This window comes from Maylandia zebra, linkage group LG11 (genome assembly GCF_041146795.1).
Source record: "Maylandia zebra isolate NMK-2024a linkage group LG11, Mzebra_GT3a, whole genome shotgun sequence".
In the NCBI taxonomy this organism is placed as follows: domain Eukaryota; kingdom Metazoa; phylum Chordata; class Actinopteri; order Cichliformes; family Cichlidae; genus Maylandia; species Maylandia zebra.
In genome coordinates this window covers 2,565,549-2,709,582 of record NC_135177.1, presented here as the reverse complement: position 1 = coordinate 2,709,582, position 144,034 = coordinate 2,565,549, and the positions used below count along the sequence as shown (strand labels likewise).

Here is a 144,034-nt window from a genome sequence, read left to right as displayed (position 1 = left end):
ATGGGCGATTGTTCTCAAGCAAATTAGTGTGATAGGCATCCACAGTTGCAGGCTTGTGAGCATCACCTAAACAGACAACACTAATGATAACCCATCACAGGTCTGTGCGTATGGGGCATTGTGAGGACCATTTCTACGCTGCCTCACCTTATGGAGACTAAGTAGGTCACATGCCAGTAAAAGGAGGATCTCATCTTTGTTATCGAGTGGTGGGATAAGGTGGGCCTTTGAGATGAGCATGTTCTGCTGCCACCTCAGGGGTAGCTATCTCAGCTCTGTTACTCAGGATGTTATTACATTCAATTATTCTCAGCAGCGCGACTGATGTGGCTCCATCCAGTGACTCCACTACAAAGCCTGTGGCTCTTCCACCCATCATTTCTGTTGTTCCAGCACATGTACAGAGTGTGAATGGAGACTCTGATCCCTTTATGTCATAAACATCAAAAACCTCTGTCCTGGCAGGGGACCGATTACTCTGATCATCAAGCACAACATAAGCCTTTGTCACTTGCTCTTGCTGCACTTTCAGGAAAACTTTCACCAAGCAGATCTTAGGACAGGAAGCTTCTCTCTTAGCCTCTCTGTACACTTCAGTACAAGTGGATGTTACAGCAGGCTGAGTTGTCTCTTCTGTGCCCCCCCCCCCCCATGACCAAAGAGAGTTGGAAGGGGTGGTCCTGGATGAAGGACAGAGATATGGTTCCTCCTTTCACTTCACTTGATTGTTGTGTTGCAGTTCTTGGCGATGTGACTGTTGGAAGAACAGCATCTAAAGCAGATACCGTTGTCCTTCAGTAAGGTCTTACGCTCCTCAGTAGGTTTAATGTGAAACCCTCTGCAGCACTTGAGGGAATGTGGCTTTTTATGATGCCTTTCTATATCACAGATTTTCTCTCTCAAACTATCTTGACCAGCTTTCTCCTCTGATATTTCCGTCTTGTGTGCAGAGACTAAACCCTTATGAGGCATTCTCATTGTAATATCTGATCTAAAGTGATCTGTTGTAGATGCTAAGAGACTGAAATCTCGGTCATTGCAAGCTTGGGGTGAGAGAAGGAAGACAGGATAAAGACATGCTGTGGAAGAGAGACAGAGGTTAATAACAGATATGATTCAGTGCAGAGAGGTCTGTTAACACATAGTGAGTGAAAAAGGTGACTGGAAAGGAAAAACCCAATGCATCATGGGAATTCCCGGCAGCCTATGTCTATTGCAGCATAACTAAGGGAGGATCCAGGGTCACCTGGTCCAGCCCTAACTATATGCTTTAGCAAAAAGGAAAGTTTGAAGCCTAATCTTGAAAGTAGAGATAGTGTCTGTCTCCTGAATCCAAACTGGAAGCTGGTTCCACAGAAGAGGGGCCTGAAAACTGAAGGCTCTGCCTCCCATTCTACTTTTAAATACTCTAGGAACAACAAGTAGGCCTGCAGAGCGAGAGCGAAGTGCTCTAATAGGGTGATATGGTACTACAAGGTCATTAAGATAAGATGGGGCCTGATTATTTAAGACCTTGTATGTGAGGAGCAGGATTTTGAATTCAATTCGGGCGACCGTGGCTCAGGGGGTTGGGAATCGCATCTGTAACCGGAAGATCGCCAGTTCGATCCCTGGGCTCTCTGGCCTGGTCGTTGTGTCCCTGGGCAAGACACTTTACCCGACTTGCCTACTGGTGTTGGCCAGAGGGGCCGATGGCGCGATATGGCAGCCTCGCTTCTGTCAGTCTGTCCCAGGGCAGCTGTGGCTACAACTGTAGCTGCCACCACCAGTGTGTGAATGTGAGAGTGAATGAATAGTGGCATTGTAAAGCGCTTTGGGTGCCTTGAAAAGCGCTATATAAATCCAATCCATTATTATTATTAACAGGAAGCCAATGAAGGGAAGCCAAAACAGGAGAAATCTGCTCTCTCTTTCTAGTCCCTGTCAGGACTCTTGCTGCAGCATTTTGGATCAGCTGAAGGCTTTTCAGGGAGTTTTTTGGACATCCTGATAATAATGAATTACAGTCGTCCAGCCTGGAAGTAATAAATGCATGAACTAGTTTTTCAGCGTCACTCTGAGACAGGATATTTCTTTAGAGATGTTGCACAAATGGAAGAACGCAGTCTTACATATTTGTTTAATATGTGCATTGAAGGACATGTCCTGGTCAAAAATGACTCCAAGGTTCCTCACAGTGTTACTGGAGGCCAAGGTAATGCCATCCAGAGTAAGAATCTGCTTAGATACCGTATTTCTAAGCTTTTCAGGGCCGAGTACAATAACCTCAGTTTGATCTGAATTAAGAAGCAGAAAGTTAGCGGCCATCCAGGTCTTTATGTCTTTAAGACATTCCTGCAGTTTAACTAATTGGTGTGTGTTATCTGGCTTCATGGACAGATAGAGCTGGGTGTCATCAGCATAGCAGTGTAAATGTATGCTATGTCTTCTAATGATACTGCCTAAGGGAAGCATGCATAATGTAAACAGAATTGGTCCTAGCACTGAACCCTGTGGAACTCCATAATTAACCTCAGTGTGTGAAGAGGACTCTCCATTTACATGAACAAACTGGAGTCTATTAGATAGATATGATACAAACCACTGCAGTGCAGTACCTGTAATACCTACAGCATGTTCTAATCGCTCTAATAGGATATTATGGTCGACAGTATCGAACGCTGCACTGAGGTCTAGCAGGACAAGCACAGAGATGAGTCCACTGTCAGAGGCCATAAGAAGATCATTTGTAACCTTCACTAAAGCTGTTTCTGTGCTGTGATGAGCTCTGAAACCTGACTGAAACTCTTCAAATAAACCTCTGCAGATGATCTGTTAGCTGTTTGACAACTACTCTTTCAAGGATGTTTGATATAAAGGAAGGTTGGAGATTGGCCTATAATTAGCTAAGACTGCTGGGTCTAGAGATGCTTTTTGAGTAAAGGTTTAACTACAGCCAGCTTGAAGGCCTGTGGTACATAGCCGATCATTAGAGATAGGTTGATCATATTTAAGATCGAAGAATTAATTAATGGCAGGACTTCTTTGAGCAGTTTTGTAGGAATGGGGTCTAAAAGACACGTTGATGGTTTGGAGGAAGTAATTATTATAATAATAATAATGGATTGGATTTATATAGCGCTTTTCAAGGCACCCAAAGCGCTTTACAATGCCACTATTCATTCACTCTCACATTCACACACTGGTGAAGTTATTGAAGTTAACTCAGAAAGATCAATTGCAGAAAAAGAGTCTAACTTAACATCAATGGTACTAAGAGTAGCTGTAGATAATATTACATCTGTGGGATGATTACTGGTCATTTTTTCTCTAATGATAAAAACTTTATTTGTGAAGAAGTTCATGAAGTCATTACTAGTTAACGTTAAAGGCATGGTTGGCTCAACAGAGCTCTGACTGTTTGTCAGCCTGGCTACAGAGCTGAAGAGAAACCTGGGGTTGTTCTTATTTTCTTCAATCAGTGATGAATAGTAAGATGTTCTGGCTTTGCGGAGGGCTTTCTTATAAAGCAGCAAACTATTTCTCCAGGCTAAATGATGATCCTCTAAATTTGTGACACGCCATTTCCTCTCCAGCTTACGAGTCATCTGCTTTAGGCTACGTGTTTGAGAATTATACCACGGAGTCAGGTACTTCTGATTAGAGACCTTAGTTTTCACAGGAGCTACAGTATCCAGAGTCATATGTAGTGAGGAGGTGAAATTATTAACAAGATAATCGACCTCTGTTGGGGTAGCGTTCAGATAGCTGCTCTGCTCTGTGTTGGTACAGGGCACTGAAGATGATAACAGTGGGTGGATTATATTACATTTTGAATCACTGAAAATTGACATTTTTTAAAACTCCTTTTTTGCGTTTACATGTACAAACAATGTCAGAGGTATGTGCCTTTTTCCATGCCACGCTGTGGGCACGTTATTGTTTACATGGGATGAATTGCAGAATAGCAGATAGAGACAAAATACTGTTAATCTGACTGTCTGCAGGTTTACACGCAGTTACTGTCCCTCCATTTACAAAGGCAGAGGCGTCACGGTGGGATTATTTTACGTGTAGTTGTTTTTTCCTGTGTAATAATATTCAACATTGCTATCAATACATTTTTCAAAAAATGCCTCTCTGTGCAAAATGGGTTTAAACACAAAATCGTGGCAGGATCAGCCTGATATTATTTGTATCCAGCTGTAACTTTACTGTATAAAGAGCAAACATCTCCAACATGTCAGGAGCAGTTAGTCATTACAACAAGTGTTTGTGAACTAAAAATCAAGAATGTGGGATCCTGTTTGTCCGTGATTTGAAGAGCCCAGCGCTGCTCCTGATGCAGGGGAAACCAGTTCTGCAGGGAGACCTACCTCAGCACCTGTGCAGGTGAAGCCAAAGGGAAGATTTTCTTCACCATATTTTCTAGTCTTTGGTTCAGAATGAAGTTGGTTTGGAAACATTCAGCGACGCTTCATCTCCTGCTTTGCGTTTCTTTGTTTCTGTTTGTTTGATCAGACACATTCATACCAGTGGGCTGCTGGAGGTCATTTTGTAGCTCTGGCAGAGCTCGTCTTCCTCCATGCACAAAGGAGAAGATACCGGTTCTCCTGATGTGTTAGAACCTTCTACAGCCCTGTTCAGTTCTCTTAGAGTAACTTTCTGTCTCCTCAAATATCCTCCATGCTCTTGACACTGTGCTGGGAGACACAGCAAAGCTTCTGGCAATAGCACTTATTGCTGTGCAATACTGGAGGAGTTGGACTAACTGCACAGCCTCTGTAGGGTCTGACAGACAGATTTCCTGAAAGACCAAATTCCAGATAGCGTCTGATGCAGGCCATTATGTCATCATGTCATTTTGGCAGTACGTCAGCAGGTGTCAGCAAATCCCCTCTTGCATCTGCTTGGAAAGCTTCTCATTTTGGCAGAGAGTGTCATCAGACTGAAAGTGTGGAATCAATGAACACTATCATTGGAAGCTGTAGCTAGAAAAGGACACTGGTTTTTCAGCAGGACTTGTAGAAACCAGATTGTAATTTAAAGCTGTAGACGGCAGCTGTAGCCAATTGACTGAATGTAAGAGCTCTGGACAAGAGTTCACACAGTGTGGATCTATCATCAGTGCTGTGAAGTTGACCAAAACTGATGCTAGAAGTTTCTTCTCAGTTCTTCAGTTCAGGAGTCTGATGCAACCCATTTGAACTAGCTACCCAGAATGCTCTGCAGCGTAAGCCGTGGCAGCCTGTAAGTGAACTAATTCATTTTCTAAAGATACATATATAAAACCAAAACCATATAAACTACATATAACATATATACTATATCCACTTGTCTAGGAGAAGATGAGGAACATACAAAAGCTACAGTCATTAATGAGCTAAATGATTTGTAATCAGTGTATTACACCTTCATTTGAACTGTCTAACTTTGTGTAAATACAGAGTTATATGCCTTTTTATTATGTGACAAGAAAAGCAGATTATTGTCAAGAATCAGAATATGATCAGACTGTTAACCTAAGTAAACATAAAAAGGTAGACATTCAAAATCCAGACAACAAACCAGTTTAAACCGGTTGTTGTTATGACTTCACTGCATGAAATCGTAATTTGCATCAGTGGGAACAAGAGCTGGCCATTTATTTTCACACCACACAACAAAGAACCGCAGTGCTGAGACCAGCCCTCATCCAGTCACCTCGAGTTGAACTGTGGAGCTACCAGGGCCCCGATCAATTCAATCTGAAGCAGATCAGGTTAACACTTATCAAAAAGTGGCGGACGGAGAGGCAGTGACACCAGCGACAAAACAAAAACACTTGAGAGTAAGAGTTGATTCAAGTTGATTACATTTTATTTTGTACATTAAAAAAAACAATTTTCAACAAAACAAAGTTGCCTCAAGGCATTTTATACTGTAGAGTAAAGACCCTACAATATAAGAAAGAAACCCCAACAATCATATGACCCCCTGTGAGCAAGCACTTTGGCAACGGTGGACAGGAAAAACTCCCTTTTAACAGGAAGAAACCTGTGACAGAACCAGGCTCAGGGAGGGGCGGCCATCTGCCACGACCGGTTGGGGAGGGTTGATCTTAAGATTCTTCATCATATGAAGAAAAGCAAAACAGCCTTAAGAAAAAGTTTTTGATCCTTTTCCCTAATGAAAGCCGACCTTTCGGAGACTTTGGTGTGATTATTCCTTCACTGCTGTCTGTACTTTCTGTGCTAGAATCTAAATCACTGGATTCAGAGGAAGATCCTACCAGCTGTATTTGGGTCATCCCAGGCTTTTCTTTGACATCCAGACTACAAGACATGTCATCTTCTTCTTGCCATGCCAACCTGCGAAATGCAGGCTGATTCTCTTTGCGTGCAGCTGCTCTTCTCTGTTGGTTTCTTTGGATTTTAGCTGCATTCACACAGTTGTTAAAAGTGGAACACGGTCTAGATCTCCCACCGCTCTGTTGGCTGTTCCTTTTGATTTCACTGGACTTTACGAAAAAGTTTTTGATCCTTTTCCCTAATGAAAGCCGACCTTTCGGAGGCTTTGGTGTGATTATTCCTTCTCTGCAGTCTGTACTTTCTGTGCTAGAATCTAAATCACTGGATTCAGAGGAAGATCCTACCAGCTGTATCTGGGTCATCCCAGGCTTTTCTTTGACACCCAGACTACAAGACTTGTCATCTTCTTCTTGCCATGCCAACCTGCGAAATGCAGGCAGATTCTTTTTGCGTGCAGCTGCTCTTCTCTGTCGGTTTCTTTGGATTTTAGCTGCAGTCACACAGTTGTTAAAAGTGGAAGCCCGTCTAGATCTCCCACCGCTCTGTTGGCTGTTCCTTTTGATTTCACTGGTGGTAACAAAGCTGTCGATTTCATTTTCTAGACTGAGGAGTGGGCACACTTCCATGCTCGTGCAGGATGACTTGGTGTAGCAATCTACTGCAGGGTCCTCAGGAAGATGTTTCATTGTAATGAAACGATGTCCCAGACCCTCAACAGGTGTGATTCTTTTTACAGGATCCACACACAGCATCCATTTGAGCAGGCTTAAAAATGCCGCTGTGTCTTTCACTTTGGATTCTGTGTTTGGCTGTGGGTGGTGTTTGGCTAAATCATCTATGCATGCATATTTGTCTGTGATTGTTGTACTTTGTTTGATCACAGTGCCTGTAGATGCTGAATACTGAGCTGGTGTCTTCAGTACCCATGTGCGTTCTATTATCCCTTTCCTCATCCAGAAATATTTCGTACTGTACCTCCCTTCCTGTAACATGCGTTTACTAGGCTGACCAAGCATGTGAACAAAACCTTGCATCATTTGATATTCACACCTGTTGAAAAACAGGTGGTGGCCCAAGTATAGAAAAGCTGCGACACAACCGAGAGTCCACATGTCTGCCGATTCAGTCACCGGTATGCCCAACATGACCTCAGGCGCCCTGTAACTAAGGGCCTGAATAATAGTGCCAGGTGGAATTTTTGCAGGACTTGTGGCAAAACCAAAATCAATAAGTTTAACTTTATATGGCTGTTGAGACTGATTTACAAGCATGATATTATCAGGTTTGATGTCTGCATGCATCATACCTCTGCTCTTCAGAGCGGTAAGAGCCACAAACATCTGCTTTAAAATGACCCGAATATCACAGAGAGCCAGTGGACCGCGAGACCTTTTAGTCACGAAATCATGCAGACTAATGTCTAGCATTTCCATTGAAATGAAGGTGCGATGTTTGTACTCGAAAACTTCGTAGTACTTTACCAAATTGCACCGATCCCTATCCAGAACACTCAGTTCTTTTACAGCAGCGGCCTCTTTCCAAGCAAACTTGTTGTATTCCCTTTTAGCTGCCTTGACTGCTACCCTTTCAAAAGTGTCTAATTTTACACATTCCACCACTCTCCCAAAGCTTCCTTGTCCGAGGAGCTTATATACCATGTATTTACATGTTTTACTTTGAATGAGGGCGTTCCTTTGTAAACCCTCATCACTGTCATAAAACGACGAAGACGAATCCGAAACCATTTTTTCACAAATATATCTAAAGTTTTACACCTGGGCAAAAACAATGTGACCGCAGTATGAAGCTGGCAGGTTCTGTCAGTAGGCGGGTGTAGCAGGCTATTTATACCTTTTGGATCAAAGGCAGCGTTCGCTCACTGTGATGTCACCGAGTGACGCAACAGAGCGTAATGCTTTGATCCGGAGCAGCGGTTAAGAGCTTAAGAAGGTCTCTGGTTAGGAAGATAAACTGCTTGACTGGCAGTCCACATCTGGAGTGGACAGCCTGTCGCAATGGGATCAGACACGCTGTCATTTCTGGAAAAGTCCATCCCGGAGGTGTCCGACGCGGACAGCTGTACCTTTTAATAAGAATCCCCCCCTGGCTCTACATGGCGGTGTACGTTTGAAAGTGCGGACGACGGTAGGAAATTCTTGATACCTTTAGGTGCACCTTGTAAACTCAGCAATGTGTACTCCAAACACCACCATGGTTATTTCAAAGTTGTTGATTTATAGCTTTTTTTTTTACCCTTTTTCTGTGTGAAATTTCCCTTTGTTGATATTTTTGAAATTCCTACTTTTAAATAATGTTAAACAATCCCGATACAACAGCGACATGTCCTCAGCTGCTGTGATCTTTTTAAAGTTTTACATTTGCAGGACTTTGAAGTTATCTGTCACGGTTGCGCTGGCAGACCGTGGCGATGTGGGGGAAATAGGGCCCAAAACGCGGGACTGTGTGCGATGAATGCAGTTGCGTTTATTTACAGTGATGTAAATATTACGCAATAAATCTCCGTGCGCGCCCCTGACTCCCGTGCCGTGTCTTCTTCCGTACTCCTGCCGGGAAATAACAGAGGCAGCCGTTGGTACAATTAACTTCACTGTAGCAAGCTGGACAACTGAAGGGCAGTCTCACGATCCGGGATCGAGGAGCTCTCAGGCTGTGTCCCAATCCAGCGACCGCATGCTTCGGAGTACGAGCTCGGTACTTATAGTACGGTGAGTACTGCAAGTACGAGAAGTGCGGAAGTGAGAGGCTCGTGAAATGGGCCTTTGTCGCGCTGCTCAGGTTGCCTAGCAACCATGATACTAACCGCCAGACACGTTACATACAGCTTTGTGTGACAGAAATAGGGTTGCCAACCGTCCCTTAAAAAACGGAATCGTCCCGTATTTAGAAACAAAAGCACACGTCCCGTATTGAGCTAATAAGGGACGCACTTTGTCCCGTAATACAGTGAGAATCAAAAGTAGTCTATAAATGTTAATGGAATTAACGCTTTGTTTGAAAACATAATTCCCAGCCCCTCTCCTGCTTTGTGACCAATGAGCTGACAGCACACTTATGACAATTCGAGTATGACAAGTCAGATTACCGCTCATCTCATTGGTCGAGGAAAGGTCGCTTACGGAGAAAATACCGGAAGACAACAGATGACCACAACAAGAAGCATGGCCAACAGGGAAACAAACGCCGACACTGCGGTGCAAGTCTCGGACGACAGTACACCTAAAGCTGGGCAGACACTGTGCAATTTTTTCAGTCGCGTTATTCAGCTCCTGCTCAAACTGCACGATTGACTCGCAGGGGTTAGAAGTTGGTAGGTCACGATGCAGGGTCTCACACTATACCACCCGATGCTCTGATGCGACCTGAGTACTCACACTGTGCCTCCATAACATGAAGGTTATAACAGAAAATCTGTCGCGCTCTCTCTCTCTTTCACTCACACAGACACACCACCACCATCAACTTTGCTAAATTGCTAATGAAAAACATGATCAGGCAGCTGTGATTAAGCAGCAGTGTAAATCCAACTATTTTCACGGTTGTTGTGGTCGTGATAATTTTGTGATGCCACATCGAAAAGGCTCGGATGAGCTTTCCAAAGTTCTACAAGTTGTGCCTCCATCGCTTGTGTCCAGATCACACGCTGCACAGCCGTGCTGCGCCGTCTTTTTCACCGACGTTTACGTGTTTGCGCGCGAGCAGTGTGAGCGGCTGTGATGAGACCCTCACGAGCGATTGATGATCGGGAGCTGCTCGAGGTGTTAATCGCTTCTCGTTACCCCACGTATACTACACGACGCACGATGAAGGTCACTCAAAAATCGGCTCAAAATGGGCCAAAAATCGCACAGTGTGAGCCCAGCATTAGAGCAGCAATGTTTGTTCCCCTCAGAGAAAGGGAAGAATGGGAAAAGGAAAACACCTGGCTGGAAAACGTTAATATGGGCATGTGCAGTGAATATCAGCGCTATGTGGCCAGAAGTGTGATAATATAATTTATTTTGTGTAATAAACAACTGCAAGGATAGATGATTACAACAAATAGATGACTAATACATAAAAGTAATACATAGATGAATAATGATGATGAGTTATGATGCGTAATCATGGGAACAAGCGGGTTTACAAACAGGAGCAGCTGATTAGCTTTAGAAAAGCTGAAATAATACCTCAACTGAAGCCAATTGTACTAAATGCACTATATGTGCACAGTTACAAGAATGTTTTTCGTTCTATTGCTTTCTATTAATTTATATAATTTTAAGTTAAGCAGGACAGAGTTCTTTTAAAGAAAGATTTACTTATATTCTCAAAAGTTAAGCATGACAGGCTTCTGTTTAAGAAAGAGACCTGTTTTACTGTGTTAATGTTGTCATTTTGAGCTAAAAATAAATGGCTAAATGATCATTTGTTTCACATGTGTTCATATCACAAAGAATAAACATCTACTTAAATCAAATTCAAGTCAAATGGTTAAAAAAATAATTTCACACACAAAAAAAGAGCTAGAAAATTCACCACACTGGGAAGGGTGAAGACAACTGGGTCGCCCGGCCCTGGCCACGAGGTGTCCCTTATTTATTTTTCAGGGAGTTGGCAACCCTAGACAGAAATGAAGGAGAAAAATGTTTTGTTGGTCATTCATTTTTGTCATGACATCACTTTGATTAGCTGAGTATCTGAGGCTGAGACCACAGGACTGTAAACATGATTGTTGGGCTTCATGTCTGTGCTGAACAGTCATATAAGATTAGCTAGTAAATGACAATTAGTTAATGTTGCTCATGAGACTAAAGTCATCTCACTGTGGTAATGTAAATATAATATGGCCAATATTATATTAATCATTATTAGTTATTACAGCAGTGAACTTGAACTCTGAGGTTTAGTAAAGATTCAAGTTGCAGTTATTTCCTGTCACCTTACATCTTCACTCAAAGTCGAGTATCTGTGACAGTGTATATACAGATGTATTATATATAAGAGACAAATATTGTTTGTTTAAACCCTCACGTCATACTGGGCTCTTTTTGTGCCACTTTTTTCATTCGTATGAACGCCATTTCCGCTGTGTTGGGTGTAACATAGCCAAACTTGCCACCCGGTTTCGTTTTTGTAAAAAATTCAAATTTTCAGTCTGATTTTCTTACATCAGCCTAACACGGCTTAGCAGCAAAAATACTCACACTCATCACCCTAGGGACCGTTTTGTGCCCCATTGAAACCCATTATAAACGCTATTTTTCACGGCAAAAAAATTACGGTCAAATCGATCGTGATCGGTTATGTTTCCGTTTCCGTTTGCAGTACTGGCCTTAGAGTTGTAATTTTTTTATTTGTCCACCGGGTGGCGCCCTCGCTCCACATTTGACCCCGGGCTGGAAAACAGCGGGCTGCTTAAACAGACCTGCGGGAAACGAAGCCTCATTTCCGGCGTGCAGCAGCGGCTTCGCCCGCTGATCGGGCGGGACCATTTTCGGCCCCTAGGACCGTTTGAGGGTGCTTTTTTTTTTTAATCAACAGGAAATGACGTATTTGTTGTGACGTGGTACCGGACGTGTGTGTTGGAAAAAGGGGTCCGACGCAACATGCCCCGGTCATCGTCGGGAGTTAACCCGGGAGGATGCACTTATTTCGGCCTAGAGGAGGAGCATTGAGACCGCCTGGAGACCATTTTCTGGTCCTGAAAAAAAAAAAAAAAAGGCGATCGAAATGAAGGTTGGTGCCAATCTTTAATCCATCTAAAGGCCTAATTATAATAACAATCAAATATTACTTCAAATGTTTTTTTTTTTAATATTTAGTTTTGTTTTGGGGGGCTAAAAAAAACGGTGCGCTCATGTAATTAAACTGCGATTAAAAGGGTTAAAACCCCCGAAATATAATTAAAACTTTACATGAATAGTTCAGGGAGAAGTAGTTTTAAAAGACTGGCTAATTTAAAGTGGAAAAAAATATGAATATATAATCTTTTTATAGCATTTTTCGGGCGTGGCAGAAAACGGTCCCCAGGGTGATGAACGTAAGTTTTTTAAAGGATGACGTGATTAATACGTTGGCATTACTAAATTTGGCTCAATGCTTACATACATGTGTAAAAAGGAAAATGTACGAGCTGTGATAACTGTGTCTGATAGAATGAAGAGTAGACTGATATATGAAATATTCCTTTATTGAGTGAGAAAATCAGACCATGTCATAACTGCTTTAAGTCACACAGAATAGACATCAGAGCCTTAAACAGGCTGACTTCTGCTAAATGGGTCAAACATTAGACTTTCATATATTTTAGATTCATTACACACAACTGAAGTAGTTCAAGCCTTTCATTGTTTTAATATTGATGATTTTGGCATACAGCTCATGAAAACCCAAAATTCCTATCTCAAAAAAATAGCATATCACAAAAAGGTTCTCTAAACGAGCTATTAACCTAACCATCTGAATCAACGAATTAACTCTAAACACCTGCAAAAGATTCCTGAGGCTTGTAAAAACTCCCAGCCTGGTTCATTACTCAAAACTGAGTAAGACTGCCGACCTGACTGCTGTCCAGAAGGCCATCATTGACACCCTCAAGCAAGAGGGTAAGACACAGAAAGAAATTGCTGTTCCTAGAGTGCTGTATCAAGGCACCTCAGTGGGAAGTCTGTGGGAAGGAAAAAGTGTGGCAGAAGACGCTGCACAACGAGAAGAGGTGACCGGACCCTGAGGAAGATTGTGGAGAAGGACCGATTCCAGACCTTGGGGGACCTGCGGAAGCAGTGGACTGAGTCTGGAGTAGAAACATCCAGAGCCACCGTGTACAGGCGTGTGCAGGAAATGGGCTACAGGTGCCGCATTTGAACCAGAAACAGCGGCAGAAGCGCCTGACCTGGGCTACACTGTTGCTCAGTGGTCCAAAGTACTGTTTTCGGATGAAAGCAACTTTTGCATGTCATTCGGAAATCAAGGTGCCAGAGTCTGGAGGAAGACTGGAGAGAGGGAAATGCCAAAATGCCTGAAGTCCAGTGTCAAGTACCCACAGTCAGTGATGGTCTGGGTGCCATGTCAGCTGCTGGTGTTGGTCCACTGTGTTTTATCAAGGGCAGGGTCAATGCAGCTATCAGGAGATTTTGGAGCACTTCATGCTTCCATCTGCTGAAAAGCTTTATTGAGATGAAGATTTAATTTTTCAGCACGACCTGGCACCTGCTCACAGTGCCAGAACCCCTGGTAACTGGTTTACTGACCATGGTATTACTGTGCTCAATTGGCCTGCCAGCTCTCCTGACCTGAACCCCATAGAGAATCTGTGGGATATTGTGAAGAGAAAGTTGACAGACGCAAGACCCAACACTCTGGATGAGCTTAAGGCCGCTATCGAAGCATCCTGGGCCTCCATAACACCTCAGCAGTGCCACAGGCTGATTGCCTCCATGCCATGCCCCATTGAAGCAGAATCAGAATCAGAAAGGGTTTTATTGCCAAATGTTGAGCAGGTTTACAACATTAGGAAATTGCTGCGGTGCTTCAGTGCAAACATACTGTCATAAATTGCGCTTAAATAGACATGAAAAAATAAAAGTAAGAATAAGAATTAAGAGTGCTACGTAGAAAGATATATACATGAGTGCAGGTGGTGATCAGTGCCAAACATGGAATGATGCAGTGAACACAGCGTAGGGTCATGTGTTAGTGGCGGGAACAGTCGTACGTTTATTGTTCATGTGTTCAACAGCAGAGGGGAAGAAACTGTTCTTATGGCGAGAGGTTCTGGTGCGAATGGACCGGAGCCTCCTGCCTGAGGGGAGCAGGTCAAACAGACTGTGTCCAGGGTGAGAAGGGTCAGCTGAGATCCGAGCTGCACGCCCCAGTGTCCTGGAGGTGTACAGGTCCTGCAGAGATGGGAGTCTGCAGCCAATCACCTTCTCAGCAGAGCGCACAACACGCTGCAGTCTCTGTTTGTCCCTGATAGTGGCTCCAGCGTACCACACGGTGATGGAGGAGGTGAGGATGGACTCGATGATTGCGGTGTAGAATTGCATCATCGTCCGTGTTGGCAGGTTGAATTTCTTCAGCTGCCTCAGGAAGTACATCCTCTGCTGGGCTTTCTTAATGACGGAGGTGATGGTGGGCTCCCACTTCAGGTCCTGGGTGATGGTGGTACCCAGGAAGCGGAATGAGTCCACAGAGGTGATGGGGGTGTCAGTCAGGATGATGGGGGGAGTGGGGCTGTGTGCTTCCTGAAGTCCACAATAATCTCCACTGTCTTCTGGGCATTCAGCACCAGGTTGTTGTGGCTGCACCAGGACACCAGACGTTCAACCTCCCTCCTGTAGGCAGACTCATCCCCGTCAGAGATGAGCCCAATAACGGTGGTGTCATCTGCAAACTTGATTATCTTGACAGACTGGTGGGTGGAGGTGCAGCAGTTGGTGTACAGGGAGAAGAGCAGAGGAGAAAGAACACAGCCCTGAGGGGAGCCGGTGCTGATGGTCCGAGAGTCCGAGACATTCTTTCCCAGCCTCACGTGCTGCTTCCTGTCCGTCAGGAAGTCAGTGATCCACCGGCAGATGGGATCAGGCACATTCATCTGGGAAAGCTTGCCTCGGAGATGGTCTGGAAGGATGGTGTTGAAGGCAGAGCTGAAGTCCACAAACAGGATCCTGGCGTATTGAAGCAGTCATCTCTGCAAAAGGATTCCTGACCAAGTATCGAGTGCATAACAGAACATAATAATTTGAAGGTTGACTTTTTTGTATTAAAACACTTTTCTTTTATTGGTCGGATGTAATATGCTAATCTTTTGAGATAGGGATTTTGGGTTTTCATGAGCTGTATGCCAAAATCATCAATATTAAAACAATGAAAGGCTTGAACTACTTCAGTTGTGTGTAATGAATCTAAAATATGTGAAAGTCTAATGTTTATCAGTACATTACAGGAAATAATGCACTTTATCACAATATGCTAATTTTTTGAGAAGGACGTGTATAAAGCATATAAACAATTACAGCAATATGATGCAACAAACACAGCAGTGCTACTAATCCAAAATACTCAAAGCTTCATGTAACTGTAACAAACATTCTGCTGCTGATACATACTTTAGGTTTCTGAATGTTAAACTTGTTTAACTGCCGTTAAACGAAACAGAAGAAGAAGAAAACATCTGCACATGTGCAGTAAGGATCGGGGAGTCCTGATCTGTACCTATCTTTTTATTTTTCGTACATTAACTTGAAATGTTTCATTATAGAAAATATTTTAAGAGATACCTATTATTCTTAACATCTTAACAGATACTCTGACCCGTAACTATCGTAAAATGCTTCGAGCGGAAGTAGTGGTGTTTTCCACATGCGTGGTACCGATCGGGTTTCCGGTATGGATCGGGTAGTGACTCTGGCTGTATCCCAATTCAGGGTCTGCAGCCTTAAAGGCCACATTTTAAGGCCGATTACGTCACAGTGACGCGACGAAGGCTGTCCCAATTCAAAGGCTGCTCGAAATGCAGCCCTCAAATGTGTCCTTCATTTCCCCGAATTTGAAGGATGGGTCAGGTGTGTCCTTCGTGGCCCACCATATCCCAGAATTCAGCGCAGCCCAGCCAAATTTCAGCTGCCAACAATGGCGGCCGCTACTAAGTTTTAAAATTACTCTTATTAATCTTTCTGGGTCACAAAATAAACTTTTAACATATTTCCAGGGGAGAAAGTAGCTGTGTAAATTACAAATATCTGCTTGGTTTATCAAGACATCGTATATTTGCAAAAGTGTGCCGACGTTTTCAGCGACGTCTGTTACCCACCCGCTCGATAGCAAGCCAGGGGGTTCAATGGTCACTCCAGCCGGCGAGAGCAGCGGACTCCCGGCGTCATCGTTTTCCGGTTTTTCGCTACTCAGGTTAAACATGATATATAAGTCACTCAGATAACTTAAAAATGTAATTGTTGGGCTTTTTTCGGTGTTTTGTTTGTTCTGGAGTAAATCGGTTTGGCTGAGATCAAAGTTATTAGATTAAATACAACTTTATTAATCCATCGGGTCGGTTCCTCCGGGATTTTCACACAGCTGAATAAACGTCAAACAGAAAACTGATTAAACAGAAATATGAGACGGTGAGAATTTACGCCAGTGTCCTGTTATATTTTAGATAGCAAGGAGCAGACGGCCGAGTTTATTAAACTCCACCGTCCCAGCGGTGACACAAATCTGAAGGCTAGACCGTCCCATTTCACAGTCTCGCACTTCCGGTCTTCTCGGTCTTCGGAGGACCCGGCCTTCGTGGTCTACATGGGCCGGGTCCTTCGAAGGATGCAGCCGATGTTTTGGGACACAGCTACAGTCTTTACACTTCCAACACGTCTATATAATAAACTCCACAGGCATGAAAACGGAGAATTTTGTAGAATGGACATTGCTGCCACTCACGGTGAAAGAATTTGGTCACGACTTGTAGTTTTTTCCTGGGAAGCATTTGTTTCAGGGTCAGTGAAATGTCTCACTGTAATGTTACCCAGCTAAATAGAGAAAATAAAAAAAGAGACAGTTATTGATCTAAAAGCCTGTAGCATGAGAGATAATCTCGTATTTTCTGGTATTCCAGAATCTGCTGGAGAAGACGCGGAGACTACAGTGAAAAGCTTCATCAAAACCCACCTGAAGCTGCCGGAGCTGATGATCTAAATATTTGATCTAAATATTTGCAATATTTTCTTTATCTTCTAACCCTGGATCTTCCTGAAGATGAATTCTTCCTCCTCATTACACCAGAGGACAATATATGCATTGTTCTACCGGTCTTTCCTTTGCACAACATGGTAAAAAAATTAGCTCACAAGCCTCCAGTGCAATGGAGGGGAACTTTCTGTGTATGTGTTATTGTAGGGTCGACCTTACAATATGAAGCACCTTGATGCAACTGTTGTAGCGATTTTGTGGTATATAAATGAAATTGGATTGAATGTAGAGCACCTGCCTCCTCATTGTGCTGCCTGTTGTTGTTATGACCTTTGTTTGACCCCACACATCAGTGACCCAAGATCAAAGATGTTTGAAAGCAGTATGGTGTGAAAATATGGCCCTTTGCAACATTTTGTACTTTGTGGACGTTTTTGTCCCCGGGGACAAGAGATGTCATAAAATCCAATAAAAAACCCATAAATAAATCAAATTACTTAAAACTCCAATTGTGCACAGCATAGTAGTGAATAACTTCTGTTATTTTCAGATCATTTGATGAATAAAAAACACATTTTTGATAGGATTTCTTTTGGGGACAAAAATGTCCCAAGGACAACACAAGTTAATCGTGATGACGCATTAACTCGTTAACCTTGACAGCCCTACAAAAAAGTCACTTTCTTGAAAGTCATGAAACCAGGTTCTGCTGTTTTCCTGTCTTCCTCCTCCACTTCATAACCACCCACTGCACCCACTTCTAACTCATCAGCTTACACTCGTTTCATTTTTCAGCACTTCAGTTACATCAACTTTATTTTCTTCTTCCTATACTCACTGACACTGTCATCCACATGTCCTCAGCTCAGAGGCGTGACCAGAGAACAGAAGAGGATAACGTGATTGTTTGATTTATGTGTGGGTGTCAAAGAGAAACTGTTGAGGATGGATTCCTTAATATACATCAGAGTTAAAGAGAATATAGTTTGTGATTGCTTGCAACGTTATAATATTGCAGTTACAGTTTTTGCCCGTTGCTTGAACACATTTTGCAAAACTTCGCTCATTGTGCCAAAACTCCAAACACAAGTAAACATGACACAACACTGGGAAATATACCATTCACATCTGTGCCAAATTGAAACTCTACTCTCAAAACCTAAACTCTGCTGTCAAAACCTGACATTCCTTTGTCAAAATGTAACTCTGTTGACAAAGTGACACATACTTGCATCATATGCAAACACTTACAGAGCAGGAGGAACACACTAGTCTACTTTATATAAAACACTGCAGTCTTTGATGTTCATTGTTTATTCAGAAGGCACATTTTCAGGAGACACATTTTCAAACAACCAAAAAAGCCAATAGGACTCAATATTGTACATTGCAGTACCATGAATTCAGATAAAGCAAAAAAAAAAAAAAAACACACAATACAGTAATAGAAAAAACACCATACTGTAAACACAAAAAATCATGACAATTGTGCATACGTGGGCTCATGGATCCCGCCGTCTTTTGGGGTCTGGCCACAGGACCTCATCGACATCGCAAGCAATGTCTTCTCCCGCTGGGCACCGGGGAAAATATCCTCTTCCATGTCGAAACCATCCATGGATTGCCGTCACCTGAATGTCGCCGCAGGCCTGTTCCATTGCCTGCAGAAGAGGCATGCGGGCATGTGGTTGGCGGTCATATACACGCCATCTCCAAGCCAAAAAAAATTCCTCTATAGGGTTTAAAAATGGTGAGTAAGGGGGCAAGTATACCACTTCAAGTTGGTTGGGGTTGGAGAACCAGGCTTGGACCAGAGCAGCCCGATGGAAACTGACATTATCCCATATCACCACAAACCTGGGCTGATCTGGTCTGTTCTGTACAACTATATCATGGAGAGCATCTAGAAATGTGAGTATGTGTTGGCTATTGTATGGACCTAGTTTTGCATGATGATGCAGAAGCCCTCGAAGGCATATGGCAGCACACAATGTGATATTTCCCCCGCACTGCCCCAACTGCCCTTTGGCCAATTACATTACGACCCCGTCATCTTGTTTTGCACAGGTCAAATCCAGCTTCATCAATGAAAATGTATTCATGAGGCTGTGCAGCTCCATCCATGGCTGAGATTCTCTGTAAAAAAAAGAGAACATATCACTGTACTACAGTGCTACACATACAGCACCCTCACCCCATCACACTGTGTAGCTCTCAGAATGGATCCATGTGGTACTGATATGGTACATATTCAGCTGCTACTGGATTTCACCAATACTGTATTGTAAATGTAAGGGACAGTTACACGTACCCGTACATATTCAGCTCGAAGTCCTTTGATCCTGTCACTGTTCCTCTCAAATGGGACTCTGTAGAGCTGCTTCATGGTGATGCTGTGTTTTCCCAAGATGCGTCTGATGGTGGTGATGCTCACATGGTTTATGTTGCTGAACACTCGCCTGTCTGCAAGTATTTTCCGTCGTAGCTGGTGGAGACGGATAGCATTGTCTGCCCTCACTATGTCCTCAACAGCAAGTTCCTGCCGTTGTGTGAACAGGCGTTGCCGTCCTCCCCCAGAAGGTCTTCGAGTCATTCTAGAAAAATACAACCACATATTGTCATCGCTTTGCTTATTTTTCTTAAATAAACAGGTGAGGGTCTAGGCTCAAACACTCCAGGACTCAGGAAATTGGGCTGTACCTTGAGAACTCTTCTGATGGTTATTGTACCTGAAACAATAGCGTGTGAAACGATTCAGACAACAGTGAGCCTGGCTACAAGGTCTCCATCAGAAACATAGTCGCAAATGTAGCATGGGCCATTTGAGATTCTCTGTTGACTAAGATTATGTCCATCGCTACCAAAGAAGACCGGAAGAGGGATGCTGCCAAATTCTTAAACACTGGAATTTACCAAACTGTGTGTGGTCTATTGACGAAAGATGGCCCTTAATTAGGTCCTGCAAATTGCAGTATAACAATATATATTTTTAGTATTACAGAGCTACGTGCTGATCTCGTATTGTAACTTTTGTTCTCATCCTACACAGCCTGAGAAGACCATAATGTCACGATTTGCAAAGGCGACTCGTGCGGAGAGAGTGAGGAGTGGACCCAAATGGAGGCAAACAGAAAGAAGTGGTGGCTCGCTTGAAGCTGACGCTCCGGTGCGTGTCACAAATAACAACACACTGCTTCAGAAGCACTGTCCAATCCAATTTTATTCATAAAGCACTTTAAAATAGCCAGGACAGGACCAAAGCGCTGTACAGAAAATAAGTTAAAAGCAACAGAATAACAGAAAACAGCAAAACTAAATAAAACACATAATACATAAAAAATTAAAACAGCCCTATATTACAGTTTTTGCCCATTGCTTGAACACATTTTGCAAAACTTTGCTCATTGTGCCAAAACCCTAAACACAAGTAAACATGACACAACACTGGGAAATATACCATTCACATCTGCACCAAATTGAAACTCTACTCTCAAAACCTAAACTCTGCTATCAAAACCTAACATTCCTTTGTCAAAATGTAACTCTGTTGACAAAATGACACATACTTGCATCATATGCAAACACTTACAGAGCAGGAGGAACACACTAGTCTACTTTATATAAAGCACTGCAGTCTTTGATTTCCATTGTTCATTCAGAAGGCATATTTTCAGGAGACACATTTGCAAACAACCAAAAAAGCAAATAGACCTACTCAATATTGTACATTGCAGTACCATGAATTCAGATAAAGCAAAAAAAACAAAAACAAAAAAAAAACCATAATACAGTAATAGAAAAAACACTATACTGTAAACAAAAAACCATGACAATTGTGCATACGTGGGCTCATGGATCCCGCCGTCTGTTGGGGTCTGGCCACAGGACCTCATCAACATCGCAAGCAATGTCTTCTCCCGCTGGGCACCGGGGAAAATATCCTCTTCCATGTCAAAACCATCCATGGATTGCTGTCACCTGAATGTCGCCGCATTGCTCAGGTCGAATCCAGCTTCATCAATGAAAATGTATTCATGAGGCTGTGCAGCTCCATCCATGGCCAAGATTCTCTGAAAAAAAGGGGAACATATCACTGTACTACAGTGCTACACATACAGCACCCTCACCCCATCACACAGGTACCTGTGTAGCTCTCAGAATAGATCCATGTGGTACTGATATGGTACATATTCAGCTGCTACTGGACTTCACCAATACTGTATTGTAAATGTAAGGGACAGTTACACGTACCCGTACATATTCAGCTCGAAGTCCTTTGACCCTGTCACTGTTCCTCTCGAATGGGACTCTGTAGAGCTGCTTCATGGTGATGCTGTGTTTACCCAAGATGCGTCTGATGGTGGTGATGCTCACATGGTCTATGTTGCTGAACACTCGCCTGTCTGCAAGTATTTTCCGTCGTAGCTGGTGGAGACGGATGGCATTGTCTGCCCTCACTAGGTCCACAACAGCAAGTTCCTGCCGTTGTGTGAACAGGCGTTGGCGTCCTCCCACAGAAGGTCTTCGAGTCATTCTAGAGAAATACAACCACATATTGTCATCGGTTTGCTTATTTTTCTTACAGTACTTCACTGTATATACTGTATCATCCACTGTACAACACTGTACTTCAATATAAGTAATCATGGTATGTTTCACAGAAACTACCACTTTGGCTGCAAAAGGAGCATTAGCACCCCGTACACTTGATATGGTAATGTGATATACTGTAGAATAGTGCTATAAAACCATCTGAGTAGAGCAGAAGGTATGGAGGTGAAGACAGACCTGCTTTCTAGTCGGAATGTTCGTATTACAGATGCCACTGTGAAGCGGCTTAGATGTGGGTGGACTCTCTGCCCAGCTTCCCTCATAGTCAGGCCGTGGTTGATGACATGGTCCACCAAAGTTGCTCTTATTTCATCAGAAATATGGGTCCGTGCATGGCCTCTTTGACCTCCTCCTCCTCTTCCTCTTGCTCTCCCTCCATCCATGCTTGCAAAGTTCTTGAAATGGCTAAACTGAGGGCTTTTTGTGGTTGGCTAATTGGTGTTCAGTTTTGCAAGTAAGTGCCTTCAGGTGTATATTTGAGTGGTTGCAATTACCCGATGTGTTTTGTATTTTGGATACATGTGTTTTCCAAATGGCACCCTGAAATTTAATTTTTGAACGAAGTGTGTTATGTATGAAATAGAGTGTAGTATGCAGGACCATGTGTGTTGCATAAAGGAGTAAGTGTGTTGCATAATTGCAACCAGAGTGCAAAGCAGCACTTTTGTTTAAGGTATGGGTACATGTGTTTGAGGTATGGTAACAAAAGCTTCAAGTTGTGTTACTTTAGTCTAAGCATGAGTTTATAGTGTTCAAGCAACGAGCAAAAACTGTAAAACGAGATAAAACTGCATAGAATCAACTAAAAACAACCAAAATCAAACTAAAAACCAACATCTCTCGTGGTGTCAAAGGCCAGGGTAAAGAGGTGGGTTTTCAGGAGGACTCACCCAGCTGATGGTCTGTGCACGCCAGCGTCTTCTGCTCCATGTGAGAGGATTTCCTCTAAGGCAGGAGAAATTATCTCCACGAAAAGAAACAGACTCGACCGTCGCACAGTGGAACAAATTCTCTTCTTAAATAAAAACCAAACAGGTTGACTTTAAATGCATCACTTTTACTTTACAAGTTCATGATCAGTTCTACCCCCGGGTCAAAAATGCGTATAAGAAAACTGGCCTAATTTAATGTGATTTATAAACATAACTGTCCAGCGATTGATTGCATAAGTACACGGAGTCAGGACGTCACAGCATACCGCATAATGTTTTGTACATTATTATATGTATTTTTAATCTATTGCATTTACAAACGCCGAGGAGTCACGAGCAAAGAAAGACCACACCATGGCACATGTTTAAACAAGGAATGTTTATTGATCAAAATTATTTATTAAACAAATAAACATGGCAAGTTTTTCACCCCCCAAAGAATACATGCTCAAAGCAGCACAACGGCGGCCCAATATCAGACAGAACTGTGAACTCCACTCTGTAGAGTGGCCAATCATAATGAAGCAGTTCATTTTATTTTGTAGATTCAAGCTGCTCGTCATATGTTTGGCCACCAGATGTCACCAGAGAGGACTGTGTTGAAAAGCTTTGAGTAATGAACCGTTTTTCAACACGAGCTTCAACGCTTCAGAAAGCGTTGTTTGGCCATCACTAACAGAAAGTCAGCCTTTATTGACGGCAGAACAAAACAACCAACAGGTGGAACACAGAAAATGAGCCAAAACCTGAAACACCTGGAAACGCGAGGGGACGGAGAGCAGCGGTTACACGAGGGACGACACACAGACAGACCGACAAAGAGCCAAGGACAACGCAAGCAATAAATACACACCAGGTAAGGAGTGGAAATGCACAACAGGAGGGAGACACAGCTGGGATAAATGTGACAGGACGCAGGAAGTAAAGCAGACTATACTGACAAAGGACCAGGACTATCAAGGTAAACCAGGAAACACAGAGCTGAACTCAAGACACGTAAGCTAAAGACAATGACCCTTCCCAAGAACACAGAGGCACAGAAACAGAACAGCAACCATAAACGTAACATAAACAGGAAACCATACCTCACTGAATAAAACTTGAACCAAAAAGACAAAACACTGAGTCGCAGACACACAACAGGGATTTCCTCTTGTTGACAGCACCCCAGCAGACAGCACAGCTCTTTTAGTAAAAACACTTGTTTATTGACAAATCTCCATAAAGTTTAAATAAGTCGGTCTCACAGGTGGTGTGTGTTTTTTTTCCAAAAACAATAAATCATCATCAACACTGTTATTGGACAATTCACAATGAAACCCACATATTTGGCAATCAAAAATACAAAGAAAAATCTGGAATTTACCTTCACAATCACACACAAACACCAGTGTCACTCCCTGTGACACACCAAAGACATTTTTAAAGCACTCATCATGTCGAGGAAGAGCTGAATGCATCGTACACAAGACAGCTTTGGTTTTACAGTCCTTACTGCTGATTTCTCTGGGGCTCTGTGGTGCAAGGCGCTTTTCCTTGACATCATTCAAACGTCGCTTCTCTGTAACGTGGATTCTAGCTCTCTACATCTGCAGTCCCAGATTTGTAAAAGCGTTTATGGATGGGCCTAGTGTAATCCCACAGCCTCACGGTCACTTCGCTTTCCATTTGAATTCATTTTCACTTGACTTGGAAAGTTGACTGAATTGGACAGAAGATGAAATTCCACGGCAAATAAACTTTCTTGCTTTAATGCTTGTGCATTCACAGGAAAACTGCCCACACTCTGACCAAGGAGATCAACGAGGAAGAGAGGAAACAGTGAAAATACAAACCTCCTTTGTTTCTTCATAACCATGAAAAACATCATGATGTCAAGAGAAACGCAGTGCTCTGAGAACCTGACTTACAGCAGGTTTCTTAATGATGTGACAACAGGTCTTATTGATGAATGTCAGCCATGTTGAAGTTACAATGTCCAGAATATGGAATGAAAAAGAATCGTGGATTCTTGACACCGTGCTGTTTCAGGCACCTCCACGTGCAAAAACATAATTTCTTTATTTAGCCTCCTAACAGCCTCCAGGCTGGTGAAACACTTAAACAACTGATCTGATTGTGCACTGGTGCAACATGTAGATCATTGTGTACCTGACAATACACAAACGTGAGGACGTAACCAATGTAACCAAATCCACAATGGCCTTTTATAGACTTTTGAAAACTGATTTCATTGAGTGTATCCAAAAATAGTGGTTGCTTAAAGATGAAGGGAAGTGAGAAAGTTTGTGTTTCTCTTGGCATCTCATACAGCCACACACACATAGGAGAACATCTTACTTATATTCAAAGAAAAATAAAAGCTTTTATCTGATTGGTCAGAATCTGTCTCTACACCGATCTGTTTGTTATGGTGTAACTCTACTCGAGTATCTCGAGAAATATTTAGTGATGCTGTGACTCATTTCCAGTCACAGCCTCTGACACATAGGTGGGTACAGTCATGGTTGGATGAAATGAGTGTCATTGTGCAGCAGCATTTCTGCGAATAGATATCGATCTCTGCCTTTTGAAAAGCTAAATATTAAACTCGAGTGGCCTCTTAGCTGAGTGGTGTTCAAAATGTATGCAAAATAACAGTTACTGAGATGAAAGCACATGAAGGAGTCAGTGAAAGGGCCACAGCATAGATGCTGCAGAGCAGCTGGTGGGGTGAGATGACTGCAGCTCCTCCTGGTACCACATGGATCCACCACGGCAGAAGATAACGTCAGGAACATTAGCAGAACTCAGATCTCGCTCTCGTAGGTGTGCATGTAGGTCTTGAGCGAGAGGATTTCAGCGTAGCTGCGGCTGGTCCTGCGGTACAGGTCCAGGCCTGTCAGGAGCTCCACGTCTCTGACCCGAGCTGTGTGCATCTTCATCAGGCTCTCCACCCAACGAGACTCCTCCTCTGAGCTCTGTGGAGGCAGTAAGGACGAGCAGCGTTAGCAGCAGTCACCTCTTATTAATGGACATCAGATCGAAAATGTTTCTTTGGTTCATGTTTTGAAAGGCTGTCTTCAGTTGATCTTAAGACTTTGCACATACAAAGTTTCTTATTCACAAGAACGTGAGCGTAGTTTGGGGTCCCGGGAGAACAGTTAAAGCTCAGTAACTGTTATTATCTCCTTTCAAAGACATGTGATTAGCGCAGCTTTTCATTCAGTTTTTGGACAATGTCTTTGATTTATTGTCCCTCCAGCTAATGCTCTAAACCTCACAGATGTGGAGTTAATCAGCTGTGACGTTGGTGGGCCGTCAAACGAACCACCAATCCTTCACAGTCACATGCTTGTGGTCACTGCATCGAGATCGCTGCACAGCTCAGCAGTATCGGTGTGCACTTTTGTGTCGTTTTGAACCTTTTACCTTCATTTTGGAATATTAAAAAATGACACAATGCCATCTTGCCTATCCCAGCTACCACAGGGCAGGAGGTGCTCCAGTTTTGAAAGGTAAAATTATAGTATTTTACTAGTTTGAACTCTCGGCGAAGGCAGCCGCACTTTTTCTCCTCTCCTCTCCCTTATCTTCCTTGCTTGGCTTCTTATGTCCTTGTCTTGTGTTTTTACTTTTCCCTGGAACACTCTCTCACAGTCTGTTTCTAAACCTAAAAGAGGAATTATGGATTTGATCAACTGGTCTCTGAATGCAATTGACACCCTTTTCTCAACGAGAAGTCTGGGCTCGGGTGAGCCTGAGTGCTGAAGATATCGACCTATTCGGAACCATGGTAACAGGGTTTTTGCTGATCGGAGCTGGCTTGGCCCTGACTTATCGGAGAATGAAGAAAGCGGAACCGGCTGTTCAAACCCCCACAAGGCTGCCCGCTGGGATTGAAACAATGGGACGAGGCGTGAGTTTCTCAAAATGGGCTCATTGAGTGCAGCACGGATAAGATCTTGGAGAGGCTACGGCTGCTGTGAATACTCAGAATAAGATCTCTGAGCGCAAATTGATCACATCATGGAGAAGCTCGCGGCTCTCCAACGGGAGTTTGAGAGACCAGTGTCGGACTGTAGAACTGCTTTGAAATTGATATGAGTTGTTCGCACTAAAGGAAAAACCACCATCACTTCATGGGGATACCCCTGTGGCACCAGCTGCGGTCTCAAGGCTGGAGCTGAACAACAACACCCTGATAATGACTGTGTTTAGACTGTTAGGGAATTATGTTAGGATGCTGTTCGTGGACTACAGTTCAGTATTCAACACAATAATTCCCTCTAAGCTTTTCACCAAGTTGACGGATCTTGGACTCAGCTCATCACTGTGTCAGTGGATCCTCAACTTCCTCACAGACAGACCCCAATCAGTGAGGGTGGGAAAACAAGTCTCCCCCTCCATCTCACTCAGCACTGGAGCACCTCAGGGCTGTGTTTGAAGCCCCCTGCTGTACTCACTGTACACTTATGACTGTGTAGCCACATCAGACACCACCTCCATTGTCAAGTTTGCTGACGACACTGCTGTTGTGGGCCTGATCTCCGACAACATCGAGACGGCCTACCTGGAGGAGATTAGGAACCTGGAGACCTGGTGCCAGGAGAATAACCTCCTCCTAAACATCAGCAAGACTAAGGAGCTGATCGTGGACTTCACTACAAAGCAGGCGAGGAATTACAAACCCCTCATCATCAGTGGCACGCCAGTGGAGAGAGTGGACAGTTTCCGATACTTGGGTGTCCACATCACTCAGGACCTGTCATGGTCCTGCCACATCAACTCCCTGGTTAAGAAAGCCCGTCAGCGTCTCTTCTTCCTCAGAAGACTTAGAGACTTCCATCTGCCACTGAAGGTGCTCAAGAACTTCTACTCCTGCACCATCGAGAGCGTCCTGACGTCAAACATCTGCACCTGGTTTGGGAACAGCACCAAGCAGGACAGACAAGATCTGCAAAGGGTGGTGCGCTCGGCAGAACGCATCATTCAATCAGAGCTCCCTGACCTGCTGTCCATCTACACCAAGCGGTGCAAGTCAAAAGCTAGGAAGGTTATGATGGACCTCTCCCATCCCAACAATGGACTCTTCTCACTGTTGAGGTCTGGGAAGCGCTTCCGCTCCCTCAAGGCCAAAACAGAGAGAATGAAGAGGAGCTTCTTCCCCCAGGCTATTCGGGGCCTGAACCAGGTGTAGGACTGGACTCTCCCAAACACGTCACTATAAGACTGGACTCTCACACACGTCACCACACGCACCACCACACATTTCCTATAATCCTATAATTCCTATAATTGATAATCTTTATAATCTCTTCTGCTATTTGCACATTCTTTACTGTAAATTCCTAAGTTAATTTGTAAATTCTGTAGTAAACTGTAAATTGCAAATATTGTAAAACTTTTCCTCTGTCATTTAATGGTCGGGCATTGTACAGCTACAAGCATTTCACCCCCATGTCATACTGTGTATGGTTGTGTGTGACAAATAAAATTTGAATTTGATTTGAATTTGTTCTTCCCATTCTATGCATCCCCCTCCCTTCCCAAACGCCTTAGATGCTTGTTGCCTCCTGGGGGGAGGGTCCCATTTCACTACAGGGCAACCTGCACGTGGCGAATAAAGCTTTGATTGATTGATTGATTGAATACTTCTTCCTAAACTTGCTGGCTGATACTCCACCCTCTAGCCCTCCAAATATGGAGATGTGTTAAGGACCCTCTACAGCTCTGTTCAGCTCTCCTAGAATAACTTTCTGTCTCCTGGAATATCCTCCATGCTCTTGACACTGTCCTTGGAGACACAGCAAAGCTTACTGGTAATAGCACTTATTGCTGTGCTGTGCAATACTGGAGGACTAACTGTACAGCCTCTTTGCGGTCTGATGGACGGATTTCCTGAAAGACTGTCTGTAAAAAATAAGAATATAAGTGCAGGAAGTGTGTTTGCAAGAACACCCACGCATTAGAGCGTTCCAATTCCCCTGTTGGACTGAAGCTGAGTATGTATTTATCAGTGCTGTTTCTTTATGCAAAAGCAGCTTTAGGAGCAACCTGGTGTGGCTGCAGCTCAGCTGTGTGGTTTTTTTAATTTATTTGTTTGGTGCGGGAAACATTTTTCATGTTATGTTAGCAAGATTGCTCTGCTGTGGATGAGGAAAAGGAAAAGAGCAGAAGGAAAACGTAAACGTGACCATCCGTACTTTGCAGCTCTCATCATTGGTGGGTCTGTGCGGCAGGATGAAGGTGGCGCTGTTGAGCGGTCCGTTACACGAGTCTGTAGCTTGTGTGAAGTCTAAGCAGCTGGTCAGGACCACAAAGTAGTGAGTGGGGATTGGGATTGTACCACTTATATACCTGCAAGAGAAGATCAAGGTCAGGAAGCTATTCCACACACTTTCCGAACATTAGCACTGTCCACAGTTAAAAATATACATGGAGTAAGGAGGTTTAACAGAAACGTGGAAATATTAAGTGTGCCTACTCTCGTATCTTCTCAGCTGAGTCTCTGACACCGTCATAGTTGTAGTCAAATATGGGTCCAGTCAGTACATTCACTCCATTTCTCTCAGTGGCGTATTTCTTCACCAGCACTCTCTGGAAATAACCCCATATCTCTGAGAGAGGGAGAGAGATGATGGTGGTGGACTAAAAGCATAAAACAGAGTTCACTAAAGCTGAGGTAAAGACTTACTCTTGAATGCAGGATACATGGGAACAGTGTTGGTGATGAGGACAGCATCGGATTTTTTGTCTAGATTTGACGACAGTTCTGTCAGCAAGGACAAAAACAGGATTAATGTGGTAAATAAAGTCATGGAATACGATCAAGTGTGGGAAAAAAGAATAATAATATGATTGTAGTATTATTGTAGGAATACGAATCCAGTAAAACCTTCACCAGACATGCTGTGTTAACTCTGCTGCGGGGGCTCACTTACGTGGTGGGTACAGAAAGGCGTACGTGATGTGTTTATCTGCTCTGTAGTTGGTACATGATTGGCTGTAAGCTGGAGGGACTCTGGAATCAGGTCTCACACAGTTGGACAGAGCTTCAGGCAGAGGAGACACTTCTACCTGGAAGACCAGCAGAATACAAAGTTCTGTTAAACATATCGTGGATTTGTTTCAAAGACCAGAGAAAGAAAAATGGCACAGAAAAGATACAGTCAGCAGGCATTCAGGTGAGACAGGTGACACTGTCCAGCACCTGCACGTTTCCTGCTGTGCAGGAGGTTCATAGCATCCTTCGCTGTTTAAAGATACTTAATATAACTGCAGTGATGGAGCTCGGGGCTGAATGTGAGGACAACCGGTGTGTAACAAAGGATTGACTGTATCCTGCAAAACGTGGCTGTGTGAGACCCGGCTGTCTGTCAAAGAGTTGTCAAGTGAACAACAGTTGTAGTTAGATGAGTGAAAATGGAAATTAATGGAAATAAAACAAAATCTTTTCATGGATTTTTAAGCTGTCTTCGAACTAAGAAGCTAACTTTAAACAAACTCAGGGCGAGTAAGAAGCCTTGAAACTGACAAAATAAGAACGACAGCCGTTATTATTTCAGCCTTTTATCACATTATTACAACAACGTTGGCTCACAGTGAAACCAGAAGCAGCAAAAGATGCAAATTTTCCAAATGTCTTTGATCCAGGTGCACAACCAGACTCATGAGAAATATTGGTGAAAGTCACCAAGAATGAATGTCATCCAGTTTTTGACAAAATGCTGTTAGTACAAGCTGTTTTGTTCTGAAGACAGCCTTTCAGGCATAAAGATTGCTGTTTGGTGTCTGGATCGTAGCTGGAGACCAGTAACCACTAAATCATCAGCATGGTAATCGGAGATTAAGATCTCACACAGGAGTTGGTGTTTTCTCTGTCTGAATGTTAAATGCACTGCCTCTACTCTGCTCTATACAACTTGCATCCATTCACACAAGCAGTGCTTTCCATCTAACGTTCACAGTCCGACGGATGCATCAGAGAGCTTCCTGGGTTAGTGTGTTGGCATGAAGACTGGAGCAGCAAAGGATTGAACCACCAGCATCCTGATCAGTAGATGAGCAGCTCTACCTCCTAAGCTACAGCCCCCCTAAACTAAAGCCTGTTGTGAAATCAGTGACATGACGGCACTCAGAAGAGGTTTCCCCAATAGTAGCAATGGTGCTGGAAGCAGGAGATGAACTTCTAGAAAAAATTCTGAAACATCAAATATCTGCTAAACAGTTAACTACACCTAAGCACTTGTACTTCCAACAACTGAAAGACAGAGAGGACGGAGAGAGCAGTACCTGTCTGCTGGCAGTGTACGATGTCCAGACGGGCATGGACAGAGTTTCACTGTAGCCACTGATGTAGTCGCTGTGGTGCAGGATGCAGTATTTGGTACGGAAGAGGACAGCAGGCCGACCGAACGGCAGGTTCCTGCTGTCTATGAGAGGAAGAGCGCAGACAAGCAGGAATGTAGCAAAAGACATTTACAGATCGATGCATTAAAACGACGACTGAGCGTTCATGACAGAATGATGAAGAAATTTCAAATAAAACAAGACGAGCTACAAATCCAAACTTTCACTGCAACTACGCTTAGTTTTATCTGCTGGGACTGAAAGGAAAAGTCACTTATTAATGACATTTTCAGTAGGAGCGTTAAAGACTGACCATCCATAGCTTGCCTCAGTCGCTGGTTTAGCTCCTCCACTTTGTTCTGTAAGAGACAGAGCCAGAGTGACTCCAGGTTATAGCCTCGTACAAGGGTCACTTTCAAACTTCTCTGGCCCCTACTTTTTACACGCAACTGCAAAAAGATCGGAGATTGAAACAATCTCTTGCCAGAGATCTACATGGGAATCACAAAGACAGCATAAAGTGAGACAGTGCAGGGCAGAGCTGGGTCTAATTCACCTCAATACAGCAACTACACACACAATATCTGCACTAAGAAGGCTGTTAAACTCTAAAATTGTCAATAAACTATTGATTTTGACGAGGTGAACCGACCCCAGCTCTGCAGCAGAAAGCAAAGAAGCATCAAGGTTATTTAGGCTTAAAAGAAAACAGCAATTGCACATTAAGAAACTTTTTTTTTACAAGTAAAAAAGGCACAAACAATCAAATCCTCCTGAATGACAGACCCATGCAGATGAATCTTTTTACACTGTGTAAAATGAAGTTAAACTGCAAAAAAGCAAAACTTCTGCAACAAAAAGCCCTTCAGTCATCTGCTATGGTATAGATCAGCTGATAGCACATCTGACCAATCACACACACTGCTCTGCACAACAAGACGAGCAGCTGACCCCAGTTATGGTTAATAAATCCTGCTGGGTACAGGCAAGGAAACATGGATCTGGGGTCTTACTTTTCATACCAGGTTTATGCTACAGCTGATTTCTTACTCTCCGTTTGCACGATGACTGAGGAGTTTTAATCTGAGGACGACGTCAACACTAAGTGCCCCAGCCCACACCACTGATCGTATAATGTCCAAATGTGTGATTTTGTTGCAATTGGGATCAAAAACAAACCAACACAAAAATTAATTTCTTATTTTATTGTCAAAAAACAAGCTTGGGTCAGGGTAGAGTAGCCAGGGAACTTTAAGGGTGTTACAAATAAGGTCCGAGGGCCAGAAACCAACGATTCAATTCAATTTTATTTATATAGCGCCAAATCACAACATAAGTCGCCTCAAGGCGCTTCATAGATACAGAGAAAAACCCACCAATCATATGACCCCCTATGAGCAAGCACTTTGGCGACAGTGGGAAGGAAAAACTCCCTTTTAACAGGAAGAAACCTCCAGCAGAACCAGGCTCAGGGAGGGGCGGGGCCATCTGCTGCGACAGATAAACAATAAAATGTTTTCACTATCTACAAAAGTAATTACCATACAATTTCTTTTTTGTTTTTATTGGGGGGGGGGGGGGGGGGGTGTTACCAAATCTCAGGGATTAACTGGAGATAAAGTATCTGAATTTCAGGAGCTGGACCACGCCTCCAAACACGCCTCCTTCTGGTCCTCATCTACACATGTTCCCCCAGCTCCACAAGCTGTTCGCTCTCGTTTATGTGCCCCACCCTCCCTCCCCTTTTTAATTCTTTAACTTCTTCATTTCTGTTGTAGTCCATGAGGATCTGCCAGGCCCGGGAGCTGCCACCAGTCCCCTTCGAGGTCTTCCCCAAACCACAGCTCATGTCCAAGCCATTCAGCTTTATCTACTAAAACGGTGTCAAACCTCAAATAAGGACGTGGGGCCAGTGAGTGAAATATGTTGGTCAACTTCTGTGCACTAACAGAAAGTTTCACCGCACCAGTACAGATAAACTGGGCTCTACGTCACCTTCAATGTTAAAGGGTTGTAGTTCTTGTCCTCGTAGTTCTAATATGTTTCGTATAAAGAGCATCTGTGCTGACACCTCCGATGGGCCAAAAAAGTGTTACTGACTTGAATACATACTTGATAAAAACTTTCTTGCATTCCTTAAAGAACTCATAAAACAATCAGACACAAAGACACGCTGATGTCTCAGCTGAGCGCTTCAGCCTACAGTTACCATGTTCTTGCAGCCTCTCTGCATCCCTGCACCTCCTTTCACGCTTTATTCAATTTCATGAGCTTCGTATCTCTGGGCACCGATGCCTGCTTTCTTCTGTGAGCAGCTCTTGTTGCTGCTCTTCCTTCCTCTAGATTTCATGTTTGTACATGGAGGGAGAGGTGCCAGAACAAAGCCGTATTACTAAATATGCCTGAACTCTGGTGTCCTGATATTTCCTGGTTGACCTTGGGCAGTCAAAAGCTACTCCTTGCCTCCTGCGGCTCGTGGCCTCAGTGGGTCCGGTTTGTTCCGGCCCAGGTCGACCTCTTAGGGTCTTTGTTATGTTGCTGTGGATATATTGCAGTGTGGACAGTGTCTGTGTGAACACAGAATTTATATTTGTCATCCCACTCTAAATGCTGGCTGCATTTAGTTTCAAGTGATGATCCTGTTATTAGCACGGGAAATAAAGTCTAGTGTTTCAGGGTACCTGTCAGGAGGATGGTTCAGAACCCTAAAGAACTTGTTCTTCTCTGGATTCAGTCTGGTGTCTCGTGACATCGCAGGCTCACTTCCATGATGTCAGGGCCCTTTCAGGCTCTCTGTAATCTCTCACAGCACCTTGTTCTGGATGTTTGCTGTTCTTTTCTCTGTGTGTGTGTTTATACAGCACACGTTTAATGCTGATCTCTCTTTCATGGTGTATCTTCTGTGCTGTCTCCCTCCTCTCACCCCCAACCGGTCGCAGCAGATGGCCCCGCCCCTCCCTGAGCCTGGTTCTGCTGGAGGTTTCTTCCTGTTAAAAGGGAGTTTTTCCTTCCTACTGTCGCCAAAGAGCTTGCTCATAGGGAGTCTTCTGGTTGTGTGGGGCTTCTCTGTATTATAGTAGGGTTTTTAGCCTAAAATATAAAGCACCTTGGGGACTGCTGCTGTCATATGGCACCTTATAAAAAAAATTTAATTAAGTAAATAAGCTGATCAGATGGATCCTTTTGTGGGATTTAAAAGTCAAGCGAATGTTTGGCATCTGGCCAGTCATACATGCAGGTTAGTCATACTTTGTAAGGGGCTAATTTGGCCTATGGAAACAATTTTAGAGTCAACTCTTTTAGGCCAAAAGTGAAGAAGAGGGAGTTTTAAAAAGAGGCGCTGAGGTCACTTCAAAAACTGCTGATCTCATGGGATTTTCCTGGACAACCATCTTTAGAGTTTGGCCCAAAAAAGGAGAAAATATCCAGTTAGTATGAGTTCTGTCAGTGAACATGGTGTGCTGATGACAGAGGAGAAAGCCCAGACTGTGGGGTGCTACTCCTGTGAGTCTCAGAAATTGAGACTGCAATTCATACAAGCACCAAATTGAGCAGCAGAAGATGGGAGGAATTTTGCCAAGTGTGACAATATGGATGTACAGCCAAGAATGTTGCTGCATGTGCTGAACATATGATTGAGTTGAGAAATTAAAAAAAAAGACAAAAAAATAGACTAGAAGAGGTTTAGAAAAATAGAAGAACAGAATTCCCTTCAGGGACTGACAGGAAGTTGGGCTCAGGTCTGCCTCTGAGTCATCGTGGCTGACCTTTTCATCGCAGCTGCACCCCAAGCTGTCTGTTCCTGCAGGTACAACACCAGACGCTGTTGGTCTGGAGACCTCCTCTGCCATGGTGGGTCTGTACGGGGGGGTTCTTAGCAGGTGGTTCAGACTGCCGTGAGTTCCATTATTAGGGGCCGGTTTCAAACCTAGAAGATCTAAGAATGGGACAAATGTGACTGAAATCAGACTAAAGACGTCACACACACGTAAACATCAGCTAACGCATTCTTATTGTGGAAAAATATCAGATATCAAAACACACCCAGACACCTGAACACAGAAATGCAGATGGAAAAAAAGGGACTCCTCACCACACATTACGTTATAAAGCTCGATGTTTTCAAAGGCTGGAACTTTAGTCTTGAACTTAAACGTGGGCCCATAGCCAACGAAAATAGTCTGGAAGCAAAAGTTCATCACACGGGTTAGTTTGTTACAACAAATGCAAGAAAATGTTTGATATATCTGAAGTTTTTAACAAGAGTTTAAAAAAAGGCTATTCTACATTTGCATACATTTCATTACATAAATAAAGACAGTTGCCTTATATTGTGGGAAGAATCTCTGGGCTTTTTCCTCAGAAATCTCAAGAATATTTAATTGTTTTTTATAAATTAGTTCCCTGTCTTCTACTTATTATTATTCCTTCTTACATTTCATGTATTTAAGAAGACGATTAAAGTTCCTGTAATGTTTATGAAATGTGCACATACTGTCTTTTTGTTTGTTTGCTTCCAGCTTGGATTCAGACACCTTCTCAGTTGTTGGTAATTAGGTTAATTAGCAGTTAGTTGTAGTTAGGGTTGGATCAGGTGCCCCTCAATCCTCACTTATTTACACTGCATTAGGCCTGTGCTGTTGGGGGGTTCCCATGATGCATTGAGCATTTCTTCTTCACTCACTTTGTGTTTACACACTGCGGCTCTCTTCCACAGGAAGTCTTTCTCCTGTCTTCCTCCCCTCATCCCTGACCAGTACGGCACGTGTCTGCACCCCCCCGGTTCTGCTGGAGGTTTTATCCTGTTAAAGGGGCGTTTTTTCTTCCCACTGTTGCCTAAGCAACAACTTGCTCATAGGGGGTCATTTTCTCTGTATTATTGGAGGGTCTTTACCTTATAACAATATTTATAAATGTTGAAATTGAATGTTTAGACAGTCTGAGCTTTAACCTCCTGAGACCCGAACTCTTCCACGGCATACATTTTTAATTTCTCTTTGATATTTGGGCTGATTGGGACCTGATCAATGTAAAAACAAAGAATTACCAGATTTTTTTTTTTACCTGATTTTTGTTTCTAATAAAAATGAGATCCACATATGAGGATATTCGTTTAAAATTTTGGTATAACAGTGGCAGTATAATGTCCTCGTAAGTGAGTATCAGGCCCTTGTAGAGCAAAATTTAGTATTTTGGTCTAAATAACCCAAAATGTGATGTCCACATATGTGGACGGCAGGTCCGAGGAGGTTAATACCGGTTTCAGTGTGTAACCGTGTGCACAGTGCGTGTACGCTGTTCCTAGCTGATGTTTTAGAAAGCTGAGCTGGTATTGTGAATACAAAGGGAATCTTGTAAACAGATACCTGCATGCTGTTGATCTTATTGTCATATCCATGATCTCCAGCAAAGCCACAGTGCCTCCTGCCTTCAGGGACCTTCCTGTAATGACAGAGGTATCTTCTCTCATTCGTAACCAAGAGGACAGTGACGAACTTTGTTTCTACCATCAGTGTTGCTAAGGTTGGCAACAAAGAAGCCAAACTGTGTGACAGATATATAAAAATGCTTATTGTTTTTCTAATAATGTCACCTTCTGCTGACATTGATAAATGGACTGATTCTTCTATAGCGCTTCTCTACTCTCCCAGAGTACTCAAAGTGCTCTATACAACATGCCACATTCACTTTCTCTACACTTAGTGTTTTCTAACTACATGCAAACTCTGATGGATGCATCAGAAAGCAACTTGAGGTTAGTATCTTGCCCAAGGATACTTGGCATGCAGAGTGGAGAAGCCAGGGCCTTCTGATCAGTAGGTGACCTGCTCTTCCTCCTGAGCTACAGCAACCACAAAATAACTAAGACACATCTCTTTATTTCCCTCAAACCCACTGCTGGAGCAAAATTTAATCATGCAAACATAAACATCGTTTAACAGGAATCGAATGAAGTATAATCATTTGCTAAACTACATGTGGCTGGTGTAACTGTTGTATCGTAAGTGTCAAAATAGGTTGTCATATGATTTACTGGTTAACAAGCTCAGGCCTGAGAAAAGCAGCTAACATAAATATGCCAAAAACTAATAGTGCCCATATAATCCCTCTATCATCCCTCTACTCACAACGAACATTTGTGCATGTGTTTGGCTGTGTTGTTGTTTATAGCTAATTTCTCCCTTTAAAACAAATGTTTGATTTTTCTTTATAACTCAATAACTTTAGTATGATATAAAATTAGAGGTGTGGACGCTTGTACAGACAGACTTGCTGAAACAGGCTGTCTTTCACACCACAGCTCTGAGTTCAGTTATTTCTTGTGGCTTTTTTATGTGCCGAATCCAAAGATGAGGATTAAAAATAGCCGACTGTTTTGCTGGCCGCGACTGTTTCCAGGTTATTCAGTTTCTTACAATTTACACCTACATACACTGTTTAGGTAGTTGATTTTAAATTCTAAGCTTCTTGTCTCACTTTGACCTTTCTTCATTGTGTAGCAACTTAGAAAAAGTCTAAACATAGAAGACAGAGAGTTCCTAATCTTCTATATTATTACTGGGCTTCACAAATAACCTCAGGGTGGTTATCTTCCTTTTTACACCAAGGCAAACCACCCATAGATACCTGGTGCTGTGACCCTCTTTCGCCTCTTTGTCTTTTATCTATTGATCTGGATGACCTTCCTCTTGGTGTCAGAAATAATTTTATTTTGATGTCTACACTTAAGGTTTGGCACAATATTGCTGCCCACGTTGGAAGAAGAGGTTTTTCTAGTGCACTACAGCCTCTGATTAGTAATAAAGCTGAAACACTTCTTCGGGTTTCTGCAAGTAAGACGTTTTGTAAAGTCCCTTAAATTTCCAGCCAGTCAACCTGTTTTGAATCCTGTTGAAAGCTTTCTCCTTAAATTTAATGAGGAAATAATCACAAAAAAGAAATGTACCTCTTTTTGTTATAGGGAAATTATTGTCTCCGAATTTTGTAACCACCGATAAGGCCAGGGTTTGATGGGAAACCAACATTGAAATTGAGCTTAGTACAGAAGCATGGTCTAAAATTTTAGATCTGCCAAGAAAATGTTTTCCTGTAACCAACTGCAGGAACGCCATTCCAGAATCGTACATAGACTGCAGCGTACCCCAGAGCTTTTAAATAAAATTCATCATTTGTATTGGGCTGTGCTGATTTGTTGCTGTTTGTATTGTTTCCAAAAAATCAATAAATCGTTGTTTAAAAAACGAAGACAGAGAGAAGCCTGATTATGAAACACTAAATGATGATATGTAGATCTGCAGGACTCCTCACTCGCCTGTCTATGTGTGTGTCCACTACTGACTTTATCTAATTATTGAAGGCCTCAGTCACACAGGCCTAGAGTCAGTGAACCCTCTGGAACTTCTGGTTGTTATGGAAAATGACATATTTGTTGACCAGTTACTAAGCGGTTGCTGGAAGTTTCTGTCTGTTGTCACATTGCATCAGTTACAAAGAAGCTGCTGCATGAAAAACCTCAAACTGCAACTTTTACTTTCACACCTTTCACAGTTTCACTTCACAAACAGAACAAAATAGAGATTTTAGAAGCATTTCACAGAACTTTTAATGGCACACTGTGAAAGAAAGTAGCAAATATGAGGGATATTAGAATATTCTTTACAAACACGTAACTTTAATTTGCATTACAGATTTCCTGATACTAAGAAGGTAAACTACAAGGTCATGGTAGAGGTCAAAAGATCAAGTACCATAATATCACGACTTTTGAAATTTGGCAGTTACGTTTTCCTACTTCTTCTTTGGCTCTCGGAGGAGGCGGAGGCACTTTTTCTCCTCTCCCTTATCTTCCCTGCTTATGTCCTTGTCTCGTGTTTTTTTTTTGTATTTTCCCTGGAACACTCTCTCACAGTCTGTTCTCTAAAACCTAAAAGAGGAATTATGGATTTGATCAACTGGTCCCTAAATGCAATTGACACCCCTTTCTCAACGAGAAGTTTGGGCTTGGGTGAGCCTGAGTGCTGAAGATATCTACCTATTCGGAACCATGGTAACAGGGTTCTGGCTGATCGGAGCTGGCTTGGCCCTGACTTATCGGAGAATGAAGAAAGCGGAACCGGCTGTTCAAACCCCCACAAGGCTGCCCGCTGGGATTGGAACGATGGGACGAGGCGTGAGTTTCTCAAAATGGGCTGATTGAGTGCAGCACGGATAAGATCTTGGAGAGGCTACGGCTGCTGTGAATACTCAGAATAAGATCTCTGACTGCAGACTGGATACATCTCGGAAGGGCTAGCCCGGAATAACATCTCTGGGCGCAAATCGGATGACATCTTGGGGAGGCACACTGCTGTGAGTTCTCAGAAATTGGCTCCTTGAGCACAAGAAATGACAACATCACAGAACGCAAGTATGGCGAAGCTCGCGGTTCTCCAACGGGAGATTGAGAGACCAGTGTTGGACTGTAGAACTGCTTTGAAATTCATATGAGCTGTTCGCACTAAAGTAAAAATACCATCATTTATGCGGATGCCCCTTTGGCGCCAGCCGCAAGGCCGGAGCTGAACAAAACACCCTGATAACGACTGTGTTGAGTCTGTTCCTTCCTATTCCATGCAAGGCCACCTGGGTTGGCTGGAAGACTGTTTACTTAGCCTGGCAGGGCGAAGGACACCGTCTCAGCTGAACTCTCCCTACCCCGGATCCAACACCACCTCCAACGCTTACCTCCCCTCTGATTTGGACTATCGGGTCAGTTGGAGGCGCAGTCGAAGATTGCAGCGGTCCCAGATCAGGTGTACACACTGGAACTCTTTCCCATGCTGCTGTCTGTGTTTATTGTGCTATGGTGTGTTGATATCTGTGCATTCCTGTATTATCCTTCTGTGTTACACATTTCGATGTTTTTTTCCTCGCTACCTAGCCTGACCTGTCTCCCCAATGTGATGTTTGTGTATTGTATGTACGGTCGGCAAGGTCTGTCATCTCGGTTGTGGGCAAAAGACCTGCAACTGACAAATAAAGGCTATCTCATCATCTCTCTCATCTACCTAATACAATTTCAATTCGCACGGACCAATTTCATCCAAAGGTGTGAATGTTTGATTATATCTAAAAATTCAAGGCTCAAAATGGATTTTAGTAACTTCTGGTTTTAGTTAAGCACTTTTGGTTTAAACCTGACCTAAAACCATATCACGAAAACTAGAGCAAACCAACAATTATATACATCAACTTCAGTGAGCACATTTTGGCTGTAGACCGGTGATGGTCGTATTCAGTGGAGTTTGTACTGTTGGTTACTTTATGATAAACACCAGGTGTTGCCATGTTGTGCAGACCATCCAGAAAGTGTCTGTCCCCATTTTTGTAAGTGTAATTCTAGCATTTCTTTCATCTGTTACTTAGAACTGATTAGTACGTATTTCTGTTTGTATGTAGCCGTAGTCTTAGTCTAGCAGTCCACCCTCTGGTTATAGCTCCAACAACAATATGGTGGTGGTGAGGTAACGTTTTTAAATGCTGCTGCAGGAACCAGGCTATTCAGTCTGTTCAGTGTAAAACCTCTCATGGATGCAGTTCATTTGTTATTGAGCAACTTAGCTTAACATGTAGCAAATGAATCCTGTGTTTCTGGTTCTGTAGTCTTCATACATCTACAACATCATGACAGTGTCCTCAGTCCTGAAGCTGCCCTTCAGTGTGTTGTCCCTATCCACCTACTTTAGTCCTTCAATCAATACGAGCCAAAGTCCTCTAATTGAAAAAAAGAAACCACTTTTTATTAGGTGTCCATTAAAACAAAAACATGGCTGTGCCATGGGCTCCCCCGTGTCACCTATTGTAGCCAACCTTTACATGGAAGAAATGGAAAGAAAGGCTCTTGGCTCTTTTAAAGGGAGAGTACCCAGCCACTGGTACAGATATGTAGACGACAGCTGAGTCAAAATCAAAACACAAGAAGTGGAATCACTGTGCACATTAACGCCTTGGATAAAAACATCAAGTTCACCAGGGAAGACACAAAAGACGACTGTTTGCCTTTCCTGGACTGCGCTGTGCACATTGAAGAGAATGGCAACCTCAACATCGAAGTTTACCGGAAGCCCACGTACACGGACCAGTACCTCCTCTTTGATTCCCATCACCCTCTGGAACACAAACTTGGAGTAATTAGGACCCTACACCACCGGGCAGAACATGTTCCCTCTAAGCCTGAAGGAAAAAGAAGGAACACACACATGTAAAGGAAGCACTCAAAACATGCAGATATCCTAAATGGGCGTTCTTAAAGTCAGCAAAGATGCACAGAAAAGAAGATCAGACACCAGCGAGGGAGGATAAGAAAGACAGATGCAACAACATTGTCATCCCCTATGTAGCCTGTGTATCAGAGAAACTCAGGAGAGTTCTCTTTCATAGCTTTCGTTTTGTGTCTCACTACGGGGAACGCCTTCTGCGTGACCTCCTCAGAAGCTGAAATACCATTACGCCAGCCCTTACAGGCTGGCTAAGTGACGCCCATGTCAGGAGGGGCTAGTGCCTCCATATATAATAGGCTGACATGGCGTCAGATGTGATTGAAAAACCTCTTCTCGCTTCTCACAGAAGCCTGTAAGACAACTGTGCTACTGGGTGCTAAGCTAAACTGTCCACAAATTCGAGTGAACAACTTGGTCACTGGGCGCTTTGTTCCCAGCATTTCAGTTGTCCACTAGCATACAAGCAGTAGCAATACTGTTCTGTAGCTAGTGTTGGTGTCAAGTAGCAATACTTTCACCCTGGGAAGTAGCAATATTTTCCCAAAGTGAAGTAGCAACACTTTGCTAATAAAGGTACCACTAGCTTCACCGACAGGTAGCAATACCCTTCGGCGCTAGTGGTTTTACACATTAGGTAGCAATACCTGTAGTAAAGTAGCATTACTTTTCACCCCACGCTAGCTGAGCAATATTCTCCACACTCAGTGTCGGTCTCGCTAACATGTGCAACCCTCTAGCTAACCATGGCTATGACTAACAACGAAGTTGCAAAACTTTGTCCTTGTGGCAAGAAAATTTCTGCTGGGGATACACACCCCGTGTGCGTGGCATGCCTAGGCTTATCTCACGCTCAGGCTGCCTTGACACCCGCACACGACTGTGTCCACTGCGCGGCTTTCCCACGCAAACTACTCCGCCGCAGGCTAGCTTGCCAGGCTAACCTGTCGGGTGGCGACCCTTTGCTGTGTGAGGCTGCTGCGGTGCAAGGAGAAATTGAGATGCCCGATGATTTGGCCACAACGCCAGGGCAGAACTGGGCAGAGGCAGACCCTCAGCCCATCGCGACCGTTTTCCCATCGCTGGAGGCACACGGAGAATGTGAGTTTTTCCCCCATGCTGAAGTCACCCGGGGAGGAGATGCTAACGAGGACGGAGATGAGTCGGCTGACTCGGAGCTCCTGCTGTCTGACAACGAGGAAGAAGATTCCACCTCCTTGGCTAGCATCAGCTGGGCTGCAAAACCCTTGGCCACCGGCGAGGTTGAAAAACCGACACCGCCGTCTCCCCTGGATCTCGACATGCAGGATATGTGCAAGCGCGCAGCCGCTAGGCTCAACATCCCGTGGCCCACCACACAAACAGAGGTTGTAAAATCTCGTTTTGACGGTAAGAAATTGCCGAAGGCGAAAAAGACGCAGAAGCATGTGTTGCCTGTTTTTCCTGAGCTACTCGATGAGATAGCAGTGACGTGGAAAGCAAAACCTTACAGCGAGAAACACCCCATCGCGGGGAGCTCCCTGCTGGATTTTGAGGGGATGGAGTCTATCGGTCTCCGCCAGATGCCACAAGTAGAGCCATTGGTAACGAGCCATCTTCACCCGAAGACGTCTCTGTCCTCATCGGCTCCATCCCTCCCCTCCAAAACAGACCGCTTCCAGTCTAGCCTTACAGATAAGTGCTACAAGGCAGCGGCTCTGTCAGTAAGAACCCACAACACCTCCTCTATGTTAATGGCTTACCAAGCTGAGCTAGAAGAGGACATGACAGCTAAAGCAGATACCACAGTGTGGGAAGATATTCTGCGTTATAACTGACCACGTCCTCCGCCTGGGCAGAGAGCCATGGGCCTCGTGGTTCTTCAGGAGCGAGCACGCTGGCTCGGGCTCAACAACCTGACAACTAAGGAGAAAGAGGAACTCCGCGACACCCCTGTCGTCCCTCAAGGTCTCTTCGGTGCGGCTGTTACATCCATGCAGAAGAGATGTGAGGAAAAAAAGAGAGATGATGAGGCTCTGAAACTCTGCCTGCTGAGGAGGGCCCAGTCATTTGCGCAGGCTGCGTCTCGCCCGGTCCCCGCTTTCAAGATCCCCAAAGTGCCTAAGACGCAGACAGCCCCCCAGGCTGCTGGGACCCCTAAGAATCCATGGACTCGGAAGCAGTCTCCCCAGGCCAGAATTCAAGCGGCCCCTCCTCCTCCCCTCGCTGCCGCGATCGTGAGGAGGAAGAAGCGGCCGGCCTGACAGCCTCTTCTCTAGGCGGGAGCGAACCCAGTTTCCCCCCTTCATGGGCCGCTCTGCCGCCTCCCAGCTCCGTTCCAGAGCAAGTTCAACGGGACATGTTCCACACAGAGTGCATAACTCGGCCCGGCATTCCTGTCACTGGACCCGCCAGAGGGAAAGAGAGCCAAAGTTCACAGTGTTGTTTCACGAGCACTTCTCTCATGCATTCTGTATTAAAAAAGCCCCGACACGTGCATCTAGACAGTTTGCCGAGGGCGCTGTCGAGTGTTGTAAAAAAATCAAACATGCTGAAAAACAGACCAATGTCTGCCATAACGCAGCACGTGGAGGATCATGTTTCCACAGCTGTGATAATACAGATGAGCCCGTCACCTCCCTCACCTGTGACAGAGGTGACGGGACACCGAAATGGCGTATGTTTTGCCCTGCAACCACAAGGTGGCGCCAAAACGCTATCTTAGGTGGAGTCACCAGTGAGCCCCTTGTCTCTCCATATAAAGAGCTGGGCTACCTGCACTCAGTCAGCATGGGTGCTGAGGACATTGGAAAAGGCTGCAATTCAATGTCGCTCCACCACATTTCAAAGAAATCATTTACTCCCGTGCTCTGGGCGAGTCCGCCAGTTTTCTCCTGGAGGAAATTTCCACCTTGAGAGACAAAGGAGCTATAAGAGTTGGCCCTCCTGAGGAAATGCACAGCGGATTTTATTCAAGGTATTTCCTTGTGCCAAAGAAAGGGGGGAGGGGGGTGAGAGCCATTCTGGATCTCTGTGCCCTGAACCGGCATTTAAGGACATACAAGTTCAGGATGTTGACGCACGCCTCGCTGCTACAGTTTGTACGAGCGGGCGACTGGTTCACATCAATCGACCTGAGGAATGCTTATTTCCACATCCCCATATATCCCCCACAGTATCTAAGATTTGCTTTCCAGGGGATAGCAGCCCCAACCCGCCAGGAAACAGCTTGTCACACAAATGCTCTCATACACCATCTGGAGAGTTTTGGTTTCCAGATAAACGTGGAAAAGAGCACATTGAGGACAACTCAATGCATTACTTTCATAGGGCTCAGCCTAGACTCCCTCCGGATGAGAGCTTTTCTGTCCCCAGAGAGAACAGCGACCACACGGTCATCTCTAGCACTCTAGCGATAACACTGGGACGCCTGCACATGAGAGGCTTTCAGCGCTGGGTGGGCTCGCGGGGACTAGACCCTCACCGAGACAGCCACCGTCGCATGAGAGTCTCTGCAGACTGTTCACTCGCTCTCCACGAGTGGAAGAAACCAGGTTTCTTGTCTCAGGGCGTTGCCATGGGGGCGGTTTCAGCCAGGAAGGTGGTCTCCACAGATGCCTCTCTTTCGGGCTGGGGGGACACCCACGAAGGCAGAACAGTGAATGGGGAATGGGGCCCTCACATGCGCTCCACCCACATAAACTGTCTGGAACTGCTGGCGGTTCACCTGTCGCTAAAACATTTTCTCCCTTGGCTGAGAGGTCATCATGTTTTAGTGAGGTCAGACAATTCCACTGTTGTGGCCTACATCAACAGACAGGGGGTCTGGGGTCCCCCAAGTTATACACACTGGCACACAGACTGATAGTCAGGAGCAGTGTCCACCTGCTGTCGCTGAGAGCAACTCACGTGCAACTCACGTGTCGGGAATCCCAGAGGTGGTGAAGCAGATCTGGCTGCGATTCGGTCAGGCGACCGTGGACGTTTATGCATCCAGGGAGAATGCTCAGTGTCCCCTGTTTTACTCGCTGCACGATCAGAGAGCTCCACTCGGGGTGGATGCTCTAGCTCACGAGTGGCCGAGAACCCTCCTCTATGCTTTTCCCCCAGTGGCCCTCATTTCTCCAACTCTGGCCAGAGTGAGAGAGAGAGGCCACTATATGATCCTGATAGCCCCACACTGGCCAGGGAAGCACTGGCTGGCGGAGGTTTTTCAGCTGCTGTGCCTTGCGGTACCTTGGCCGTTACCACTACGCAGAGACCTTCTGTCTCAGACACAGGGGGAAATATTCCACCCCCACCCAGAGAGGCTAGCTCTATGGGCTTGGCCTGTGAGTGGTTTAACCTGAACACAGTGGGGCTCCCTCATAGTGTTATCGACACTATTCAGTGTTCATACCATTGTCTACTAGGACGCTATATGAGCACAAGTGGCGTGTGTTTGAAAGCTGGTGCTTAGAATCACAGGCCATCCCTTTTCAGTGCTCTGTGGCAATGATTCTGTCATTTCTTCAGGCCCTGATTGATAGGGGTAAAGCCTTCTCCACCATTTCTGTCCTTGAAGACGGCTCTATTAATTGCTTTAGCTTCAGCTAAGCGTGTAGGAGAGATCCACGCTCTCTCAGTGCATCAGCCATGCATTCAGTTCTCCTCGGATAATATGAGGGTCAGTATGCGGCTCAACCCCGCCTTCATCCCAAAGGTTGTCGGCACATGTTCCCCTATAGAACTGCCGGCCTTTTACCCACCACTTTCTCCTTAGAGGAGCAACAGCGGCTGCATACCTTGTGTCCAGTCCGTGCTCTGCGCATTTATATGGACAGAACCCAGAGTGTCAGACAAAGTGACCAGCTGTTCGTGTCCTGGGCTAAACCACATACGGGAAAGCCTGTGTCTAAATAGCGTCTCTCCAATTGCCCTGGCCTATACTAGCAGGGGCCTTCAGCCTCCTTGCGTGCGCATTCCACTAGAGGTCTGGCAACCTCACGGGCTCTCTTTAGGGGAGTTTAATCTAGCACATTGGAGAGACCAAACAGCCACTTCACAAGCGCATGGCACAACACAGAAGAGCCACCTCCACAGGACAAGACTCAGCAGTCCATCTGCATCTAAAGGACAAAGGTCACTCTTTGAGGATGCCAATGTTCACATTTTGGACAGAGAGGACAGATGGTTTGAAAGAGGAGTGAAAGAAGCCATTTATGTCCAACAGAGGGGCGGGGCTTACGACACCAACTGTCTGCCATCTATAATCCAGTTTTGAGATCCTTCTCAGATGCCTTAACGCTCACTCACATCCTGGGCCATCTGACCTCAGGAAATCACATGATAGGGTGGGGCCAGGTTTCACAATGAGCTCACCCGAAACCCTGGCTGATTTCAATTCAATTCAATTCAATTTTATTTATATAGCGCCAAATCACAACATAAGTCGCCTCAAGGCGCTTCATAGATACAGAGAAAAACCCAACAATCATATGAGCCCCTATGAGCAAGCACTTTGGCAACAGTGGGAAGGAAAAACTCCCTTTTAACAGGAAGAAACCTCCGGCAGAACCAGGCTCAGGGAGGGGCGGGGCCATCTGCTGCGACCGGTTGGGGTGAGAGAAGGAAGACAGGATAAAGACATGCTGTGGATTGGGACCCACACCCGTTTTCACACCTTGGCTCAGGCGATTAGAGGATCATCAGGGGTCCTTTTGTCCCTCTGTGGGGGGAAACTCCCACTGGGTTTAAATCTGGGACTCTCCACCATTTGACCTTAGAACTGAAGAAGCTTCTCGGATGAGAGGTGAAACGTCTTCAAGCAACTTAAAGAAGTCCAGACGCTTTTCTTTGCAAGCTCCTTAGACTACGATGACCTGGATGACTGAGAACCTTCACAGACATATGTCCATTAAAACAGTACTCCCAGTCATATACTCAAGGGTGTGTGTGTGTGTGTGTGTGTGCGTGTGTGTGTGTGTGTGTGTGTGTGTGTGTGTGCGCGCGCGTGTGTGTGTGTGTGTGTGTGTGTGTGTGTGTGTGTGTGTGTGTGTGTTGGGGGGGGTTGAAGCCACAGGCACGTCGAAAATGTAAATGACAAGATGACGGGGGAAACAAGACAAACATCTTTTCATTTGGTGTGAACAGTTTTTGGTTTGAGATTCACAGACACTAACGTATATGTGCCTGCACTCGTGTGTGTGTGTGTGTATGAGAGTGTGTGTTAGCACTGTACCTCTGCTTCCACTGCAGTGCCAACGATTAGCCTGCTCTGCCTATCAGAGCTGCACACAAACCTCAGAGATCTCTTTCATTTAGCAGCCGTGTGTGAGACAAAGTGGCCGTCCTGCAGTGTACCACAGCTTAACGTTAGGTGGCGTTACAGACGAGACCAATGCAAGTACACACACCCACCCACACACACACACACACACACCCGCACACACACACACACACACACACACACACACACACACACACACACACACACACACACACACACACACACACACACACACACACACACCCGCACACACACACACACACACACACACACACACAGAGTTAGCTGCTGTGGTTTGTTTTCACTTTCACTCAGGATGACTTCATCGTTTTCTTTGTCACTGGATCGCTGCAGTAAGACTTTTCACCGCTCTGTATCAAACGCCTGTCACAGTTCATCTTAGAGCCTCATTAAACTTTCAGCAGCTGCTCTTTTGAAAAATGCAAGCGTGTTTTTTTTTCTTTACCGTGTGCGTGTGATTCGGGACGCCACATCGTACAGCTTTTCAGCACCGCATGTGTTAATGATGCGTTGATAGCAGCGCACGTTGGCATAAAATGTGTTTTTAAGTGATCCAAGATGTGCAGTAAAAGCCTCGGCGCTGGGTGGGCTGAAAACGCCACATCAACACCAACTGTACGCGACGTTAGAGCAGCTTTTTGGATAGCAGGAGCAGCAAATTCAAACTAAATGAAAACTCCTTTAAAGTAAGCAGGCTGCTTGATTTTACTTGGTCTCTCTCCAGTTACTGGCAGACAGATCCACTACACACCTTAACTACTTGTGCTCTTTCAGACATGTGGTTTTCAAACCTGCACGCAAGCACAAAAGATAAGTCCTTAATCACCACGAATATTCATAACTGCACAAAACAGCATCTGTAGCATCTCACTGGTCAACTATTCTTTTCACTCTGTTGTCATTTAACCATTTAACTGCCCACCTGTGTTACCTGGACCTGCACCACTAAAGCATGCCATGTTTAAATATCCTTTTTTACCATAATATGGACCAAATAAACATTTTAGTTTTATTTTGGATGCTTAGATGATCTCGCTTTGCACACAGAAACAGTTATTTCACAAAAAACTAACAGCCCCTCCCGAGTCGGTTGTGTATCCTTCTTGCTTGAGAAAGGCCTGCTGTCACTCCAGCCCATTCGTCTTAGGAGAATCTCTCAAGCTCCTCCAGATTTGATGGTCTTCTGGCATGGTCCTGTTGGTGTTCAGTTCACCCCACTGTGGGATTCTCAGTGGGATTCGAGGGCTTTGTGCAGGTCAGTCATTAACATTCACTTTGGTCTTCTGGAGATCTAGAGTTCTTTAACATGAGGACCCAGATTACTTTCTTTATGATTCCTTTTACCTTGACCAGATTCCCAATCCAGAAAACATTAAAGCATCTCCACAGCATAATACTCCCACCATCATATTTCACTGTGGGGACGGTGCTCTATAGTTGTACTCCCTACTTTCTCCAAACACAAGCAACATTTCTGTGGCCAAAGAGTTCTAGTATTGTCTCATCTGACCAAAGGACATGCTTCCAATATGCATAATCTTTTTCCAGGTTCTTCAGGGCACACTTCAGCCTGGCTTGATGGTGTCTCTTCTGCAGTTTTGCTTACTCTGCAACCTCACAGTCCATTCCTGCTCAGGATTCCAGTGACGGTCTCCTATGAGACTACAATTCCTGACTTGGCTAAGTCATTGCCGAGTGTCTTGGCAGTTGTTCTGGGGTCATCGGACACCTCGTTGAAATCTTTGCTTCTTACCTCTATCAGGCTCGTTCTGTATTGTGTGGCTTGATGATACTTCTTACTCCAGTTCTTGACACTTGTGATAACTCTGTATCTCCATCTTCTGCTTAGTGATCAACAATTTCTTTTTCCCGACTCTAAATATTTTTCCTTGGTTTGTGTCATGATGCTTTCACAGGTGACGGCTCAAACACTTGCAGATTTTTATATACTGTGTGTAAATTGATAGATGACCCTCAACTTGATTTTACAAGCTGAGTCTTATAAAGCACATCATTGCACAGCTCTGTTTTTCCAAGTGGCTAATAATAACCAGCCTGGCCATCTTTTCCTGAAATAATTCTGTTATTGTGTGTGAATAGAAATAATTCATGCTTTCAAAAGAAAACATAATGCTTTGTTAAAAATCTGTTGCTCTTTTGTAAAATGGGACTTTTTTGATACACACTTTAAATTTAATAGAGGCACTAATAATTTGTCCTCATGTGGATCCATTTATATACAATCTATGGGTAATAACATTTTGTTTTATCTGCTCTACAACCTATAACCACTGTGAGAAATAAGCATTAAAACCGTGAAGAAGGATTTCTGCCAAACTATCACCTGGATGACATCTGACAAAGAAATAGTTTTGAGGAGGACCTTCTTCATGATTTCCACGCAGGCTGAGGGAGATTCATCCTCACAGTTCTGTAGTGAGTATGTGATTACTGTGTGCCCTGACTCAACTGAGAGAACTGATCAAGTCGGATTTAAACCCTGAGCTGAAGTTCCACGTGTCCTTTGTCAGGTGGGGCGTCATGTGAGACGGTATCTGCCCACGGGAGGACGGACACAGTTCTCATCCCATATCTAGCCTAAAGATGTCCGATCAAACAAGATTTATCAACCATTTTATCTGATGCTCTGTAGGTTTTATTCTAAAATATTAACTGCTCTTTTATTAAACTCCTCGTGATACTTGCTGCTTTGCTTTGACCGTCTCCTGTCCTGTGCAGCTTGTCCCTGTCTTGTGAGTTAGATCTTGTTCCCCAGGTCTGACCTCTCTGCATACCGTCTGTGTCTCCCTCATTGCTGCTGCTGTGTGTTCTGTGGTCCCAGTATTTAGTGAATCCAGCAGTAAAGCTGTTTGTGAGTTTTGGATCCTGCCATGTCTCACACAGCGTTTTATGACATTACGTAGATTTTTGCTGCTCATTATATTCTCATTAAAAAATGTCCATCAGCCTAAAACAAGCTGCGTATGTCAAATTGATCCAGTTGTGTTTTCAGGATAAGAGTCAGGAAAAACAATCTTCCTCTTAGAGTGTTCAAGTTTGCCTCGTGTGTACTGTATGAGTATTTCATGTTTAAGTGTTCCTCTTGTACCTGGCAATGTGCCACTTCCTGTCCACCAGGAGATGGACATCCTCAATGCGTTGATTGTTGGCGTAGTGCAGTCTCTTTGGCAGGTGCTGCTTCAAGTACGCTTTGAAGTGCTGGTCTGCTTTCTTACACTACAAGAAAACAACACGAGCAGAGAGCTGACTGACACGTCTATTTCATGTTTCTTTCTTTGCATCATTTTTTTCTTTTACAACACTGCACATGCTTTTCTGTCTCCACACAGCTTACATGGTCCTATATTATCTTAAAAACAGCACTTACCGTTAGATTGGCCACAACAGCTTTGGGGTCATCTGAAAAACAACAATGAACAGAAGTGAAAAGCATTGCAAAGTAATAATAATCATTTTAAGGGCATACTGTGTCAGACTCCGACCCATCCAAGGTGTGTGTCTGCCTACAAACCCCCCATCTCTTTAAGCTCTGACACTGATACAGACAGCCAGAATCGGGGTAGGATGGGAAAGATTTATGTTATATCTATATACAGCTGTAACTGTCATTAACACAATTCAACATTATGACTCCATAATAAAACTCTTATTCTGATGCTTAAACTCCACAGACGAGTAACAACTGTAGCTGACTGGAGTTGGGCCGTTTTAATTTCTATGCAGAGTCCACTGTTCAAACACAGGAAGGTACGGGGACGACATGTGAGAGCAAACACATCATTAGCATTAACATGGAGCCTTTTCATGCACATATACAAGCCTGCTCTCTAACTTGTTGCTCCTGCTGCCCGGTGTCACCGTCACTGCCAGTAAATATTGAAGAGAATTCCTTTTTTGGGAAAATCACATAATAAACCAAATGCAGAGACATTATTTGGATACAAAGGCTTTATTTAAAAATACTGGTGGTGACCAGCGCTACCCCTCAGCCTCCAAGTAGACGCGCCTATGGTATCGTTTTGAAAATCCTACGTGACTTCTTTCTTGAGTTACTGTGTTCACAAAGTTGGTGAGAATACAAAACTATGAACTATGAAAACTCCATAAACTGTAGAAATGACTAAATACAGCGTTATCTAGCCTTTAAATGTGACAGTATGCATTTACTGGGACTCCTAAGTCTTTCATTTGTTTGGTTCTGGATTTTGTGCCTCTGTTCAGGCAGACTGGGAAACCTCAGCTGTACACACGGTAACTCCTGTTTTCACTCGGGCTTCACTCCGGTTCAGTTTTGATTTACTCCAAATATCATCGAAGTCTCTTTCATTCCTTTAACTGGCAGGCGAGTGTCAGATGTTGGACGGGTGAAGCTGTAGATAAGGAATGATAAGTGAAGGAGATAGAGACGTGACTGGGAGAAAAAGCCATCCGTCTACTCTTGGAACTGGCACAGTGGCACCGGAGCTGTAGATGAGGGGAGGAGAAGTGGGTCCTCTCTGGGTGTTGGAGATGAGCCTCTGCCTGTTCCAAACTGACGTCTGGCAGCACTCTCAGGAGGGCGTGCTTCTAAGACACTGAGTCTTTTCATCATGCTTTTCAATGTGGATCTCAAGCCAGCGCATCCTTTGCACTCTTAGGCGAAACTGCTGCGCCCCGATGGCAACGAACTGACTCCTTCTGTCACAAAGTCGTTGGACGTAAAGTTGTTTTTGAGTCCACTCCTTTTCCTGTGCTGATGGCGACGAACAACAAGAAGTAGTGTTATTTATGTCACATGTAAAAACGTGTCTTTTTATTATGATTTTTACAGCAGACTGGACGTTTTGATCTTGGTTTGTGAAAACTTCCATTCTTCCAACGAGGAGTAAAAAGAATGCATAAGATGAGATTGCAAACGCAAACATTTGTTTGCAATGTGCAGGCTCATAGTGTCAACACCAGTCTGCTGTAGAGACGACCGACATCAGTAAGGAGAACTCCTCACAGATCCAATGAGGCCGAGTGAAAAATTAGCCCATTAGATTCAAAGGCCTTTTACAAGCCTGGTAATTAAAGTGTCACTGTGAATGTTTGCTAGCACTATAAGGAAAGATGGTCCTGACAAACTAAAACAAAGCAAGTAAGCAAAGTAAGCAAAAGTAAGCAACAACAAGCAGTAAATGGGAAAAGCAACAAGTGCTCATTTTAACTCAGCAGTCAGAACTATTAAAACACTGCTAGAAAAAAACAAATGCACAAATTAATAAAAATAAAATAAAAAAATAAAAAAAACACCCAGCACGCCCCTGCGGGCGGTCAATCCTTCAAGCTCGGGTCCTCTACCAGAGGCCTGGGAGCTTGAGGGTCCTGCGCAGTATCTTAGCTGTTCCCAGGACTGCGCTCTTCTGGACAGAGATCTCCGATGTTGTTCCCGGGATCTGCTGGAGCCACTCGCCTAGCTTGGGAGTCACCGCACCTAGTGCTCCGATTACCACGGGGACCACCGTCACCTTCACCCTCCACATCCTCTCGAGCTCTTCTCTGAGCCCTTGGTATTTCTCCAGCTTCTCGTGTTCCTTCTTCCTGATATTGCTGTCATTCGGAGCCGCTACATCGATCACTACGGCCGTCTTCTTCTGTTTGTCTACCACCACTATGTCCGGTTGGTTAGCCACCACCATTTTGTCCGTCTGTATCTGGAAGTCCCACAGGATCTTAGCTCGGTCATTCTCCACCACCCTTGGGGGCATCTCCCATTTTGACCTCGGGACTTCCAGGTTATACTCCGCACAGATGTTCCTGTACACTATGCCGGCCACTTGGTTATGGCGTTCCATGTATGCCTTGCCTGCTAGCATCTTGTACCCTGCTGTTATGTGCTGGATTGTCTCTGGGGCATCTTTACACAGCCTGCACCTGGGGTCTTGCCTGGTGTGATAGACCCCAGCCTCTATGGATCTTGTGCTCAGAGCTTGTTCTTGTGCTGCCATGATTAGTGCCTCTGTGCTGTCTTTCAGTCCAGCTTTGTCCAGCCACTGGTAGGATTTCTGGATATCAGCCACCTCCTCTATCTGCTGGTGGTACATACCGTGCAGGGGCCTGTCCTTCCATGATGGTTCCTCGTCTCCCTCCTCTTTCTTGGGTTTCTGCTGCCTGAGGTATTCACTGAGCACTCGGTCAGTTGGGGCCATCTTCCCAATGTATTCTTGGATGTTCGTTGTCTCATCCTGGACTGTGGTGCTGACACTCACCAGTCCCCGGCCCCCTTCCTTCCGCTTAGCGTACAGCCTCAGGGTGCTGGACTTGGGGTGAAATCCTCCATGCATGGTAAGGAGCTTTCTTGTCTTTATGTCAGTGGCTTCTATCTCCTCCTTTGGCCAGCCTATTACCCCAGCAGGGTACCTGATCACGGGCAGGGCGTACGTGTTGATGGCCCGGATCTTGTTCTTACCATTCAGCTGACTCCTCAGGACTTGCCTGACCCTCTGCAGGTACTTGGTGGTTGCAGCTTTTCTAGCGGCCTCTTCATGGTTCCCATTCGCCTGCGGGATCCCCAGGTACTTGTAACTGTCCTCTATGTCTGCAATGTTGCCTTCTGGTAGTTCAATCCCCTCAGTTCTGACTACCTTCCCTCTCTTTGTTACCATCCGACTACACTTCTCCAGTCCGAACGACATTCCAATGTCATTGCTGTATAGCCTGGTAGTGTGGATCAGTGAATCGATGTCTCGTTCACTCTTGGCATACAGCTTGATGTCATCCATGTACAGGAGGTGGCTGACAACTGCTCCGTTCCGTAGTCGGTATCCGTAGCCAGTCTTGTTAATGATCTCACTGAGGGGGTTCAGGCCTATGCAGAACAGCAGTGGGGACAGAGGTTGTTTTTTCCTTTTGTGGAACAACGGAGCTTCAGGAGGTGCAGGGGCCTTCTTGAACCCCTAACGGTGCGTTCACACCGAACATGATAGACATCCCTAGCTGGTCGCGTGCACATTGACCAACACGAATTGGTCGCGCTTCAAAATATGCAATTTTCACGCGCGTGAAGCGGAAATGTGGGAGGAAGTAGTGCCAGACGGTATGTTTGCAAGATGGCAGCTGTTGATCGTTTGAAGAGAGAGTCTCCCTTCTCTATTTACTGTGGAGAGCAGCGGCGTAAAGGACGTCCTCGCCATACCTGGGTCCATCAGGTCCTCCAGAGGCGTGAGCAGTTTGGTGAGCTCCAGGAGCTGCGTCTGGATGACGACCGCTTTCAGCGGTACCACTGTCTTTCACTCGCCCAGTTTGAGGAGCTGCTGTCCCGCGTCGGTCCCAGCATCGCCGCCTAAACACCAACTACAGGCATTCAATCCCACCTGCAGAGCGCCTGTTCATCTGCCTGCGGTGTGTTTAACACGGTAGTCCTTTATTGATATCTGTGCTAATATATGCTCATTTGAAGTCCCAGTGACGTCCACACAACGGCTCTGAGCCACTCACAAACCTCTAAAGAGCGTTCCTGCCTTTTTAAAGTTTTCTTAATAAATGGAGCTTGCCTCCAAAATAAACTAACCTCTCTTTATTCTCTTAAATAATCGGTCTCCACTATGTTCCTATATAGTAGTTTATTTTTTCATTAGTATGATATGAAATCAATTCTACATGTTTCAAGTTGTGTGCCAGTATTTGCTGTGTAGTAGAACTGAGACATTAGTCATTACAAAACGTTATTTGAAATAATATTAAACTTCTCGGTGGAGAAAGCAGCTGGTGTCGTACAGCTCCGGGTGATTTGCTACGGCGTTGATGAGCCTTTCCTCCATATTGTTAATGGCTTTGAACTAGGTCAGAGCATCACGTCACCAGGCTCCTGATTGGTTGTCGCAGTGCGACTTGAAGCTGGAGTTCAGATTCGCGGTAGATGCGATACGCGTGAATGAACAAAATGCACCACACAAACTGCCGCGCGTATTTCTATTCGCACTTCAAACGCGTCAGTCGTGCTACTTGCTCGTTTTCGCGACGCAAATCTGCTTCTGAATTTTCGCGGGACCCCCAGTCGCGCTTCATCGCGCTCCTCCATTGACTTTACATGTAAACCTGATGCTCTGGTCGCGTCTGTCGCGTTCAGTGTGCACCGTAACACTGCCTCTCTAACCTAAAGCTTCAATTCTGGGCCCATTGTTATTTTCTTTCTGCATTCTTCCTTTAGCTCTCAACCTAATTCAATGTATTTACAACTGTCACTTTAGGAGATATATATTGTAAGCTGGCATTCAGCTCTATATGTCTTTAACCGTCACCAGTTGGGCAGGCTGTGCACCCTACTCCATCGTTTAACCTGGATACGTGACCGGAGCTTTAGCACTGACCTCATTCTAAATGTAAACACAGCTGAGACCATGATTACAGCTCTGCTGTATCGTGAAATCATTCATCTTGCTTCTTCTTTTATTCCTCTGTGGCTAAAATCTTTCTCTCGATCCCATTTCCTTCTTTTAAGGAACATTTCTAAACTACAACACATGGTCTCCGCGGCTGAACTGGAGAAAATAATTCTTGCATTTGTGTCATCGTGCTTAGATTACTGTGATGTCCTGTTGACCTGCCCAGATAAATCATTTCTTGCACGTTTCTGAGCAATATTAAAAGCTGCAGCCAGACTATTAACACGTTCTAGTAGCAAACCTGCATCACTCCTATTTTATATCCTTTACATCGGCTCCCTGAAGATTCATTATAAAATTCTCGCACTGAACGGCTCAAGGCTGCCCACTACACAAACTGCTGCTCGCACTGTTTGATCACAGGCTCTCTGCAGTCTGTGGCACTAAGACTGTGGATCCTGTGACAGCTCAGATTAGCTGACTCTGTCCTTCAAAGCAGATCTAAACCTCCCTGTTTCAACAGGCTCTTTGTTGAGACTTGGACTGATTGGAACTTCTTACTTAACCACCTTTTACTTTTTTTCTGTGTCTCGACTGGATGTTACCGTCATTTTCATCTTTATTTTTTCTACTTTGATGTTCAGCACTTTGTGACTCCTAGCCTGTGCAGAATACTTTCTAAATAAACTTTACTGACTTATTCACTAAGAGAGACTGCGTACACTCCCAGTGAGATCACATGAGACACTTATTTCTCAACCACAGTTATTTTTTCATGTTTGCTGAACAAAAGTGAGAATAAGAGTGAAAAGAAACACAACAAAGACGCCAACTTGACTTCTTACATTTCCTGTTGTTGGGCTGTCTGGAGCGTATTCTGCCTACGGACCCAGGGACGAGGATGATGTCATCAACGCTGGTCATATAGTTACTGAGGAACTCGGTGCGATCGCAGTGGGCCTCTTCCATACCTGTGAACATGTGGGAATGTGAGCAGCTGAAGCCAAAAACCAAGTTCATGCTCCAACAGCTCATTCCAGTTTGGGTCCGGTTTCTAATCACTGGACTAAAGATTGTAAGTAAACCTGGTGGAAACTTACCTGCCCTGATTATTATTGTCACCATACATATCTCAGCTGTAGCTACGTGATATAACATTTAATGTGGGAAACTTTAGTGTGTTGGTCAGAGTGAAAGGTTAAGATCAGCTGATGTAATTGCTAGGTCCCATCAGCTGACGGCTTTTAATGTCCTCTACACGTCTAATTAGCTGTGAGCGAAATAATGTTTTGACCCCTGCTGAGTTTGTAAGTTTTGTAAACTAACATAAAAATTAGAGACTGTTCATTTCAAGTGATCAAAATTACAAATGCAGGAGAGGAACATACAATCACTTCTTCCACTTGTATAGGCTGCGCTATTTAAGCTGCTGGTCTGCAGTTGATGAGCAACTTCACCCCACTCCTCCTTTCAATCTGAATACAGCATGTACTGCTCGTTCACTGTGGCTTACACACAGCAAGCAGAAGGCAAAAGTGTCCACTGTTATTTCATTTCCTCACAAGAACTAATGTGAATGATTCCTGAAGAGTTCAGATCTTCGGCTGGTTATCTGTCTCAGGTGATTACATTAACTGTTTTAATGTGTATCACCTGCGTTCACTTGACCTTCCCTGTGCGTATTTAATCTGTGTTCCACCGTTAGCCCTGTGTCTTAGTCACTGGTAGTCACGCAACTGGAATGAAGCAATGTTATTCTGTATAAGCTTCTGCTTCACAGATGCTGCTGTGCGTGCTGAACATGCCTGCAGTCCTCAAGCATGTAATACCTCCGCACACACCTGTGCTGGTGTGTGTGTGTCCGTACCGTGATCCCCGACCAGGACGATGTTGACACAGCGGTGCAGTTTCATCTGCTTGAGTCCATCCATGAGCTGGCCAATAATTTTGTCAACCATCCTCAGAGAGATGTTCAGCTAGAGCACACAGAGCGAGTCATCCTCCAAACAAACATTTTGGATGTTCCTTTACTGCATGCTTTCCACAAACATGCCACAAGACGTTTGTGCAGATACAGAGTACTTACATCAGTGCTCATGGGCCCCGTTTTGTGTGCGTATATGTCCGGCTGCTCAGAGTGCATGGCGTAAACATAAGGCCTGCAACAAAAGGTGAGTCAAAGTCGACTTCTAGTGGAAGTAACATCAAGAAATAAAGTTTCCAGAGGCTGGTTTGGACTCTTGTGATCCAGCTGCCAACATGGTGAATATCTCACATAGAAAAATAGGTTTTACTGCACACCCTTCTCCTGAGCTGTTTAACAGGTAACAATTAGCAAAGAAATAACCCAAAAAACAACTATTTAATATACTGTTATTGGCCGGATACTGACAACAAACAGATATAACCAATGCCACCGACTGCTATGTTATTTAGGTGATGTTAAAACTTGTTGTTTTTTCATTTTTAGCTATCAGGCAAACTCACCTTCAGCCAGCATTACTCACCAGCTCGTTAAGCAGAGCAACAGAAATGAGCACTGAATGGAGAAATGACTCCAACTTTTATTTAAATGAAAAACGATTGTTTCCACACTTAGTTTGAGCTTAAAGTGCTAGAACATTATATTAACGTTGGCTGATAATAACGATGTTTGCGTAGATGTTTCCTTCTTTAAGGTCACAGGCTTTTTGGTCAAAATCTGTAACTGTAGCTCTTATTACTTAATTTAGGTTGTAACAAAGTGAGGCAAACTGGCAAGGAAAAGAAAAGAAAATGGCAAGAAGAGAGTGAAGTCATCCTGTCATCCTTTAAAGGTATCCAGGCAAATTTCAAGTTTGGGGAGGAGCTAAACAAACCATGAAACCCGTGAGCTGAAAGCCCCGGTTTCAGACTGCTTGAAAAGCTTTCCACACTTGGCACTTTATGATGTCAGCAAGAGCAGATATCCCTCAGATATACATCAGAGAACTCTTATGCACAAGTGGCAGCCAATCAGAAGAAAGCACATTTAAAGGACTCAAAGGAGCTAAAACGATTTGTTTTGGACATTCGATGAACTGAGGGTCCCGCTGTGGTACGTATCCACTGCATGGAGCTATTCTACTTTACATCAGTGTCACTTTCTCTGTCTCGATTAATTAAAGAGGGAACAAGCAGTTCCAAATGTCAAAGAAAATGAAAAGGAAGGTAAGAAGATGTAACACAATCAAACATACAGCTCACCTTTCTCCTTCAGGGAGGTGAAGCCACTGCAGCATAGTCAGTATCCTCCTCTCCAAAGGGATGGCACTGGAACACACACACACACACACACACACACACACACACACACACACACACACACACACACACACACACACAAACTGAAGACTACGATCTACGATGTCTGCACAGTCTCCAGCTGGCTCATCACCTGGAGCAGCTCCCTCACCTGCTCGCTGTTCGCTGGAGTCGAGCTCCAAGCCATTTATGGTACAGGTCTGTCACACATGCTAGAAGATGCTGAACTCCATCACTCTGCTTACAAAGATCTGTACGCTTTGCCTCATTGTCCTGTGAAAATCTCAGTCTCGCTGAGCTGAAACCAGATGGGGCGCTGTGTGAACGTATCAGGCTGTCCTTTTCTTTGTTTCTTAGCTCGGTCCTTCTCAAAGTCTCGCTGTGCTCGTGTACTCGCAGTGGGTTCACAGAGCCTCCACCCAACAACTAATGGTGAGATCTGTCCTTATAGTAAGAGCTCTAACATGAGCTGTGCTTAATTGTTGATTTCCAAACTCAGGTGAACTTTTCCTCTGAAGCGCACTGAATTCTTACCCTCAGGAGAGCCAGCTTCATACCAGCAGGCATGATATATGGATCAGTAGAGTATTTGAACACAGCTACACAGCACAATTTATGGTGTCAAGAGCAACATACCGACATGTTAATATGCCACTCCTCACGCATGTACAGTCTTGCTCTGTTTCGCATTATTGACTTTCGCCTTCTGTTCCCTGTAGCTTGTGTTTTGTGCTCGATCTCTATATGCTACTCTTTCCCCTCCAAACCGGTCATGGCAGATGGCTGCCTCTGCCTGAGCCTGCCAGAGGTTTCTTCCTGTCAAAAGGGAGTTTTACCTTCCTGCTGTCACCAAGTGCTGCTCATAAGGGGCTGTCTAATTGTCTGGGTTCTCTCTTTAATACTGTGGGGTCTTTACATTGCAGTATAAAGTGCTTTGAGGTGACTAACATTACAGCCTGTATTTTAGAGAAGGGCAAAGTGTGTCTCAGCATCTAATGCACCGACCAAGCTGCTGGCTGTCATAGAGTCCACAGCTGTCAGCTATCAGGTCTGAGACGAAGCCCGGATGTGTGACACACGGTGGGAGTGGGTGTGAGTGTGGGGGAACAGCAACCTGTGGTCGCACAGTTGTAACACTTTACAGCAGGCATTTCTCTCCCTGTCTGCTGCCTTCCTGTATTTTTGTCGATGCTAACATTTTCAGTTCTGTCCCTCACACCTCCCACTGGGTTTTTGGTGCACTCCCACTCGTTTTCTGTGCCCGTGGTTAGTTTGAGGACCTCCCAAAAAGCTGAACCCAACACAGACTTTGAAACAGGCAGCCAGACAATCCCTGGTCCCTGTTACTATCCCAGGGCCCATAGCGTTGCTGCTAAATCATCAAACTATGAAATAGGTTGTATAAAGAAGGCTTTCTCAAGCACACAGAAATCTCATATGCACTCTCCTGCCTCTTTCTCACACAGCTCTGTCACTGCCAAGTGCAAGAAAAGCAATGTAAACCAGTCTTTGGCCCCCACGGCTCTACAGAGTGGCACGTCTGCGACCCGGCTTCACAGAGGAATCCTGCGCAGTGTAAACAGGCCCATTTGCACTAATTGCTATAAAAACAGCCCACTGCCATCTCTCTGCAGAGATGTACCCCCTGTTCTGTAAAAGCCTGCTTTGCTAATAAATGTGGGCTCCTCTGAGTTGTAGGTGTAATGCAACAGCCCAAGGGAGCATGAACAGCCACATTCTGCAGTCCTGGACAGCTCTGAGGTCACTTACACACATTAACGCTAAGCATGTTTACTTAAACTCTGCAGACTTTCACTGAGCAGGTAAGGACAGCGCGACACAAGCTCAGTATTATTTGGTACCCACAGATGCAAACAACACACTAAATGACTCGAACTGTAGAGAATCATTCTTAATGTTCTTAGTTGTTCCTGAACTGAAGCCCAGCTTAACACAAACCTTTTTACTGGGTGAAAAGTTCAAAAATGTCCTATTGTTGCAGAAGTGAGCAGTTTTCTCTAAACACAGTAAACGGGCTGGTACTTCTACAACACCATTGCTCATTTACCTGAGCCTACACATAGGAAGCATCAGCAAATGATGCTTCCCCTTGGACGGGGATCAATCCACCGACATTCAGACTTTAGACGACCTGCTCTACGAGCTGAAACACAGCCACTCACAATTATGGCATCTTAAGCTATATACAGATGTTCCTGTTTGGTTGGTGAACGCTGCAGCTGCATCACAGGCTGGACATACAGTGTTAAACTTCAGTGTGGTTTAAAAACAGATGATCTACATTACTGTTGTCTAAAAGGCTGCTGGGTCTGACTGAGAAGCCAAGGCTAGGAATCATTTTTGACTGTAATAAAACTGAGATTTACTGAGTAAATATAATTATACTCATCAAGACTTGATCTGACAGACCATCAACTCAAGAAAGAGTTTACTAAGGCCACAGATCAGGAGAACTGAGGGAGCCACAGAGTCCTGTTCAGGCGAACTCCTTTTTACACCCGAGGCGTCGCCTCCTACTGGCCATTAGAAAGACTGCAGGTTAAAACATTTTGTTGTGAAGCTGGAGGTATTGGCACGCATCGCCCAGCAAATCCTTTGACCATTACGCTGTACAGGGGGTGGGACAGTAGGCGGCTATAGACAGGCATACAATGCCCATAGGAAATGTCATTGGGAGGCTGGAGAAGAACTCCAGGACACGTTTAAGTGTTTCCAACAGACAAGTGGGCAAATATTTCCCCTTTTCCAGAAACTATTAATCTGCCTTTGTTACATCTCACCAAACATTTACTAAAACTGCCACATGGTGGCAAACCACAAGAAAAATAAGATCAGATTATTACAAACAAAAGAAGAGTGTAACCACGCAGTTACTTTTAAGAAGTGTAATTAATAAGTGTGGACCATGAAGTAAAAGCAAACAGAAAAAGATAACATATAATTTCATTTGGTTTATCAAAATGAAGCACACATTAGAATCTCCATTCGTTTGCATACAAGAAGGCTGATGAGGTTTGTCCCATCTAAAGGCAACAATACAACATTTCATAGTTTAAATGATGGAACTGGAAAATCAGCCTTTGAGTGGATGATCTCTGACCTACCAGAGCTGCACGGACAGTTTGTCACAACAGACTTACCATCACACACACAGTTACATGTCAGTGATACAGAGATTTAGTGTTTGCTGCAGTTTAGCAGCTTCGATATTAGAAAATTAGCAATGTAGTGCTTCTCCAGATATCCATGAGCACAGAGTGAGTGAAGAACCACGAGGTGATCACTGTGTGCACGTGTTTCACTCGAATTTGACCAATACTGTAGGAGGACTAGCAGTTCTTGTAAAACTGAAACAAAATATGAAGTTGACCTTGGTCACAGTTTGACTGAAGACAACCAAGGTGATCACTGAAGCTGAGTTAGACTGAAGTCTCACCGGTCCTGTAGGAGGACAGACGGACGGGCACCGAGGGCCTCAACATGGTAAGAGCTCATTGGTTCCTCAGTCAGCGTTCATATCAAACACAGATCAAGTATGAAAAATAATTAGCAAAACTGCTGAACCGAAGTCAGCTGGTAACTTTTCACATGGATCAACAAACAGAATATATTCCAAAGGCAGTCGTGACATTCCAGCCACGGCTTTGATCAACCAAGAACTGTGTGTGTGTGCGTGTGTGTGTGTGTGCGTGTGTGTGTGCGTGTGTGTGTGTGTGCGTGTGTGTGTGTGTGTGTGTGTGTGCGTGTGTGTGTGTGTGTGTGTGTGTGTGTGTGTGTGTGTGTGTGCGTGTGTGTGCGTGTGTGTGTGTGTGCGTGCGTGTGTGTGTGTGTGCGTGTGTGTGTGTGTGCGTGTGTGTGTGCGTGTGTGTGTGTGTGTGCGTGTGTGTGCGTGTGTGTGTGCGTGCGTGTGTGTGTGTGTGCGTGTGTGTGTGTGCGTGTGTGTGTGTGTGTGTGTGTGTGCGTGTGTGTGTGTGTGCGTGTGTGTGTGTGCGTGTGTGTGTGTGTGTGTGTGTGTGTGTGTGCGTGTGTGTGCGTGCGTGTGTGTGTGTGTGTGTGTGTGTGTGCGTGTGTGTGTGTGTGCGTGTGTGTGCGTGTGTGTGCGTGCGTGTGTGTGTGTGTGCGTGTGTGTGCGTGCGTGTGTGTGTGTGTGTGTGTGTGTGTGCGTGTGTGTGTGTGCAGACTTACACAGGCCAGAAGAAGGTAGCAGCCTTCACTCCTTGTCCTTGCGCTGTGATCCAGATCTAAACAAAGGTCTCAGTATTTATCAGGCCAACACAGATTATTAGGATGCTGCTGTAACACAAACAGTAACATGAGTGCGAGGAAGCCAAGCTCATAAACTGCAGCATGAAGGTGATCCCAGTGTGTGAAGGCACCGGCGTCTATTAGTCCACCTGACACTAACGCCTGTACAGCAGATTGCTGACGCACATCAATTACTTTTTAATATGCTAACAGTGCTGGAATGCTCCTTATCAACTCTTTAGCTCAAATTTGAGTAAATCTACAGCTGATTTCAGTCACTCCAGCCTCTGCTCTGACTGATTTGTCCTTCCACTTGTGTAGTCGACTCTAAAAGAAAAGCTCTTGCTGTTTCCTGGCAGTACTTACTGGCTGTCCTCCCCACCAGCGGTGATTGAGCTTCTCTCGGCCTCTCAGGGTGAAGATTGCATCAAACCCTGGGTCATACATGGAGTTTCCAACGATGCCATGAGACTCCGGGTAAAGCCCCTTGGACAGAATCAAACCATTATGTTTCGGTCAGTAATGTTTGCTGTCTCACGCTAAATAAGAGGAAGCCTCGAAATCCTGCCTTATCTAAACCTCAGGCTTGGTCTCAAATTTCAGCAGTGATGTTGTTCCAAAGGCATCACACAGAGCACAAAAAACAATACCTCTGCACCCAAAGACCTCTCCAAAAACAGCTCATCGACAGGATGCCTGTAAATTTAACGCCTATAGTGAAATGCAGTCGCTTACATCTGTATGATCAGGACACAATTATTGCCCCCTTTGAAATGTAAAATCTGTCTGAAAATGCATTTTAACAGAGCAAGGATAACAAAAACAAGAAATTAGTTTAGACTTAAGAAAAGAATTGTTGATGTTCACAAACCAGGAGATGGATGTACAAAGTTAGCACAGAGTTTCCAAGTGTCACGAGCTGGAGTGAGGACTGTCATCGAGAAAGACAGTACAGAAGAAGCCTGACAGAGGTGGGAGGTGAAACAAAGGCTGAGAGATGTGTTTAAAGACCCCGGAGCAACAAGACACTAATGAATGAGTTAGCCATGTGAGGAAGTGCAGTCTCAAAGAAGACGATCCTGAACAGGAACTGACTGTGAGGCTGCAGACCAAGGAAAACCCAAGCCAGACTGAAGTATGCCAAGAACAACCTGGAAAAAGACTATGCCTGCTGGAAGGGCATTCTTTGGTGAGATGCGACAAAACTAGAGGACTGAGGTCACAGAGATGCTGCTGAAGTTTGAAGAAAGAAGGGAGAGACGTGCAAGCCAAAGAACACCGTCTCCACAGTGAAACACGGTGGTGGGAGCATCGCTTCAGTGCGTCTGGAACTGGTAATCTGGTCAAGGTGGAAGGAGCCAAGATGAAAGAAGGATTTGTGAAGACTTTAAAGAAAATGTCAAGCAGCCAGCGACAAAACTGGGTCTGGGTTTATATTGTTTTCCAACACAACAGGGACTTGAAACATACGTTGCTCCTGGTAACAAAGTAGCTCCCGAAGACCAAAGCGAATGTTACTGACTGGACTGCACAAGTAAAATAATGTAAGCATGCAAAATAAAAGCAGGACGTTTGGAAACGTTGTGATAAACAGTCTTTGCTCTGTTTAAAAGCACTAAAAAAATGAAATCTTCATAGACTGCAGCCGGATCCATGAGAACATCACCAAAGAGCTTTATCCATTTGACACAATTACATTATTAATCACAGATAAATACAAATAATTTGTTGACTTCATAAATGATTTCTGTTACTACAGTCTTGTGGCACTTCTTACTTTGCTGAAATGAACATGTAACCCTGTGGGACAGACATATTTTATCACAACAACCCAGTAGCACAGAAACACAAGTGTGCCATGACTTACTGTAGCCAGCGAGTAGAGATTGGGGAAGGTTTTCGTGGGGTAAACAGGTCTCATGTACGGCGCATGGGTTCCACATGTTCCTCAAAAGGACACAGCAAAACAAATTCTTAGACTACGGCAGACGCACAGCCTGCCAGAGCTCGTGGCTTCATCAGTGTCACGTTCACTTCCTAACAGGGAACTCTTCACTCCTCGTTTCAGAACCGAAAGCTCATGTTTTACAGAACTTACTGAGCTTCTCAATGTGAGGGATGACAGTGTTCCCTCTCTTCACATACGAAGCTCTAAATCCATCCATGGACAGGATGATGAGCGGCGGACGCACAAACCTGCATGTGCATGGAAGAAGTTTTTTAAATGCATGAAATCAGACTTGCTCAACCAAGTTCAACCCGCTACCCTCCTGTTGCTTTACTGCTAAGATTTCAACATACCCGGCAGGACATTCAGGAGCCTTGATCTCCTCACAATCGTCCTGCAGCCACGAGGTGTCTCCTGAGGGAACGTGATGAGAGATTAACATGAGCTTTTGTTATGCTTGTATGGAAAAGTGGGAACCAGTGGTTGGTTGTCATATTTTCTCACAAACTGCATGATTCTTGAACGTACTTCTACTTGAGTATTTCCTCTGTATACTATTTTTTTCTCCTCCAGTAAATCTAAAGACATTGACAATCTTAAATAGATGAATTTATCAGCTGACCCCTGAAAGGAAAAAGAGATTAATGTACAAAGCACCAATCTCAAGTCTTTCTCTAACAAAGTCCTTTTGATCCAAAATAAATTTAGCTGATAACACTGGACCTAGAATTTTAAATGCAGTATTATTTACACTTTTTAAAATTTCATGCACTTTAGCTTCATTAAATTTAAACAGGCTGAACCACAGAAACAAACACAAATAAATTAGTTACCCAGTAACTACCAGGTATAACTGTTCGGTAACAGTGAACTCAAGGATAAAGGAACTCGCTGATGTGCTGGTATCCTTGATTATATTCTGTTGTGGTCATGGACAGCTGGGGAAAAGATGGCAGAGCAAGCATTTGTGAAGTGCTGGAGTAACTTACCTTTACAGTAGCATCAGTATCATAGCACAGTTTGTCATTCTGAGTCATTTTGATTTTCTTGTGTTTTGGTGTCATTTTGTATTAAGGTTAATGTTTCTGCTTCATTAGTTTAGTCTGTTTTGAGTTTTTTATATTCTCTGTTTAGGTCCTTGTCCATTAGGTTTCCCTTGTGTCTCTGTCCACTGCGTCCCTCTGTGTGTGTATGTGTGTGTGTGTGTGTGTGTGTATGTGTGTGTGTGTGTGTGTGTGTGTGTGTGTGTGTGTGTGTTTATCCAGCCCATCATGCCTCTCACCCTCTCTCGCCCTGTCGGTTCCCTGAACTATTTCTGCATCCCCCCCCTCGTTGTCTCCTCCCCTTATCTCCCTGGTCCATCTCGTTTCCCTGAGCGTTCTTTTCCTCCTGCGTCATGTTGTGTGAATTATTCGGAGTCTTAGTACTTCCTGTTTTACTTTGATAGTTTCCTGTCTGGTTCAGTTTTGTTTGCCCCCGTCTCGTTAGTTAGATCATGTTCAGCTGTGTCCCCCCTGTGGTTTGTTCCCGTGTTTGCCCTTCTGTGGCTGCGTCCCAATTCAGGGTCTGCAGCCTTAAAGGTCCTCAAGGGCCGCGTACCCAAAGACCGCTGAGGCCGGAAGTGCGAGGCTTGTGAAATGGGATGGTCTAGCCTCCGTCGCGCTGCCCAGGTTGGCGAGCAACCATGATACTAACAGCTGGAAACGTTTCATACAGCTGTGTTTGACAGAAATGAAGGAGAACATCTTTTGTTCATTTGTTTGTTTCTACATGAGCTTTGATCATTCTCTGTAAGATTAAGCTCAGCTATTGGACGGCGTATATTTTAAAGTAAAGGCTTTAAAACCAAGTTAGTACAAACGTCCCTAATGTCACATGACTTTGCCGACACGGTCCCCCGCGGGGCTCCGTATATAACTATAGTGGTTTAAATAACCAAGTAACCATCCAATAATACTAAATATTACATATATTTATTGTTTACTTTGAGAATATAGAAATGTTTGAAATGTATGCTTAGATCGGTTTGTTTATGTGTAAAAATTGTAACTTTATTTTTCTATTGCGGGGGTGGGGGCTCCTTTTATAAATTTAAAGTGTGGCTAAAATAATAATAATAAACATTTACATTAAAAAAAAAAACTTTGCCGACATGTGGCCAACAGTAATGTTTAATGGTCTTCGTTATTAAACATTTGCACATAAATAAGTGACATAATAGTCAGTACTTACTTAAAGTTCACTCTTCGGGCGCCCCTCATCCGCCGTTTTTTGTTGGCAAAATTATCCACACCCACCGCCGCGCTATGCATTCTGGGATATGTTGGGCCACGAAGTCTACACCGCCACGTCCTTAAAATTCAGGGAAATGAAGGACGCATTTGACGGCTGCAATTCGAGCAGCCTTCGAATTGGGACAGCCTTCGGCACGCCGCTGTGACGTAATCGGCCTTAAAATGCGGCCTTTAAGGCTGCAGACCCTGAATTGGGACACAGCCTGGGTCTCCCTCGGTCCCGCGTCGCCATCTCCCTCATGGCCGTGTGTTTCTCTGTGTATTAAGTTTCGTTTTGTGTGTCTGCGCGGCTGCATTTCGGTCCATCCTGCCTGCTTCACACAGTTAACGTGGTTTTAAAAGTTACAGAAGTGCTTTAAACTAAATTCTTTTAATCAGCAGCAGGGGGCGCTCCCGTGGTTGCACATATGGTCATACAGAAGTCTACAGGAAGTCCATGGCTTTCTTTGGAGTTGAGTCAGTGAGTGAGCAGCTTCACAGTTTGACTGCACCTTGGTTTTGGTTTTTTTAAAACCACGATGGTGTCGGCTAATGTTTTGCTCAGGCTTCAGGCTGGGACGACAGCAACGAGTGGATGACAGTCAGTAACTGACTTTAAAGTAAAAGTTGTGCCTTTTGAAATGTGTTCACAGCAGTGCTGCGATGTAACGTTGAAGGCTAACGCTCCCTGTTTCTGATTTGCATTGCACTTTTTCAGGTTTTGCTTGACTAACTACAGCTCAGCTCATAGTTAGCAAGTGTCTTATCTATTTATCCATGAGTGACCAAAGCAGTCACCAAGAGGTTTTTGGTGTAACTGATTTCACCTGGTGACAGCGAACAACCTCCAGGAATCCCTTATCAAACAGTGAGAGAATACTCATTTTTCAGATGGTTGTCGACTGGTTATTTCATACAACGATCAATCATGTATACGTGGAGGGATTAACACCTTCAACGTACCTTCAATGGACTGTTCAAAGTATTACCTATTGTAAACTCTCAGCTCTCACTGTGTATGTATGAGTGAGAGCCTGATACATACACAGCTGGATAACCACTGCAATCCAACATCTTCTTCTACCCAAATCAGCAGGAAAGGAATACACAGAAAAATTCCACATTTCTGTCCTCAGTGACTGTTGGAGCATAAAATCAGCTAAATGCTTAACAGTGCAGTGAGGTACGGGTGCCTAATGGAATTATTTGCATAATAATTATGCTAATAAATAACTATGAGTCACTGTATCTAGATCGGTTGGCGGTTGAGATCTGGTGACCAATACCTGCAGCTACAGTGTGTGGTTTTGTGTGTGGAGCACTTACAGTTTAGGGATGCAGCTTTAGTTGACTTACAAAGTTAGCGCTCCAACTTTGTCACTTCTGGCATCCATTAAGCTAAATATAGGCCACAGACCAGTGGGTGACACCACAGGGGCTACTTTCATCTTTTGCACAGTACTCATGTCAGTGCGCCCCAGGGCAGCTGTGGCTACAATGTAGCTGCCATCACCAGTGTGTGAATGACTGAATGTAGTGTAAAGCGCTTTGGGGTCCTTAGGGACTGAGTAAAGCGCTATACAAATGCAGGCCATTTACTCATGAGTCATTCCTCATTTCTTAAAATTTGCTTTACAAAACACAGACTTCCTTGTTTGTTGAAGCACTCAACACTGATTACGACTCATTCAAACATAAAAAGGCACCAAACTCAAGCACTGTTGTGTCTACTCAGACAGCTTGGCAAAGAACCCGTTTTAAATCGTATCTTGTTGTTAGCGGTTATTTGGATATCCGTTTATTCCCATTTCTTTAGTTGGATCTATGATAACACAGTCTGACAGGCATAAAAAGGTACTTTTGCACCAACAAGGTGAAAACGTGGCATATCTCAGCACGGTGTGCGACTGACACAGAGGCAGATGAAGAGTTTCTCAACATCATGTCCTTAAGAAACAGAATTAAACCCAGCAAAGAAACAGGGCCTGAGAGATGCATCTGGCCCCAGTTAAATCGCCCCAGTATGGATTTTAAAGCCAGTAATTGTGACCATAAATGACCTGCTTTTTTTGGCCAACACCAATATAAAAACATGGTGTCAATAAATTCAAATGTAGTATTTTCTAAATTCCAGTCTTTGAAAAGCTTTCCAGATCCACAACACTGATACTATGTTCATATTTCTTTACACATGTAACACATACACATGCACTTTTGTAATAAAATGAGACGTCCTCATTACAACGCATGGTCGGACTAATTAATAATGGACAAAATCCTCTGAACATTTGAAGCCAGGAGGTCAGGTAAAGTTGCAAACCTTTGCACAGCTTCTTGTAGTTGGTACAACAGTCTCCTCTGGCCAGACAGTCATCAGAGCAGTGGCAGGCATGCTGTTCATTGCGTGTCTCCCCGCACCGATCTCTGCTGCACTCATAACCGCCCTCTGTGTGCAAGAAGAACATAGCAGTTATGTTCAACATGAATCACTGAGGTTTAAAACGCCAAAGCTTTCTACGTGCACAGCTTAGCTGGAAGGTTAGTGGTGAAACCAGTGAAAAATGAAAGCTGAGATATTAATGTGACAGCGGTTTGGCTGCAGACTGAGTGGGAAGCAGCATGTGAGCAACAATGGTGATGGGGTCCGTGTTTGAACAGTCCTCAAGCTGAAAAACTTCCAAAGAAGGATTTGACAGAGTCAGGAAAAAGACGCAGGCGACCAGAAAAACAAGTAAATTATTGCTTTCAGGCAATGGGAGGTTACTGGTGGCGAGGCGGTGGTGAGCCAAAGACCACCAGCCTGAAGGAGTGGACATAAAATCAGACCACCAGCAGCAGAGGGAAAATGTTGACAGAGAGAGGGAGCACTGCAAAGGCAGAGGGGGCGGCAACAAACCGCTCAATCAAAAAGTGAGAGACCTGTCGTTAAGTCTACGACTCATTTCCAGCTCAGACAACTGAGCTGCACAGTCAGCCTCACAAAAATATATCAAGTGGGTATTTGTAAGCTTGATTATAGCAGGCGGCATCCACATGAAAACAATTCAAACTCATTACTGTTCAACAAATGTCTGCAGGTTAGAGAAACCTTCACTGTAGGAATAACATACAGTAAGATGCCAAAGTAATCAGGATCTGGCTCACTTTGCAAGAAGTGTGTAATTCCACAGAGATTAAAATCAGCTAAATGTACTTTATCAGATACATCTTTGTGCAGACTTTAGTAGCTGGCTGCCGTCAGCTGGAACCTGACATGTGTAGCATGTATGTGTCTGATGGGTGGTTTGAAGGGGGGCTGTTGTGTATTTTGATCTGGTTTAAACAGATCGTTTCGTGTGATTCAAATTTCAAACTGGTCCTTTTTTATCACACACTGGGTGTCGGTGCACCGTCCACTGTAAGATGCTTTAGCAGCTGCCCCTTGAAGCCAGGTGTCCTCTGACTGGCTGCTTCTCACAAACCAAAGGTTTAAATGGTGCAGGGGTGTGAACCAGCTGTCTGCCTGAGGTGACCATATCAGGGAACTGTGGGGTGGCTGCAGGTCAGGTCAGGTGGAGCAGGTCACCTACTAACCAGATGATTAGTCAATCAATCTTTATTTATAAAGCACTTTTCATACAAAAATGTAGCACAAAGTGCTTTACATGGTTAAAAGCAGCCCACCTCACCCTCCAACTCACTCCCCACACTCTCATTAACATAAACGATCATGGATACATACCCCCCCCCCTCCCCACACACACACTTAAAGAGTAAAAATTGGGCTGGGTTCACATGAGCCCAGTGAGGAAACACTATCACAGGGAGCCGTCTGCACCGGGAGCCGGTCACAGACCGCAGCCTCCAGGCCGGGCACACAGCAGGAGGGAGGCAAAGGAGCCCCCCAGCCAGGTGAGAGGACCCCCAGAGCCCCAGCAGCCACGGTCGATCACAGCCCCGGTGCAGAGAGCCCCCTCCGAGGAAACACTGTAATCTATTACGTTTTTTGAGTAATATTCCCAATATTGCCCATCAGGCAGCTACACAGGATGGTCACTGCTTTTTGTCACATAGATGATGCATGTGTACAGTCTCATGTTCATATGTTTAGGTAAAATATCAAAACCTAAAATTCAGTTTGAGCCAAATCTGAAAGGAGTTCAGACGCGTGCAGGTCAGCCACATTACTCTGAAACTGCCGGTCAATCCAGCCGCTCTGTAGGTCCTGCAGACTGCAAAGCGAGCACAGCCTCACCTATCTACACACAAAGAGAAACGCCAGAGTCTCCGAAACACAAGAAGGACATCGTGGTACATGTTGGAACAAAATTCTCGACCACCTGATGGATGTTAAAAGTAGGTCTCTGAGCATTTCCTCCAGCTTAATAAGTGACTGTTTGGTTTGGCCTCTCCACCCTGACCTGCAGGCGTAGGTGCAAGCTCAAGGGAAAGACAGCCCGGCAAATATCTCTCAGCTGAACAGCGTCACTTTAATGTTTTTTAGCCCTTCATTGCCAAGACTTGGAGGAACAACTCTCAGGTATCAGAGATAATTACCTCACATATTAGTTTTTTATTACAAGACAACACAAATTAGGACCAACACATTGTTAGTGGTGTCAAAGTCAAGTTTTATAAGCATACCTGTGCGTAGGCAGAGCTGGTCAAAGTCTGAGCAGCAGCCATTGTAGGTTTTACACAGGTTGTCGCAGCGACAGTTTGGCGGCTCCAACTCAACCAGCTCGAAACACCTGTTTCTGCAGGAGCCGGAGGTCGCCACGTAGTGAGACGCAGAGCGAGCTGGGGAGGAAGAAACAGAGGTTCTAATGGGTCTTTAAAAATGTCCAAAAAAAGAGGTGAGAGGTTCAAAACGACACAAAAGTGCACACCAATACTGCTGAGCTGTGCAGCGATGCAGTGACCACAAGCATGTGACTGTGAAGGATTGGTGGTTCGTTTGACGGTTGAAGACGGCTACACAAACAGATCACTAGTCATTCTGCCACGTGCAGGTTATTCTTCACTCCTGTGGCTGCTTCCTGGAGAAACACCTGAGCTGTTCAGTTTTAGCACCCAGTGGTGCCCACCAACGTCACAGCTGATTAACTCCACATCTATTTACACGTGAGGTTTAGAGCATTAGCTGGAGGGACAATAAATCAAAGACATTGTCCAAAAACAATGAAAAGCTGCACTGTTCACATGTCTTTGAAAGGAAATAATAACTCATAACAACTGTGACAAAAGCTCAGTTTGTATCATGGGCCAAACTCAACAGTTACTGAGCTTTAACTCTTCTCCCGGGACCCCACCTACGCTCACGTTGTCTCACTGTGGGAACTCTCAGTGCCTAAGACACAATCATGCTTTTGTCCTCCATATATCCAAAGGAACATGGCCTATTTTGGCTCCTCTGACCTAACTGAAGACATCCTGAGATCTGAGAGTGAGACAGAGTGAAGCTATTGCTAAACAACATGCTCCTTGTGCAGCCGCTTACAAAAAACCAGTTTTCCTTGCAGAGAGTGCCTCAGGATGCCAGCACGAGCTTTTCAGCCCGTGGATATATATGTATGTGTATTTTTGTAACTACATGTGCTGAGGTGTTGCCCTAGCCAGTTGGCACGCCGGTGTAGTGTGTGTGTGTCAGTGCAGTAAAGCCTGAATAGCTTCTTTGCTATAAGACTCAGGCCTACTCTGTACCAGCGGCAGTGGACTATAGGTCAAAGGTGAAGTCTTTTAGTTTATCACAGCACGGCGAGTGCGATTTCCACACGTCTCTTTACACTAACGTCAAGAGAAAATGAGGAGAAATGAAGACTTCCTCAGAGCCCATAAAACCGTCGACTGTGCATGCACTCAACTATTAACTGAAAGTTTAATAGTCGAGTGCATGCACAGCTCAAGTTTCCCCAAGAGACTGCCACTGTCACAGTCCATTTTCACACACTGCAGACATGAACTTTACTAACCATTGCCCAATGGGACTGAACGTGAGAAGGAAGGACACGGTCTAACTGGACATTAAAGGGTGTTTAATCTGCCAGCTCCCTTGGAAAAAGTCCCTGAGGTGTCCAGTTGCATCACTGTAGGAACAAGAGCAGGTAATTGTCTGGTGAGGTCATACAGCACACTTGTCTGAAAGTCTTTCCACTAGTGTGCTGAGTCAGGTCAACGCCGGATAATTCGACCTGATTCTCCACGTTTCATGGAGTCCATTTGTAAAAACAGCTCAACCCTCACTGTTTAACAGGGGGACAGCGTCTGAGAAGAAAACAAAGTAAAGAAAGCAAAATAAGCAGCGTAGGTTTGTCAGGTTCCACAAGACTGGCCAGAAAGACCAGTTTTGTGGGTTATGACGTATCTAAGCTGTAGATTTAAGTATAGAAGATATGGAAGACGAATGTTGCTGCTTTTTAGCTCGTTTTGAAGATTCCCACCAGCTTTCCATCTTGAGACATTCTATGAACAAGATTTACAAAAAAGCTTTATTTTTTATTCAGTATAACCCAAAACGAGTGAACGGGTCCATGAACTCATGAAGAAAGCGATCGCAGAGGTCAAATCAGAAAACTGTTTTCTCATAGACTTGTATAGGGCCAGTAATCTTTTAGCAACCGCAACTATCGTCATCTGGTGGGCTCCAGATAGAATAGAATAGCCTTTATTGTCATTGTACAGAGTACAACGAAATTGGAGTGCCACTCCCTTGGTGCAAGTTTCAATAATAAATATAAATGTAAAATATAAAAAGTACAAAAAAAACAATCGTAAGTACTCAAACAATAGTATGTACAATATATACAGGATAGCAGCATTAATATAATGACAGTATGAATAGCAGCATAATATAATGACAGTGACGGTATGGAATAGGTTCAATTGTTTTTGTGCTTATTTACTACGGTGATAGCTCTGGGAAAGAAGCTATCCCTGAATCTGTTTGTCCTGGTTTTATGTGACCTGTACCGTCGGCCTGACAGTAATAGTTCAAACAGTTGGTTGCTGGGGTGAGAGTAGTCCTTGATGATATTGCCAGCTCTGCTGAGGTACCGAGAGTTTGCAGTGACCTCCAGGCTGGGCAGAGAGCAGCCAGTGATCTTCTGGGCTGTGTTGATGACCCTCTGCAGTACTTTCCTGTCCGCAGCTGAGCACCCTGCATACCATGTTGTTATGCCGTACGTTAGGATGCTCTCTATGGTGGCTCTGTAAAATGTCACCAGCAGCCTCTCCTCCAGGTTGTTCCTCCTGAGCACTCTCAGAAAGTGGAGACGCTGCTGGGCCTTTTTAACCACCGCTGTAGTATTTGCAGTCCAGGAGAGGTCATCAGATATCTGCACGCCCAGATACCTCATGGAGTGTACCCTCTCCACACAGCTCCCGTGAATGTAAAGTGGGGCCGGGTCTGCTCTGCCCTTCCTGAAGTCCAAGATAAGTTCTTTAGTTTTCGTGGTGTTCAGTTGGAGGTTGTTAACTGAACACCACTCAGTCAGTCTGTTGACCTCATCTCTGTAGTCCGACTCATCCCCCCTTGAGATGAGTCCAACCACTGTGGTGTCATCTGCGAACTTTATGATGGTGTTTGAGAGATGGGTAGGGGAGCAGTCGGATGTGTAGAGCGTAAACAGGAGGGGACTCAAAACACATCCTTGTGGAGACCCGGTGCTGAGTGTGATGGTGCTGGACCGGTGGGGGCCGAGTCTGACAGACTGTGGTCTATTTGTCAGGAAGTCCTTGATCCAGAGGCAGATGGGGGTGGAGAGTCCCAGGTGAGACAGTTTCTGGACCAGGATCTCCGGGATGATATGATTGAATGCTGAGCTGAAGTCCAGAAAGAGCATTCTCACATAGCTTCCTCTGTGCTCCAGGTGACTCAGCACAGTGTGGAGCGCTATGGTGATGGCGTCCTCGGTGGAACGATTTGTCCTGTAGGCAAATTGGTGGGATGCACGTTTGAGGCACTGCTTATGTTCTCTATGACAGTGTTTCCCAACCACTGTGCCAGAAATGATCAGGTGTGCCGTGGAAGATCATCTGGTTCCATCTGATTAGTACTCTAAGCGATCGGCGTGAGTAACGTGCAGAACAATTACATTCTCTTCCACTAGGGGGCAGTACAATTACCTGCTCTAATTCAATGTGTTGCCAACTGCCAATAAAACAGAAGAAGATGAAGAAGAAATGACATAACAGTCATGCTGTGAGACGACGCAGCGCATAATAGCAACAGATAAATGTTTGAAAATAAAAAGTAGTCAGTCTGACCTGGTCATGGAGAAAACTCCGCCCTGATGAAGACCCGAGCATGAGTAGTGGTCAAAAGAAAGCAAAACAGGTATACTGGGGACAAACCGAGCCAATTCTACTACGCCTGGTGCGCAGGGAAAAATTATCAATATGCTTTTGTGACATTTTTGTTTGGTGGTGTGCCATGGTGTGTTTAATATATAAAGTCTTACACTCCCTTGCTCCACCACTAAAGCAGTTCATTAGGCATAAAGAAAGCTCAGACAGGACCACTCGAGCTACACTCCGAGGAGACTTGTTTATACCCCACAGACGGACAGCATTTGGGCAGAATGTCCTCTCTGTTAAGGGTGGCCATCTGTGGAACAGTCTTCCTCAACCCATTAGAGAACGCTCTACACTCAATTTGTTTAAGGCAAAGGTTAAAAACTGGTTATGGACAAATCAAGTGTGTGATCATGTATGAATTGTACAGTTTTAATGTTTTATTTGGGAACAGAATGGTGTGTATGTGTAAGTTTGGTGATGGAGTTTTTATTATGAATGAATGATGAATTTTTATGAATTATTATGTCTATTTTTTATGTTTAAGGACAACAGATGGAAATTAGCCTTTGGCTATAATCTGGCATGTTTACATTCATGTAATTTTTTTTTTTTTTTTTACATTTATGTTCATTAACATGCACTGTCCTAAATAAATAAATGTGTTTTTTCTAATGTGAAGTATGGTCCATAATGCTCCAGAAGGTTTGGAAACACTGCTCTATGGATTTAGCACAGAAGTATTAATCCACTGTATGAGCATATGAGGAGAAGATGCTAGCAGCTGGTGATGTGCCACTCAAAAGTAAACACTGAGCATTGCTGGAACACTTGGTAGTGGTGTTCATGGGTCAGGAAGACAGGAAATTGCTGGAAATTGCCTTTACATGGTGGTAAAGGAGGGCTTAGACCCAAGTTACAACATTCACCATGTGACAACAGTGTGCAGACTCCTTACGTCCTAAGGTGTCTGCACACTGCTGTCACATGATAACGTTGTCACGACCACTCCTCAGGCTTAGGAGTTACAAGGTTACTTTAGTCATTTTTCTTCAAGTGTCAAACAACTCAAAGGAGCCACAATTCAAGTTTCAAGCAGCTCTGCTATACTTTCACTGTTTTTACTCGGGGTACTTTATGTGTGATCTACACTGTTTGTGATTAGCTGCTGCCTGCTAATCACAGATAAAATATTGTTTTTTCTACAGCGTCATAAATATTATTACCACAAATTTCCTTAAAAATATGGTGACATATTTGTCGCCAACCCCCAGTTTATACTGAACAATCATGTATTCAGAATAGGGCTGGGCCATATCATACTGTTCACGGTAATACCAGTACAATGTTAGGCAACGATAAGAAAATGAAATATGGCGATATAATATGGGTGAAACGCGCATGCGCAGTGCCTTTGTTTTCATACGCACATGGCCGAAAAAGCATGGCGGCAACAGAGAATGAGAAGGGGAAAAGCGGTGTCGCTACCCGATCCGTACCGGAAACCCGATCGGTACCCCACATGCGCAAATCTTGCGTCACTTCCTCTCTTTGCCAACATTACGACATTTAATGTATTTGAATGATACGGTTAGCGCCCAGTTAGCTTCTAGCATTTGTCGACAGCTCTGCCTCCTTTTCGACTGCCGGGACATTTAAACAATGGATGTATACAAGCAAATTCATGCTTTTCTCCTCGATGGAGAGCTTCCCCCGACTGAAGAACTGCGCGGTAAAAGAATGGCACCTAATTACAAACTGAAGGGTAACTACGAAAATGAATGTTGATCTTTTATTTATTTATTTATTTATTTTTTTACTTTTATTTTTTATTTATTAATTTTTTTACTTTTATTTTTTAAAACCCTTTTCTCTCTCTCTCTCTCTATCTATAGATATAACAAAAAAATACAACTCTGTCATATATACCCTGTATATAGTTTTAAAAATTAATTTCAATTGAAGGTAAATGTACCATACTGGTGCAGATACATTATCCCAAATTTTATTAATATCTGTCAGACATTTTATTTTACTTTAGTCAGCAACTCTTTCAGCTTTTTACATTTTCATCTTGTACCAGACAACAGACTCTTCTACACTGGCCCCAGTATGCAGTGCATGCGCCTGGTAGTCATGTCAGAGGAGGACAGAAAGCACATTTTGATGGAAAGCACAATAACCCTGGTACCGGGAACCACAATGGTGTCAGAGGTACCCGAAACAGAGTTGTTGCTGGCTATTACTGGCCAACATTGAACCAGGACATCAGTGAATGGGTATGGCCTTATTTCAGTTAACAAGATAAAGAACCTTGTCTTTACTTGCACACTTACATTTCAACATTAGTTTCTGTGTGTGTCTGTTTTTTTTTTTAAATTGTTATCAATTTACATCAACTGGTTTTTCGGTATCCTTGAAATATTTTTTGGGATACATCTTTCAGGTCAGATGCTGTCATCGCTGCCAGATGAATGACCCAATCAAGACTGTGGCACCAGCATTACATCCCATCAAGGTACATCTTAAGGCCTGTTCACCAATTTCATTTTCATGCTAATAAGCTTTTGTGCTGCAGGGTAGCTTTAAATTTTAATTTGATAAGTTCTGTGACCTACAGGTAAAAGAACCTTGGGAGGTGCTGGGCATGGATTTAACTGGACCACTCCCGGAAACACGTCTAGGGAACCAATATGTCCTGACAATGAACGATCTGTATACTAAGTGGGTGATTGCAGAACCTCTTAAGTCCAAGACTGCAGCTGAGGTCTCTGCAATCATGACCTCGAAGTTATACACGTTTGGCATGGTCAAGAAAATCATCACTGACCAAGGAAAGGAGTTTGTGAACCAGGTAAAACTTGTGAAAGTGTTATTCATGCCTTGATATGATATGATGTATTTAGGCCAAGTTTGCTCATGTCACTGCAGCTCTGGAGCCACAGATTCGGTTGCCCTGCCAGTGAACTACTCCGCCTAGGCTGCACTGTCGAGCGCAGATCCACTGAGCGCTCAACACAGACAGCATCGTCAGAAGGAAAGTTGATAAAATAAATTAAAAATTTTGTATTGTTCATACATATGCGTACCGAACCGAAAGCACTGTATCGAACGGTTCAATATCGATACGAGTATCGTTGCACCCCTAATATTTGCATATCATCAGATCCACCAACTGAGAGGAAGTTTCTCCTGGACCACTCATATGGGACTCCTGAATGGCAGATTGATCATCAGTATGTCCAGGAGCAAAGTGGCAGAAAGACTTGGACCCTCTTCAGTCCAGTCTGGTAAGGCGCATTTCTGTGCAGTCACGTTAAACCTTAATAAGTCAAAGTCGTTGATGGTTTTAAAATTGCTGAAGCATGAGAGTAATTCCAGCCTTATTTAGTATTTTCCCTTTCATTCTTTTTCTTTATTATTTTCTATATTATATTGAAGCAAAATCACATGAAATGCTCTTCTCATTTAGCTCGAATATGTTTTGGATCAAAACCGACCTCGAGGAGAACTCCTAGTGAAGGAAGACAATATCTGCCTGACTCGGGAAGACTTTTGGAGCCTGGGTTTGGAACAATCCATGGAATCTACTGTAAGTATATCTTGTTACTTTAGCTAATGCACTGCAAAGAAAATAGTAACTGAAACCGTATTCTGTTTGCTGTTTCTTTCAGATTGGGAATGCTTGTCTGAAGATTGTGGGCGAAGCTGCACAAAGACATGTAATCTGTTGTACTGGTAACTTTTTTCTTTGGTTATAGCCATGAATGGTTGTTGTGTATTGATTTTGGGTTTTTGTGTGTGTTTCCTTTAGGGAAAAGATGTTCACATTGCTGACCTCTACGTCAGGGCCACCTGGAAGGATCCACAAGTCAACCTGCTGCGTTGCTTGCCGGTATGTTTTTTGTTCATTTTTCTCCTGTGTGTGCATTTTTACTAATTTGTACCAATACCTGTAGGAAAACTTTAGGTCCAAGGACATCCTGCTTTTTCCAGCTTGGAGCAGGCAGGCAGGTGAAGCTGGCCATTATCTGCTCTGTGTGAGTGCCCTTTCTCTTTCTCGCGCTGTGTTTTTTCATCTGATAGAACATAATGGAGGCTGACATGTCGTCTTCTCATGGATGATGCTAACATGTCTATTTCAGGCTATATTGGTAGCTGAGAGACAGATACTCTTTCTGGACTCACTTCGCCCTGATGGTTTTGGAGATGATCTCTACCGAGCCATATTTAGGTTGACACTAAAGAAATGAAAAATTGTTCTGGCCTTGTTCAATGGCCAAGTGTGTTCTTTGGCTAGGTCGTCTAAAAGCAGCCTCGGTTTCAGGCTTAAAAGTTCAGGAGGGAACCTCGTTCTTAGGCTACTTCATGATAGGGATGCACCGATACTGGTATCCAGGCCCATACGGTTCAAATGAAATCGTATCCATATCTTTTGTTAACCAATACCATGAACAGATACTTGAAATGTGAAAATCGGTAAAAGTTTCACAGAAAATGTTTATTTTTCATCCAAATTTAGAATTTTTGGGTCATTTCTATTAATATACATAAAAAAAATCTTATTCACCGTTATTATTTGTAAAAAACACACAAAAAACCTGCCTTCCGATTCACTACATTTTCTGTGTGGTAGAAGTATCAGCACTGGTACTTGGTATCGGCAAAAACTCAGATCCAAGGATCTGACGGTTTGAAAAACGTATTGTTGCATCCCTACTTCATGAATTTTTGTATTAATGGCAAACATTTGATTTGAGTGTTATGTGTATTCTCTACAATGCCAGGAGAGTAGCAGCCTCTATTGACTCTGGATCCTGGATGGAGAAAACAGGAAGAGACCTTGAGGTATGTTTTTAATGTGAAAGTTTGAAAGGTCATCAGGTACAAAATAATGTGATTAAAAAACTAGCAGGTGCATGTGAGCTCTCTTCATTTAAGGACACATTTTTCTTTTTACAGTTCTTTCCTCAGCAGTTCAATGGAAATTGCTGCGGCATCTTTATGCTGATGGTGAGAATTTTTCTTTTCCTGCCATTACTTCAATATAACATTTAAACATGTTAAAGGTTTCTTTTACTTTACAGTATGCTCTCTGCATCAGCACCTCACCTCCACTATCGTTCACAGAGGACATGCCAGCAATTTGCCTGTGGTGGTGTATTCAGCTGATGGAGAGATTCTGCATTGAGGGGTATGGCTAGTATTATAGACAAACTGGCACCATCACAATCACAGTTTTCAAAGTTAGTATTAATTGCAGTTTTGGCTCCGGCAACACATCAGGTCAAGCAAATGTTTGTGAAAGTGGCTTAATGTAGTCACTTATAAACCCTGTGACTGAACACACAGAAGAGAGCAGCAGTACACAACGAGAGTCCATTCTGACTGGCATTGCTTTTTTTACGGCTTGGACAGAGATTCGCCTTCTGGACAGAAGAAGCATCCCTTCTCCTGGGAACTCTCCAGCCTGTCTTTAGGGCAGGGGCGGAGCGTGGGGGTGGCTTACTGGGCTTAAGCCCGGGTTGTTTTGTCAGAAGCCCGGGGTCTTTTGGAGTGTAATTTTTTCATAGTTAGATGCCTGGCTGACAACTGTATAAAACAAAAAGTACACACAATATTCGAAGCACATAGTGCACACTGTGGGAATTTACGACTGTGCGTGAATCCCCCCTGATATTGGTATGATCCGAGCTCAGACACTAAGCGACTAAGCGGGGCAGCTGCTACCTGTCAGTGCGCTGTTGGAGAAACGGAGCCAGCCATACTAAGGAGAGCTTAAGTTTGAGCAGGTACCAAAGCAAATCATTCGTACCGTACAAATAATGTAAATATGACGGTGCATCACGAAAGATTGATATCAAACTGATCACTTGACCCATGTTACGTTACTCGCTCTTCAAGTGAATCAACAAATGGCGAAATGAAAAGCCGAACAAATGCTATTTTTTAGAGTCTTAGCTTACGTGTGTTTATTTCATATTTTCAGTTCTTACCCTCCCCGACTAAATCGGTTTCAGTTATGTACTGAAACATAAGAATGGACATTCGAGGGTTCTTTCAAAGAAAAAACTCAGGTAAATGTTATTTTATATATTATGCTTTGTATGTTGTTCAGTATATTTCTATGCAAAATCAGAAATCAGAAATCAGAATACTTTATTCATCCCGAGGGAAATTAGGGGTTACAGCAGGCAGCACGCTAATGGCGCATGCGCACTCACAAAGGAACCTTCTGACCAACTTTACACAAACATCACATTGGGGAGACATGTCAGAAAGGTAGGCTGATAGGAAAAAAACAACGAAAATACACTACATGAGGTAAGAGGAGGAGAAAAAAAACTCCACTCAGACTGAGCTCCTGGTGGAAGAACAGTTTGATAACAGAAAAACAAGGCTATGTCCACACGTACCCGGGTATTTTTGAAAACACAGATTTTTCTACGCGTTTGCACCTTTCGTCCACACGTAAACGGCGTTTTTGGTCACTGAAAACGGAGATTTTTAAAAACTCCGGGCAGGGTGGATATTTTCTAAAACTCCGTTTTTGCATTTACGTGTGGACAGAAAAACGGAGAAAACGCAGCGTCAAAGATGTGCGCCTTTTTTGACGTCACACTGTGCGCCACGTTATTGTTTCGGTGAAATGAATTCCTACAATACTGTTACTGTTAATTCTACTCTCTGTGTAGCCGGTCTGGCCTTAAACTCTTATTGCCGTTAGTTCTCTGCGTTGTGTTGTGCAAATGACCAGAGGAGTCAGCTCTCACTTTGCCAGCTGGGTGGATTTATTCTCCCAGAACTGTTTAAAATAAAAACAAAACAGTACAGCAACTTCACTTTACTGGACTTCTGCATGAACACCTCTCCTCAGCGGGGCCTCTAGGCGACTGAGGAAAATAGCGCGCAGCTACAGGAAGTGACTTCGTGGGAAGTCAAAGGTCACACAAACAAAATAAAAGCTCCCAAAATATAAATACAGAAAATAAACATATTTAAATAAATACATAACCAATACTGACAAAGCAAGATAACACTGCAGGATGGATCTTTGGTGAAATATAAATTATTTTTTAATACACCTGTTACATCTGCAGTGTTTAAATGCTTACATATACACACAGTTACTGTCCCTCCACACATACGACTCGGTTCTGCTTCTATGCCCCAGCTTTGTTTACTTTTTCCCGCCGAGGCTTCTAGACTTCTGATTGGCCAACATTTCTACACGGTTAGGAATCTAGCGCCACCTGCTGCTTTGGCATGTTCATAGCAGCGTTTTCCTTCATTTCTGCCTTTACGTGTGGACGGGATTATTTTTTAAAACGAGAACGGAAAATCTCCGTTTTCAAAAATACCCGTGTACGTGTGGACGTAGCCCAAGAGGGATTTCAGTACACAGCAGGATATTCACATTTGTAACCAGATATTTACACTTTAGGGAGAAAACATAAAACATTTTTACTGTACAACATCAATTTAGAGTAAACTTTTGTTTTAGATAAATATTGAAATATATTTTGAATTAGTTAAATGTCAGAATAAAGAGAGACAGAGCTTTCTGTTTTTTATCACTTTCATCAAATGTAGGAGCACATGTACACTAAGTTTATTGTTAATTAATAAGAAACTCCAGACGATTCCATTCTGAGCTGAAGAAGCTTCTGATTGGTTCGTAGAGTCCATGTGAGTAAACTGGTGGCACAGCTGTGGATGCATATAAGACAAAACACAGAGCCTGTTTCTGTGACATGGGAACATCAAGAGATGTCAACCAAAACACCAGGAGAAGAATTATGGAGCTGCATAAGTGTGGCTCAGTTTGAATACAATTTGGTGCCATTTACAATTAAGAAATACAGATAGTTTCTCTCTTTACTCTGAAAGTTAACAAATATGTTTTTTATATTTATCAATCTAAAAAAATAAACATTTAGTCTGATTTGATGTTAAAAAAGTGTTTGTGTTTTTATCTGAAGAGTTTGTAAATATCTGTATATTTGATGATTGTCAGCACAAAGAGGGAGAGGAACAGAGAGGGATGGAGAATGAGGACAGAACAGAGATGAACAGGAGCAGGTGAGACACACATGTTAGTCAAATGGTTGTTTACCAAAAGTATCACCGTATCACAGGTCCTCATGTATCTCGTACCTAGTGTTTTTTAGGTTTGTTATTTTTCAAATTCTATATTTATTAAGTTCTGCAGGCTTGTTTGCACAACAAGGCTAAATAATTATATAAACTTTTCTCAATCTAAATATTGTACTTTGGTAGAATTAAAAAATAAGTGTTGTGCAGGTCTATGATGATTTTTAGTGCTACTATCATCTAGTTCTGATTCTGGTTCTGTCTTGGTTAAGTCCTCAGTAGTCCTGATTTTGAACTGTTGTAGTCCTGTTTTAATTCCAGATCAGTTCTGGGTCTGGTTGAATTGGGGTTTAGTCCTCGTGTCTTGATACAGCCCCGACTTTGTTCTGCCTTGCTGCTTAATTAAAAAACTAGTTTAAGGTGTCCTGCATGTGTGATATATATTTTTCCCTATATGAAGTCATTCTTTTTTGAACAAAACTCAAAACAGAGCCAATTAATCTTTCAGTCATTTCTAACCCCCCCCCCAAAAGAAAATTTCCACATGCATACTACCCTTCAGGGCTAAGCCCCGGGTGGTTGAAATGTCTGGCTCCGCCTCTGCTTGCAGTACTCACCGTACTATAAGTACCGAGCTCGTACTCCGAAGCATGCGGTCGCTGGATTGGGACACAGCCTGAGAGCTCCTCGATCCCGGATCGTGAGACTGCCCTTCAGTTGTCCAGCTTGCTACAGTGAAGTTAATTGTACCAACGGCTGCCTCTGTTATTTCCCGGCAGGAGTACGGAAGAAGACACGGCACGGGAGTCAGGGGCGCGCACGGAGATTTATTGCGTAATATTTACATCACTGTAAATAAACGCAACTGCATTCATCGCACACAGTCCCGCGTTTTGGGCCCTATTTCCCCCACATCGCCACGGTCTGCCAGCGCAACCGTGACAGATAACTTCAAAGTCCTGCAAATGTAAAACTTTAAAAAGATCACAGCAGCTGAGGACATGTCGCTGTTGTATCGGGATTGTTTAACATTATTTAAAAGTAGGAATTTCAAAAATATCAACAAAGGGAAATTTCACACAGAAAAAGGGTAAAAAAAAAAGCTATAAATCAACAACTTTGAAATAACCATGGTGGCGTTTGGAGTACACATTGCTGAGTTTACAAGGTGCACCTAAAGGTATCAAGAATTTCCTACCGTCGTCCGCACTTTCAAACGTACACCGCCATGTAGAGCCAGGGGGGGATTCTTATTAAAAGGTACAGCTGTCCGCGTCGGACACCTCCGGGATGGACTTTTCCAGAAATGACAGCGTGTCTGATCCCATTGCGACAGGCTGTCCACTCCAGATGTGGACTGCCAGTCAAGCAGTTTATCTTCCTAACCAGAGACCTTTGCATTCTTAAGCTCTTAACCGCTGCTCCGGATCAAAGCATTACGCTCTGTTGCGTCACTCGGTGACATCACAGTGAGCGAACGCTGCCTTTGATCCAAAAGGTATAAATAGCCTGCTACACCCGCCTACTGACAGAACCTGCCAGCTTCATACTGCGGTCACATTGTTTTGCCCAGGTGTAAAACTTTAGATATATTTGTGAAAAAATGGTTTCGGATTCGTCTTCGTCGTCTTATGACAGTGATGAGGGTTTACAAACGAACGCCCTCATTCAAAGTAAAACATGTAAATACATGGTATATAAGCTCCTCGGACAAGGAAGCTTTGGGAGAGTGGTGGAATGTGTAAAATTAGACACTTTTGAAAGGGTAGCAGTCAAGGCAGCTAAAAGGGAATACAACAAGTTTGCTTGGAAAGAGGCCGCTGCTATAAAAGAACTGAGTGTTCTGGATAGGGATCGGTGCAATTTGGTAAAGTACTACGAAGTTTTCGAGTACAAACATCGCACCTTCATTTCAATGGAAATGCTAGATATTAGTCTGCATGATTTCGTGACTAAAAGGTCTCGCGGTCCACTGGCTCTCTGTGATATTCGGGTCATTTTAAAGCAGATGTTTGTGGCTCTTACCGCTCTGAAGACCAGAGGTATGATGCATGCAGACATCAAACCTGATAATATCATGCTTGTAAATCAGTCTCAACAGCCATATAAAGTTAAACTTATTGATTTTGGTTTTGCCACAAGTCCTGCAAAAATTCCACCTGGCACTATTATTCAGGCCCTTAGTTACAGGGCGCCTGAGGTCATGTTGGGCATACCGGTGACTGAATCGGCAGACATGTGGACTCTCGGTTGTGTCGCAGCTTTTCTATACTTGGGCCACCACCTGTTTTTCAACAGGTGTGAATATCAAATGATGCAAGGTTTTGTTCACATGCTTGGTCAGCCTAGTAAACGCATGTTACAGGAAGGGAAGTACAGTACGAAATATTTCTGGATGAGGAAAGGGATAATAGAACGCACATGGGTACTGAAGACACCAGCTCAGTATTCAGCATCTACAGGCACTGTGATCAAACAAAGTACAACAATCACAGACAAATATGCATGCATAGATGATTTAGCCAAACACCACCCACAGCCAAACACAGAATCCAAAGTGAAAGACACAGCGGCATTTTTAAGCCTGCTCAAATGGATGCTGTGTGTGGATCCTGTAAAAAGAATCACACCTGTTGAGGGTCTGGGACATCGTTTCATTACAATGAAACATCTTCCTGAGGACCCTGCAGTAGATTGCTACACCAAGTCATCCTGCACGAGCATGGAAGTGTGCCCACTCCTCAGTCTAGAAAATGAAATCGACAGCTTTGTTACCACCAGTGAAATCAAAAGGAACAGCCAACAGAGCGGTGGGAGATCTAGACGGGCTTCCACTTTTAACAACTGTGTGAATGCAGCTAAAATCCAAAGAAACCGACAGAGAAGAGCAGCTGCACGCAAAAAGAATCTGCCTGCATTTCGCAGGTTGGCATGGCAAGAAGAAGATGACAAGTCTTGTAGTCTGGGTGTCAAAGAAAAGCCTGGGATGACCCAGATACAGCTGGTAGGATCTTCCTCTGAATCCAGTGATTTAGATTCTATCACAGAAAGTACAGACAGCAGCAGGGGCGGAGCGTGGGGGTGGTTTACTGGGCTTAAGCCCGGGTTGTTTTGTCAGAAGCCCGGGGTCTTTTGGAGTGTAATTTTTTCATAGTTAGATGCCTGGCTGACAACTGTATAAAACAAAAAGTACACACAATATTCGAAGCACATAGTGCACACTGTGGGAATTTACGACTGTGCGTGAATCCCCCCTGATATTGGTATGATCCGAGCTCAGACACTAAGCGACTAAGCGGGGCAGCTGCTACCTGTGAGTGCGCTGTTGGAGAAACGGAGCCAGCCATACTAAGGAGAGCTTAAGTTTGAGCAGGTACCAAAGCAAATCATTCGTACTGTACAAATAATGTAAATATGACGGTGCATCACGAAAGATATCAAACTGATCACTTGACCCATGTTACGTTACTCGCTCTTCAAGTGAATCAACAAATGGCGAAATGAAAAGCCGAACAAATGCTATTTTTTTTAGAGTCTTAGCTTACGTGTGTTTATTTCATATTTTCAGTTCTTACCCTCCCCGACTAAATCGGTTTCAGTTATGTACTGAAATATAAGAATGGACATTCGAGGGTTCTTTCAAAGAAAAAACTCAGGTAAATGTTATTTTATATATTATGCTTTGTATGTTGTTCAGTATATTTCTATGCAAAACAAGGCTATGTCCACACGTACCCGGGTATTTTTGAAAACACAGATTTTTCTACGCGTTTGCACCTTTCGTCCACACGTAAACGGCGTTTTTGGTCACTGAAAACGGAGATTTTTAAAAACTCCGGGCAGGGTGGATATTTTCTAAAACTCCGTTTTTGCATTTACGTGTGGACAGAAAAACGGAGAAAACGCAGCGTCAAAGATGTGCGCCTTTTTTGACGTCACACTGTGCGCCACGTTATTGTTTCGGTGAAATGAATTCCTACAATACTGTTACTGTTAATTCTACTCTCTGTGTAGCCGGTCTGGCCTTAAACTCTTATTGCCGTTAGTTCTCTGCGTTGTGTTGTGCAAATGACCAGAGGAGTCAGCTCTCACTTTGCCAGCTGGGTGGATTTATTCTCCCAGAACTGTTTAAAATAAAAACAAAACAGTACAGCAACTTCACTTTACTGGACTTCTGCATGAACACCTCTCCTCAGCGGGGCCTCTAGGCGACTGAGGAAAATAGCGCGCAGCTACAGGAAGTGACTTCATGGGAAGTCAAAGGTCACACAAACAAAATAAAAGCTCCCAAAATATAAATACAGAAAATAAACATATTTAAATAAATACATAACCAATACTGACAAAGCAAGATAACACTGCAGGATGGATCTTTGGTGAAATATAAATTATTTTTTAATACACCTGTTACATCTGCAGTGTTTAAATGCTTACATATACACACAGTTACTGTCCCTCCACACATACGACTCGGTTCTGCTTCTATGCCCCAGCTTTGTTTACTTTTTCCCGCCGAGGCTTCTAGACTTCTGATTGGCCAACATTTCTACACGGTTAGGAATCTAGCGCCACCTGCTGCTTTGGCATGTTCATAGCAGCGTTTTCCTTCATTTCTGCCTTTACGTGTGGACGGGATTATTTTTTAAAACGAAAACGGAAAATCTCCGTTTTCAAAAATACCCGTGTACGTGTGGACGTAGCCCAAGAGGGATTTCAGTACACAGCAGGATATTCACATTTGTAACCAGATATTTACACTTTAGGGAGAAAACATAAAACATTTTTACTGTACAACATCAATTTAGAGTAAACTTTTGTTTTAGATAAATATTGAAATATATTTTGAATTAGTTAAATGTCAGAATAAAGAGAGACAGAGCTTTCTGTTTTTTATCACTTTCATCAAATTTAGGAGCACATGTACACTAAGTTTATTGTTAATTAATAAGAAACTCCAGACGATTCCATTCTGAGCTGAAGAAGCTTCTGATTGGTTCGTAGAGTCCATGTGAGTAAACTGGTGGCACAGCTGTGGATGCATATAAGACAAAACACAGAGCCTGTTTCTGTGACATGGGAACATCAAGAGATGTCAACCAAAACACCAGGAGAAGAATTATGGAGCTGCATAAGTGTGGCTCAATTTGAATACAATTTGGTGCCATTTACAATTAAGAAATACAGATAGTTTCTCTCTTTACTCTGAAAGTTAACAAATATGTTTTTTATATTTATCAATCTAAAAAAATAAACATTTTGATGTTAAAAAAGTGTTTGTGTTTTTATCTGAAGAGTTTGTAAATATCTGTATATTTGATGATTGTCAGCACAAAGAGGGAGAGGAACAGAGAGGGATGGAGAATGAGGACAGAACAGAGATGAACAAGAGCAGGTGAGACACACATGTTAGTTAGTGATGGGATTTCCGGCTCTTTTTAGAGATCCGGCTCTTTCGGTTCGGCTCACTAAAAAGAGCCGGCTCTTTCGGCTCCGAACCGGCTCTTCAGGTTGTTTTGTTGCTTTAATTAATTTATTATTAACAATAATATAAAATTATGCACAAAAGGAATTACTAACGTAAAAAAAGTGGTTTTATTTATATATGTTTATATATAAATATATGCGGTGGCCCCTAGAGACAAAACACGTACAAACTCCAAAACACATTTCTAGCATGAACTGAACTTCCAAAGCAGAGCTACTAGATCACTTAAATTACACAATTGAAAGCATGTGTGTATTGTTTGTGTATTTATACACAGGCACTCATATATATATATTCAAATAATTAAAAAAAAAGTTCATTTACCTGTTATTACCACACACCAAATCCGGTCGTTGGTACTTGCTGGCTTGTGTAGCCACAAGATAACAAAGGCTCAACACTGTGCCCAGCATCCTGGAGCACTTCTGTTGTCTTTTGTACGTGTTTTGAGTTTTTATGTGCTTCTGAGTTTTTATATGCTTCTGAGTTTTTACGTGCTTCGGAGTTTGTACGTGTTTTTACGTGTTTTGGAGTTTTTACGTGTTTTGGAGTTTGTACGTGTTTTTACGTGTTTTGGAGTTTGTACATGCTTCAGAGTTCGTACGTGATTTGAAGTTTGTATGTGCTTTGTCTCTAGGGGCCACCGTAAATATACTTTTATTTATTCACTCCACATAAAATGTAATAAATAAATCATATAATACAAAAATCAACTATTCACATTTCAAGTTTTAACTATTTAAATTTTCAGCTTTTTCCTTTCACAAATTTAAAGTGAAAAGAACACAAAACACTGCAAACCACAACACAATTAAATATAAATTATAATATGAAAACTAAAAGAACATGCATATTCTCTGTCATATGGACCTGCATGAATAAACTTTCTCAATCCTTTATCATCTGCAACTGAAAACAGTTGTGGATGATTACTATACCTTTCTAATGTTGTTGTCCCTGCCTCTCTTTCTCTCTCTCTCTGGCTCTGTTCCTGTGCTACTGAGTGTAACTACCGCCCCTCCCCCCTCTGCCCAGCGTAAAGCACAAGGCTCGCGTGCAGAGTGAAGCGGAAAAAAAGTGCGAGCGAGAGGCTGAGAGAAAGAAAAAAAAAAACCCCACGTGACGGCTCGCGTCGTTCACGTCAAAGAGCCGGTGTTGTGCCAAAAAGTGATTGCCTGCCAAAAAGTGATTTCCAATGTTTCCGTGTATTTTTTATGTGTAATATCTTTACGTATGTTGGTAAATAGACTTCGGTGAACAGCGTTTACAAAGGGGTTATATATAGAATTAAAAGATTATCTGTTTTTTCAAGTATCTTTATAACTCTGTGTTATTGTACTCACATTATAACCAATCCGGTCCTTTTTCCCCACTTACAATATTTTTACAGAACTATTGTAATGTTTGCTGCCATTTCTGCTGTCTTACTCTTACAAAAGACATTTTTAATGTTAATGAGTTTTTTTTTAACTGCATAAATAAAGGTTCTATAAAAGTCGCTGCCAAAAACTGATTGCGGCTTCTACCTTGTTACACGAATGTTGTTTGTGGCTCAATATGACTTTGTGTCATCCATGAGGGATGCATTTGACATATGTTTCACATATTATAGGCCAACAAGTTACTTATAGCAGTTTAAATACGAGCAATCAGTTTTTGGCAAATACCGGAAATCAGTTTTTGGCAGACAATCACTTTTTGGCACAACACCGGCTCTAAGAGCCATTTCGTTCGCGAACAACCCATCACTAATTAGTCAAATGGTCGTTTGCCAAAAGTATCACCGTATCACAGGTCCTCATGTATCTCGTACCTAGTGTTTCTTTTTAGGTTTGTTATTTTTCAAATTCTATATTTATTAAGTTATGCAGCTTGTTTGCACAACAAGGCTAAATAATTATATAAACTTTTCTCAATCTAAATATTGTACTTTGGTAGAATTAAAAAATAAGTGTTGTGCAGGTCTATGATGATTTTTAGTGCTACTATCATCTAGTTCTGATTCTGGTTCTGTCTTGGTTAAGTCCTCAGTAGTCCTGATTTTGAACTGTTGTAGTCCTGTTTTAATTCCGGATCAGTTCTGGGTTTGGTTGAATTGGGGTTTAGTCCTCGTGTCTTGATACAGCCCCGACTTTGTTCTGCCTTGCTGCTTAATTAAAAAACTAGTTTAAGGTGTCCTGCACATGTGACATATATTTTTCCCTATATGAAGTCATTCTTTTTTGAACAAAACTCAAAAGGCCCTCCAAGGTATGGAGGCCTATCTCCCCCTACCACCACTTCCCCTGCCAGTGGCGGACTCCCTCAGACATCGGTGCGTTGGTGGTTCTTTGTGTCCGGGGATGGGCGTCCAGGTACACACCGGCTCACTCCTTGGCGGCCGCTTATCGGGGCCTGGAGCCTGGGGCTCGCTCGGGCCACTTCGGAGGTGGGGTGCCCCCGGCCTCTCGGCCTGGGGCTCGGTCACTCAGGCACGGCTGGCTGCCGGCGGAGCTCACGGGCGCGTCACTGCAACTCCCCCTGGCTTCTGCTCCGCGGCTGCTGAGTGAGCCCTCATCTGGGACTCTCCTCAGCTCTTTCTGGGACAGTGGCGCGGCTGCCCCTCTGTTGGTCTTCCTTGGTCTCTTGTGTTCTGGGGGCCTCTGGATGTCTGGAGTTTTGATCTCCTCCATACCTGCTTCATGGCCCCCCCACACCCTCTAGCAGATTATTACATGAAGGAACCTTTTAAAAAACAAAAAACAAGCGCGTCCATGCTCACAGGTGTACACACGGGTGATCACACCCACAAACTACACCCTTTTTGGCTCCTACCTCAAAGCACACTGTGTTCTGTTGATCTTATGTGCTGCACAATAATGTTTAACATTTAGTATTTACTGTCATATTCACATAGATCATTGTGATGTTGTTTATTCTATTACTCTTGTTCTCTTCTGCTTGTTTTCTTTTTTCTTTCTCAGCAGGTGATCCAGGTGATTGATATATGCATTTTTTTTTCTTTTTTTCTTCTTTTTTTTCTTTTTCTGATCATTCTGTTGGTTTTTGTCTTTTGCCCTTCTCCCCCGTCCCTCTTCTCAGCTGTTTCTTTCCCTCTTTCTTTCTCCCCTTCTTTCCCCCAGTCAAGTCTGTCCCATATTCAGTAAGTGAAAATAAAATAAACAATAAAAGGTGAATCAAATGGACCATTACGGCAAGGCTGGGATGGTCAGTTTGGTAAAGTAAATCCGTTGGGCATCTTTCTTTGCCTTTAGACAATAATTCTGATGCAAAAGAGCCAAACGGGACAGGCCAAAAAAACAAAAAAAAACAAAACTCAAAACAGAGCCAATTAATCTTTCAGTCATTTCTACCCCCCCCCCCCTAAAAAAAAAAAAAATCCCACATGCATACTACCCTTCAGGGCTAAGCCCCGGGTGTTTCAAATGTCTGGCTCCGCCTCTGCTTTAGGGTACCAAAGGCGACCTCCTCCAAGCCTTCACCAAGTCTAATTAGACAGGTGAGAGAGGACAACAATGAGAAAACCATTTGTAGAATATAACCACAGAACTGTTGAGACTATTCATCACAATGCAGGTTTACATACATGGTGGTAATCTTCATTTCCATGTAATGTGATAATCATGTTTTCCATTAAAGGCTGAGGCTGACAGGTGCCCTATACTGGAGGTAATCTCTTTATTTTCCCTTTTATTTAAATTGTTGATGTAACTGAATTAGTAATTATAATCACAGGCAGCACCATCAGGGCAGAAAGAGGCATTATTCAGTAGTGATATCGATTCATTAAAATCCTGAATCGATTTTTTTTATATAAATGTATTTTGCCCAAAATTCCAGAATCTCAGGTGAAACGTCACAAAATTTTGACAACCACCAAACATTTAAAACCGTAAATGAGAGCAGGTACACGGCTTCTGCACAAAGACGTAAACACAGAGCGCGGACCCGCAGATCAGAATCAGTGACACGTCGCCTTTCTCACCCGACGGCACGGACACGGTCGGGGCTGAAAGCCGACAGCTCGCTGACTCTGATGTTTCATAAGTTGATTAATGATTTTCTTTTGTTTTTGATGTGCTGCAGAATATTTTTATAAAATCCAGAACAGGAAAACCACCTTCATGTTTTTCTGTGTTTATCTTCAGCTGCTTTGACACAAAAGCCTCTGCTGTGACGCTCACACCTTTGATAAAGTCTCGAGAGTGTTAGCTTCCTTTTTATAGATACAAAAAGATGTAAATGTACTGATCTGAATTATAATATTTCTGACTGTCTGAGGCAAAATTTCCCAGATTCAAATCGAATCGAATCGATTCTAGAAATCAGTGACGATACCCAGCCCTAAATGTAATGTATGTTCAGTCCTCATATTTCTGAAACTTGGTGGACAGATTTTGTATTTTCATTATTGTTGCCTGACCCATATTTTACAGTTACCAGCATGTGTCCTCATCGACATATTGGAAGAGGTTGTTCTACACGAAGGGGACACAGCCTTCAAACTGGCTCTGGCGTGCTCCATGTTCAGAGACCTTGTGTCTACTGAATATTTCAGAAGACGGGCACACTTCAGGGGGCTTCACAGTAAGGGCTTCAGTAAATTATGAAATTATATGTACATTTTTTTTTGCTGTTGTCACATGTTTTTCACTGGCAGAATGTAAATGTTTGTGTTTTTGTTTTTTGCTTGTGCTTTACACAGGCATCTGCACATGGAGCAGCTTCTCGGAAAAGTACAGAGAACAGTACTTTAACATGTACACAACTGAGATCTGCCTTCAATGGCGAGATCAGTACAAACACTGCCCCGAGGTATACAACACTGTATAATCTTATATTGCTGTCATTACAAACAATGAACATCTCACTGGTGCATGACATGATGAAAACCATACCTTGGAGCCAATTCTTCTCTCTGTTTGATTTTTGTTTTTTTGTATTACAGGATATGTTGGCACAGGTAAAAGAGGACAACCACGGGCATTTTATTCGGTGGCCCCTAGAGACAAAGCACGTACAAACTCCAAAGCACATTCCTAGAGTTAACTGAACTTCCAAACAGAGCTATCTAGATCACTTAAATTACACAATTGAAAGCATGTGTGTATTGTTTGTGTATTTATACACAAGCACTCAAATAATTTAAAAAAAAGTTCATTTACCTGTTACTACCACACACCAAATCAGGTCGTTGGTACTTGCTGGCTTGTGTAGCCACTAGGTAACAAAAGCTCAACACTGCGCCCAGCATCCTGGAGCACTTCTGTTGTGTTTTGTACGTGTTTTGGAGTTTTTACGTGTTTTTACGTGTTTTGAAGTTTGTACGTGCTTCGTCTGTAGGGGCCATCGTAAATATACTTTTATTTATTCACTCCACATAAAATGTAATAAATAAATCATATAATACAAAAACCAGCTATTCACATTTCAACTTTTAACTATTTAAAACTATTTAAACTATTTTTCTGCTTTTTCGTTTTAAACAAATTTAAAGTGAAACACAAAACACTGCAAACCACAACACAATTAAATATAAATTATAATATGAAAACAAAAAGAAGACATATTCTCTGTCATATGGGCCTGCATGAATAAACTTTCTGAATCCTTTATCATCTGCAACTGAAAATAGTTTTGATTTGATTTGATTTTATTGATTAGCATTCAAATATCTCAGTGAAGACAGAACAAAGATCTACCACAAAGCAAGAAAGCACGAGACAAGGCTAATCAAAAGGTATTGGCTGAAGCATTTGCTTATTACGCCAACCCTTTTAACAACAGATCTTTTTGCATGCAGCTCCTGTACACAGGGCTCGAAGCAAATAATAAAACAAAGCAAAAACAAAACAAACAAACAAACAAGAAAAACAAAAAAACTTTCCACCTTAGATAAGTAACTACATCAAAGCAAAAGAATCAAGAGTTTGGTTTTTTGTTGTTTGTTTTTTGTGGACGATTACTATACCTTTCTAATGTGACGTTGTTGTCCTTGGCTCTCTTTGTCTCGTCTGTGCTACTGTCAGTGTAACTACCCCCTAACCCTCCCCCCTCTGCCCAGGGCAAAGCAGGGTTTTAATAGTTTTGCAATTTTCATTAGTTTTTATTTTTATTTAGTTTTGACTTCAGATTTTCAATTTTATATCACTTTTAATTAGTTTTTACCAGTTGTTTGCTAGTTTAGTTTTTATTTTTTTGAAAATCCTTAGTTTCAGTTTAGTTTTGATTAGTTTCAGTTATAGTTTTAGTTGTGTTTGCAATAATTAAGTGTAACAAAATCCCAGTTTCATCATATCAGTCATGCTCTTCTGCTTATCCTTGGGTATGTTGCTATTCCAGCTACCAGACCCTGCACCCTGCACAGGTCGCCTGTCTGTCGCAGGGCTAACACGCAGAGACAGACAACTCACATTCCCACCTATGGGTTCTTTAAATAAATAAATAAAGGCAGATGAACAACCATTGATACCAGGCAACTATAAAATTTATATCTTGGCCCCAATGAGACTATTAACTCTTGCAGCACCGGGTGTTCGTAATTTTGGTTCAAGTGAATTGATAAACTTTGTGAAGGCAATTGACTCACACAGTTATGTAGATATCCCCGTCCTGTTGTCTCGGGATGCATCACGCTGCCTTGCCTGGGTTAGCTTCTGTTTTCTGGGATGAGGGTTGAGTGTGCTCCCTTACCTTCTGAAGGTAAGCTAGGTTAGCCTTCTTGTGCGAGCTTTTCAAGTGCACTTTAAGGTTTGTGGGATTTTTCCCCTTTAGAAATGTCCCTCATAATTTGTCTCTTTCCACTACAAGACACTTGCTTTATCCAAAACACAGTCATATTCAAAGTAATCCCAAATTGGACTCTGGCGCTTTCTCCCGACTTTTCTTGACATGATTCTGCGCGAGGACGGAGCAGCAACACAGACGACTCAACTAACGTGCTGCCACCTGCTGGCATAATTAGACAGCAAGAAAAAATCTGGAAACTAAACTTCATTTTCACCCTTGCCTATTGTATGACACGCACACATCAATGAAAACTAAACACATTTTTGCTATAAATTCAGTTAACTTTAGTTAGTTTTGTGAACACTCATTACAGTTTTAGTTAGTTTTCCTTTTTTTGTTTTTATTTTTATTTCCGTTAACGAAAATGTTTTTTCACTTCTAGTTTTCATTATTTCGTTAGTTTTTGTTAACGATAATAACCTTGGCACACAGCACAAGGCTCGCACGCGGAGTGAAGCGGGAAAAAAGTGCGAGAGAGAGGGTGAGAGAAAGAAAAAAAAAAACAACAACCCACGGCTCGCGATAAGGAGCCGGCTCACGTCGTTCACGTCAGAGATCCGGCTCTAAGAGCCATTTCGTTCGCGACCGACACATCACTACAGGAAACTAAACAGCAGTGACGTTTGTAGGGATACTGAAGTTGGGCTAGCTGGTATATAATGATGTGCTATGTGATCGCTAGCGACACAGCTATGTTAGCATAGCATAAACAGTGAAGCTGGAGGATGAAGCTGGATGATTCATCGGGAAACTAGCGGATGATACCGTGGAGACAAAGACTATCACAACGTTTCCCAACCAGAAGCCGTGGGTGGATAAAACCATCCGCGACGCTCTGAGATCCCGCACCGCTGCCTACAACACGGGACTCATGACGGGGGACATGGACCCGTACAAAGCCGCGTCATATAACGTGCGGAGGGCGGTGAAAGAGGCGAAGCAGCGCTACGGGAGGAAACTAGAGTCACAACTCCAACAGAGTGACTCTAGGAGCCTGTGGCGGGGACTAAGGACAATAACGGACTATAAAGCACCAACAACCGGTATGACGAACGCGGCCGTGACTGGCAGACGAGCTGAACACTTTCTATGCTCGCTTCGAGGCTGCAGCTAAGGTCTCCAACAATGCTAGTGTTAGCCGCGCTAACGGCTGCAGACAGGAAGATACTGCCAGCACCGGAAACGTGCTCGTCATCTCCGAGCATGAAGTAAGGAGAGCCTTCAAGAGAGTGAACACCAGGAAAGCAGCAGGACCAGACGGCATCCCAGGTCGTATCCTAAGAGACTGCGCATACCAGCTAGCTCCTGTGTTCACTGAGATATTCAACATCTCTTTATCTCAGTCGGTGATCCCCACATGCTTCAAAGAGTCCATCATTGTTCCTGTCCCGAAGAAACCCCACCCTGCTTCTCTCAATGACTATCGCCCTGTAGCCCTCACCTCAGTAGTGATGAAGTGCTTTGAACGCCTGGTCAGAGACTTCATCATTTCTTCACTACCAGACACACTGGACCCACTACAGTTCGCTTACCGTCCAAATCGTTCCACAGACGATGCCATCTCTCATCTCCTCCACACATCACTCACTCACTTGGACACTAGAAGGGGGAATTATGTTAAAATGCTCTTCATAGACTACAGCTCTGCATTTAACACCATAATTCCCTCCACACTCACCACCAAGCTGGAGCATCTGGGACTCAGCTCATCTATGTGTCAGTGGATCTCCAACTTCCTAACTGGCAGACCACAGGCAGTAAGGATGGGCGGACATGTCTCAGCCTCCACCACTCTCAGCACTGGAGCCCCCCAGGGGTGTGTTCTGAGCCCCCTGCTGTACTCTTTGTACACATATGACTGTGTGGCCACTACCAGCTCCACCACCATCATCAAGTTTGCTGACGACACCGTCGTGGTGGGCCTGATCTCTGATAACAACGAGACGGCCTACCTGAAGGAGATTAGGAATCTGGAGAACTGGTGCCAGAGGAACAACCTCCTTCTAAACGTCAGTAAGACAAAGGAGCTGATAGTGGACTTCAGCACTAAGCAGGAGAGGAACTACCAGACCCCCGTCATCAACGAGTGCCCAGTGGAGAGAGTGGACAGCTTCAAATACCTCGGAGTTCACATCACGCAGGACCTGTCATGGTCCTGTCACATCAACACCGTGGTGAAAAAGGCCCGACAGCGTCTCTACCACCTCAGACGCTTGAGAGACTTCCAACTGCCCTCCAAGGTGCTCAGGAACTTTTACTCCTGCACCATAGAGAGCATCCTGGCGGGAAACATCTTAACCTGGTTCGGGAACAGCACCATGCAGGACAGACGAGCTCTACAGAGGGTTGTGCGGTCAGCTGAGCGCACCATCCGCTCCGAGCTCCCTGACCTGCACTCAATCTACAGCAGGCGGTGCTGGACCAAGGCCAGGAAGATGGTGAAGGACCTCAGCCATCCCAACAACAGACTGTTCTCTCTGCTGAGGTCAGGAAAGCGATTCCGCTCCCTGAAGAGCAACACAGAGAGACTGAGGAGGAGCTTCTTCCCGCAGGCGATACGGTCTCTCAATCACACCACCACACAGTACTGACCCACACATATGGTTCTTACACACACACTGGACTTTCTGGACTTTGGTTTTGCACAACACTGGTCACTATATTCTTCATTTCCAGTTAATACTTGTACAGCTGCTGTTATTGTGTATATATTTATTTATATTTAGATTTCTTCATACATTCTTATATAGTTCTATATTGTGTATTGTGTATTTTGTTGTACAGTTATTTTATTTTCAACTTTAATTTATATTTTATTCCTTCCTAGTTAAATTTACCCTTTTTAATTTTTCATATTTATTTCCTATCTTATTCATAGCCTTTTCCTTTTTTGTTCTCTTTAGGTCACGAGCAGTTGTCCAAGCATTTCACTACATATCGTACTGTGTATGACTGTGTACGTGACAAATAAAATTTGAATTTGAATTTGATTTGAATTTGATTTGAACGCTAACACTTTTCCACTCGATAAAAGTTAACGTGAAGGTTCCTGATGGTTAGAGACAAATGCAATCGCATGGCAGGATGCTGTAAACGGACCAAACTTCAGTCAGGAGAACAACTGAGACAATCCATCCACAATAGAAGGTTAGTGATTAATATACTGCAACAACATGGGAATAGAGCAGCTGTGATAGAATTCAACATTAATGAATCAATGGTACAGAAGTGGAGGAAGCAAGAAGAATGAGTTTAATAAAGTTTGATTTATCTGACTGCTTTGTTTTGCTTAATGTGCCTTATAATCCCGTGCACCTTATAGATAAGATAAGATACCTTTATTAGTCCCACGAGTGGGAAATTTCATTATGGTCCGAAAAATACGTATTTGACTTTTTTATTTGGCACACTGCAGTTTAATGTTGCAAAGCACCTCTTTTTAACTTCAGTGGATATTATACATGGTTATGCTCAGGACATGTCAGCCCATTTCTACTGGAACTGTCAGCAAGGAATTTGCATTTGCACTGTTAAATTTTTATAAAGCTTTAATGCACATAAAAAACAGCTGCTTGTTTAAGTGAAAATAAATGGATGATGATGATAGAGTTGTGTTTTGTCTCGCGTCAATTATATCGTCAGTTATATCGTTATCGTAAATTTTCAAATATATATCGTGATAAATATTTTTGACCATATCGCCCTGCTCTAATTCAGAATGAGAGATTCTGAAGTGTGATGGAAAAACTGGTAATTACAAGAATGGAAAGGCAAATAGAGATCACAAAACGTCCACAGTTCCTTCCAGATCCAGATGAACACAGTGAACAAATTCAGTTTTTAATTTCTTCACAACATGCAGCCAATACACACACAGAAATCCCAGAAACGGCTGCAGCCGTCGCAGACTGCGACAGTCTACGGTGCAGTGCAGCAGAAGTCTGTGTTTGAGAATCTGGGACTGAAAATGAGCTCTGAAGCTCTTAATGTTGACTTAATGCAGAGCAGCACAAACACACTCCCTCCCTCACCACCTCACAGGGTCACACTGATCGTTGTAACAACCACCAACACACGCTCAGTCCGTCCATTTCATATGCACCGGCAGACACAACCCACTCAGGCTGCTTTCGTTTAGTGTTTGGAGATGTCACTCCTGTCGATGGCTGGGCGACTCATTGCACCTGAGACTCACACAGATTTACAGTGTTTCAACAAAACAGAAAAAAAACAACCTTGTGTCTTGGACGTGGAGCAGAAAGTTAGGTATGTCCTCCCTACACGTGGCCAAGACATATTCAAGCATATCCAAAACACACTTCACATTCCCCGTGCTGAGCCACTCTGGCAGCTAAATGAAAGCGTCTAATGCTGTTTCTCGTGTTTGTGCTGCTGGACTTGAGTAAAACTGGGTTGTTTCACATGAGCTTGATGCTCCAAAGTAACACACTGCAGTTCTTCTCAGTTGCCGTACACCAGAAAACTGATTTTTCTATTAAGAAATCTTTCTTGTAAAAGACAAACTGAGAAAAATGTCACAACCTGCCTTGAAATTGCCCATTTTGTCAAAACACCTTCAGCAATCTTAAAGAAAATCACTTCAATAAGCAGCAACTACAGCAATGAAGAAGAAATTTGGCTTTTGGCATTTTAACTTGATAAAGAAATAAAAACTTTGCTGATCTATTTGGTCTTTGACTTTCTGTTTGTGTAATAAATACTACCACACATAAAGTTCTCGCATTAGGTCTGAGTCGAGTTTTGGCAGCTGCCATGTCTTTTCTGCTAAAGTTAGAAGTGATCATGTTTGAAGAGCACAGTTATGAAAGCTCAGCTGTTGCAACTTGACTTCTGTTTCAAAAAATCTGTAGACGTACGGAGTGTGTTTCAAAAAAGTTAAAAATGGACATCAGTGACTTGACCCTGCATTCTATCTGAAGGCCACCAGATGGCGATAGCCATGATAGCAAAAAGGCTCGTGGTCCTATGGAAGATTGTGGGCAGACAGCTTTTTTAGTTGACCTCTGTAAACACTTTACTGCTGAGTTTATGGTCTCAGTCACTGGTTTCAGTTTGCACTGAATGACGAATAAAGTCTGTTTCATAAATCTGGATCACGCTGTTTTAAAACTGACGAGCTCACCGGACAACAAGGAGTCACACCCTTCCCATCACATCAGATTTTTTTTATACCAAGACAGTAACAGTGAAAATGCTTCATGACGAGACTTCACAGACATGTCAACAGTAGCTACATCCATCTTTTTATACAGTCGGCCGCCTTATGTTTAAACCTTCTGTGTGCGTGGAGTGGCCAACCAGAACAAAGTGGGCTTAAAGGGAGGTTACCTAAAGCAGCTTGTTTCATAACAGAGTAAATTGAGGCAGATAAATGTGGATTAATTTGACCTACAATAATAAATATTTTGGATAAAATATGGAGGTGGGACCTATATCAGAATAGGTCCCCGTTAAACATGAAAATCTAATTTTCTGTTTGTCAAAATGACTTCATTTTGATACCACCAACCACTAAGTATCATAAAACACCATAACTTGGGAAAACAAAACTCATATCTACATGCATGAGTTCTTATTTTTATAGCACCATACAGTCCACACAGACATCAGCGGTCGGTGTAGTTACAGCAGCGTACTCACTTTCTGTCCTGGCCGAGGTCCCGTCTTCTCCTGAGCGTTTGGGCCGATCATACACAAAACCCCAACACATGTCAGCCCCGCACAGGACTGACAGGGTCCACACAAGCTGAGGACACAAAGTACCGACATCAGTCATTCATACAGTCTACAGGCTGCATCTTCCAGTGGTGCTCAAGCTGGGATTTAAGAGTTACTCTTCTGCTACAGATATTCATGGCAGCCTACATTCACACTCCACCTGCAGTGCTCCGCCTGAGATCTTAGTGAAAGGGTCATGAGGTTTATTCATCAGCGAGCAAACAGTGCAGTGGAACAGCAACATGTCACGTATTTGACTTCAAGCACTTTTCATTTGCAAACCCCGTTTTCACCATTGACTGACTTGTTTGCACTGGCTGCTCATAAACGAGCTTCAGAAGTTTGTGATGCATGAAAGCTTTATTTGAGCTGGTGTAACACAAACTGCAGGTTTCCCCCGTGACCTGCGAACACCGCGGGGTGCTGAGCTCAAAGTGGAGAGAGACCACCCCTCAGCTGCATCACAATCGCCTGATAGTTTGACAGATCTGTGACCTTTCGGAAATGACAGAAGAGTCCACAATTGTTCTGCAAATGCTCATCAGCAGGGAGGACACCGGGGTGTAGAGGTTCCACGCAGAATAACGCAAACTACCAAGAAACACGCGGTCTAACGCGTCACTGCACGGGGATTTACGCACAAAACATGCAGATTTTTCGGAAGTCAGCTGCAGTTAAAACTCTTGCACATGGACTCTTACCAGTTTGTGCAGCAACATGTTCCTCTGTGCGTCCTCGGTGTTGCACCGCGCTGTAGGTCCGTGAGTGACTGATGCTGACTCTCCACACCGAAGGACCACCGGAGAGGAGGACCGTTGAAGAGGAACAGCAGCGAGGGAGGGGGAGGTGACTGAAAGGAGCGGACAGGATTCTGATTGGTGCAGCTGTGGAGGAGGGCTCCGGGCTGAGACAGGAAACGTCTCCACAGCCACTGAGCTGCGGTTAGCTCCGACTGAGAGTATTTACTCACAGGACAGTAAGGTGCTTAAGAAACACGACAATTATTTTTATTTTTTACAGTGTATCAATAATCTCTATCTCTTGGCTGCCGACACTCGTCTATAGCCAAACCGCTTCTGTAAAAGTGAAACTTGACTAAAGTTCGGGCCCTGAAACTGATGCTGGGTCAGTTCCAAGATTTTTACTTGAAATTAGAAATGAATAAAATATACGCCGAAGCCTAAATTTAACCAAAAGTTCATTTATTAATTAATTTATGTTGTCGCGGTTCGAATTTTGAGGAAGAGACATACGACTGAAAGTCCATAGTGGGTCAACACAAATGATTTTATTAAAACACATACATGTGGTGAAAATGGGGTCTGCAAAACATCAGGCTCCATCTCCCGCCTGACAATAGGTGGGTGTGATATTTATACTTATGATGACCAGTAACTCCGTCACCGCAGATGAAAAACAACATGCCTGTTCCAGTAATTCTATGTCAGATATTCTTAAACAGAACAGTTCCTCTCTCAGTTCCTCCACCGCCGCCCAGACGCATCCTGTTATTACACTTTTCGACTTAGACAACACTTGCAATCAGTTTACCCAGACAGGCTATGTGTCTGTGTCGTTAATCTAAGTGCATGACCTCCCTCTAGGTCATCTGTTACCAGGCAAACTCCAGTGCAGCAGGCTGCTAAATGCACACAGGCAACATGTAGTAAATTATACTGTAAACATGTAGGCAACCTTTCAATAGCTGAACTTTGCTCCATTGATCGGCCAGACATCACGCTGCCCGTAGCTTCAAACCATTAATTAACTTAACCGAGCTTCAACCCTTTAATTATGCAATATGTGTGTAACATGATTACAGTTGCACCTGCAATGAAAGATTATGTGCTTATGCTAACACCTGAAATACAGACTTTAATATAACCTCACCAGTTTCAATAAATGTGTCAATGAAATGATAACAATGATAAATCATAAATGATGCAACAATAATAATAAGGATTATGAATAGTAACAGTAAAATAATATTTCATCTCGACAATGTCAACACTCGCTTCAAGGTGCTTTACATGGTGAGGTAGAGGGCTTACGTCCATCTTGCAAACCGCTTTTCAGAGATCTTTGCTCACTTCCAAAGAAATGAACAGTCTCTAAATTTTAAAGTAGTTTCCTTTAAATGGAGAGAGAATGTCAACCACAAATCCAGAAAAAGCGCATTATGTTAAAGTAATGATTTGCATGTTCATCCATCCATCCATCTTCATCCGCTTTATCCGAGGCCGGGTCGCGGGGGCAGCAGCCTAAGCAAAGAGGCCCAGACCTCCCTCTCCCCATCCACCTCCTCCAGCTTATCCGGGGGAATACCAAGGCGTTCCCAGGCCAGCCGAGAGATTTAATCTCTCCAGCGTGTCCTGGGTCTGCCCCGGGGCCTCCTCCCGGTGGGACATGCCTGGAACACCTCACCCAGGAGGCGCCCAGGAGGCATCCTTGTCAGATGCCCGAACCACCTCAGCTGGCTCCTTTCGATGTGGAGCAGCAGCTGCTCTACTCTGAGCCCCTCCCGGATGGCCGAACTTCTCACCCTATCTCTAAGGGAGAGGCCAGCCACCCTTCGGAGGAAGCTCATTTCTGCCGCTTGTATCCGCGATCTCGTTCTTTCGATCACTACCCACAGCTCGTGGCCATAGGTGAGGGTAGGGACGTAGATCGACCGGTAAATTGAGAGCTTCGCTTTTACACTCAGCTCCCTCTTCACCACGACGGACCGGTGCAGCGTCCGCATTACTGCAGCTGCAGCCCCAATCCGTCTGTCGATCTCCGGCTCCCTTCTCCCATCACTCGCGAACAAGACCCCGAGATACTTGAACTCCTCCACTTGGGGCAGGAACTCATGTTTGCATGTCATTGAGTGAAATAAGTATTTGGTCCTCCGGCAAAACAACACTAACAACACTAACAACTCTTATTGGCAAGCACAGGTTTGCACACATCTCAGGGGGGATTTTGTTCCACTCTACAGAAAATCTTAATCCTTTAGGTTTCTTGGCTGCTGCTTGGCAACTTCAATTCAGTTTTGTTTATATAGCACCAAATCACAGCAACAGTTGCCTCAAGGTGCTTTATGTTGTAATGTAAAGACCCCACAGTGCTACAAAGAAAACCCCCAACAGACGAGCCCCTTCAAGCGAGCACATGACTTGAACTCAAAGCTTCCCTCTACAGTTTTCTGCAGGACTGAGATCTGGAGAGTCTGGAGCCACTCCGTGACCTTAATGTGCTTCTTTGACCACTCGGAAATATTTTTATGTCACTGCTAAGCTGGAAGAACCATTCAAGGCCCATCTTCAGTGTTCTGGCTAAGGGATCGTGGTTTTACGATACACAAGTCCCATCTCTTATCCCCTACAGGGCAACATGAAGTTGTCCTGTGTCCTTAACAGAGAAACAGTCTCAAAGCGTAATGTTTCCACCTCCATGCTTTACTGTGGAGGTGGTGTTTTTGGGATATACTCAGCATTTCTGTTCCTCCAAACACGATGATGCCAAAGAGGTCTGTTTGGTTTCATGTTCCCACAACACTTTCTCCTCTGAATCACATTGTCACGGTCCTGGGTCGTTTCACCCAGCGTTTTGTGTTTAGTATTATTCTTTTATGTTCTAGTTTATTCTGATGTTGGTATCCTGTGTCCTCCCCCGGTGCTCTGTTCGTGTCCCTGACTTTGTCCTGTTTTACTCTGAGGGTCTGTCTCTGTTGTGTCTAATCAGGTTCAGCTGTGTCCTCCTTCAGTGTGTCATTCCCCTCTCTCTCCCTGCATATTATGATTTCAGCTTTACTAGTTTTTTCCAGTTCAGGTTTATCTTAGTTCCTGTCCTCGCCACCTCCGTTGTATTATCTTTATCTGTATTATCGCCTCATGTAAATCAAAGCTCACCCCTCACGTCTATGTCAGTCCCTGCATTTCGGTCCTTTTTTTCACAACACCATACACGACTGCTGCTGCAGCTGCGACACACGTTCACTGGTGAACGTAAGATGAGCCTGCGCACCTGCCTCCTCAACAAGCTCCTCTGGTGCAGTTAGTCTGATTCACCACATTTCTCATGATCGTCCTCACACGAGGCAAGATCTTGTAGAAAGCCCCAGACCGAGGCTGATTGATGGTCACTTAACATTTCTTCCATTTCTGAATAACTGCTCCATTATTATGTCAGTCATCTCACCTGCTCATCGAGCTTTTTTGCTGATGGCATCGTAGCTCATTTCAGCCTCCTGCAGGTCTACGATCTTATCCCGACCTCCAGCTCTTTGGTCCTACCGACGGTGGAGGAGAGGTTGGAATGGCAGAAACTGACTGGACTGGTGCCTTATACACATATCAAGCTGAGATCGGGAATAGCTCTAAGTGATTGCTTGTAATGTGTGTGCAACACAGGCGCACAGACCTGGGGAGGAACAAATCCTTATTTCACTCAGTGACATGCAAAACAGTTCAGAACAAAGTCTTTTTTCTTGATGCTTGGCTGATATTCTGGCTCCATTCAAATAAAACTACAATAAAAAATTACACTGATCTCTTACAAAAGTTCATCTTGTAGTTGGTACGCTCTACATTGTGCTGCAGCCCATTTGCATTTTACAGGTTTTGGACTCGTACAACTGTCATTAACTCAATGAAAACACTACAATCCCATCAAGGGAATTTCCAACCTCCTGACAGGCTGAGGAGGAGGCTTCCCACAAACATTCACATGTACACAATGAGGAAAGAACGGCAACATTTGAAGAGTGACACAATCTTTTTCTTTTATTGTTGGATTTCGGCATGGTGAGGTGAACCAGAAGATACAAAAACCGTTTTTGATGACAGAGGGCTCAGCTGTTTATCTAAATGCTGAATGACTTCTGTTCTTCTCATTGGTTAAAACCACCTAATCAAAGCTAAGACATGATGCCAGAGTAAACCCAGCCACGAACGCTGTTTAATGCAGTTACAACGTCTGTGGATACCAAAACATATGCAATTAGGAAGCAAAGTATAAAACACACACGCGCGCGCGCACACTACTCGAGTTTCAGTGGTGCAGTGCAGTGAAATCCATCAGTTTAATGTCTCTGCACGCCGTCCATGCAGAATCCACAACACGAGCCGTCACGTCTCCCCTCAGCAGACGCTGAATGCTGGGATTGAGCTGTGGGGTGAGGCTGTTTGTGGAGAGAGGTGTGTGTGGTTGCACGCCCCACACAGCCTGGAAGTGGTGTACGTGTGTGTGGTGTAAGGACACAGGGAGGTCTCGGGAGGGTTTACCTGGATGACATCACAGCCTCAGTGGAAGTTTCCCCGGTGTCTGTGCCGAGGACTTCGGTTCTGAGGCTTACACTGCAACAGCAGAGTTCCTGTTCATAATACTACTGAGGAATCAATGTTGAGTCCAGACATGGAAGCAACGGAGGCAAGTGTGCTGTTGCATGCCACATGCAAGCCGTTAACCCAGCCGGCGCCAACAGCAGCTGGAGAGCGCCAGCCTCTGGACGCTCAGTCGGACAGAGAGGGCGAGCGCAGCGACCTGCCGCTGGCCGGGCTGTTGCTGTAGGTGTGCGAGTTGTCCCGGTCCTTCTCCTTGTCCTTGCTCTCATGTTTGTGCTTGTGCTTGTGCTTGTGCTTATGCTTCTTCTTCTTCTTCTTATGCTCATGGTGATGGTGGTGGTGATGGTGGCCGTGGTCGCCTCCATGCTTAGAGGATGAGGAGGTGGTCTCTTTGGGGAAAGATGGCACGGGTGTGGCAGGCATGGACAGCAGAGCCTGTTCAACAGATGATGGCTCTTTACCTGAGATGAGAAAGACAAGTGTCAGATTTAAAGCTGGGGTGTGTCAAAGGCCTGTTCGTTGCCACGCTCTGATAGCTGGCTACCTTTCTTTGGTCAGGTAGAGCCACTCGTGCATCACTAGCAATACAGCGAAAAGCAGGTTTCTTTTAAAAACAGTGCAGTCAGGCAAACGTGATAACCACTACACGACAGAAACTGCTGTCGGTCTTACGTGCTGCACAATAATATTTAGTGTTTACTGTTATATTCACATAGATCATCGCGATGATGTTGTTTATTATGTTGCTCTTTTTTTTGCTCGTTTTCTCTTTTTTCTTTCTCAACAGCTGATCCAGGTGATCGATATTTGTGTTTTTTTGTCAGTTTGTTTTGTTGGTTTTTGTTTTTTGCCCTTTATCACCGTCCCTCTTCCCCGCTCTTTTTCTTTCCCTCTTTCTTTCTCCCAGTCATGTCTGTCCCGTGTGGAGCAAGTGAAAATAAGATAAACAATAAAAGGTGAATCAAACAGACCAATACAGCGAGGCTGGGATGGTCCATTTGGTAAAGTAAATCCGGCATCTTTCTTCGCCTTTAGACAATAATTCTGATGACAAAAGAGCCAAACGGGACAGACGGGAAAAAAGAAGAAGAAGAAAAACGTGCAGTCAGTGCTGTGTGCATAGCCCCAAATACACAACAGTGCTTTGACAGTTTTCCTACTGCCGCCATCTTTGGTAACTCGAGGCTGCTGTGGCTGCTTCAAAATCTGAGTTGAGTTACCAGTTTAAAATTCTGACTGGGAACCTGCAAATATTGACCTCATTTGTTACTCACTCCAAGTTTATTTGCAGAGCAAGTTTACTTTCTACAGAAACCCAAAAAGGTCAGGTTTCTGCAGGTTTCTATTCCCTGGCTGGACTCAACCCAAACCAGTGGCCCGAGCTCCCCTTTAGGTTCAGATTAAGGCTCTTCAGCCATCAGTGGATGTGTTTAATAATGCCCCAGATGTCCTGTCGAGGTGGCTCTTCTATGTTCTGCCATGTGTTTATGGAGCGGCTGTTTGGTTCCTCCAGTGTAGAGGGATGAACAGTGAAGGCTTCTACTGCTTGGGTTTGGATTTTGACCCAGGTATCATCCATGTAGCTGTACCAGTGGTTAGGCTCTGTCCCTTTGAAGAGCCCAGAGCTTCACTTTCCACTTCCTCCTTGTGAAGCTTGGCTACAATGGGTGATACTGGAGATCCTGTGGCACAGGCATGTTTTTATCTGGATTCAGCATAACGTTGCAGACCTTGTTGGAGAAGTTAGTGGAGTGTTTGATGTGATGGGGTGTGTTGCCCACAAGTGAAGCTAGGCTGGTGTTTGCAGAAAGTTGTAGGTGGCTGAGTTTATATTGCTAACGATGGCTCTGAGTGGAACTCCACAAGGGTTGAAATACCTGGTACTCTTCACCGTGTTAGAAATAACGAAGCCTCGTGGATGCGAGGGGAAACGTCTTCAAGACATTTAAGGAAGTCCAGTCACTCTTTCCAAGCACCTTAGCCTCCTATTCACTTTGTGTTTATACACCACTGCATTTATAATCATTAGTTATTATTAATCGCCCTCACCCCTGACCAGCTGAGGTACTGGTGCGCCTCACTGAGCCTGGTTTTGCTGGTTTCTTCTTGTTGTCAAGTGCTTGCTTGTAGGATGTAACGTGAATGTAATGTCCTCTACAGTGGTGTGTGTGTGTGTTCCTGTCTAGCTATCTTTGTGAGGACCAAAATCTGCATTCTGCTATACTTGTGAGAACCAACAGTCACTTGTGAGGACACACAACCCGGGCCGCACAAGTTTGAAGCCTTTTTGAGGCTCAAAATGTGGTTTTAGTGTCAGCGTTACAATTAGGTTATGTTTAGGTTTAGGGTTAGGCATTCGGCAGTGTGTGTGTGTGTGTGTGTGTGTGTGTGTGTGTGTGTACCAGGTGTAGAAGGTCTCTCCAGCAGATTTAGGTGATGGTGAATGAAGGCCTGACTGTCATGAACAGTTTCCATGTCAATGTCTTCATCTTCCATAGTGTTGAACTACAACAGAGCAGAACTTATTTAGAGATAGTGAATCGTTCAGTTTCAATGAAAGCAGTTTTTATGGATCATAATGCTTTTGTGAGCCACTATAAAGAGGAGACGTTTCTTAACGTGTTATTCCAGATTTCAGTGGAACAGCCCATCGAGTATAAACTGCACAACAGTTTTGTTTAACAGACTTGACATGTTGGAAAGTTTTACTGTGAACAGAGACATTGTTAAGCAGTTTTGTTTTTCAGATTTGGTGGACAGCTTAACAGAGGTATAAAGCATCAGCAGTTGTCCAGCTGATCTGAAGTTACTACGGCTACAGTAGTGATGGCTTCTTGTTTAAATGTCCTGCATCACCACTATCACCTGCCGTCACCATCAAGAGACGTTGGTGTTTGGTGCAGATTATATTGTTCTTTTCTGTTTAGTGTTTTAAAAATATGGGTGATGAATTTTCCTTTAGTGTGTCATTAGCGTCTTACTCTGATCTTGTAGCGTGCTCCCCTTCCATCATCATCCTGCTGCTGCAGTACCTGTCCTGGCTCTGGAGGAGATCCCAGTGGGGTGTCAGCCTTCCTCTTCAGGCCCTGAGGGGGCTGGCCTACGCCACACACACCCAGTGAGACAGGATCTGGCTCGTCGTCCACCTGACAGACACAAAGAAAGAAATCAGAATGAGCAGCAGCTCCAGCTCTGACAGCAGGACAGGGCAGTAAAGTAGCTACAGCAATAGAATACACACTTTATTAGAGAACTGTTATAATTGCTATTAACATTTAAGCTAAATCAGCTCACCAAGTATCACAAATAGCAAATCCAGCTACACAAGGACTTGAAACTTGGTTGAAAATGAGCAGTTATGATTAGATTGAAGCATCTATGGGCCTCTGCCTGTGCATACATACCTAGCTCACATTACTGTTAGAGTCCACGTGTTTTTCAACACTGCCACTGTCCATCCAACAGTACGTGACTACAACAAGTACAGCTGAGTGGGAGCTAAGCAGTCCTACAATGCTACCACGTCAGGGCTTTAGTGCTAACTGCTTTGGCTGATGCTAGCTTGCACACAGAGGTTGAGCATTTGAAATGTGTCTCCAGTTCACTTTAGCCCTGCAGAGGCGATTTTGGAGTGTGAGGCTTTTATTTAAAAAGATTAACACCGTCTTAAAATGTAACATGTGCACGTTTCGCCATACTCGCTTTTCCAACGGTCATTTTAAGGTGTGGGGCCAACGTGTTGGTAGAAAAACTGGGGTTAAGGGCAGTGAAGAGGACCGAGTCCTAAAATTCTGGGCACTTCATGTTAAACAGAGTCATGACACACTTTACATGGTTTCAATCATATCTTTGAGAACCTGCAGACTTCTGAGTGTGCGCTGCAGTTAGCGTGTGTAATGGAGTGGTTCAATCAACCGCCGCAGAGATTTTGATCATGAACAAACAAGCAGAAGGCTGTTCTGTTTGGTGATTCTGGCTGACGCAGTGACGATGGGGTACAGCCAAATACTGCTGGCAGCATTATCCTGTAGTAGCCATAATTACACAGGGTCCAACCAAAAATAATACCGCTTTTATGAGGCAGCTTCTACGTGTGCGCCGTGTGAACGTTTCAGTGTGGCACACGTAAATCAAAAACGACTGAAGGAAAAGAAACGACCGCCGAGCAGTTAGTTGCTGACATCACCGCTGGAGTTAAAAACGAGTGAAACCCGACACGATAACTCATCACACCGTCGTAAGGCTGCTGGAGACACTTAAACCGCCAACATTTACTCCGCTCCAAGTTCAACTTAAGTTCTCAGGTTGGTCTTTGGACGCCTCGTCGTCTGTTTGGGAGCCATGCTTCAGAATATTCACTCACTCTCATCCTTAAGACACCAGTGTGCAGTGACCCGAGGTTTGTCACGCTGTGTGTTATCCTGCTGGAAACAGCTGTCAGAACATGGTACATAAAGACAGTGTGGGCATAAAGGATTTGGACATGGTCAGCAACAATACTCGAGTACGCTTGGGTGTTGAAACGATGCTCAGCTGGTACTACGGGAGAAGAAAGTGCCTGTACCGTGGTTATAAAGCAGGATGGATCCATGTTTTCTGATCCTACTATCTAACTGTCAAAGCAGAAACTCAAACCAAGCAACATTCCTCCAGTTCATCGGGGATCTGCTGTAGAGGATTACAGTCAGTGATCAAACGGTATGAGTGCTGAGCAACAGCTGCTTGGTTTAGGGGTCTGACAGAAAACTGTCCAGTCAGACACGTGGAAGTGGGAAGTTATTTATCGCCGTCTTTTATCAACCAGACCAAAAGTGATCGGTTTCATGTCGTTGTGGTGATGAGAGGATTATAAACTGCAGTTATTATGCTTGATAGAAATAGGTCTTCACAGCCTCCTGCCAACATGGAATAATAAACAAACTCTGAATAAGCAGCAACGAAGTCTTTAAATATGATCTGGAAAACACCGTATATGGACCAGTAAACTACTTTTCCTGAGATCCCTGAAAGTACAAGAACCCACAGTCCTCCTGCATGCTCACTGAGTGGGGGTAAAGGCAGCTTGTGGAGACGCCCTGGTGGCTCCAGCCTTCATGTCATACTGAGGATTTCGGCTAAAAACACAATCCAGTCTCAGTTTGCTGTTCTTAGCAGCCAGTGTGTCCTTTGCTGCTATCGCCCATCTGCTTCAAGCTGTGACGTGTTCTGTGTTCACAGACGACCAGGTTGGATATCTGCATTAACAAGCAGTTGAACCGATGTACATAATAAAGTGGGGAGTGAGGATCCAGCTTTCGAGGTCAAATACTTGATGGTTTTTACTTCCTGTTAGCTTCTTGGTAGCTGTGTAGCAGCTAGAATCCTGGGTTTGACTCCACTGGCCAGCCGAGGCCTTCCTGTGTGGAGTTTGCATGTTCTCTGGTTCCTGTGTGGGTTCTCACCAGACACTCCAGCTTCCGCCCACAGTCCAAAGACATGGATGCTAGGCTAACTGGTGACTTGACTGTGGTTGTCTGTCAGCCCTATGATAGGCTACAACCTGTCCAGAGTCTGCATCGCCTTTCGCACCATGACGGCGTGGACGGATGGAGTTTTGCTTTTAAAAACAACAACATTGGCAATGAAGTGACTGCCCAACACTTACTGTTGCATAGCTCATGCCCACACCATGGATGCCTATGCTGGCAGGCGTGTCCATAACAGCACCGACTCCCAGCTCAGGCTTGATGGTGGGATTAAGTACTGCTTTCTTCTCCTTCAGGTTGAGTACCAGGCCCAGTTCTGGCAGCGGAAGGCACGAGGGCCGAGTCAGACCAAACAACATGTAGTAGAGATTGACAGCATCGCAGCGCAGCCGCCAGTCATGGGACGTACCTGAGAAAGAAGAGGATATTTTACATCTCCTGAGCCTGCTGTCGTACTCTCTAACACGGCAGCTTTGAGTGCAGTCGTTTGGAAATCTACAAGCATGTTACGTTTTTTTCAACGAGTACATGCCCGCATTTAATCCTGCATACTGCTCGACCACACGCTTTATTTGACATCCCCGGAGAGACAATCCCAACAGTACTAAATACAGATAATAGGCTCTCAGTGACAGCAAGCCTGAATGTCTCATTATGTGAGTCATTTGAGTAGTTTGGATTTGGCATGAAGTAAACTCCAAATCTTGCTGAAGCCAGCAAACCAAAGGCCAGAGGCTGGCCTGTGGTTTTAGAAGATGATTGAAAAAACGACTAACAGCAGCAGAACGTCCTCTTAGTTTGTGTTCCCTGACCTTCAGTCAGTGAAACACCATCCTGTGTGAGTGTGCTGCTTTAACACACGGGGGGCTATGGAGAAAAAGGATTATAAAATGACCAACACGCTATCAGAACATGGTATTTAAGGTTACCACACGCCGGGCAGCTCGGGTTTCAACTGGCAGCCGCTCACACTAACCAGAACGGCAAACAGACATCGTCTGGAAACAATGATCATTAATATTTATGTCCATGCCTCAAACTTGTAAATCTATAAATTTAATAACATGTTGGAATAAAAGCCCAGAAGAACATGAAACTGTGAACATATACTTGTAATTGGCTTCTGACATGGAGTGTATTTTGTTTGGCAGACTAAACCTTTGGCTGAAAGACAGGACCCCCTGGAAGAGAAAGAAATAATGAAAACTGAGGACACAATAGAAAGCAGAGCTTTGGGTTTGTATATAAGCGCTGCACCAAGATGTAGACCATAACTAGTCAAAGGACCTACAGAAATCACATCCATGAAGACCTTTTAACTCTCACAGTTGCCAATATTGTTTGGTTTAAATTTGTACAGTTAGCTTCTTCTGAAGACATCAAAAGATGGCAGCTAGCACTAAAACACAGAAAAACAATGTTATTCATACAGCGCCCAATCACAGTCACCTCATGGTGTTCTATACTGTAAGGTCGACCCTACAATAATACATACAGAGAAAAACCCAACAATCATATGACCTCCTATGAGCAGCACTTTGGTGACAGTGGGAAGGAAAAACTCCCTTTTAACAGGAAGAAACCTCCGACCAGGCTCAGGGAGGGGCGGGGCCATCTGCTGCGACTGGCAGCTAACAACAACTACACAGCAAAGTCAGAAGGACAGCTAACTACACAAAGTCTAATGCAATCCAATGGAAGCAGGAAGCAGGATGGTAATGAGCGGCCACATGCTAATATGTTTGGAAGGGTTGCCAGGAGAAAACCTCTTGTCTCTAAAGACAACGTGGTGGCACAGAGCAAGTTTGCAAAGATAATTCTGGACAAACCTCTGATCATCATGCACAGCAGCATGTTTGGAGACCCTGAAGCTGATGATTTGCATCATCTTCAGCTTCCTCTCTGTATGACATTTGTGTCATCCCACTGGAAAATCCTATATTTTCTTTACTTAACTTCCTCTCACACTGAATACACTGAATATTTGTTTTAAATAAATCATTCATAATAAACAGAAAGATTTATCCATACTGAAACTGATGGTTTACTACAGCCACACTGAGTTGCAGAGCCACACCGCTCTCGAGAGAACCTCATGAAACTCCGCCTATTCACTTATTCTCTCTGTAGTGGACACACAAATCACAAAAAAAGGTTGAACTGAAGGATTATTTTTCCCCCTCGGTTCTCAACAGGATGTCCGTGTGGCTGTATCATTCAGGGTGTCAGATCTGCAGACACCTGTGTGGAGCTAAAGGTGTGTAGAAGGAATTAAACCAAGGCTCAAGGTCATTCTGGAGCAGAGAATATGCATCTGCAGTTTAATGCCACTTTACTTTAGTGCTGATTCATGCAAACTGGCAAAAGCTGAAGGTTTTCTCATTTTCTGGAAACCAGCTGACTGAGAGACTCAAGTGTTGCATTACCAGTTTGAAAGCACAAAGACAGAACCAAGTCTTTTGCTGTGATCTGCTGTAGAGGATTACAGTCAGTATCCTGTATGAGAGCTGAGCAACAGCTGCTTGGTTTAGGAGTCTGACAGAAGTCTGTCCAGTCAGACACGTGGAAGTTATTTATCGCAGCTTCATGTTGTTGTGGTGATGAGATGATTATAAGCTGCAGTTATTATGCTTGACAGAAATAAGTCAGTTGATGGTTGCACTTCACAGCCTCCTGCCAACAATAATAAACAAACTCAATGAGAAGGCCTTCAAACATTTGGAAAACACTGTAAATGGACCAGTAAACGACTTTTCTGAAAGAACCCCGCGTCCTCCTGCATGCTCACTGAGGGGGTTAAAGGCAGCATGTGAAGGGGCCTTGGTGGGGCATGCTGAGAACAACACAATACAGAGAGTCTGGGTTTTGAAACCATTCAGAGAGCAGGTCTCCTCAGTGCAGATGTAACGACCAGAAGAGAAGTGGTAAAAGTCTGGTGCTTTTTAAGTTCTTCAGTCCAAATACAATAATTTCTTTCAACTTAAACTTCCAAGCCTCTGCTGGCCGTGGCTCCGTGTACAGAGAGGAAACTTTTTAGCTCAAGTGACTTTCCTGGAATTGTGTCCCAGAGAAATTAAAGACAGCATGCTGTGAAGAAAACATGTTCTTGGTTCTGGTACATACAGTGTATATTAGCTGTGGGCGCAGTTCTTGCAAGAACAACTGAGTGAGCATTAGCTGACCTCGCCATCAGTGTAATTTGCCCTGCCTGTGGTTCATGGGTAGAGCCCACATCGTGAGAGGAGAAGGAAAAGCTACGTTGTAATTTGTTCCCGAGGAACAAAAGCCGTACGGCAGCAGACCAAAACTTAAAGCTCATTAATCAGACACACTGCTGTGAACCTGAGGAGACAGCTGTGCAGCCACAGAGCGAGACTGACAGCAGTGTGAGGCTGTCACGAGACAGGATCGGGTCCTGTGTTCAGTCTGGAAGCTGTGTGCCTACTCCAGCAGCTATTGTGCTTTCTTTCTGTCACACGTATACCGTTCCAGTAAAACAGGTTCACATTAAACATGTGTTCAAATAAGAGTTGTGCTTATGTGCAAGTGCTCCTTGTTAGTCTGCTCTAAAGTTTCATGCCATTTTTTCTGTGTGATGTCACAGAGTAGCTATTTATTTCTCCGTCATGGTGAGAATCAGGTTACGGACTTAAGGTTCTTCTCTGGTTCTCTCCGGTTAGACTAAATGAAACTCTCATCATGCTTGTCAGAGACCTGACTGCTGTTTCAAAGCTCTACAATGATTTTTAATGGCATCTGTTGCAGGTAATTGGTTTGTACCCATTGTTGGTATCTCTGACTCGGCACTTCACTGGTTTTCCTCCTGTTTATCTGAAGGACGTCCTCTGTTGGAGGAAGCGATTTCTCCTTTTACACATGGAGTTCCACAAGGTGTAATCCTGGTTGTTATTTTCTGTTTACATGCTTCCTTTAGCCGGTATCATTCTTTTTTTTGGCATTTCTTATTATTTCTATGCTGATGACATTCAGGTTTATGTGGCGTTTGAGTCACATGATGAGCTGGATAGGCTCTGAACTTTGACTCATATATAAAACTATACCAAGTTCCCATTTCTTTAATTTGAGGAATATTTCTAAATCGTGAGCTATATTCTCGTCCTCTGAGCTAGACAAAATTGTTCATCCATTTGTGTCATCGCACCTAGAGTGTATCAACGTGCAGATTTTACTTCTGATGCTTTACACTGGGGCTGGGTTTTGATGATCGATTTATCGATTAAAATCGATTCTCGCTTGGATAACGTGATATCGATTCATTAAAATCCTGATTTTTTTAATATGAATTTATTTTTCCTGAAACACCAGAATCTCAGGTGAAACCTCACAAAATATCAACAACCACCAAACATTTAAGACAGTAAATGAGAGCAGGAGCACGGACTCTGCACAGAGACGTGAACACAAAGCTCGACCCGCCGACGGATCAGAATCAGTGAGCTGTGACTTTCTCACCGACGCCACGGACACGGTCGGGGCTGAAAGCTCGCTGACTCTGATGTGTCGGCGGGTCGAGCTTTATGTTCACGCCCTTTTTGCGCTGATTCTGAAGCTGTTAGTTTATCTCTCTCCAAACAACATTGATCCAAACTAAGCTTCACATAAACATCGTCATGGACTCACTCTGACTTTTGCTGTTTTGCTTCCACCAGGATAAAATTCGCTTGCTTGTTACGCACAAGTCTACGTTGTTTACAGGCTGTCGGCCGCTGTTTTTCCCTTTTACTTACTTCAGAAAAGAAAACCTAATTTCTGCCGTTCAATACTGAACAAATGTAAACTTTTTAAAATTATACAAAATGCAAAACGCCGTGTCTCTAATCAAACCGCTGTAACGTCAGAGGTGATGTTCATTGTTGATTAATGGTTTTCTTTCGTTTTTGATCGACTGCAGAATATTTTTATAAAATCCCAGAACAGGAAAATCTCCTTCATGTGTTTCTGTTTTATCTTCAGCTGCTTTGACACAAAGGCCTCTGCTGTGACGCTCACACCTTTGATAAAGTCTGGAAAGTGTCAGCTTCCTTTTTATAGATACAAAAAGATGTAAATGTACTGATCTGAGTTATAATATTTCTGACTGTCTGAGGCAAAATTTCCCAGATTCAAATCGAATTGATTCTAGAAATCAGGGACGATACCCAGCCCTACTTTACACGTCTTCATCCAGGCAGCAGAGAAAAGAGGAGTCTGTACAATCACAGTTTCAAGATGACCACTGTAGAGTGTGTTACAATTCAGTGTATGAAAAAGTGTGTAGTATTGTACTATTGTTCTACTGAGGAACCGTGTCGGACAATGATGGACAGAGAAGTGTTTTAGCTGAGCTTCTTCTTGTCAGAGCAAAGAGAGACACTATAATGTCATCACTTTACATTTGATTACGGGTGGGCAATAGAAACGATATAAATTTGGCCAACGATAGAGATTTTGACTATATCGCTCTATCGCTGTGTTGGTGTTGGCCAGAGGGGCCGATGGCGCGAAATGGCAGCCTGGCTTCTGTCAGTCTGCCCCAGGGCAGCTGTGGCTACAACTGTAGCTGCCTCCACCAGTGTGTGAGAGTGAGAGTGAATGAATAGTGGAATTGTAAAGCGCTTTGGGTGCCTTGAAAAGCGCTATATAAATCCAATCCATTATTATTATTATTATTATTATCGTGTATGTTGATGATGTCATCAAGCTGCGCCTGTTTTGGTCGAAAGCATCGCAGCGGCTACAACCATTATCATCTGCAAATTATGGCGGGCGACAGTCACAGCAAAGAGATGAAGCACTTTTGAAACATGGGGAAAGCCAAAACCTGCGCTTCCTCCACTTCCGTAACATTGATTCATTAATGCTGAATTCTCTCACAGCTGCTCTGTTCCCATGTTGTTGCAGTATATTAATAACTAACCTCGTATTGTGGATGAATAATCTCAGTTGTTCTCCTGACTGAAGTTTGCCCCGTGTACAGCATCCTGCTATGCGATTGCATTTGTCCCTGACCACCAGAATCCCTCACGTTAACTTTTATTGAGTGGAAGAAAAGTTGGCGTTCATCCTCCAGCTAATGTTATGCTAACATAGCTGTTAGCTAGCAATCACGTAGCACAACATTATATACCAGGTAGTCCAACTTCAGTAACCTGCAAACGCCACTGCTGTTTAGTTTTCTGTCTTCATTTATGTTGGAAGTGATAACAGAGCTGTACGTTTGAATTAGTTTCAAAAATCTCTCAGAACATGGTATGAAATGTTTAGGTGGAAACTAGCGAGCTAACTTCCTGTTAACTTCTAACTCCGTTAAATTTAATGAATTCTGTTTTCATGGATGTAAAACTTAATTATTACACCTGGTAAAGCAGCAACGCTGATGATTTTATTAAAGATGAAAGAATTTAGACCGTTTTTAACTCTCAATGTTCGTTTGACTTTGGGACCTGAAGCTGACGGAGTTTTGGACCCAGATTACTCCGCGAAGCTCCTCACTACGGCAGCCGTAATGCTCTGACGAGCCATCAAGCAGTGCGGCTTACCAAAGTTGTACTAAAACATTTTTTAACAGATTTCTGCCCAAATCGGTTCGAGGTCAGTAAGCACAACCAGAATTCATACATAAGGCACACTCTCAATTTTTGAGAAAATTAAAGGATTTTAAGTCTTTATAGTGTGGAAAATATGTTATACAGAAGAAAAGAATATATCGCGATGTATATCGTTACAGCACATGCTTCAAATTATACCGCGATGTGGATTTTAGGCCATATCGCCCAGCCCTACATTTTATCACTTCATCATATTAGATACTTGTATCATTAAACTCTAATCGGTTCATTCAGGAGTTGAAATTTGCCCTGAAACACTGCACTCAAGAACAAACAGCTAAAATTTAAACTTACAACAAGAGACTGCATTTGGATTGAATAAAGAGCCATGAACTAAAACCCTGAAGTTTGGGCACAGCAGAGGCCTGCACAGCAGGGGGCCACTAGCAATGTTTGTCTCCTGTGTTTCTTACCAGAGTTCATGAACTTCCACAGCTGGTCGACCAGCGCTTCGTTACACAGAGCCGAGTCTGTTGTCTTGGTGAATGGTGGATTCTTACAGAGCATACCCAGGATCTTATGTCTGTAGGTCAAGAACAGAAACAGATTTAATAATTCTACATATCAGGTACTCGTGCTCATTCCCAAAATTCCTGAAACGTGCCTGCTGTAAGTTACGCTCAGGAGTACACTACGCTGAATGGGACACATAAAAGAAATGTAGAGGAAGAACTTAAGATTGTATTCACAGAGGGATGATGATCGTGAAATCAACAGAATTTAGGGATATATTAAGTCTGTATTAAAAGCATCATTATTAATGGCAAAGTTTCAGCCTTAACCCACTAGTTATGGAAGAGACATGATACACACAGACATATATGCATACATATGCTACACTCATTATAGTAACACATAATGATAACAACGTATAGCTCTAAACAAAATGAGCAAAAAGTGTCTTCCTCACTTGTGATGTGTGAATTCACAGTTTTGCTCTAAACAAAAACTTTACAGTCACTCTGTTCCCACAAGAAGCAGAGAAAATTGTGACTGGCTTTGTTGTTGTTGTTGTTGTTGTTGTTGTTGTTGTTGTTGTTGTTCAGGGGCTAAAGGAACTACAACCTCAGATTTTTATTTATAGCACAAAGTTGATAAAAATCTCAAAATCCAGAAAAGGCATTTTTATGATATGAGACCTTTAAGTAGAAGGAATTTTAAAGGCTTTTTTCACAGCCACAGATACCCTGACTTTATTATCACGTCAGGCGCAGCAGCTGCTTCACTATCAACACTGACTCAATCTCTCATCATATAAAGAAACGCAACAACAAACACTCAAAGAGTGTGAATTTGTTTCAAACATTTTAAGGTGAGGGTGTGTGATGTCTGACCTGACATAGTGAACTGGGTCATTCTGAGCCATGCTGAGCAGCCACTGCAGCTCCGCTGAACTCCGCTCCACTGCAGCACAAACACTCAAAATCACACAGGAATCATATCTGTGCTCAGGCTGTGTCAACAACAACATTCAAATTTGCATTACTTAATAGTGTGTCCTTTACCATGCCTCTACATTACGTTCTTGTCCTTTGGTGCATTAAACATAAAGGTAACGTCCATATTTGCACTCCTCAAAGGTTATGGATCACTAACATTTTCCAAACATGTCTTAAATGAACACTGAAGTCATTTTGTGTTTCACTGTGAACAATGGTGTTATAGAGGAACAGTTTATTCATATAGCACCAATTCACAAAAACAGTCCTGCAATATTAGAGAGAAAACCTTAAACTAGCAGACGATCCACCAACAAATACGTCAGAGAGAAGCAGGCTGATCTGCACCAATCAGCCGTCTTATTGCTCTGTTTGATTAAGATGTGAAGAAACCCCGGTCATTCTTACAGCCTCAGTAGAAATGCTGACAGGGGACCACAGGTATCATACTGATGCTGCCAAATGATGGGTTGCCCCCCAGCAAACGTGTATTATTCCTCCTACCTCTAGTGTAGTCCACCAGAGCTTCCAGTGCAGCGATGCGAAGGTCGACAAAGTGTCCGTACTGAGCGTAGGACTTAAAGAGCGACGGGTCACTTGGTATGTGGCCGTTCTTCTGAAGCTGACGGATCGCTCTCAGACAGCTAGAGACGACAGAGAGAAGGAGTGTGACAAGTTAACAGAGAGGATGCAAGCTTCTCTGTATCTAAGTAACACAAAACGCTCTTTTCTTTTGTTACACTGACGTTGGACTGCTTTGTGTCAGACACATGAGAACTATTCAGGCATGTAAAGATGAATATGGACTTTCTGACATCCCCACACGATCTTGTTCTTTTTGCAGAGGGCTAAAAAGCTGCGTTTTGTATATTTCACTAACAACTTTGTGTTGTAGCGCTGAAACACAAGGACACACTCGGCGTGGTACCTGATAGTGATGGTGTTTCGGAAGCTTGGCAGCAACTTCTCCATATTTAGGAATCGTGTGATCTCCTCCAAGATGAGACGGACATCAGCATTTAAATTGTCCACCGTGCGCACTTCATTGTTGATGCTCATGGCGGGAGTCAGGGAGTTGGTAAGGGCCTCGATCAGATCTGCTCGGTAGTAGTTATCGGAAAACTGGAGAGGAGTGAAAGGATGGGAAAAAGGAGAATGATGAAGAATGTTTATGGATACATGGTTTGGAGGGGTTTGTGAGAGTCGCGTGTGATTAAATCAAATTCAAACGTAGCTGCTAATCATCTGTCTACAGTTTTGTTCCTTATCTTTTTTTTCTAGATGAATCTTTGACAAAAACACCGACCTCTTTATCTGTTCATATGTCGATATCAGTCAGCAGTTAGTTATTACATTTGGCTCGTCATGAAAATCCCAAAATGGTCATCTCACAGCAGACACAACAGATGTACCAGACTCAGCTCCTCTTTATGCCCACTCACTCGACCAGTCAGCAGCTGACAATGCAAACAAAGAGTAAACACATCACTATGACTGGATTTACCTTGTTTTTCCTGTTGTCGTTATACTTGATCAGATCGAGTATAAAGTTGAGGACGTCTTTGGGACAGATGTTCTGCCCATCTCGGAGTAACGCCATGGCAACCGGCATCGTCTGGCATGAGAAACACAAAACAGGCGTGATGATAGCTTTATACTCGATGGGCTGTTCTACTGAAATCTGGAGTTACATGTTAAGAAACGGCTCCTCTTTATAGCGGCTCACAAAATATATGATATTTCTAATTAAGTTCTGCTGTGTTGTAGTTCAACACTATGGATGATGAAGGTATTGATATGGAAACTGTTCATGACAGTCAGGCCTTCATTCACCATCACCTAAATCTGCTGGAGAGACGTTCCACACCTGGTACACACACACACACACACACACGCGCGCGCACACACACACACACACACGCGCGCGCGCGCGCACACACACACACACACACACACGCGCACACACACACACACGCGCGCGCACACACACACACACGCGCGCGCACACACACACACACGCGCGCACACACACCATTATTTGTGCATATTTTATTTACAAAGTCTACAGGACAGAGAACATATTCATGTTTTCATCTTCAATGCAATAAATTTATCTTCTTCTTATTATTTTATTCTTCACAAAGTATCTAATTAAGTCATTACGACTGACCACATGACCACTAAAATCCAAAGAAGGCTGTTTCTTCCACCTGCAGTCATTCGTATTTGGTGGTGTGGCTCTGATTTTGGCACACCGGCTTACCCGTACTCATGTGAAGCTGGGGTTGAGGTGGGTTACAAAGCAGCTTACAGATGAAAGCAAATGTGAGAAGGCTAAAGTGGATTAAACAGGATGCCTACATTAGATTTGCCAGTTAGCTGACACTCTTTTACACAGCTGACTGTGAATTCATAGTCTGCAAGTCACTAACGCTGTGCTCGAGATAAAGACTATTTGTTCAGAGCAGTTATTTATGTGTTAACGATTAAAACCTCATGATGTGACAGCACTTATCGTAAGAATAAGCTTCAAGCTTTTTAATCGGACCATTTAGCTCTGCTTCTTGGCTGTACCTTTTGGAGGAAGTAGCTCTGGAAGTTGATGAAGTTGTTGGTCTTGACGATGTTTGGGCAGCTCTTGCAGCAGAACATTCTGGTGAACAGGGACTTCATAGCTGGTGGACCCTGCCATGTGCTCACCATGGCGTTGGCTATCTGTAAGAGTCACAGCGTAACAAAACAAACCACAAGTTACTTTATTACACTTTTAAACGCCTGATTGTGCAGAACTGCATCCATCAGCTCCCCTCTGTCTGCTGCCGTCACAGTAAAACAACAAAGAGAAAAGCGAAACATTTCAGATTCCAGCAGAGTGCAGGGAATGAAGAATGTACGGCGAAGTATAATAGCTACAGCAGGAATTTGAGAAACACGAATGACAAGTGAAGAATGTTCTCGCTTGTATAACAATGCTTTGTCTGTCTGTTGCACTTCGTGTGGTGAGAGCTGAGCTACAAAGTCAACAGCAAATGCACACACGAACAGCTCGTGTGGTTTCCACAGGTATGAACAGCGGCCCCACTGGTCTATACGCTCCAACAGGATATTGGGGAATTTATGTTAATGTGGTAAAATGCGGGCAAGGGTCACTCATGCAGGATGTTGTCATTTGGTTAGCTGGATAAGGGGGAGGTGGGCTGTCGGATGTGGGGATGCATTCATGGACTGTATCACTGTGTTCGAAGCGTGCTTCCCACATTTTCTACCAACAACACACAACTGATCCCGACCAATCGCAATGCAGCCAAGTCCAGAGAGGAATGTAAAGCCTGCCATACTGCAGTCTGTGGTCAGTGTGAGTGTGGATGCCTGAGTGTGCGTGAGCTTTCTGTATACCAAAAGCCATTATCACAGAGTCTGCTGGGGGCACTGTGGCCAAACGCAGCGAGCTAGTGAAAGAAGTGAAGTGCTGCCATTTCATCCTCCACTCATGCTGTGAAAATATTGGTTCAGGTGGAACCTGAAGGATGGAAATCCAGTGGGGTGAAAGTTAGAACAGACCAAATCCAGAGAACAGAGAATTTCCTGGAGCCACAGAATTATTCAGTCAACTGAGCTGAAGTGCAGCAACATTTAAAGTGGTGGGTGGCCTCGCTAGCTTGGAAGCGATGGCCTGTACTGCTGCTGCAGCTCTTTTGTAATAGTTACAATCAGTTACATTTTTTTAGTACTAATATACTAAGTGACCACTGACGTAAATGCAGAAGAAACAGAGGAAAGGCCCCTGTTTTTGTCATCTTTGATTAAAAAGAAAAGCAGAGTCACACTGTGAAGCTACAGGCTGAAACTGTTCGTTGCTATGTGGATCCTTCAGTCCGCCCAAAACTTTATTCTTAAAACTGTCTCACCTGTTAACACGTTTTCTTTTATACTACTCCCAGAATACCACCCTCCAGTTTCTGTCTGCTGCTAGCAATGCGCCGTTTCAAACAGTGACATGTGGAGCCGAACTCAGCATGACCACATCGCTTTGCCATATTAACAACATTGCAGGCAAATTATGCTTGCCGTTGTTATTCTGGCTGATGCCGATGACCACCAAAAGTGATGTCATGACTGCTGGCACATAGTGTTGCATACATTAGTGTTGCCTCAGTCTGTAGTTGTGTAACCTGGCTCCTTCCTTGTGCTGGGTTTAGCAGGCCTCTCACTAAGTCTGCGGCAAGAGGAATAAATCTGTGACTGCTTTGTGTCCCGTCTCTTCTGTAGTGTTGTGAAGAGGTGACGTAGCTAGCTTTATAGTAACCTCTAACAGATTCAAGGAGTCTAAACTGATATGTAAGCCCACATTAGCCATTTGGTAACATCGATATTGGCATTTATGATGGCTGATAAATAATTAAGAGTCAGGAGAAACACCATTCAACCATGTTGTGTTGATGCTGGAGGGTTTGTCCACCAGAGGGCGCTTTGACGCTCCCTGCTGACAGCACGTGTGTCCCAGCGCTCGCAGACTCGGCCTTAGCGTAAATGAGGAATCCACAACTTGTTGTGAGATTAAAAAACCAACGCCGCACATCAGCAACTCTGTAACTGGAGTTATTAAGGTGGTTCTGTTTGAAGTTACTTTGACGATTTAAACTCCAGGTGAAATCACAAACACACGAACACGAAGGGTTAGAAAATGTGGCCGTGCTGGATCCCACATCCATCTGATTTTAGACGGTGTAAGAAGGGCGCACCTCGTTGCTCAGAGCCGCTGACAGGACCAAACAGCGCTAACTTAACCCTCGGATGGTCATAGTCAAAAAAGGGACCCAACACAGTGACACGTACCTTAGCCAAACAGAAGCACGCTTGCATGCGAACTTTGTAGAAACACTGTTCCTGCTCGAGGATGTCAGTCAGAGCCAGCCTGGAGGCAGGAGTTGGGAATTTTTCAAGTGCTGAGATGGCCTCCTCCTAACAGAGAGATCATTGTTCAATCAGACTTTACACACAAGAAAAAGATGAACATTTACTAAAAACTTGCAGTAGTACGAACAGTAACTTTAACTATGCTAACGTTGCAGTTTTTGTAGCTGCATAACTAAGCAGAACACATGGCAAAAAACACATTTAATTAAACCATAAAACCGACATTTAAATGAAAGATTGTCCAAACACTTCAAGTTCCTAAAAGACACCTGCAACCCACATCCCGGCTGTGGCCTCAAAAAAGATTTCTCCACAGGGACGGTTGTGATTTATGCCAGAGTTGGATTCACAGGCAGAGAAGTCAGGAACAAAACCATCATTACAGACTAGAGGACGCGTGACAGCAAGCAAGGATCAGAGGCCTCATTCTTTACCACAAAGCAACATGCAAATGACTTTCTGCATGAAACAAAAACCAGAAAGCTGAGCTCTGTTGCATGGAGAGAAGATTAATTACTGAGCAAACAGCACGCCAACCGTCAGGACTGGACGGTGCCTTGATGCTACAGGAACTGGAGAACTTGAAAAATATCAGGAATCTGATTGTTGTTTTTCATTTCATCTGTACACTCACAGTGAAAGCAGTGTGGCTGTAAATAACAGCAGAGCAGTGAAGACTCTCTCCGACACACGGACACGAGTGCAAGCAAACGTTGTGACAAATAAACACTTTCTTTAAATCTGATGCATCCTGGTCCCATTGACACCGTTTAATATGTTTAAGTCTTGTCTGACGTTACATATACAGAATTACTCACAGTCTCTTCCTTAGACTGATGGATACAGTCTGAATGCTTAAACACTGGGCACTCGCTACCTGTTAGACACAGTGATACAATAATGTTCCGATGCACTGGTGTCATAGTGGAAGTGGAAAAAGCTGCACATGTGCATCACTGTGCAGCAGAATGAAGACACAGAACATTAGTGAGCTGTGATTTAAGCAAATAAAGGGATTCCTTTATCAAATCATTGTGGAAATGACAACTCATTAGAACTACAGGCTCATCTAACACACAGGGGACTGCTCTTTAAGGCCGGTGTGGAGCCCTGCATGCTTACTGTTAGCCCACCTGTGCAACAACATCCCTCTCATAGCGCAGCTGATACTGCCACATGAAGTCAGCCTGCTCAAACTCCACCTTCCTCAGGATGGACATGTCCGGGTCGATTCGGATCCACAGGAGGGGAGAGTCAGCACTGCAGAGGAATGAACAGGCACGGACACCGTGCACCGTATATGTTAGACAGATGTAAGCATTAACTTGGCAAGACAATACTCTAAGGCTGCGTTCACACTGCAGGCGAAAGCGCATCAAATCCGATGTTTTTGACCCTCTGCGACCATCTATCCGATCATGGTGACAGTGTGAACGGCACAAATCTGATATTTTCAAATCTGATCTGGGTCACTTTCATATGTGGTGCTGAATGCGATACATATCTGATGTTTTAGAAAGCGACTGCTGTTTGATGGTCAGGTCGCATTGAATCCGTCTTTTACGTCACTGACGCAAGACAGACGCCAAATATCAGCGCCGGAGAAGACGACGTGAACGCTTCCTGTCCAGATGTCAGTGAAACTGTTGGGAAGACAACGTTGGAGAAACGTGAACATTTTCTTTGTCCTGTATAATCTGCAGATTCTGACAGAAACTATCCTTTGAAGCAGCGCTCCTCTAAAACAGCAACAAGGATCATTATTAGGTTATTTACATCATTATGTAAATAACAGAATAACTTAAAGCAAAAATTGGGAAACGTAAAGTCTTTATATTAAGGCCATCAGTCACACATACTGTTGCTCTGGGTCTAAACTGAGCGTGTTGTGTGTGACGTCTTCTTTTGTGCATGCGCCGCTTTGAGCGTTCACACTAGAGCGCGTTTGCTGTCGCATTTTATTTGTAGTGTGAACGAGCAGACAAAAAAATCGGATTTGATCAAAAAAATCGGAATTGAGCATCAAGACCTGCAGAGTGAACGCAGCCTTAGTCACATAGCAGCAATGCATCACAGCAGTAATGTCTTACTCCATTGCAGATAAATCCATGTCAACTTCCTCTCCATTCATCAGAGGGATCTTCTTTTTCTTGTTTCTGCAAACAGAAATCACATCAGTGACACCAAACACTCCCAGCCTGATATGACAGACGCTCTCGCTGAGGAGAGAAACAAAGAATCAGAACAAAGACTGGAAACATTCGTATGTATTAGGAGGAAACAGTGAAGCCACAACCTTCTTCTAAGTAACATCAAATGGTGCATCTGAAAAGTATCCACATGCTTCACTTGTTCCACCTTAATTTGACCTCAAAAGTCTACAAAGTGAATAAAGTTTGTTTAAATTCTTGCAAATGTATTAAAAATAAAACAACAAAAATTGAACACATATAAGATTTTACAGCCTTTCCAGTGACACTCAAAACTGAGATCAGGTGCGTCCTGTTTCTACTGATCAAGAGCTTCTACAACCTGACTGGAGCCCAACTGTGGTAAATCCAGCTGAGCATGGTTTGGAAAGGCACACAGCACAAAGCAAGCCATGAAATCCACAGAAGGCACAGAAACATTTCTGCAGCATTGAATATTTAACTATCCAATCAGACATATGTGGCAGAGCGGCCAAACAGACGGCACTCCTTAGTAAAGTCCCGAAGGACTCTCAGACCGCGAGAAACAAAATTCTCTGGTCTGATGAAACAAAGATTAAATTGTCGAGCGTCATGTCGAGCAAAACCAGGCTTTGCTCATCACGATCCTACAGTGGTGCCAGCATCACGTTGTGGCGATGCTTCTTGGCAGCAGGAACTGGGAAACTAGTCAGGGTCGAGGTAAAGATGAATGCAGTGATGTACGGAGACATCATTAACCTTCAGAGAGCTCTGCTTCTCAGACTGGGGTGAAGGTTCATCTTATGACTCCAGGCCTCGAGGGCCGGTGTCCTGCAGGTTTTAGATGTGTCCTTGATCCAACACAGCTGATTCAAAGGGCTGAATGACCTCCTCAACATGTGTTGAAGTTCTCCAGAGGCCTGGGAATGAACTCATCATTTGATTCAGGTGTGTTGACCCAGGTATCTAAAACCTGCAGGACACCGGCCCTCGAGGCCTGGAGTTGCCCACCCCTGTTCTAACAGGACAATTACCCTAAACACTGAGTCAAGATGACCAAGGAGGGGCACCCAACCAGAGTCCAGACTTGAAATAGATTACACATTTCTCAAAAGATTTGAAAATGGCTGTACACCATCAAACCTGATGGAGGGTTTGCAAAGAAAATAGGAGAAACATGTGCCAAGCTTGTAGCATCAAGCACTGGCAATACTTTCTGGATGCACTGTAGCACATCTCAGTGTTAGCAATGCATGATTTTCAGGCGCTATAACAGCAATAATGTAAGTGCCCATTGTAATACACAAGCCCGGCAGAGGAGAGTGACACAGCGTCCGGTACCTTCTGCTCTTTGAGTGGCAGGGAATGTCATGTTTCAGGCTGTTCTCTTCTATCTGCAGCATGTGGTTGAAGGAGCCGTCCAGCTCTTGTACGGTCACCTTGATTGGACCCTGCAAGGAAACAGAGCAAAGAACGTAGCAAAAAAAGTCCGACAATTTAAGCCTGCTTGGGTCCTGACAGAGTGACAAGGCACAGGGCTGTAAGACTCACCACATATTTCTGAGTTCCAGATGATGTGTAGTCCTGACGGATCTCCAGCTCCAGCACGTTCCTCTTTCTGTTGAAGGCAAAACTGCCGAAGAATTTCACCACACTGCTCTGATCTCTGCATATGAACGGTTAAGACTAAAACCCTCCAAGGAGGTGTCAGACCCAGTGGATAAAGACTCAATATTTGAATGTTTTTATTTGACTGTAATCAGTTTCACATGATGCTGCTATACGCCTTTCATATTTGGTTATTTTCTTTCTTATTTACTGTTTCCAACACTGCAACCTCCACCATCCCTGCCTCCATCTGCAAGCACAGATCTGATTGCGATAAAGGATACACCCACTGTTTGATGAGGGGGCCTATGTCTTTGCCAGAGACGTTGGAGATGGATTTGAGGAAGGCATGAGTGGACAGAAGCATCTGGCTCCACATGTGACTCTGGTACTTCTGAGACGAGGCTGTACTGGCCAGACTCAGGAGCTTGTTGAAAACCTAAACAATAACAAAAGGTTAATGAGCTAAAAGAGAGAACATGTTTGAATATGAAGCCCAACTGAAAATACTGGCACACACACAAAAGGACCCAGCTGACCTGCAACATGAACTCCATGCTGATCCTGTTTTCTATCAGCCTCATCACCAGGTGTGCCTTACACTGGAACATCTTGTAATACTCCCAAGACAGTGTGTGGGGGTGTTTAATGGAGAAGTGAAGGTGGGGAGTTGGACTAAGAAGAGAAGAAAGTTCAAAATCCAACAAATGATCTGGGATTTATACTCGGAGGATTATGACTAAACACGACACTGCTTACACTTCTTAGAATCTAATATCTTACTTGTCTTTCTCTTTCCCTCCACTGAAGGTGGGGTGCAACAAGACTCCTCCCATTTTCAGCTCATACTCCACAATCTTGTCCAGCTCCTGTGGGCAAAAACAAAAGGTATGTTTTCTGTATCAGAAAGAGATGATAATGAGATTTATTATCAACACCAACATTATTCGATCTGAGCATGTTTGACGTTCCATCAGGTTCCACCAAAGTTTAAAAATGTAATCAAACTTTCTAGATATAGTAAGGCACATTTCTACAGTTTTGTATCTGTACAGCACCACAGTTAAATCAAACACTCAGTATGTGACTGAAGCTTTAACTGTATTATCTGATGAGGAAGCAGCTTTTACAGGGGAAGATTTATGAAGCGCTCACCTCTTTGATCCAGTGCCGATACTCATTGACTCCAAAGGTCTTCTTCAGGTAGAGACCGTAGATGTACCCTGAGATTCCTTTCAGCACCCACTCGTCAGCCCTACAGAACACAGAACATCTCAGCTCTAAGCTCACAAAACATCCCAACTTTCTTCCAACGTTACTGTGAATGAATCATAGTGAAATTCCAGCATTTAGATACAGCAACGATATTAGTGACAATTCAATTCAGTTTTATCACTGCAGCTGCAGCCACCTCAAAGCGCTTTGTATTGTAAGACACAGACCTTACAGTAATACAGAGAAAATCCCAGCAATCATACGACCCCCTGTGAGCAAGTACTTGGCAAAGTGGGAAGGAAAAACTCCCTTTAACCAGGCTGGGAGAGGGGCGGCCATCTGCCGTGACCTGTGGGGGTGAGGGCTCTTCTTCCATCCTTCCTCCCTCACTGATATGCGCTCTTTCATCATGCCCAAGCATGATAAATCATTTAAGACCACACTTGTTGCTTCTTCACATTTTAATAGTAACTTTTACAATCAGGGCACTTCAAGGATGGAACCTGGCCCCACACACTGCTCTCATTAATTTATCAGCTTGGATTTATTAGCTTGTTAAAAAAGAAAGAGAGACACAATACACTTATTCAGCCTCGGCGGTTTCCCTGCTTGACACTGAGCTAAGTCCAGCCTGGCACACACGGCACAGATGACTTCATCGCTGTATGTCCTGGAGTCAACAGTACACTGTGTGTTTTCTTAAGTATTTTCTTTTTAAGTTGGGTCATGCTCAGGGCGATAATCAAGTCCTAAGTTTGGATTACCTTCCTTTCATCCTCATAGCTGTAAGACACCTTTCTTCAAGAGGAGTCCCAAAAACAGCACAACAGACAGTTTCATTTCTCAGGAAGTCTAAGGAGGATCATCCGGTGCACACACGGAGCAGCGACACATCAGAAAAGGTCGTGTTTTTCCAAAATGCATAACCAGTTTAACCAATACCTTTCATGTGCCTTGTATGTCTGATGGGCTGCTTAGCTTAGCCTGTTCTCAATTACAGCCCTCAGTTAACCCCCTGCTCGGATTAATTGCTAGCAGGCCGCCATGCTTTGTTAAAATCAAAGAGATCTGACTTTTTGTGAGGTTTTTCCTTACACAACAGCAGCCAGCTAGCCCAACAACATAAGCAGATCAAGGCCCCACATCTGATGTGTGTTTGGAGGTCAGTGAGGAGAAGGCAAAGTATGGACGGTGAATGGAAGATGGCCTGTAGGGTAAAGGAGGGACACACAGGGGTAGACACAGCACAAGGTGCACCTGAGACTGTTGAGGCCTTTCTGACGGGCCTCTTAACATAATCAAGCCCCTCAGAATCCCTCAGTCTCTCACGGACACTGACCGCACTGGCAGAGCTGCCGAGCGGCGCAGCGATCCATCATGCTGGAGGATACAGTTGTTCAGGCCAGGACCGGCCCAACTTCTGACTCTTGGTACTGACAGAACAGCCTTGTTCTGCTGTAAATCTCTCATCAGCAGGCAGCCTTACGAGAAGAGGTCTGAGGACTAACTGTTACCACACGTTTCTAAAAGCCCAGAGAGCCGAGGGAAGCACTGCTGAGATCTGTTCATAGCGGTTTGTGTGAGAGCGCTTCCAAACAACACTGACGCTTCTTTTCCATTACACAACTCTCTGGCCTTTGAGCCCAATCGCAGCCTGTTTGTAGCTGAACTTGTAGTGCATCTTCTCAGTGCCTTTTCTTAAAGCGTCCAAAAGCAAGCTCCACATATTCAGGATACCTTTTCATTACCTGGATCTGCTTATTCTAGCATCACCAGTCAGGCCAAGTAAAGGTTTTCCACATCAATATTTTCCAAGTTAGCTTTTGGGAAACCAAAACTATGTTCAGATAAAAGAGGTGGTGTTTAAAGCCATTGACCAATACTAACCGTAAGGAAAACGTCGGCAGCTAGTCTTGGTTTGTTGTTCGCAGACTATCTCGGTACATAAACATTTACACAAATATACAACTGCTCGAATTGTAGACGTTCTCAATAACTATAGATCTTTTTACTGCTAGCCTACAGATTGACTGTTTTCTGGAGAACTCATTGGTCAGCATATATGAACATTACACCTTCTAAATACAAGAACGCCACATTAAATGGGGCGGTCGTGGTTTTAGAGTTGGCAGTTCGTCTTGTAATCAGAAGATTGCCAGTTCGAGACCCGTTGCCTACTGGTGGTGGTCAGAGGGCCCGGTGGCGCCAGTGTCCGGCAGCCTCGCCTCTGTCAGTGCGCCCCAGGGCAGCTGAGGCTACAATGTAGCTGCCATCACCAGTGTGTGAATGTGTGTGTGACTGAATGTAGTGTAAACCCATATGGAAAAGATATATATAAATCTTATAAAGTTTTTATCTGTCTTGTATGAAACTTGTATGAAAAGCATACAAGAGTGGAAACACGTATAAGATCCCTTGAAAAATTATATAATGAAACTTGTATGTTTTGTATACTTACTAAAAAAATATATGAAAGTAATGAGAAAGTGGCCACTTTCATGAGTAAATCATATATGTTTTTACTATTTCTTTTCCATATGGGAAGCGCTTTGGGGTCCATAGGGACTGAGTAAAGCGATATACAAATGCAGGCCATTCACCACTTACATGTTCCAAATCCTGCACAGGCCTCGGTTTCACAGGAAAAAGGGGTTTAATATGATGTCACCTGAACATTTACGTGCACACACTACGTTGTTTCTTTGTTGTGGACACTGCTTGCTGGACGATGGGAACAATAAGAGTCGGTCACATTAAAGTGGGCCGTAGTTGTGAGGAGGTTAGAAATGACTGTGTTGTGCAGAGCAAACTACACGTATAACTACAAACAACAACCCAAAGGGAACAGACTCAATGGTGTTACACAAGCTATGCATTTTATAGAAACATCTCACGCTGCTGAAGGTTCTTATCTATATCAGATATTAGGCTGACGGATGTTTTTGGAGACTAATTTCTTGGTCGACAATATGAGGGGAGAAATTTGACTGACTAGTCTAACACTAACACACGCAATTATCAAGAAACATTTGAGTACTGTTTAATTGTGTAAACAAAGGTATCTGAACCATTAATCATATTAATCATCGTACTTGCTGTCTAAATCTGTGACACCTTCCACGAAGAAAGAAAAAAAAAGCACTTAAACTGATGTAAAACATGATGTGAAAACATGTTGCTACAAACGATGGTTACGTGTTAGTAAAAAGAAACAAATGTATCAATTAAGACGGAAAAGTGTGGTGCATTGTGACAGAGTCAACATTGTCTTACAGATCATGACAAGCCCAGCCCTCCCTGTGCCCAGCCACCTCCTCCAGCTCATCTGAAGTTCTCCCAGGACAATCAGGTCTCACCAGCGTGTCCTGGGTCTACCCTGTAACCTCCTCCCCGCAGCACATGCCCAGAGCAACTCACACAGGAGGGATCCACCTTAACTGGCTCCTTTGATGTGGAGAAGCAGGAGCTCTACTACCGAACGACAGGACTCCTCATCCTCTTTCTAAGTCTTAGACTTTGGAGACTAGAACTTGTGTCTCAGATTTTGGCTTTACTTCACCATCCCATGTTAACACTCACCAGGACATCCTGGAAATAAAACAGCCGAAGAACTGCTGAGCCAACGCCTGAGCCAGACAGCGGCGAGTCTGGGGAGTCTGGTCAATGATCATAGCGCTGTGGAGCAAGTTGGTACTGAAACAGAGGCAGCAGTTGAATGAGAGGAATAACGCCTTCAACAGCAATCTATTTGTGTTTTACATTTGCTGATTTCTTCTATCATCCTGCCAAAAAGGACCAGTGAACTCTGATATCACGACCTACCTGAAGATGCTCATAGAAGCATAGGAGGATACTTGAACGTACGCCTCATCCACAAACACAGTTTTGAAACAGGAGTAAGGATAGCGGCACGTCAGGATTTCCTCGTAGAACTCAAAAATCTCGTGCAGGTACGACATTGAGTGTTTGAGAAGAGGGAGCAGCTGCGGCAGGCAGAAATGTGTCACCTGACAGGAAACAAAGACGTGCGCGCTTCAGTGGTATTTCAAAGATTATGTGACGAGAGCCGATGTATTCTTCTTTATTTACACCGTTTACCTTCAAAAGACACTTAAGTAAGTGGCCATCAAAAAACACTACAGGACAAAGCTCCATTTAAACCACTTTAAAGGCATTTTAGGATAAAAATGATATAAAAAGCTGGACTAATCTCATCTGTCTGGATTATTCGACGACTGCATTCTGCATCTGTCGTTGCAGAACTTATTCCAAGCCAGGTGATCTAAAAGCTGTACAGCTGAGGGTAAAGTTTACACAAACACTTCATGGACATGACTTTTAACCACAGCCCAGTACATTTTTTACTGGTTTGGGGTCAGTGAGTCCAATTAAAGTGGTAGCCTGATTTATCTGTTCCAGAGCAGTTTGTGTATTTGTGGTAAGGATCCTTTCCTGCAACTATGAACATGTTTGATGTCAGTTTGTATAAATACCTGCAGGAGGAAATAACTGCAACATTTATTTAAACTCCACGCAGAAAGAACAGAGAACGAGGACCCACCTCGTGCATGTAGGGGTCCACAAGGATTTCAAAGGGGCCCACAGCCAGGGAGATGTTGGGAGCTGCTGTTGGGATGGGAAGGACGTAATGGAAAGTCTTCTTTCTCATGTCATGAGTGTAAATGGTCTCCACCAGATCCCCACATGATACAGCCACCATAGATGCATCCACAGTGAACTCCAGCTTCCATGTGCACAGCTCTGAGTAAGAGTCCACGCAAGGGAACCAGAATCTGTGACAGGAGAAGATTTTCATTTTTCCATCACAACTTCCAAAGCTGGAACATCCAAAACAAAAAGTCACTTCTACATATTGTATCTGTCAATATGGAGCCAAGGAATGCGGTTTTTATTTATTCATCTACTACGGACGAGAAGATTGTTTGTTTGCAGACCTTGTGGAGTTCTGGTACCCAAAGGAGAACACATGGGCTCCTCTCTCCGCCATGCTCCCCTCCACATCAGGAACAACAAAGTGGAGGCCGCCTTTGGGCTGGTCCAGAGAAAACTCTATGTACACCTTCAACACTTTCAGATCTGGATACAAAAAACAAAACATAAAAACATCCATTTTTATTTATGTTCATTCAACAAAAGGCAAAAACCTTATTTTAGTGAACTGGATACAATCAACAGACAAGTAACCAGGTGATGGCTTTTCAAAATAAAATGTCATTTGAAAAAAATTAAAAGAGATGGTAAAGATTATGCTGGCCTTAAACGGGCAAATCATTTATTTTTCTGCTTATTATTTGTTGAAAACAATAACTTTAGCCATACGTGTCAACACGTCTCTAAGCTAGCCACAAACCTTTAGTGTTGCCCCTCAGAGATGTCATCATGAATTGGTATTTCTTTTTATAGTTACACTGACGCTAAGACAAATTTCAGAAGAAGTAGGAGCAAATGTTAACTTTTCTGTTAAATTCAACCTGGTGAGCTCACTCTGAGCCACAACACAGGAGACGCAGTTTGACCTCCAAACGTTTTAACACTTCTCCTCTCCGTTCTTGAGCGTTTCTGTCTCTGAATGACACGGAGAAACTCACGTTCACATCCATATTCAGGCAGCCTTCAGTTGTTTGTATGGTCTATTTTTTTGGTACAACATGCTAATATTAGGTTGGACCCTCTTTGTGCAGTGAACTCATCATGACTGGAGTTCGACGGTGTGTAAACCTGCTGGAAGCAGCCATCAGAAGATGGCTACACTAACCATAAGCAGTTGGTCAGCACCAACACTCAGGTAGTGTGTTTATACCAAACTTTGACCCTACATAATGTCACAGAGGGAATGCGATCTTTATTGTATTGTGCAGCCCCAGCTGACAGAAGTGCAGCCTCTCGGTCTTCTGCAGCTATAGTGCATCTATGTTAAACTTTGATAGGGTGTGTTTGCAGGTGCCCTCCTGCTGTAATGAGTAATTATCTGAGCAGCTGTCGTCTTCCTGTTCAAAGCAGTCTGTGCGTTCTCCTCTGACGTCGTCTGAAAAGCTCAGACCGAGCGCCCACGCTATGTTCAAAGTCACTGAAAGCACCGTTCCTCCACCATTCTCTTGCTTGATTTCAGCAGGTTGTCTTGATCATGTCTACATGCCCACGTGCAGTTGGGTTGAGTTGCCGCCATCTGATTGGCAGATTTTTGGAACAGCCGAACAGCTGCTCGAGTCTTTACAGTGTATATAGCCATTACAGCCCCTCAGCTCACCTGACATGCATCTGCTAGTTGGTCCAGGTATAAAACGAAAAACTGTGTGGGCACTATTTAGCTTAAATGATCAGAGCGGCTGTAACAGTGAGCCGGGGAGCAGCTGAAGTGTTGAACTATCGAACCTGAAACTTAACGTCTGCCTCTTTAACCAGGCTTTGGGAGACAATGCTGCAGTTCTATTCAGCTGTTACAGTGTTTCTTTATTTTACTGCATTTCATACAGTTTTACTTTGCATGCTTTTAGTTTACCAACAGGTTTGGAGTTTATTGTGTTTTTTTAATTTCATTTTGATTCTTCTTTCAGTTTACTTGCACATTTTATTGCACTTTATCTCAATTAGATAAATATGTTTATTTTATTCGAATGTTTGCTGTGCTTTTAGTTTCAGTTGTGTTTTGTTTACATTTGTTCTTATTATCGGCTTCATCGATATCAAAGTAAAAGCACTAATCTGCATGAAAGGTGCTACACAAAACACTTGACAGACGACTCCATTACCATCCCCTTGTTTCCAGAGCTCAGAGGGTACTTTGATGACCAGCTCGCCGTGCCCTGCGTCCGGGTCCACGGCACTCACTGCGGCAGTGTAGGCGCTGGAGAAATAGTTGAGGTTCCTCCTGTGTGGACACGCAGTAAGCATTCATTGCTGTTCTTTAAGTATGCAGTTGATGATAATCACAGCCACCCACTCCGATGGACACAAATCTTAATGTGACAAGATAAGTAAATGACATAAATAAATCTGTGTTCTCAAATCTATTATTTTTGCATGTGTGTTGTTGCTGCCTGTGTTTAACTGAGTCATTTCTGTAACTGTGACACACTTGCTGCTGCCTATCAATGGGATCTTCCTGGTTAAATAAAGGTTAATCAATAAAATCTTATTTATATAACTTCTTCTCATTCTTGTAGTCACAACCAAATATTTTCCAAACAGTTCAAATGATCAGACAGCTCTGCTAGTTTAAGCTAATTCAGTAAATTAAACACACGACCAATCACAGCAGTTCATCGTTCCACTAAGTTTATTTGGCTCCAAATGCAACCACGAGCAATAAAGGGCCCCGACATGCCAGCCTTCCCTCGCTGAGCTTCTTTTCTAATTCAAAGGGGGTTTTTCCTCCCTACTGTTGCCAACTGCTAGTTCGTGCGGCCTGTCCAACTGTTGGGACTCCCTCTCTAGTCTTATAAATGAGCCTAAATTTCTTTTGACTATTTTCCACAGTGTAGAAAAACCTCAACGTTATGAATAACAGGGATTTATGATGCAAAGATCAGAGTGTAAATAACGCCAAATATGCAACATTAGAATTTCTTAAAGCTGCTTAATTCTGCTTCAATAACAGCTTTGCACTCTTTACTCTTGAAACTGCTCCAGCAGTCTTGAAGCAGCTGCCACACATGTTGAACACTTGTTGGCTGCAGTCCCTAACCATCTCACTTGAGTTTATGTCTGTAGCTTTTGGAGACCAGGTCATGTAATGCGGCACTCCATCACTCTGTTTCTTGGTCAAACAGTGCTTACAGCAGGGTTTTTCCAGGCTCACAGATGGTTTTTGGGGTAAACAGGGGTGCACAGTAAAGACAATGAGTCTGTGTTACCTTCTTTGAGTCACCATTTGATGCATGAAAGGTGCTACACATATTATGCGGGAGAAATGAAACCTCGATTAACAAAACAGATTTTTAAAAATCATTTCATTACACTAGTGCGGACTTTCCTTTGGCTCTGGCTAAAACCGCCGATGCTCCCATCAGCCCTTCACGGTTTCTCACAAACACGACAGCTGAATCCAAACACAACCTGGTTTTTCCCTCTCTATTTTTGATCCAAGCAGCTCTCTTCTTCTTATCAGCCTCCCTCACTTAGTGTGTCTTTGCAGCAGTTCCAGCATGAAGCCCTGTTTCCCTCCCTGACTGATGGTCTCTACCTGACTGAGGACTCATGCTTCACCGGGAAATTTACACCGTACCTATGCCGTAACTGCAAACCCCTCCGAAACCCTACAGTGTAACATTTGAGGTAATCTGACGTTCACCTCTCTAGAAATGTTATTATACGTGGGGTTGACACCGCCCACAACCATTGTGATTGGCCTGTTCAGCACCATCGATTCCTCCTGGGTATTTCCAACAAGTTTTTCACTGCAGCTTTGAATTTATAAGTATAAAGAATAGTAATGATAGCAAGGACTCACAGATGTGAGAGATTTCTGAAACTATGGGAATTAATGCGACGGAAATTACAAAGAAGTGAAAAAAGGAGCAAATATGTTTACACCCAAGGACCCTGCCCACAACAAAGAGCCCAGGAGGACCCAGGAGAGAAAAAGTTCCAGCATTTTGTTTGTTACTTGCAGTAACGACAGGCTGTTCCTGCACTAGTTAAACAGCTGTTTGCAGAACACCTGCACCGCCTCCGTACAACACAAAAGACTGCTTCAATATTAAGACAGTCAATTTAACTATTAAACTTCTGATAACTGTTGACTGAAGGACAAACTTCCTTCATCTGGTTAAGATAGCTTCCAGTATAATTCCACATGTGTTATAACCATAGAATCTAAATTTAAAAAGAAAATCAGTGACACTTTCAGATGTACTTTTGTAGACTAACACATATTCTGAGGTCCAAAATAACTAGAATGTGGATCTACTCACTGCTTGGACTCATGGTGGCACACTTCCAGAGTGGGGTCATTGTAGAGGAACGGGGCTTCGAGATCGTTTACTCGGACCCTGTAGATGCGACACTGTTTACTGTTTAGCTTGATCCTGTTCAGGTTGACCACGGTGGGGAAGATGGTGAGCTCAACATAGCCCTGAAGTATACAGAGGCAAGGAAGACATCAGCAAAATATAACAACATGTATTTGAAGCATGAAAAAATGAACTTGTAAACAGAATGTGAAGAAAAAACACCTTCACCACGACAGTGATGGTAAAAGAACCCTAATAACTAAACCTCAATGAAATGAGATGAAGCAGAGGGGGAGGAGGAGTGGGCCAAAGCTCCTCTCAAGCAATGTGAGGCTGATAAAGTCACACAGAAAGCCATTATTTCCACTTACTGCTGCTAAGGTGGGTTTACAAGCTATTGAACCACGAAGTGTACTTAGTTTTTGCACACCCTGCTTCTGTATTTTGATTTATGACACAGGTAATACATCATGTGTTGTCGTTCCTCTGAATCTGTAATAACATCATTTTAAACTTCATATTGCTCAGATGATTTCTGTTATTATGTCCTGACAGATCAAACCTTAGAAATAACAGAGGATGGGCACCAGTTTAGTTTATCTACGCTGTCTCTATCTATGCCAGCTCCAAGTCTGTGCAGAATTCATGTTACTGTGATTCTTATCCAGTTACAGAGGCTTCTTTTTCAAACAAAATATTAAATTAGGTAGAAGTCGTCTTAGAAACAAAAGACTATGATGCGTGTAAAACAGTCACATTTCTGGGAAAATGCTACCACCGTGTGGTAAAGATCTTCATTAAACATTATTTAGCACTTCTTTTTTAATAAAAGCGATTCTTGCTAAAATTACTTTTAAGATTGACACGTAATTTTGCTTAATGCTGAGAAATAATAATGATGAATATTAACACGAGACTGCAGGCGTATATTACAGTAAGTAACACTCTTTTAAGCAGTAATGCACCCTTCATAAATGCCGGTAATGTGTGATTAGAGGAACCAAAACAAGAGAGCGCTGCCGTCTCGGCAGATCGCTAACTGAGTATCTGCTGTCCAACGGTGAGCAGATGAGCCATTATGTGTGCAAGTGCTGTACTTACGATGACAGACTTCCTCTGGAAGTTGATGTTGTTGATGCACACCACCTGGTGGGTCGTAAAAGCAGTGACACAACGAAACAGTTAACGTTTCATTTATGAATGTAGCTACCTAAACCCTCTCTGTCGTAGCCAGGTACAAAGTGTAGCTAAAGCGCTATTTACTTCGGTCTTGACTTTCCCCACGTTAAGCTAGGGTTAACTTTGCTTCTGTTACTATAGAACATGACAACAACCAGCAAGAAAGTGATTCTGCTCAGATACTTATAATTTAAAGGGCCGCGGGCTCTCGAAGCCTTTGTCCTTCTTCCTGTTCATCGCTGCTTCTCGCTGTGCTTTGCTGAACTTTTAAGGTGCCATAACTCCGCTCGGTGATGCTTCCCTTGCCTCAGCCGCACTGAGCTGCTCTTCAGGCTCACAATTCAAAGCCCCCTGCATTCACCAGACTCGTACACGTTTACAGGGTGCTCGTCAGTTCTCCCAAAGCACTATATGTTAGCAGTCGGAATGTTTAAACTATCACTGTGTCAGGCTGTCGATGAGTCTTTGGTTTGTATCGCCCGGAGCCCGCTGTGCACTGTTTTCCATGCAAACCACGCCGACGCATCCACGAATATACATCAGCCACGAGCAGCAATAAGTTGTTCTGTTTCCTTATTAAAAAATAAGTAGTTTACTCCACAAATGCTCCACTCGACGCGCATCAAAGCATCCAAATATCCCCTTCTCTGCTCGGCAGCTCATAGTATTGTGACGCCCGCTCCAGCGTGTTCGGCCATTTTGTTAGTAACCTTTGACCTCCCGCGTAAAAATGATAATTATATTTTTTCCCAGAGCGGTCGATTGAAAAAAAAATAAAACATTTGTATTAAAATGAATGTGTGTGCGTTAATAATGTAAATACCGTAAAGTCTAATTTAATTAAACAATACAAATTTCACGTCACGTGAGGGGCGGAGACTGTGTGTCTGCGAAGAAGTGCACGAGATCCGCACAGCTCATTGGTTTATCCCTGTGACGTTCTCTGTCTTTTGCGGGACCAACAATGTTTTTTACAGGCACACATCATTTGTAGGGCATCTTATTGCGAGTCCTGATTGTTCTCTCGTTTTAATTTTAGTAATATTTTTAAATGGTTGTACAAAATGTAAAAAAAAAACCGGCAGGTGCATTGGCTGCATTTTTAGATGAATAGTTGTATATGTTTCCAAATGTGTGCATACGTTTTCAAAATGTACAAATTATATTTGCATTTTAAGTTATATAAATAATTTATTCAACATGTCTGTAGCTGTGTTCAAGGTTCAAGGTTCAAGGTTCTTTATTTGTCACATGCATAGTTATACAAGTATAACACACAGTGAAATGTAGCCTGACACGCTCCTCGACATGTGCAAAAATTAGGGGGGGGGTGTAGAGGAAGAACATTATATATATATATATATATATATATATATATATATATATATATATATATATATATATATATATATATATATATATATATATATATACATATAGTATATACACTGGGTGAATGTGCAGTAGTAGCAGCAAGCAGGTGAATTCTGTACATTAATACATTACATTAATATGAATACATTAATACATTAATATGAATAGACATCTGACAGCTATGTCCCAAAACGTCGGCTGCATCCTTCGGAGGACCCGGCCTTCGCGGTCTACATGGGCCGGCTCGGCTCGGCCTCAGCTATCACCTTCACTGTGACGGCCTACCATCGCTCGCTGCGCTCCTTCCTGCCTGCCAAAGAAAACCAGAACATAACCTCATCAGTCATCTACTTCATCTGGAACCTGGTACTCATCTCTTCTCGTCTCACTGCCCTTGCTCTTTTGGCCTTCGTGCTGACCTGCTTCATCTTCCCCCACTTCATCTGCACTTGGCTGGTTTTATTCTCCTTCGCATGGCGATCCAAGACGAACTTCATGGAAAGTCCTTGTGGAGAATGGCTTCATCGAGCCACATCTTCCTTTGGTATTTCGACTGGTTTAATGTTGCTGAGGGGAAGACGCGGTACAGGACTGTGTTCTAGCACAGGTTTATACTGACTGATCTTTGCATCCTCTGTGCTGTGTGGTGCTGGAAGATGAGCACACATCCTCCTGATTTTGTGATAGAGCCCATGTCAGCTTTAATTATAGCTGCCTGTGTTGTTGCAGTTTACGTCCTATGTCTAATACTTAAATGTATTTATTATAGAGTCTTTCATCCAAATATGAGCTGAAAGGGGCCAACACAGAGCAGCGACCTGAAGATGAGGTGGGATTTTGTATGTTTGTCCCTGCACCAAAGATTGCAGACCACCCTCCATCCTCCCCATCAGCACGCTGCAATAAAAGAATGAGAAAGCTGGCTGAGAACATCTACTGCTGACGTGCACTTGACATCCACAGGACGACTAGAAAGAGACCGAGTCATGCAGAATGTTTTCATCTAGATCGCGTGGCTGTGTTTTGTAGCACTCTGACCTTTGTCTGATTTAGCCACAGATATAATGTCTCAAAGCATTACTCATCTTAATGTGGAGATGAAACTGAATATGCACTTTCTGCTGTGCATTAAATCATTTCAAGATATCAGTCATTAAATTAAATGAGAGGCTTTAATTATTAAATCTGTATTAAATAGTTGTTGTTTACATGTGAAGAGATCCTTTTTCAAAGGCTATTTCACTGGATCATCTTTTCTAAAGAATCTAACAGGTTAAATGAGGATAAAATGATTGTCAGCAGTGACTGAGTCTGCCATCCCACCTACCAGAAACTAGGTTTATATGACTGTCCATGAGGTCAGTCTCACTGTGATTAGCACTGGATTAGCTTACTGCTACTAAACACTGAGCGTGTCAACAAAAGAGACATTTATAGCAATGTTTCCTCTTCACACAGTTAGCTGGTAGATGGCAGGCATCTGACTGTGGGGTAAACTGCTGTATATGTGTCACAGTACTGGATGTGCGACCCAGTGTTTTGTCTATTTTAGGGGTTTTTTGTTGATAACTATTTTTCTCCATGTTTCTGTTTTAATTTGAAAGAGTCTGATGCAATCTTGTTCGTTGGTGTTAGTTTGACTTTCCCTGTGACGTCATGTTTCATTTCAGTCAGCTGTTTTCCTCATGTGTTTTCACTTCCCCTGAACACATCCAGTGTGTTCATAGTTGATTATAGTTTTTCACAGTCTGTCTTAGTTGTACCTAGTTTTTCATGGTTTCATGTTACTGCTACCATCAGCCAAAATAAAGGCTTTTTCTTTTACCTGCATCTCCTCTCTCTGCATCTGCTTCTGCGTCCTGTTCACGACCCATCAACATGTGGCCATGCAATAAA

At 43.6% G+C, this 144,034-nt stretch overlaps 3 protein-coding genes and 1 long non-coding RNA gene across 5 annotated transcripts; 2 read left to right on the top strand and 2 right to left on the bottom strand.

Moving 5' to 3' along the window:
• Window positions 1-22,855: 22,855 nt before the first annotated feature.
• On the bottom strand, window positions 22,856-102,670 carry enpp2 (ectonucleotide pyrophosphatase/phosphodiesterase 2). 2 transcript variants are annotated; one of them, XM_076889682.1, is made up of 25 exons: window positions 102,565-102,670; window positions 101,786-101,891; window positions 72,109-72,264; window positions 69,806-69,931; window positions 65,566-65,626; window positions 65,363-65,460; window positions 65,132-65,211; window positions 63,631-63,750; window positions 63,205-63,260; window positions 58,942-59,007; window positions 57,803-57,875; window positions 57,584-57,692; window positions 56,562-56,687; window positions 50,739-50,770; window positions 50,460-50,587; window positions 36,193-36,268; window positions 34,920-35,007; window positions 34,594-34,763; window positions 31,140-31,185; window positions 30,770-30,909; window positions 29,419-29,554; window positions 29,172-29,249; window positions 28,962-29,094; window positions 28,672-28,834; window positions 22,856-25,455 (listed from the first exon to the last, which is right to left on the bottom strand). In XM_076889682.1, exons 1-25 carry the CDS (start codon window positions 102,580-102,582, stop codon window positions 25,285-25,287), a joined length of 2,556 nt encoding a protein of 851 aa, XP_076745797.1. In that variant the 5' UTR covers window positions 102,583-102,670; the 3' UTR covers window positions 22,856-25,284. The 2 variants fall into 2 exon arrangements, with proteins under 2 accessions (XP_076745797.1, XP_076745798.1); XM_076889683.1 differs by having other exon boundaries at window positions 28,681-28,834.
• Window positions 79,654-80,604, top strand: LOC143420914 (uncharacterized). Its single transcript, XR_013100669.1, has 3 exons — window positions 79,654-79,796; window positions 79,902-79,990; window positions 80,544-80,604. It is a non-coding gene; the product is annotated as an uncharacterized LOC143420914 (long non-coding RNA).
• LOC143420995 (homeodomain-interacting protein kinase 2-like) lies at window positions 85,282-94,577 on the top strand. Its single transcript, XM_076889627.1, has 6 exons — window positions 85,282-86,850; window positions 92,786-92,834; window positions 92,975-93,004; window positions 93,772-93,922; window positions 94,041-94,150; window positions 94,284-94,577. Exons 1-6 carry the CDS (start codon window positions 85,454-85,456, stop codon window positions 94,386-94,388), a joined length of 1,842 nt encoding a protein of 613 aa, XP_076745742.1. The 5' UTR covers window positions 85,282-85,453; the 3' UTR covers window positions 94,389-94,577.
• Window positions 102,671-103,131: 461 nt separating the features above from the next.
• Window positions 103,132-141,475, bottom strand: taf2 (TAF2 RNA polymerase II, TATA box binding protein (TBP)-associated factor). The gene is made up of 27 exons (XM_014410738.3): window positions 140,952-141,475; window positions 140,687-140,741; window positions 139,547-139,707; window positions 137,384-137,502; window positions 135,569-135,710; window positions 135,175-135,406; window positions 134,436-134,620; window positions 134,193-134,306; window positions 130,554-130,653; window positions 130,182-130,267; window positions 129,938-130,073; window positions 129,683-129,837; window positions 129,342-129,456; window positions 129,132-129,241; window positions 127,710-127,775; window positions 126,753-126,879; window positions 125,539-125,664; window positions 123,277-123,417; window positions 122,207-122,317; window positions 121,631-121,824; window positions 121,207-121,346; window positions 120,598-120,667; window positions 119,677-119,786; window positions 112,835-113,064; window positions 110,172-110,336; window positions 109,593-109,695; window positions 103,132-107,651 (listed from the first exon to the last, which is right to left on the bottom strand). Exons 1-27 carry the CDS (start codon window positions 140,999-141,001, stop codon window positions 107,359-107,361), a joined length of 3,636 nt encoding a protein of 1,211 aa, XP_014266224.2. The 5' UTR covers window positions 141,002-141,475; the 3' UTR covers window positions 103,132-107,358.
• Window positions 141,476-144,034: the final 2,559 nt, after the last annotated feature.

What these genes read in the sequence shown, in the direction of transcription:
- LOC143420995 (XM_076889627.1), top strand. Translation starts at nt 85,454, where the DNA reads ATGGTTTCGGATTCGTCTTCGTCGTCTTATGACAGTGATGAGGGTTTA. An exon ending in CCTGGGATGACCCAGATACA is followed by an intron (nt 86,851 to 92,785) that starts GCTGGTAGGATC and finishes CCTCTGCTTTAG; the next exon opens with GGTACCAAAGGCGACCTCCT. An exon ending in ACAGGTGCCCTATACTGGAG is followed by an intron (nt 93,005 to 93,771) that starts GTAATCTCTTTA and finishes CATATTTTACAG; the next exon opens with TTACCAGCATGTGTCCTCAT.
- enpp2 (XM_076889682.1), bottom strand. An exon ending in GCTTTATAACGTAATGTGTG is followed by an intron (nt 34,764 to 34,919) that starts GTGAGGAGTCCC and finishes TCCCATTCTTAG; the next exon opens with ATCTTCTAGGTTTGAAACCG. An exon ending in ACTGAGGCAAGCTATGGATG is followed by an intron (nt 30,910 to 31,139) that starts GTCAGTCTTTAA and finishes TTCCTCTCATAG; the next exon opens with ACAGCAGGAACCTGCCGTTC.
- taf2 (XM_014410738.3), bottom strand. Translation starts at nt 141,001, where the DNA reads ATGAACAGGAAGAAGGACAAAGGCTTCGAGAGCCCGCGGCCCTTTAAA. An exon ending in AGCCCGCGGCCCTTTAAATT is followed by an intron (nt 140,742 to 140,951) that starts ATAAGTATCTGA and finishes CACTGCTTTTAC; the next exon opens with GACCCACCAGGTGGTGTGCA. An exon ending in GGAGAGACCTTCTACACCTG is followed by an intron (nt 107,652 to 109,592) that starts GTACACACACAC and finishes TTCTCATCTCAG; the next exon opens with GTAAAGAGCCATCATCTGTT.